This window comes from Erithacus rubecula (assembly GCF_903797595.1).
Source record: "Erithacus rubecula genome assembly, chromosome: 5".
Taxonomy (NCBI): Eukaryota; Metazoa; Chordata; class Aves; order Passeriformes; family Muscicapidae; genus Erithacus; species Erithacus rubecula.
Genome location: NC_136687.1, coordinates 67,932,713 through 68,046,669, shown reverse-complemented (window position 1 = coordinate 68,046,669; position 113,957 = coordinate 67,932,713). Strand labels below are relative to the sequence as shown.

Genomic DNA, 113,957 nt, shown 5'->3' with positions numbered 1-113,957 from the left:
CTATAGCTTGTCACTCATTACAGCTCAGCCAGCAGTGAAGTCACCACCTCATCACACCCAGCCACCTTGTACAGCACTTGGAAACAGTGACTTGGCCACACTCAAGGTTTTCAAATGTGCAGTTTTCTTAAGTCCATAAAACACAATTTCTCCATTTGTTTTACCTGTAAGTCATGCTATGTATCTGGATTTTCAAGATACAAACCCCCTGGACTCCCTTACTTTTGACAGCCACTATCAAGACCCTCCCAATCCCACACAACAAACACGCACCAATGCCTTACAGGATCCTTTTATGCTCAATCACACCTCTGAAATGACTAGTTGAGGCCATGTGACTGTAGCCCCTGACTCCCTTTTCCCATTTACAATGACTTGTCTTCAATTTTTTATTGAGGCAGGTGTGTCATCATGTGGACTGTCTCCTATTTTCTATTTCTTTAAAAAGTGTCTGTCCACAACTCCCCTCAATTGAACTTCCTAGAGTTTGGGGAAGATTCAGGTCTTATTCCTGAATTGAAATTGTTACCATTATTCCTGGAAAGGCAGACTTACCTGCTACAGCTGGGACATCCTTACAGAATAACCTGTCATTTTTTCTGATATTTCCATTCAGAGTAGGTATAAATATGTATTTTCAGTTTGAAAAGTGTTACACATCAAAGCTTCTCCTGTCCAGACAAGAGGACAGTTTGTCCCTGCAGCAAAACACACTGGACTAAGTGTCAGAGACCCACACATTTGTACCAAGTAGTGCAATGAGGGAGAGATGAGCAGCTGTCTCTTGTTTCAACTCTGGCTGTGCAGCAGGGGATCAGAGGCTGGTGGCACTGGCAATGCTGTAGTGAATGCTGGCAAGCAACAGCCCTGAAGCATTAGAAAAAGTGTTAAAGGAGAGAGCTATGTCATAGCTGTGCATTAGAGATCTATACAGACAGTAGAGCAGATGATCTAGAAGCATCCAGGGCACTTATTTATTAATTGAGTCTTGAAAACATGAGCCCAGAGGGCACTGGGAAGGAGAAAGCAGAACAGATCAGGCTGACTCACTGAGGTTCTGCCCTGAGTTGGGTGTGCTGAGGGGACGAGTGTGACTCCTCTCTAAAAAAGTTTGTGCTCTGACACAGACACTCCTCACTTCAGCTGAATCTTCCACTGGAAATCACCCTGCAGTTGCCTGCTCTGTGTTGCTCCTGACAATCCATAATGCTGCTTTTCTTTTTTCCCAGTATCAAATAACCCCTTGGAGCATTGTGCTGTTAAGCACATTTTACCAAGAATAAATTAATTTATATACTTACTGCATCACAGTCATATCCTTCTCCCAAGTATCTGACTGTATGGATCACATTTTTCTTCTCATTCAGATATTCAAAGCCCAAATTCTTAGGATCCTAGAGCTTATGGTGGAATTTCTATGTTCTCTCCAGGGCAGAGGCGTTGGCATTTCAGTAGCATTGGAGGAAACAATAGAGTCTCTAGTTTGAGGGGCCAAACTCTCTTTTGTGCTTGGCTCGCACATTTACCAAACTATGCTAGGCTTTATGGGAATTAAGGAGGCTACACTTTGATTTGGTTGCTGAGGACATCTGGATGTCTTTCTGGTGTAGAAGTACTTTGGAAAGTGAATCCAGATGAGAGGCCCATGGAACATGGTGGAATATCAAACCAGTATCTGATTTGGACACGAGCTCTGCCTGTGCCTGTGTAAGGCAATATAAACAAGTCAATAGCTGTTTAGGAGCTGCTGAAATTCTGGAAAAATTCTTTCCTGTGCAGTTGTTTGGAGGGTGTGTCTTCTAATTTGGAATTTGATCCATCTGAAACTGTCATTCTCAGCCCCATGGGCAAAACCTTAATTCTAGCCAGTACACATGCCCTTACAAGTGAAGAATCTGAACACACCGAGAATGCAGATCCAGCCTCTGAGGTGATGCTGTCCTGAACCACAGGATGCTGGGTGACACAGCCCATCTCCAAACACAGGATGGCCAATCAGCTAGAAAGCTGCAGAGCTTCCTTAGGATTGTCACCTGGAAGTTGTGGTCACCCTGGTCTGTGCAGAGAGCACAAGTTCCAGCAGGTGCAGGAATGGACAGAGTTTCAGGCATGAAATGTTATGGCTAAGTTACTGCAGAAACATGAGCTGCATTGAGCAGCAAACGACAGAGGCACTCCCAGGTGAGAGCAAAACCTTCTCGTAGGTAAGTAGGTGCACAGCTCGGGTGCAGGTGTCCATGAGCCGGGCCGGCCGGGCAGGCGGATTTTGGACCCGCTGTTAGACCGTGTGTGCGCGGCGGGGCTGCGGTACCAGAAGCGGACACGAGGGGACGCTGCTCAGCCGCCCAACGGGCCGTACTCCGGGCTGGGCCCCGGTATTCCCGGGAAAAGCCTCCGTATTCCGAGAGAACGGTGTTCCGGCGCGGGTAGCTGCCTTGCAGGTCTGCCGCCCACCTCCTCGCTCAAGCACGCTCGGGGAGAACTGGAGTGCCCAATCAGCCCGCCCTAAGAGGCTCGGAACGGGACTCCATCCCCAGGGATATTGATACGTCTTCCTGCACAGGAAAGAAGTGCAGGGAAACGGCATGAAAGATTCAGTTCTGGTTACAAACTGCAGTGGCTCCTGTCAGGGAAGATAACTGGTCCTGGACAATACGGTACTACTTTGCTTCTTGGCTGAAGTTGTTAAAGGAGCACTTGCAAAGAGAAGTTCCAATATTCCTAGAATTTGTTTTATTATTAAAATAAAAAACCTGCACCAAAAGTGCTGAGTCCTGGACAAAACTCAAAAATGGACGTGGCCAGTGTAGCCTGGTCACTCCTAAGGACAAGATGCTGCTTCTGCCCTTGTGAACAGGAAAATATCCTTTCTTTCAGCTTGCAGATTTGTGAGCCCCCAGACAGGGAACAGTGCCCTATCCCATCAAACACTGCAATCACTCAAACAGGGATCCTATCAACGGGATCTAAAATGTTTGGTACTGGTATTGGGAGGCACACCAGCCCCAGGTCACCTGCAGGAAGAGTAGAGACTGTTTTTTATGCCAGCTGCTGCTCTCCCTGTCTGATGCACACTGCTTGCACTGGCTGCTGAATGACACCTCATTACAAATTGTAAGCTCCTGACCAGTTATGACCCATCAGGATAACCTGACAATTTGGGTTCAGGCTGAGGTATCTGAAAGTGACACAGCAAGAGGTTACAACCACAAGCCTCAGAAGAGTCTAACAATGCATGGCACTTGTCTTGAAGAGAAAAGGCCCAGCTAGGCAGTCAGCAGCTTGCTATTTCCTGGGTGGTTTGTGTGTGCACGCAGGGACTTGCTGCTGCAGGTTACTTCCAGTGCAACACCAGAAATTAATCTGTTTCTCATAAAATAAAACATGAGTACCTCTTTGTCATCATTTCTCAAAGTCACATGTGAATCAGTGTTCTATTTCTGTAAAAAGCAATCTACAAGAACACAACTCAAGTTCATGTTTGCACATTGTTGGGGCAGAACCCAAAAATAAAAGGGAAAGCTTTTAAATGTGCAGTCCAAAGCCTCTACAAGATGCAACCATTTTATTTTAGGTGTTTTTACTCGTGTCTTGTGCATTTTGCTGACAACATTCTGGTTGCTGTCAATGCTCCCTGCTATTGTATTGTGCCTTGTTCAAAAATAGCTACCAGCACAAAATGTGTGGGAAAACATTTAATCTCATGTTGTGTGATGTCAGGACGAACTACTTCTTCATTTTTTATTTTTTTTTTTTGCTATAGTAGCAAAAGCAATTTCCCAGGAAACAATATGCAGTAGCTATTAAAGAGCTGCCTCTGTGTAGCACCTCTCACTTGGGAACATGAATGAATTTTGCCTAAAGCTTCCCTATTAGTGACTGGAGTATTAATATTAAAAATCTAAGAAATACTGAAATGTGTGGACAAGGATTTTTCCAAATGCTGATATGACTTTGAGTACCTGAGATTCAAATATACCTGGCTTACAAATAGAAGAGAAGGTTCACTCTGAAAATCACACCACGTCCAGGCTTTCAGGAAAACCAAAAGCATTTGCAGCCAACACCTGGATCAGGAAGCACACAAGGAAATTTCTGCCATTACTGCCAAGAGACAGAAGGTCCAGCTAGAGCAAGCACATGTGATTTAAAATTGTTCAGTATCTCACACAGAGCAAGGAACCCCACACAGGAAAGTAGCAAAAGCCTGTTTACATTGATGCATGTACTGGAGACAATTTAAAAAAACCCAAAACCCAGCGATATGTCTCTAAAGCTCAGCTGCCATTTAAAGATGATGGACAAGAGATTCAGAAAAGGCTTTTCTGCTGTTGTAACTCAAAGAAAAACCTCTGTATTTTACCTCTGCTGTTCAGAAATTATTTAGATTTGAGTTTTATTTCTGTTCAGAAGATTTAGGAAAAAATAAGATGTAGAAAGGCCGCAGAAGGTATCATAAGCTGAAACTTGTTTGCAGTCTGTAGCTGAAGGAAGCTGAAGGAGGAAGATCTGTTGAGTCCTTTCCTCCTTCAGTATTTCCACTTTCCATGGCCCCTCAAACTGCTCTAGTGATTTACCTTCACAGTCCTGGAACCTCTCCGTGCAACCCCTCTTGCCTGTGGACCCAGGAGCCCATTTAAGCTTGGGCTTTGGCAATTTTCCTGTTTTTGAACTTTGTTGGGGAGTGCTTGTGTTGGACTCAGCCAGAGCTTTGACTTTGCCTGGCCATGGGTGGCACTAATCCGTGTGCCTGACCTGTCCCTTGGTTTTCCAGCCTGACCTGGGAGTAGCCTCATTACCCTGAACTTTCCTGGTGATGCAGGCTCTTGGCTGCTCCTGGCTGTGCTCTCTGGGCCTGCCAGGACCTCCTTGCTCAGGTTCTGTGGGAAGGAGCCTGGCAGTGTGGGGCCTGGCCAGCCTGCTGGGTTTGGTGCTTGGCTCCAGGTCCCTTAGGGAGCAGCTGGTCCTTCCCAATATCCACCTGCTGCAAACATGAGCACTGGCTCCTGCTAGTACTTGCTGGGTGATCTCTCATGAGGATGAAAAATCAATTGAAAATAAAGGTGGAAAAAATAAATATTGTAATTGATGTAAGAGCAGGGGGGAACACATAGAGGTGCTTTCAAGTAGATGCTGTGAATTCAGTTCTGCTGGGAGTAGCAACATTCTCAGTTGGCAACCTGCAATTTCATCCCCTGCTTACTGGTGTCTGCTCATCTAATGCTCCATCCTGGACCTTTTGAAGTGAAATATTCCCATGGACTCTCACAATGATTAAATGACCAGATGCTTATTATATTTAGCTCTTTCACGCCTTCTGAAATAGAACCATTAAACCTTTGAAGGCCAAAGAATGCTGAGCGATGCCCACAAGAAAGGAATGCATCATGTGCCAACAGGAAGCCTTGATAATGTTTTTTACTTCATGGATCTTGTTAATGCATGTGAGATGGGAGGAAAATTATCAGATTACAGAAGAGGAAAATGGGACAGGGAAATCCCTCAGTGACTCCAGTGGGGTGAATAAGACCCTTGCAATCCCCAACAATGTGTTAGGTCAAATAATGCAGAAGAGAAGAGAAATAAATCATGCAAATCCTTCTTTAAAGGATTTGTACCTGTGTCAGCTTCAAGCAGGAAGTTCAGCTTTCAGCTGGTGTCTGTAACAGGCACTACTATGAAAACAAAACAAGCTGCATTGAAACCAGTGTGTCACTGATGGCTGAATTTCCTGGCTCTAAGGTGTGGAGTCAAATGATAATCCCCCTCAAATCTTTTTTTTCCTGTGATAGTTTATTTATGTTGAGGATGAAATATATTGCTTGAATCCTTTCCAAAGGATTATAAGGTAGATCTGTCCCAGAAATGAAGAAAGCAAGACACTATTTTTCCAAGACACAGATTTACACGATTTCTTTTTAAAGAGTTAAAGTGCCTGAAGCATTAAAGATGAAATTATGTACCCATACTTTGTATTGTTTCACACAAAACATAGAAAATAAAGTCAATATTTCTTTTAACGATGTTCTAAATCCATTCTTCCAAGTATGCTTGGTAACTCCCAAATGCTACTTTTCAAAGAAAGAAAACCCAGAATCACTTACACTGTCTGTGGTCTGTACTACTTGCATTTGAGAACTGTGCCAATTGCTTATTTAGTCCATGTAATCCATGGCAATCCTCTAGTCCTGTTTTTTCAAAATGCATATATATGTATGTAAATATTAAAATACTAATCATGAAGTTCTCAGGGCTGCTAACTTGTCTCCATACTGTATATTTTAGTGTTTCTTTTTCTGAACCTCTAGAAATGATTCTGAAAGCCTCAGTAAGCCAAGCTCATCTCCTGGGAGACAGGCACCTTCAATCTGGGCAGCCATGTAGTTGTGTTGAGGAGAAGTCAGGCACAAAGAAATACAACTTTGATGTTCAGCAGTAATTAATTTGCCCTGGCAGGACTTTTGAGGGTGGCAGTCTCATCTTTGATGAGGACTTGGCAAATCCTGGCTTAATCAACTATCCCAGAGTCACAAACCTCTGCTCCAAAGCCAAGAGCTTCACCAAAATCTCCATGGTTCCAGGTTAGCACTTTAGGCATGTGGTGTTTTTTCTCTGAATCTATCCATCTTCCAAATCACAAACATGCAATAAATATAATTTACCTGCTGAATTTGTCTTGGGTAGTCCTTGTGATTTGCTTTCACAACAGACTTGACTAAAGCTGAAAATTCTTAATGGGTCCATGCTTTCACAGGAGCACTTGGAAAGTAAAATACCGTAATTCCCTAGATTATTGCTTTTCCAGATACCCACCAACCTCAACTCTAATTAAAAATGTGAAAATCAGGCCACTTATCCAATGGTACAACTTTAAATGTGAAAGGACGGGCTGTTAACTCGCCTGTGGAAAGTTAGCATCACCTTCCACACCAGGTAGAAAACAGGCATATCCAAAGTGATTTTGCATGCTTGGTTGAGCCTTAGAGAGACCTGCTGCTCCTGGGCAGGAGAAGGCCCTGCTGTGGGGGCAGGGGGCTCTTTGCAGACCCTGCTGTGCTGGGTGTGCTGTCAGTGCAGAGGGGAGGCTCACACAGGGCTCTGGGGTGACACCAGGGCATTGCAACACCCCCGGCAGGATCTGAGCGCCTTGCTGGAACTCATTACCCAGTTCCTGCCTCCAGGAACAGGAATGACATGAGCACGGCCTTTGGATGTCCCAGCAGTGAGTCACTTTCAAATGGGTGATGGCTGGTTCGCAAGTTTGAGGATGAGGTCCTGAAAACCAGCAAAAGTGCAATGCACTGGCCTTTTGCAATTCCCATGGGCAACAGCTGCTCCTGTGCCTCCAGCCTGCTTTGTCTCCCTCTGCACCATCTCAGTTGCATGCAGCACCCTGTTCTAGCTGCAATCCTCCTGCTGGGATAGAGGGTGAGCGTTGGAAATCATCCCAGTATGGTGTGACTGCTTCTGAGCAGCACTGAGTGCTCCATACCCTCACTGGCTGCTGCTGAGGTTCATGGAGCCAGCATGTATCACAGATATCCAGCACTTCTTTCATTTGCACCCGCTGCTGTTAGCAGGAACAGCAAACGTGACTGAGCTTGTCCTAAACTGAAGTGACCTACATGTTAGCAGGCTAGTTCTGTGATAAAAATGGCATTATGCCTTTCCATTGTGTTGTACAATCTAAATTCATGGTGCCATGGCTCCTAAAGGCTGTAGAGCCATTGCCACTAATCCTTCAGATATTTTCTGGCAGCTCATACAGTGCCTCTGATGCTTCATGCAATGGATCACAGTAAATTTTCCATGCTGTGCTGTTGCACTGATTGAGACACACACTTTTGAGGAAGCCACTCAGATGCTTTTATTTCTTTTCCAGTCCTGGCCTCTTCTTCCCACCTTTGCTGTGCAGCTTTTGCACCACCTCCTCAGTTATTTCACCACCAGTGTCCTGGAGCCAGATTATAAAATGGATCCCCCAAAAATCACCCTAAAAGCAAAATGACCAGCACTGAAATGAAAGAAATCTGCCTGCAATGACAAGCACCTCAGAAATCACAGCCCATCCTATTCCCAGGTTTCAAAGTCAGTCCCAAAACTCCTCCACTGAAAATCCACTTTGACTGCATATTAAGGAGAATCATTATTCCTTTCGAGGTTAATCTAGGTAAAACATAGTAAAACAGAAAAATACTTGTAGATTGGGAGCTATCTTTGATTCAGAGAAGAAATAAAGAAAGGCAAATACAGGAGGACTCAGAGGAACTCACAGTGGTGTAACATAACTTCCCTTAATGCTCTGCTTAAAGAATAAAGTGTGATTTTTGGTATCTTCACAAGGGACACAATCAGTTGTCTGAACTTCTGCCACTTGGCTTATGTTTCTTACTCTCAAAAAATCACATAAGTGCTAAAAAAATGTGTTTAAAAACCAATTTGCTTTGGTCATACGCCTTGGGCTCCAGACACATGCTTTTCATCTGGAATTTCTTTTGGCAAATGATTACCATGATGTTTGGCATTTCCTTTTGGAATGGGCTGTGAAAAGGATAGGACATGCAGTGGCTTATACAGAATTGCAAGCATTGTGCTCTCTGGGATGAGTTCAGATCATGACACACAACTTTGTAAACAGGGATCACAAAACACCCAATCCAGAAAGTACATGATGCAAAATTCTACTGTGATAGAAAGCTTTGGACAGGATCTAACTGTCCATCATGGCAAGATTGTTTACACCAGAGCAACAAAGATATTTCAGGGCTTGGAATGTTGATAAATGGAGCCTATCTTGAAAGTGGGCATAAAAGACCAAGAATTTCTGGGAGGCTGCACAAACACACTCCAGAACTCATTTTCTGCTTCTGTCCAATTCTACACCTTAAAACTGAAGCTTTATCACTTAAAGTTAACATAACTAGAAAGGCTGCAAGTTCAAGCGTGATCTGTGGCTATTCCCTTTCCCACATCTCTACAATGTACTTCAGGAACTTGTGTGAAAGGTGAACAATGACGTTCAAGTCAACAAGTGAACATCCTGCTCATCTTGCAACACCAGGTGGAAGGAAATTGCTTTCAAATTGTAGTTTAGTAACTGTTCTTTAATCAAAACCACTGTCACATTGCTCTCACTAAAGTACAAACCCATTCCTTATGTACTAATAACTGTGCACCATCACTGCTACAGACCTGGTAACTGCTGTCTAAGACACTATTGCCTGGAAACTGTTTGTGTCCCAGGTGAAGGAGCTCCCTATATTCGTGCAAACTTTTGTCACTCATCACACTCCATGTGCAAGCAGCACCAAAGGTGCCCTCAACACAAGAGTAACAATAAAGCTCCTGTGCAGTAGGAGAAGAGCTGGAGCGTCTGTGTCAATGTGCTGTGGGAGTCTGACTGGGTTTGGTGCAACAGAACTTGGCCAAATGCCCCAAGTAGAACAGTAAAACTAGAATACCTGGGGGAAATATTTTCAGGGGAGAACCTTAAAAACCTCATATAAGACCAAAAGTAGATGAAGCATGAAGTCTATCGAAGAAAAAATGCTCCTAAGAGTCTTGCCTTTCACATTTACTCTCTGACAGTCTGTAAGAAACTCTTCTGGAGGATGTCTTACTAGACAAGGAGTTTTTGTCCTCTAAAGCTGCTGAAATCATGAGGATTTTACAGGAGAAATATCCTCTGAAGAATATGTGTGATTGAAGGGATGAACCTTATGAAAGGCTGCCAGCTGGTGTGCAGTCACACATGCCATTTCAGAAATGAAAATGATAAAACAGTGGCTGGCATCAAAGCTCATCATGACTCTTAGCAGTCTCCAAGCTCTCTGGTGGTTATTACACTGTAGAGGAATGGGGAAGGGATATGGTTTTCTGTGGGTGATTAAACATGGCTCCATGCCCTGTGCTCATGATGGATAATTTCCTGATTAACTGTACTGGGATTGGGTACCTCAACTGGTTGGACCTAACAAACAGGTATTGTCAGACCTTCGGGGAAAAGGTGCTGGGGAAAATCAAACTCTCCCTGCTGTAGGTTTATATCCGTGATCTGCAATAAATATTCAGGTGTTTGAGTTTGGTATTGACCACTGATGTTCTGTGCAGCTATTTATGCTCAGTAAAAGTGGGTCAGTTCCTGGGTTCTAATTACATTCCTTCCCACAAGAGGAAATTGTCTCTGTACTGAAAGCAGGAGAAACACTGATATACAAGAGTAACTTCCACATTTCATCAAATCCAAATGACAAATACTTCTGCTGAAATGAAGAGGAGCATATGCCTTTAATACAAAGAGAATCCAAGCCCAAGTAACAAACATCAGACCCTAATACTGAAGAGAGGCTAGGGTGGGAATGGCAGAAGGAGAGTAGAATTTTTCCAAGTCCAGAACACTTTAGGAGTTGCTACAGGTATGAACACACTTGCAGCTCTAACTGTGACTGTCCACACCAGCTCAGATGTTGGTTGATGGTGGTTTGGTAAACATCAGGCCCAGAGACATAAGTCAGTCATACAGAGATAGGATCTACCTGTGATGAACAAGATTGATCTGGGTAGGAAGTGATTAAAAGCCACTACTTTAAACTGTCCAGTCACTTTCTTTTGAAGGGTTCAAGAGTAGCTTCATCCTTTTTCCCCAATGCACCAGGGTGAATTGCAAATGCACTGGGAACTTAGTGTGCAGAGGAGACATGATTCAGTGTGCAAATACCAAGATAGTTAGGCATATATTTACACTGCTAAATAATGGTATCTTAAATGTCAAGTTCACAAAATCTAAGATGCTTCATATCGTGTTGCTTTCCAAAAGTGCTGTAATTCTACAGGCAATCTACAGAGGCTTAAAACAGTATGAATTCTGTCTTTGTACCACTGGGCCTTGAAAAATCTAGAGAGCTACTTGTGAGTGCTTGGAAAAAATCCAAGTTGCAAGTTCCCAAACTCTCCTGTCCTGCAAGTATTCTGGCTTGCTGTTACACACCTGTGAGGAATGGGACAAGGCAAACAGGCCATGCCTGAAGCATTTGTTTATCCTGCAGTTAACTCATGATCAGTGATACACAATTCATTGGGGTTACAGGAACTTCTCTATGGCAGGAATTGCTAACAAATCAATATAATGTAAATTATTCCCTGGAGTTCTCCATTTCATATGGGAATGAAACAACATGAAATGAAGGAAAGATAAGGAAAATCCAATGATGAGAAAAATTAGTTTGATTTCCCTGAAAATCATTCTCTTCCAGCACAGCATTGCCAATCAGGGAAAGTAGATGTAGGGATTTGAGGCCAATGCACCTCTTTATCTCCTCACAGCTGTTGTGCTTTGCACCATCTCAGTGCCTCTGATTTAGGACCTTTTTCTCTTTGGATCTACAGACAACGCTGAAGTGTGACTCCATGGACTTCAATTCAAGATATAGGCTGGCAAAGAGGAGGCTGTAGAGTGAGGGAGGGAGCACAAGCAAGTGCTACTCCCAAGTATCTTCTCCAGTCCTTCCCTTATTCTCAACTACTGTTTCTGCTCAGTGCTGGAAGTCTTGGCTTTGTCACACCAAATAAAATATTTTTCTGAGTAACTCTTTTGTTCCTGTATTGTAATAGGTTATCAGTTACATATGATGATTAATGAAAAAAGGTATCTATTTAATAGGAAAGACAATACATGGTGATACCAGCTGCAAGACTGGAAAGTCCCTGAGTAATCCTACTGCAATTAGTTTTTTTCTTAAAAGTGCAACTAATGCAACTAATGCAATTAAACTGGTCTCTTTTGTTCTTTGTAAAAGTCACTGCGTGCTGAGTAGCCTGAGCACACTGATAGTGTTTCAGGCAGCATCCTAACCATTTCTTCTTTTTAATTTTTTTTTTTTCCAGTCCTACTTCCCTTTTTGGACATGATTTCATTTCCTATGCAGTTACTACATACATGGGGAAAACCCAGGAATACACAAAGACAGACATTTTCCATCAAACTTGATCAGTTAATGGCTTTTGTTGTATTGTGAGTCTGCCAAAGGGCCCAGAAAGGAAGGACTGTAATTCTGGAGTCCTTGAAACTGCTGAAAAACATGAACCAAGTTCTGAGTCAACCAGAAACATTCTGCTGGAAGCTCAGGAACTGCTGAAGCAAAGCTCAGTATCAGCATTAGTGAATTTTAGATGTCCAGCTGCAAGTGTGGAGTATTAAATGCACAGCACTAGGACCCAGAAGAGGCAGCAGGATGAGCACTGGGAAATCAATTGGCTAACAGAAAACCCAGGGGAGAGAGAGAGAAGGAAGTGCTGGCAATGGGTTTAGGTGTGTGATGCTGTTGTGTATTCCTGGAGCAGCTGCTTGTGCAGCAGGGATATCCATGTGCCATGTGCTCCTGAGACAGAATTCCACAGCCCTTCTCCTGCCTCTGAACCACAGATCTCATCAGCAGGGCCAGGTGGAAAAAACCATTCACCAGCAGAGATGTTGCAACTGTGCTTCTCTGCAGCAAGAACCACGGGCTGCACGGAAAACACAGGAATAGGGATCATCATCTGCTGTGCTGTGAGGAAGTAGTGCTGTGATACAGCACAGCTCTGCCTCTCATCCTGGTTCTCAGAAGACTCTGCAATTTTGTGACTAATTAATACTCCTTCCTTAAACCACTTGCACAGTGACCTTTGTAACACCTGCCCAGTGCAGGACTGATTTGGCAAAGGCCTTCCACTTCATACCCAGCACTTGTAAAAATGAACAAGTGCTATTTCCATTTTTTTAAATTAGGGTAAATAGCAAACACAAGCAGTTTCATTAAGAGGGGAGGGGGCAGCCACACAAATTTCGGTGAGCCTCTCCTGAGATGGAGGGATCAGCAAAACAAGTTAGACTTGCAGAACTGCACATTAACTAAACAAAAGAGAATTAATATTTTTGGACAGGATTGATCAGATGTTGCAGAAGCTCGAATCTCATTGTTATATTTCTAATTACAGCCCTTTATTCTACATTTTTCAGTGTAAGTCATTCAGTGTGAAAATTGGCAAACTTAAAATCTTGGGGAGTTCATTGATATCTAATGAAGAAATAGTGGGGGGAAAATCATAGAGTTATGGCATTTGGAACTGTAATTAATCTTTTGTTTGGCCCTCTCAAGTCAGCCAACTTGCCTCAGGAAAGGTTCACAGTAGAGACTGTCTCACCACTAAAACACAGATGATACTAAAGACCCCAACTGCCAGGAAAAAACACAAAGGAGTTGAGATATTTTCCTATTGCAGATCAAAAATATGAAGAGACTTTGGATATAGCGTCACAGAAGTGTAAGAAGGTAAGAGGAAGAATTTGCCTAAAGGAATTCTAAAGAAAAAGAGGATTATCCTTTCCTGTTGAATCTAATACTCTTTCAAAAAACCCCATCAGGCCACATGGACTGACTCAGCTGCTCAGCAATTTTAAAATCATCTTTTACATGTTCAGATCTAAAATTCCCGGCATAAGGAACGATTACTAAAGATAGTGGTGACCAGTCATAGAGATAAATGAGGGCAAGGCACTGCAAGGAGTCCCCCAGGGGAAAGAAAGTCCTCACTGCTCATGTGAGCATAAGGAAGTGTAAATTTCCTGAGCACTCAAGTCAGAGAAAGGCAGGAGCACACAGAAAATTATCTGAGAAACTACAGTGTTTTTGCTTCGGTACCTCATCCTCTCTCCTGCCCTTGCTTTTCTATAGTATAAATGATGTGGAAGCCTTGATAAGTGGAATGACTGGATCTTTTGCCTACTGTATCAGCTCCAGATGGATCTGAACTAATCCTGCATGTACCAGTTTGCCATGTGACTTGGACAGGGACTGTTGGATCACACACCAATGTCAAAAGCTGGATGCAGGACAGTCTGCATTCTTGTGTCATATGCTGCCAATAAGCATCAATACTCAGAAATCTTATCTCTTGGTAGCTGTTAAGACACTCTCATACCAAGAAAATTGTGGCTTCTCAGTAACTGTATTCATGACCCTTGTGATAAGAGAAGTGTTGATACAGCTGAGGGCTACCAGATATCCTTTATGACACTCGTATTTAAGGCTTAGCAATGGCTCCCTTCAGTCAGAGAGTGTGTGCACTAGAATTCCAGCAGCTCTTAATTCACCCACCTCACTTCTCCAAAACAAGGTCCTTTTAAATCCATTGGAACAGCAGCTGCTCTCTTTGGCCCGAGTCACGTGGTTTGCAATTAAACATGTGACCTTTTAATTCAGAGTTCATCTCTCCTGCCTTCTCTCTGTAGTCACAGGAGAGATTTTATCTTTGTCGACTCTGAGTTTTTTTGCAGGCTACTCCTGAGCACTCTGCTCCCCCCCCATACTAAATTACAAACCAAAATATACCTTCCAGAGCACTACTCAGTTGTTCCCAGTGCTACATATCAAGATTTGTTATGCTGCAATCATTATGTTGTCTCTGATAAACATAAAACCTAAGCCCTTTCTTTATATTTGAGTGGAAACACAGAGCCACAAGCATTGGGTCTGTCTGGACCAGGAAAGCAGAAATGACATTTCCTTAAAACTGAACAGGCAGAAGGATTTGCACCAAGGATAAAAGCTTCATTGCCTATAGACCACAGAAAGAATAACTTTTTCTTTGAGATACTGAAAACTGTTAATGAAATTAAAGAGGAATAACAGTTTCTTGGATTTATTTGGAAAAAAATTCCACACTCATTGGGCAATGCAATTAATCCTTCCATTTTCTCCTTGTATGCAGGCCAGAAGGTTATCCATTGATGTAAACAGCTTGCTGTGCATGGAAATAATGTGTGAGGGGAAAATAAAAAGTTCAGAGTTAGGAACAAACCACCCATTCTGTGCTGCTGTCAGGACGGCACATAGTAAAAAAAGATTGGCCTGGAGACCTGAGAGAAGCCTACAGAATCATGAAGCCAGTGGAAATCAGGGATAAGGCTCAATATCTACTTCTTGTTATCCTGTACAAGAATCAGGAGACAGCAAATGAAACCAGATCCAGACTACTAGGGATAAGTCTCAGAGACACTTAATCTTTCCTTGCACATTCCTAGACACCTGCTGATGGCCATGGTCAAAAAGGACAATGCCTAGGTAGAGCTCAGCTCTGACAAGCTAGGGCTGTAATTGGGGGTTTATCTGTTAGCTAATCCAGATGTATTTGCTGCAAGCTGTAAAGTGACAGGAAAATCAGGTGCTTAATCCCACAGCTTCTGGAATAGCTACTGTTCAGATCATATGCTCTAAGGCTATTTATGGACAGTCATAGATGTGGTAATGGCAAGTGGGATTCAGTCTGGCATATGTAAATCTCTGACACCTTCATGACCAGTCAGAGAAAAATAACCTGCATTCATTCATATCTGGCTCTATGCTTTGTTCCTTTGACTTCCCCATTACCTGGCAGAGGAACAGTAATGGGAGTCCTTAATGTTTAACCCAAATGAGGTCAGCTTGTATTGTAGTTTTGTGTCTACTAATTAAACAAATGGCTGAACACATCTGACTTCGAATAATCCTTCTTCATTATTCTATCTTCAGTCTTCTTTATTTTCATCATAATCAGAAGAAATCTTCTCTTTGTAGGGTCAAATTTAAATTTTCAGAAGTGCCTCGTTTTATTTCAGAAGCAGAATCCTGCAGCAGCTTTTAGAATTTTCCTTTGCCCAAATTCAAAGCAGCAAATAACTAAGAAGATTTTGCTTAAGCAGAAGCAGTGATCCTCAAAACACAAAACCCACAGAGCAAATGCCTTCAACCTGTGGTGGGAAGTCACAAGGAGGACACAAGTACAGATTAAAATGATCCCAAGAAATTACAAACTCTCTACAGACTCCACACAGCTCAGTCCAGGGCATGTCTTTGCTTCACAAAGTGTTTTCTGTTCCTGAGAAGCAGCTTTGTGGTGGTGGAGGGAAGGGGCTTACCCACTCACCTGTGACTCAGCGTGGAGCATCATCTGGCAGGTTCGGAGTTTCCGTGGCAGTGACCCACGCGTGATGCCCCGGGGGCCCAGGCAGGATATAAACCGGGCTGGCCCCAGAGCACAGGCACTGGCACTCAGGGGTCTGCCAGAGCTCCCTGCACCAGAGCCAGGCCCAGGCCACACCAGGAAGGCACGCTCTTGCATCATGACCGGCAAGGCTGTGGCTGCTGTCCTGATCCTGCTCCTGCTCTCTGCACGTGGAACCCAAGGTAAAGGAACCCTTCCTAAAGCCCTCCTAACAGCCAGAGCAAATGCTGATGGGCAGACACTGTGCTGTCGTACCAGTGCAGCAAAAGACTCTCCTAATGCTGTCAGCAAAAGCCCCCTGTTGTGCTTCCTGTGAAAATAGTGAACCGCTCCACCTTTTTTTGTTTTGCAGGTGAGGCAGTGCCACGTTCGGCCATCGAACTCCGGTGCCAGTGCATAAACACCCACTCCAAGATCATCAATCCCAAGCTCATCCTAAACGTCAACCTCACCCCCAGCGGACCGCACTGCAAGAATGTTGAAGTCATGTAAGTGTTTTGCAAAGCTTTCCTGATTACCCAACCAGAAGAAGCCGGTTGTGCTCTCGAGAGGGTGTCGGTGCTCTGTGAGCGGTGAGAGCGGCTGCAGCAGCAGCTGCTCAGAAAGCAGAACAGCAATGCTCCCTGCTCCTGCTGACAACATGCTGCGTGCTGAGAGCTGCCTGCTGCCTTGACACTCTCTACTTTTTAAACATATGCAATATTTTGACCTAAATTCGGAATCATCAGGCAGCAAATAACTTTCTAAAGCTCTGAATTCTACTGGCTTGTGAAAATGCATGGAGCTATGCTGAGCAAAAGATCAAAATATAATTTTTAAGGGCTAGGTCCAAAAAATGATCACACTTCTACTCAAGTAAATGAAAAAGATTGCCATTAGCATAAAAATAATTCCAGAACTTTTACTGTAAGTAACCAGATTCCTATGGACTGGGCAGTACAATTTCTGAATCAAGATGCAAAGATTTGCCTCTTCTGTGAAAGACTGACACAAATACAAAGCCAGTTGGGGAAAGAAAGCTGTTTTGAAAAGGGGGAGAGTCCTGCAGATGGCTTAATGCATCAAACAAACAGATATGATACTAAACCAGTGAAAAAGATCCCTTTACAGCCTGAGTTTATAGAGCTTGAAGTGGAACATGTCAGTGTAACCCTAGAACGATGTTAGGAGAGGAAGGTTACATTGCCTCGGATTTCGCTGAACAGCCTCCTTCCCTTCCTTTGTTCCCTGTTGCAGAGCTACCCTGAGAAATGGCAGAGAGGTGTGCCTGGAGCCCACTGCTCCCTGGGTGAAGCGGATCATCAAGGCAATTCTGGATAAGTGAGTCACTTCTCAATAAGAACAACTTATTGAAAACCGGTATTTTAATTGAACTACCAAACACAGACGTGTGAAGTGCTCCAAAATTCTATGTCCTCGGGCAGTTATTACCTTTTGTGTTCACTAATTGTGACAAACACTGTGATTGCTTTGAGCCTTAATTACAGCATTAGCTATTGAAGCCTTACTGTGGCACACATCTCTGGGAAGGTTACCTTCCTCTGCCCTAAGGCACAAGCACTTCGAAAACCTGCAGCACAACTGCTCAGAAAATCCAAGCATTACCTGATTGGTTTTCTCATGCTTGCAGTGGTAGAAAGCAGCAATTAGTTTTTCAAATAAATGGCATATAGATAAGTGTGGGGGGGAATCAGGCTCAGTTGTCAAGTGAAGCATCAAACCACAGAAATTCACTGCCATTGATTCCTTTTGGGAACGTTACTTTGTACCAGTGTCTTGTGTTTTCAGGGTCTTGGGCACAGAAGCACAAAGTGGTGGATTTCAGCTGACACCAGCAAGTCTTACCTGTTGTATGGTTGATTTTTAATAGCTTCCTTTTCCATCTTCTTTCTAGGGCCAACACCAAACCTGAGACAGTGTCCTAAAACAAAGAAGAAAAATGTCCTAACTCTTCCAGGGAGGCAAAAATAAGGAAGACACTCACACAGCTTCTGACAGCTCACCTCTTCCTGCTTCCTACATTCCCAATGTCACAGTATTTAGCAAATGTATTACCTGGTTTGCAGTTAGTGGACAACAATACTTTTGGTCTTTTAAACAGGTCTCATTATGTAGGAAAGAAACCACTTACACCTCAACAAGAAGGGAGAAAAAATGGCTTGTGAAGAAATATGGAAAGATTCTGGAATAAATTTTGCTAAACACAGCTGGAACAGTGCAGTGCATGCCCAGAGGATCTTTCACTAAATGACTCCTTCCCTTTTTGCTAACAGTTTGGGGAAAGGCCAACAATTCTCCTGAGCAAAGCATGGCCAGGTAACTTCAATTGTACCTGGGTCCCTGCCGCTCACAGTGAGCTATGGTTGAAGAAGGGAGCCTCCAGACTTAACGTGTCAAATTTGGTACATCAGGTTTTGTGCCATCATTTTCAAGATATTATTTATTGTGAATGAGCATTGTGATGGTATAAGCATTTATTTTAATGCCATCTTTTGGCTAGAAAAAAAACCACTTTATTTATTTATAGAAATTTATTTATTTATTTATAGAAATTTATTTATTTATTTATTTATTGAAGATGTTTATGTTTACATACCTAATAAATGCTTGTTGAAATGTTTTCACTTCAATATTGGTTGTTATTATTTTCTTGTTGAAACAGAGAACTGAAAAAAAGAGGAAGCATTTTCTTCCAGTTTGTATCACATAATGGGTACCCAAAAGGACAGGGGGGGATTGAACTACTACTGTTTAGTCACAGAAATCACAAGGCCATAGCATTGTGGTGCTCTGACAGCACAGCTGCTGAGAACATGGCAATAACAAGGGTTTTCATTAACTTAAATAAACAGGGAAATCTGATAAACATTCAGGAAGTCCTCCTTAATTCCAGTCAGGAGGGAGGACTATATTGGGGGAAATCCTAAGAAACAGAGCTCCAATTATATGGCCTCACACCTACCTGTAGCACAGCAATTTACAGAGGAATGTTGAAATTCGAGCAGTGAACACTCGAGAAATGAGAAAGTTGAGCAAATATTTTGATATTTGTTTAGGTTTGGTCTTTTCCAACAAGGAACCACTCCACATTCTGCACAATCAGCTCATGTTTGCTCACGGTGCAAGACATAAAGGGAGTTTTTGGCAGTGTTTGAGCAAGTTCTTGTGCAAGAGGACAACTATTCTGACCACACTTTCCTCCCTATCCCCATATCTGCCCCTGTCCCACCACACTGCATTGCACAGCCTGCTAGAACTCAGAATGGGAACAGTCAAAGTTTCCCAAGGAGACAGGTTTTGTTCAGACTTGTCTTACAAGTCTAAGCCTTCCTGTCAATAATCCCGAGGGATTTTTATAAACTACCTTGTTTCAGAGATGTAATTTGGAGATAAGGATGTCGCAAGTATAAGCCAAGAATGGGGAGAGGTTGGGCAGGACCACTCTATCTGCACAGCCACAAAAGTGTGAGTGTATCCTAAAGGACTGGCCTCAATTTTCGTGTAATGCAGAAACACCAAACCTTTGCCACCAGTAAAATCCCAGCCAAGTTATTGGGAGCTGAACCACAGCCTAGAAAGCACTTTTCTCATCACTTCTTCTGCCCAAAATGTCAGCAATGGCTGCTCTTGTATGACCCTGGGCAGGGCATCTGCACCTTCCTCTGTAGGCTCATCAGTGAGATGTGATTCCAAGGGTACAAATGACAACATATAACATCTCTGTTCCGTGTGCAGTCACAGAACACCTTCCTTGGAAGCACAACAACCACCCTCATGCTTCCGAAAATGTGTTTCAGTGCTCTTGGAGACTGCTAAGAGAAGCATTGTGGCTCTTCTGACTTGGTGTCTACCTTCACCAGACTGGGCTGCTCTTCCCTGTCTTATGACATGTTAACTGCTGTCTTAAACACCTGTGATTACTCAAAATGCATGAGGTTAGAAAGAAAAACAAGCAACTTCCTAAGTGCTTATTTTAACCAGGTATCATTACAGCCCTTACTGCCAGATACTTTCTCCTTTTATATTCTGAACAGATGAAAGTTTCAGAAGAGCTTAAGTGACTTTGGTGACAATGCCTCAGTCATTTTAAGCTCATCATTTCCTGCTTAATGACTAAAGAGACTTTTCAGTACAGAATAAAGCATCTAAATCCATTGAGCCAAACTGAAAAAGACAAAATCCTTTCAGAGAACAAGAGAAACGAATTGTGTCTTGTCCTCATAAAACACTTCCTAAATAACTTAGTTGGATTCATATCAAAATGTAGTCTGTAAGATTGGGATGAAAAGTTCTTGTAAATATGCTGGGTAAATGTTTTTGCACAAGGCACTTAAGCATCATGCAAAGAGTTGACCACAAATTCTATTTTCACAGAGGAGGGAAAAAGTGTCTTTATTTTGGCTCAGAGGGATGTCTGGTAATGTTGTATTGGATTCCAAGTGCAAGCTCAGCATTGTTGGCTACAGCCAATATCCCATGAAGAAGTGCAAACAGAAAGTGATGGATAACAATAACAATTTAGAGAATAATTGAAAATATACAATAACAATTTAAAGAATAATTTAAAATACACAAAAAATCAAGCAGCAAAATCAAGGGAAGTTTGAAGTGCCACTGAATGGACTGCAGAGGTTTGGATTTCTTATGCAACACTCTCATGTGTTAGGAAATGTGCATGTGCAGAACCCACCTCTCAGTGCTCAGGCTATGGGAGTGCACCTCTCAGGTATAAAGCCTGATGGGAAGCAGCACCAGAGTGGGACCTCTGTCAAGAAGAAAACGTGCACAGCAATGGATGGCAAATCCCTTGCTGTCACTTTGGTTCTCTACTTGGTCTCAATGGCAGTGTCAGAAGGTAAGAAAATGAATTCTTAAAACTCATGTAAGCAATTAATAAGTATACACATGCAAATGCAAGTGGGCTTACACTAGGTCCATGATGGCTTTTTGCAAGAGAAGTGCATCCTCAGTTAACTGTCATTCAGAAGTAAAAGGATCATTTGTACCTCTTAGGATGCTGTGGATATTTCCATGAGTGAAATATGCTTCTGTCTGCAAATGAATTTATTCCTATGCCACAATATGTGTTTGTCTCTAGATTTTTAATAAGCGTTTGAATTAAAACAGGACCTTTTTCCCTAAATATGTCCATATAGCTCTTCTTTTACAAATGACAGTTTTATCCTTTTTTCAGTTTTGTTCTTGGTAGGCAGATTGATGACAGAACAAGAATTATCCAGTTTGCAAGGAAGAATAAGGAATATGAGCAGATGATCATGGCAGAAACTTAGCAATCCAAATTTAAATTCAAATGCACCTGCACACCAACAGCTCTGAAAATGCAGCTGCTGTGTTGTGCAGATGCTGTTAATTTTATCCCAGCATTCAGCAAAACAGAGTGTCTGAGGGACAAGAATGAGGCTTCAGGAGGAAATACAGCTTGCTGCAGGGGAACAAATAAAGAGACTGTTCGTGCTCCTAGACACAACAGAGTTTTGTTCCACAGGCAAGGCCCTGGAGAAGATGGAGGAAAGAGGCTCCCAGTGCCAGTGCATAAGCACTCACTCCAAGTTCATCCCTCCCAAGACTATTCAGGATGTGAGAATAAGCCAAAGAGGACCTCACTGCAGAAATGTGGAAATCATGTGAGCACCTTTCCTAAATAGCATCTTGCATCCTACAGGAGGAACTGACTCTGCATTTCTCATCCTATTTGTTTCTGTGCTTTGGGTGGCTGTGTGTTTCCCTAGTAAAACCTCAGAGACATCAGGTATAAGGAAGGAGGCCTCATATCTGAAGGAATAAGCTAATTCCCAGCCAGTGTTACAAGCAGCTTCCAAATAGTGTTTTAAATTTCTTTCTGCTGTTATCTTACTTATGAACAACATCAGAGGGGAGGGTCAGATTCCCACAACACCGGGCACAATTAATAACTTAGACATTGAAGAATCAATCAAAGATACAAACTTGATCCTCTTGACATGAGTTAAAAGAATTTCTCTGACTTGGCCTGCATGTGGCAGAGTTTGAAAGGCACCGAGTTATTTCGTGTGTCAGAATTGCACATGGAGCATTTTCATGTTTGAGGAGTGGGGAATTGGGATTATACTCTATCTGGCTGCAAAATAAAAGATGCAGTAAACTGCATTTAAAACCACTCCTGGAACTAATTACAGGGACCAGACCAATGCAGTCAGTAAACAGACAGGCTCTGTCAGGCTTTTATGCTTTTGCAGTGGTTTCTTGGGCAAATAATGGTTGTACAATCATACCCTCTGTGCAGCATTGCATGGCATCCCGTTCCACCTCACTAGGAATTGGTAATTTAAGACAGGTTTGGTTTTAAAAAAACCCAACTTTTCCAGATAATTAATTTCCTGAAAGGTCTGCTGAAGTATGGCCAGACAGAAAACTGGAACCAAACAGAAAATTCATTAGGCTCATTATAAGATTACAGCATAAACACCTGTTCTGACATCACTCATAAAACCCCCCAAACACATAAGACAAACCCAAGCAGGTCCTCCATTCACTGGCTGAGAGAGATTTCCATGGATTAGGAGCAGTGTGAGGGCTCAGCTGGCCTTACCTTCTCTGCTGCTTTGTTGGCAGAGCCAGGCTGAAAGATGGCAGGGACGTGTGTGTGGAGCCCACGGCGCCCTGGGTCCAGCTCACTGTAAAGGCTCTGCTGGCCAGGTAAGTGCTGTCCTGTCCTGGAACACCTGCACTGAAAAGCTCTCTTGGCAAGCAAGTGCTCACTCTCTTTAGGGGTTAGTAATTCTTTCCATCAGCTCTCTCTAAAGCAATATTTCTACATGCCTAAGGAGTCAAAGTTTCCTTTGATATCTTCCTGATGTGTTAAACCACCCAAAAGACCACGGCTATGATACCCCTAAAGCACTGCTGAGACACAGCACACTTTCTGTGTTTGACACTTCCAAAAGGCAAGGTCTCAAAGCCTCACTTCCTCTTTCTGGCTGTAATTCAGGCATGCAGCTGGCACTTCCAACAGCTTTCACTGCTGTAGACAGGGACAGTCAAATCCCTACTTTGCACACAGACAGATGGAAATTCTTTCTGTTGGAGCAGTTCATGCAGGAACAGTTTTGATTTTGATTTGTTTTTCTTTCTTTGCACAAATGTCGATTGGTTGGTACAGTAAAAATAAGTAATTGATGATTTATGAGCACTGATTGCTCTCCCTTAGCTTGTACTAATAGTAATTGTTTCCTTAATTAATTTCTGAATTCATTTTATACTTAATCTAATTACAGGGCCAGGGAGAATGTTGAGTCACCAGTCAAAGAAAATTCAAGGAAGAATAAACCTTGGATTTCTGCAAGCATATGAAATGAGAGAAAACACTGCAGTTGAGAATGCCCTCTCTGCTACATTACTAGAGTTGATTATTTTTCTTTCCCTGAAATCGTTGCTGATTCATCTAATTTTCTTTGCTGCCACTCTCTCTAAACTTCTATCTGTGATAGATCAAGGAGTTCAAGGTTAATGAAAGCATTTAAGTGTTGCAAGTATGAGAATAAACAAGATGAAATTAGTTATCCTTACTAAAAGCAAAACCAGAATGGATTCAATTAACAAACACATGAATAAACACATAATGAGAAATCACTGTGCAGCTTTGAAGGAAGCAATCTCTCATGGGCTTGTTGCAGTTGTTTGCAGGTGAGAACAAGACTGTGGATGTGGCAGGTCTCACAGGTAGGTGCCTTTCTGAAACCCCTTCACAACCATCACCAAACACTGGAAATAACAAGGCTAGGAAACATGCCTTGGAAATGGATAAGTAACAGGTGAATACATAGATATGAAGGGCACAATGAGAAGATCAGCTTTCACTGATAAAGGAACATCAGCCATGGATTCTTACACCACCTTGTATGAGGTCCTGTTGGGTTTGGCCAGCAGGGACCTCCCCATGGGATCTGGAAGGTCATGTGCCATGACCTGAAGTGCTCTGGTGATGCTAAATGAGGATGTGAAAACAAGGCTCAGCTACAAAGAACTGCAGAAATACCTTAGGAGTTTCACTGATTAGGCAACAAACTACCAGGTGAAATTCCCTGCAGGAAGTAGCCAAAGTGATTGATATAGGAAAAACTTACAAAGCTCTTACAGAAGTAAGACATTCCAGGCTGACCATCAGACCATAGGAGAGAGATCTCAAGATGATATTGGTTGTATGACAGGAATATCAGATCAGGGAATGAAGAGGGTTTGGAAGTGACCTTAGATAAAGGGTGTTTGACTGGGTGCAAGGAAGGTGCAAGCAAGCACAGGCTGATACCTGAACTACCTCCTGTCTCATCAACACTTCCAAGTCACTCTGAGCCTCAGGGTAAAGACTGGGAGTTCACAGCTTTCGGAAGGGAGCAGCTATAAATAGAGAAACTGCATCACCTGTGTGACTTCTGTTTGTTGTGCTGCAGTTTCCACTCACAGACAGGAAGATGCAGGCAGAGACACATACATACATATATACCAAGAGAAGTTTAGAAGTCATATTCCTGAAGAAAAGAACACAATATTTATTTCAATATATCAGAAAATATTTGGTCAAATTTTTTCTCTCATGTAAGTTCACAGACTAGTCTGAGTTGTAAGTGACACAGAATGATAATCAAATCCTACTCTTAAGTGAAAGTCAATATGGAGATTGAAGCTGTAATCTTGGAATTATGAGCACCATCTTCTGTCTGACATCCTAATAGACCACATTTTTTGTTTTACAAAAAGGATTTTGCAGCTTACATATTTATTCTGTGGTTTTATTCCGGGTTCCAAGGGAATGCTTATATGGCTAAACATTAATGTTAATGTGTCAATTTCTTTTCAAGCAGAGCTAAAATATATATAAAAAATAAATATGCAGCAACACACAACTGTTTTTATAAATACATATATTAAAAGGCAAATCAACTTATAAGCTGCTGCTTTGTGATTCCAGAGGGATTCAGCAAAGTCCAGCACTTGCTGTGATCTGACTAAGGCTACATAACCATCCAAGTTTAAACACTGAAGTTTGACAAACCCCACAAGCTGACCTAAGCCTTTCTCCTTTCCTTGCCACCACTTCCTCCTCCAGCAATTCTGATGTCTAGCAGATATTTTGCTTTTTACGTATCTGCTCCCCAAGCCTTGCCTCACTGCAGACTTCCACAAGTGTTTGCACAACCCTGGGCACAGCTTCTGAGCAGTGGGAGTGATTGGTTCTCAGCTCCTGTAGCTGCTCCTTCAGCTCTCTGCAGCTCAAGCACAATGGCAGCTGAATGCCAAGGCCTTTGTGGGGAAAGGAGGTGGTTTCAGAAGACAGAGTGAGGTTTTCCCTGGGAGCAAGAGTAGCTAGAACAGAGGACACACAGGAGGCAGGAATGGGCAGACAGTCTGACCATTCCTTCATTCCAGCAAAAGCTCTGCCTCCTGGGCCTCTTGGCCTTATGTGCACAACATCTCAAGGCAGAGGATGGAATTTGTCTAAAGACAGATTCTTAATTTTCTAAGAGTAACTTTATCAGCCCAGGAGCTGGAGCATTCCTGTGGACCTGGAGTGACTCAAACCAGCAATGGACTGAAGCTCAGCCTCTGTACACCTGAATCCCTGAGCGTGTCCCTTGGGCAGGGGCATCTTTGCTACAGACAAAGATTAACAAAGGTTAACGGGTCCTGGCCAGGATCACAGCAGATGCCCTTTTGACTTCTGTGCTCATTACACAGGGTGATGAGTCATGACAAACCACTAGTTTCCATCCTGCAACATGGAGAACACAAGCTATATCCTGCCTTAGAACACAGGCACGGGAGGTATTTGCTTCCTTTTCAGCACTTTCAGTAATCAGGCTGTTGAGTAAGTGCTGTTTTGTTCCCTGCCTGCGTGGCTGTTGCAGGGTTTAGCATGGAAGGTCTCTGCTCGGGGCAGTATCAGCTCACTGGGTGACGCTATCCCTCCAAAGGAGCAGCAATTCCATTTGCACAAGTCATGTCTGATGGCTGGCAGTAAAACAAGCTGCCAGAATCTCATACTGGACTTGCAGTTCCCATGACAAAAGTCTGGATGAGATCCTGGGCACAGTGTGGAAGGGATGTAGGGAGAACTTGGGCAAAACATGGCACTCCCAGAAACACAGCTTAGGAGTGCCTTGATCTCATGGCTCGACGTTTTCACACCTCAATTGTCCCTCTTACCCCCCCTTCACACAGCCCTGGTGAAATGTAACACTGGTGAACAAGTGCAGGGATTTATATTCCATTACAAACACCCTGCTCTCTTAGGTGGACACTCGCTCTCTTCAGGGGCAGGGCTTATCATAGGTGGAGCAGGCTCTTGGCTTTGCTTCTGCCCTGGGAAATTCTGCAGATGCATTACTGCCACAGCAGGAAATAGCTGAGCCTGGTGGTCAGGAGCACAAGCACTCACTGATTTCACTTGGGGATTTGAAGGGGAATTCTCTTTTATTTCCTCAAATATTAATGACATTTCAGTACACACCAAAATTACATAATAAGGCTGCAAATAGTAACTAAAAAAAGGGGGGCCTCTAATCAAATGTAAATTTAACCTCTCTGTGTGTGCATACATGTATGGAGACACAGAGAGAAATCAAAAGAAAAAAAACCAGCAAAATCTTCCAAGACAATGGTTAAAACTCTGCTATCTACAATCTGGCACCAGCGAAACCACACATTAATATAACAACATCTACATCATAATAGAATATAAGCAATAAAACATAACCTTAAGTTCCTAGAAAAATCCTCTCCTGGTTCACACCTTTAGAGGACTAAATGTATTTTTCATTTAAGTTCTCTAAGCGATACAGCTAAAGAGCAGCACCATCAGGAGTCAGAATCAGTATCTTTTGTCAACTTACTGCTCCAAAAGAGGTAGGAGAGATAAAGCTGCTGGATCTTTTCCTGGGGCAGCCCACACAGTAATGGGAAACAAATGAATTTTTATCATAAAATTCCTTTTACCAAGTTAATGGCAAGTGGCACAGAGGAAACAACACTAAATGATGGACAAATTATTCCATTCTTACCATAAATAAGTTGCAATGCTTTACATGCTGGAGATGAGTTTTTATGAAGTCCCCAGATTGAGGAGAAGTACCTCACTCAGTCCACAGATCCCAAAACCACAAGGCTTTGAGTTTGAAGACAATGAACAGCAAAAATCATCATGTAAAAAAGATGATGTTTTCATGGAACAGAAGGCTTTCTCCTAATCACTCATATTCCAGCCAGGTTTGAAAATACAGACCTAAATTTAAGCAAAATGTCAGCATTTGAGCCCATCTTCCCTTGGAATTGTCTCCCTTGCAAGATATTATCCCCAGCCACAGCGTACAAATGCTCAGCATTCATGCAACAAGATTCTCTAAAAGAAAACTCTGTACAGTGCCATAACTCTCACGCTTGTGTAGCCCCTCTGCTAGGACCTAGGGTCACTGCAAAAGATTCCAGAAAAGGCTTATTAAAAATATCTGGACTTCTGGAGGAAACAAAATCAGTTGTGTTCAGCAGGTCGTGCTGTTTAGTTTGCATATAAAGTTTCCTCTGTTTATTGTTCATTAACATGTGTGACATGAAAAGCACAGGCATGATTTCAAACCCATCCAGAATTCAATATCTGCTTCCCAAAGAGAGCTTTGAATACTGCAGTCTCAATTCCTTACTAGACAAAAAGAACTAGTGATGAATTTACTTTGCATCATGCCCCTTGAACAAAGGAAAAAAAAAAAAAACTAAAATGAAAATCTTTTATGTCAAAATAGTGCTGAGGTAAAATTCTGATGCAGTAAAGGGCTTTTCATTAATTTCAGCACTGCCTGAATACATGTGTGGTTGCTTAGATCAGGTAAGCAGAAGCTTTCACCATGAGTGGCAATAAGAAATTCAGTATAGACTCAAGTATAGACCTGATACATCTGCAAAGAACAGTTATAACCCTGAAGAAAATATTAGTAAGTGATAACATAAATGTAACTGAAACCATTCTGAAGTTATATTACTAAACAAGGATATGCTTTAGGAAAAGCACAAAATTTACACGTCTGCCGAAATAATTGGAATGTGTGACTACCACAGACATATTTTAATAAATTAATGCATTGTATCATTATCTGCAGAATAATTCCTCGTCATCTAGGAAGAAGTTTCACAACAGTCATGTGACTCACCCCCAGACAAAATCTGGGAAATTCCTCTAACGCAATCTCCTTGCCAGCAGAGTACAGAGGCTGGGCACAAAACAGTATATAAGCAGGAATCAACAGTCCCCACACACAGCAGGCATCAACAATCCTTTGGGACTCAAGCTCATAGAACTAGACCCAAACAACCCAGGAAAAACTCCTGTCCAACCATGAACGGCAAACTCGTAGCTGTCCTGGCTCTTTTCCTGATCTCAGCAGCTGTGTCTCAAGGTAAGCAAAGCTTTCCCAAAGTCCCCTTGGCTGCAGTTCTGCCCAGGCATCAGCTGAGATGCTTGTCCTTGCAGAGTAGCTTTCTATTTGTCTCACTAAATTTGTCTCTTTTGAGAGATTTTCAGCACCTCTCTTCAGTCAGAGATCTACCATGTAGACCTTAGACTAATGAGCTACTGACATCTCGTGGGAAATATTTAAAGGATGCAACTTGCATTTGCTTTGTTTCTGCTTCAGTTGAAGTGTATGTGGCTAGAGACAGATTTTTGTTCTAAAGTGTTTTAATGTTTGTCTCCCTTCCCACACAAATAATAACAGTTTATCATCTCATATTTGTTGCTTAGTGACCATGTTGCCTCAAGCAAGTAATGTACAGTTGGAAAGAGAGAGCGAATAATGTGAATACAGAAACATGGGCAAACCTTCATTTAATGAACAAATCTAGGGCTCTGTCTTCTGCAGAGTGACCAAGTTTTTTGATCCAGATATTAAAACAATGCAATTAACCATACTGTGTAGCCAGTATGGTTAGTAAACACAAAGTAGTGGGTTCGTGTTTAAAAGATTTGTTAGTTTAGTTTCCAATGTACTTGGGCACCAGCTCTCCTGAAACCTAAGTAAGGCTCCCTTTAGGGTGAGGATTTAGGCAGCTCGGACAAATGCCATGTTTTAACTGAGGGCGTTGTTACAATGGAGCAGCTGTGCTTTCTGCCTGCTACATTGTCCCTAGACCCTGTCAAACCCCATGTGCCTTTTGTGCTCACAGGGAGGACCCTGGCGAGGATGGGAACGGAGCTGCGGTGCCAGTGCATAGCCACTCATTCCAGGTTCATTCCCCCCAAAGCCATCCAAGACGTGAAGCTGACACAGAGCGGCCCCCACTGCAAGAACGTTGAAGTGATGTAAGTAGCTCTGCAAGAGGCTCCTTCCTCTTCCCCTGCACTGCTTCTGGGCTCTTGGGCTTCACAAGCACCACGGCCAGCATGCTGACCTCATGCAGCCTGACCTGGGTTTTATTTGGAGAGGGATGGCTTTAACTGAAACATCATGTTTTTTGCCATCTCTGTATATATTCGCCATTTCTTATATATTCCTGAACTGACCACTGCTTGTCTGTCAGGGGACTTATTAAATATTTCTAGTGGCAGAATGTGAACTTCATGGGCTTGTCAGCTCTTACTACACAGGGTAATTATGTAGTTTGAGCCCTGCATTTATTAGGCAGGCAGACTCAAGGAGAAAAACTAAGTTCCAACAAGCAGTTTAGGGAAACAATTAATCAACCTAACCTGGTCTGAACAGCACAAAGAAGACATTAGGATGTTAAAATCCTTATTCTGCTCAAGCACCTTTTCACCACTGGAGGTTTCAATTGCTGTGTTTAGTAATATAAACAAACCCAAAACAAGTGTTCATATATAGAGGAAAATATTTTGGGAATGTGTGACTGCTTTGAGATCAGACAGAGACCCACACAATTCTAGATGGTTCTGGTCTCCTCAGCTGCATAATGCATAAAGCAAAACAGCCAAATCTAAACTACAGTAGTTGGGATGAATTTATGCTATCTGATCTAAAAATAAAAGATTACATCTTGTGAGTAAAACAATCCATGCAGTAGTTTTCTGACTTTTCTTTATTCTCTGTTTTGCAGAGCTACTCTGAAGGATGGCAAAGAGGTGTGCTTGGAGCCCACTGCTCCCTGGGTGCAGCTGATTGTAAAGGCAATTTTGGCCAGGTAAGTCCCATTCTTTCTCTATCTGGGCAGTTGAGTGGCAAACCTCCCAGAAAAATCCAGTTCAAAGGATTCCATAGTGATACTTCCCATTCTTTCTTAATCAGATTTAAAGACTAGGGAAGCTTCCTGTTTAATTACAGAACCAGTTTTAGTTTTCCTGGCTGTGCTTCAGGGTCCTTGCTCAGGCCCATAGGTCAGTACTAAACCTCTGAGTACCAGCAACTCTGCAGGGAAACACAGAAGTGTTTGCCTCCCTTTGAAAAATAAGGCTTAAAAACCATCATCCTCCCCTTACTCAGCTGCTATTTTTGAGCTAATAAAGTTCTGCTGTGAGTAGCTGCAGGATCTTGTGCTGCAGAGGTTTCCCAGCTGGACACTAGACATGCACACGCTGGGATTTCAGTAGCTGCTTTCAAAACGTCGATTTTATTCTCCCTGTGCTTCAAGTAGTGCAAAGAATTGGAAAGAATTGTGCAATGCTAAGCAGTGGTAACTTGAACCTTCTTTAAAATGATCCTCTTCCCTCATCTCTTAACAGGGCTCAGCAAAATTCTGACTCTCCTCTCTAAGAAACACCAGGACAGAAAAAAATCTGGGAACTGCTTCTACTCCTCTGTCAAAGGAAATGTTTGGGAAAAGCATCACTCAAGCACTGCACCACCTTGAGATCCTGCATCAGTGTTATGATGTTAATTATGGATGGTTTTATTTATTTATCTATTTATTTAACTGTGTGTATTTATTCTTTCACAATGGCCAGTGCTGTCCATGGGACATGCTGCCTGTGACACTGAAGGAAAAGTGGTTTGCTGAAGGAGATGGAGAAGCCTCGGCAGCCACTTGAGCCAAACAGATGCAGTGAGGTGCAATGCACCTGCAGCACAGCTTATTTACACTAAGCCTGGTAATTTTGCTATTTCACCAGCAAACTGATGAATCCTCCTGCTCCCCTGGAGTGCACCAGTATGTTGTGTCAACAACAGCTTCCTGAACCACAGTCAGCCTGTGGCCAGACTGTGAACTGTAATGTCTAACTTGAAAAACCTAACCTACAGAATGTGTAAGACTGTATTTGGTATTTATGTATTGTGATTTCCATGGTATTTATAAATGTATTTATTGAGCAGTAAGAAGGAAAACAATTATAATTTATTTAATTTCTACTGGATTTTTCATTCCTGCTATTCATTCCTGGAGAAATATTCACAATCTCATAACTCTGTACTTGATTGTATGTGTAATTAGCTAGTCCATCAGGTAATAGAAAAAGCTCCATTTGACATACATAGAGTTTGATTGAGAGAATGTAATTAATCCTATAAATGTACTATTAAAAGTTTTACATTAAAAACCTCATTTGTTATCTGTTTGATATTTTAAATTTTCATTTACTTTCCTTGAAAATTCTGGGGCTTTTTTGCCAGCCTGATTTCTGGAACTGAAATTAAATTTTTTTAAGTCCATAGTACCATAACTCCCCCTGTTATGGTTCCTGGCACTCCTGACTCCACTAGCAGCCTCTTAGGGTGGGGTAAGTGGCTCACTCTCCTCTCCTCAGGTTGCTCCCAATCCACAGGGACTGGTGGGCTCTAGAGCAAGGCCCCTTCTTTAATTCCCTTGCAGATAAAAGACTTTTACCCCCAGATGCCTAAACACTGCAAAGTGTCCACTTCAGCCCCAAAGTTGAAAATCTTTATTACAACAAAAGGCCACCATCTGACCACCAAAACGGGAATTTGTGACCTTTACTTTGGGTACCCAAAGAGCAAGCACTTGTCCTGGTGTAACAGCTCCTTCCTGTTATGATCCCTGAAATGCAGTGTGCTGAGCACATGATGCCTGCCTCTCTTAAAAATCTTCCAGAAGGAAACAGGGAATAAGAGAGAAAGGGCATAAATTCAAAGAGTGTTGCTTTTAACTAGAGTATAACTTTATGTACTATATATAGTATAAGATTATTTGAGGGATGGACACTTTTATTTCACTTTTATCTACATCTAGATAGTAATAAAACAGCAGAAGGATGTTTGCTGGGTAACTTTGTGTTCATAAAATAAGACATTTGTGTCTGGCTTGCTTCTTCTTGAAGACCCTTCTCAGTAAGATTGATGTCAGTCCTCTCCTTCACCATATTTATTTTGGCACCAGCTAGAGGAGTTCTGCCACTTTAAACAGTGTGCCCTGTGGCCCTGCAACCATCAGGCCAAGCAGAAGCTGTGCATTCATCATCTTCCTTTCATTTCAGTGCCCTCCACATCATGGAATGCAGCAGAGCTGCTTACATACCCTTTCTGTCCTCTGCTATTCTCTTGGGCCCTTACTTCAGCTTGCTTTCAAACCACCTTTATTTCCTTTTTTTTTTTTCCACAACAGGTTCATTTGGGGGAGAAAGAAAAGTGCAAATACCAACTGAGCAAGCAAAGGCCTCCTGCCATTTCCCTGTCCTCAAAAGCCCCTTCCCATGCCTGCTTGCTGGAGTTCTGCTCCTGTCTGGAGAGCTGCAGTTTGTCCCCTGGAGTTTCTGTGGTTGCTGTCCTTGTAATAATGAAAGCATATTTCTCTCTAATGTATAAACACCACAAACTATAGAGGAAGTCATGGGAAGAAATACTGGAAAGTCCCTGAAAAATACTTGTAACTCTTCCTTGGAAGAGCAGAGGATACAAACATGAGTTTCTCGGCCTCAGTTTCTCTATCTGTGCTGATTATTGACTAACATAAACATGATGTTGGCTAACATAAACATCCTGGTTTTGTCTTAGGTGACAAACACATGCTTTACTTGCTTTTGAAAGACTATGGACTGCTTTCCATCCTAAAATGTCTGCTTTTCTTATGTTCTTATCACATAACAAGGGAAAATCCCATTTCCCCCAGGAAAATTACACATAGGATAGACTTTATATTGAAGATTTGTTCCTAGCATTTATTCTTGTTCATAATTATTATTATTGTTAGCAAGATATTGTGAGCAACTCTACAGAAAATGGATCCTTTGGACATTGGACAAACTGCCATGGAAACTTTGGGGGGAGCAAATAGGTGATTTGTTTCTGTGTGCACAAGTGAAACAAGAATTTTCCCACCTATAAAAACAAGCCTGAGATCTCTGCTATTGAAAACTGTCATGAAAATTTACTTAAATATTACCTGCATTTAAATCACTTATAGTCAGTGCACAGACTGCTTCACAATTCCTGCAGAATTCTGGAGAGAGAGGTTCTGTGTAAGTGTCTGGAAGGTTGTTGGTATAACCAGTGTCACTGATTCTGTTCCCTCTGCCCTTTTATGAAACAGGCAGCAGTGTGACATCTCTGCAACCTTCTGCAGGCAGATTTCTACACAGTTATGCTGAATAACTTTTCATCATTAACAAATATAATTTATTTTAACAAGATCAACATCTGATAGGTCCAATTACCTTATTCAACGGAAGTTCCAATTCATGAGGAATGTGATCAATATTTTTTTGGAAGAAAAGGGTTGCACTAGATTTCCCAGATCCCATCTCCAGTGACTCAGCCAAGCACACCAGCAGAACTGTGAAGTAAGACTGCACCACCCAAAGCACACATTGGCAACTCCAGTGTCAGTCTGTCGACTCCTCCTATTCCTTACTGGAGGACAGGTGGACTGAGCAAAATCTAATCTTTTCACCTTTTGCAGAAAACTTTTTCATACATAGACACCCTATAAAAACCTGTGGAAATAAGAAGACTTTAGGGAAGTGGCTTGAGAGCATTTTTGGACCCAGTTAACTAACTTAGCTCCAAAGGAACCTTCAGTTTTTGAGAAGGAGAGTTAAGCAGCTTTTCTGTCTCAGCTCAATACAAAATGCCAGAATTTAAATAAAAAAAATTAAGCACTGAAGTAACACTCACACTGCATTCCTAAGATTCACAATTTCTTGGTTTTTCCTTGAAATGATTTTCCAGAATGATGAAAGCTTCATAGCTCATAAGAGAAGCTCATAATGAATAAGCCAGCCCTCTTAGCCTGATTATTTTATTTAAGTCATATATTACATGTTTGTGTAGAAATAAGGAGACTTCAAAAAAAATGACAACTCCTATTTTCCTCTTCTGTTTTCAAGGTCACACTTTTTAAAAGTTTGCAAGCATACAGGAGAATCAGAATTCAACTGTTGTACTGAGGGCAAAATGTCAATAAAATTGCAAAAGCTTGGAACACTGTTTCTGTGTGAAGTGCATCTAAAGCGTCAGTGGCAGATTTCATAACAGTGAGAGAGGGCATGTGAATGAGAGCATGGACCACAAGGGCTTCTTTTTACTGCATGCAGAACTTCTTGCAGGAATAAGAATGTGTGAGAATGTGGCACAGGCACAGATGAAAGAGTTACAGTGCAGCTCAAAGGCAAGGATTCTAACTGAAGGCCAGTAGCTATTCACAGGTACTCACAAAAGCACAGCCACCTGCCATGGCAGCAGATAATCATAAACAGCAGATGAGTGACTCTTGCTCTCCCTTTGGTCAGGCTTTTGCAAAAGTAAAAAATAAAGGCAAAGCAAGATATACTAAGCCCAGAAAAGGACCAAAGGGCAGAACTTTGTTCTGGATGCCACCCCCTGCCATCTATTGCTTGTACTGAAAAGTATGAGTTTGTCCATGCAGGTGTCAGACCTCTATGAAAGGCACTTAGTCACTCAATACAGTGAAGAGCAGGTGATTTGTTTAAAAACCTGACCCTTTGAAAGCTTTGTGTTTGACTTATCAAGCAAAGGAAGCAGAGCCACGCAGTTGGTTCATTGCTGAGGCAGACATGGCCAGCAGCAGACCAACAATCAAGCTGATAACTGTACATTTGCTGACTTACTGCATCCCTGTAGTCAAAATTCTACCAGCTCCTCATTTTCTGCTTTCTTCTGTGTTTGGTACTTCACCTCTGCCAGCAAAGGCCGTCGTTCTGCGAAAGAGAAGTGATTTACATAAGCACTGCTCACTGTGAGCACAAGCTCAGTGAGAAGAGCCAAAGAAAACAGGCTTTGTTGTAGTTGGTTCCTATTGAGCACTGCAGCTTCACCCATTTCTTGTTACCATCAAGGAAAACCCAAGTGTGTTTTTGCATACATAAATCTCTCAGCAAAGTCAGCAGGAGACTCAGCTGAGGAGTAAACACGGGAAAGAGCTGCCAATCTACCTACACACACCTGACCTGCTGCCAGGCCAAATGCTGGACTCATTTCCATGTCACAAAGTTCTCACAAAACTATTCCTGCTGGAGGAAAGGATGAGGGACAGCATGTAATGTCTTCTGGTACTAAAATGACTATTAAAAAAAAAGAATAAGAAAATGCATGAAAAGTACCTGTACTGTGTTTCAAATGGTGTTTACCAGGAATACAAGCCAGGGCCATCCAGATGGAAAGTCTGCCAGTGGAACAGTGCTCTCCTAGAAAAATGAAGGTTTGAATAAACAAGAAAAAACCTCATTAGAAATCAAGGATTTTGTCAAATTCAAGTTTGTGTTCTAGAGCTAAGGGCAAAATAGTATTTGTAGCTAAGAAATTATTCTTTCCATTCAATGTCCCCATCAATTTCATTTTACAGGGACTTTCACTGTTTAGAAGAAAACCAAAGGTAGAAATGATGAATTTCAATTAAATCAAATGCTGCTTTTTTCTCAGCCTCTTTCCCATTGAATGTTCCTAGCTTTCTTACTCTCCTGCCACCTCAGTTTACTCCTGACCGCAGCACTCACTAGCAATCTTAATTTCTTAGTTCTTAAGAAAGAAAAAATGCTTTGCTCATGTTTGTTGCCATAACTTTTAGCACAATGTGTTGGCATAGTCCTGTACCCTGCATGTATTGAAGCACTTTGGAGTCGCACTATCTGGAAATTTTAAAAAAGGAAGAAAAAAAAGAAATAAATACAAGATAATGGGGAAAGTAACCATGGACAGTAAGCTTAGTGGTGATCACATTTACCAAAAATGTTATCAGTGTATTTCCTGCAAACACCTCCTTCTCTAAACACCTCCTAGAACAAGCTGAAAGGATACATGTCCCTCCTGCTGCTCTGTAGGCTATTTCGGATAATTCAATAACAACTAAGCAAATGTATCAGTATTGCTTTTCCTTCCTTTCAACAAATATCAGCCATTTTTTGTTGCCAGCAACAATCCAATTCATTTTTACTGCAGAGTCCAAATACACTGGAGACAGAGCCCACACCTGACACTTGAAGGGCTCTAAGAAAGCATTCCCTGAGGTGGCAGCTTCGGTGCCTGCTAAGGTGCAAGTCAGGTATGACTTCTTCATTTTTCCTTCATTGCTACACAACCAGTAAAAGTAACAGACAGGATTAAAGTCTGGGTGTCATGAAAGAAAACTGCAAAGATTTCATGATGATTCCAATGAGCATTCCAGTTTTCTTGTGGTCAGATGCCTCATGTCACTGTTTTCTCAGGTGATGCTATCACTTTAACCAAAGGACCACAACTATCCAAAGCACACTCCCAAAAATTATTCAGCTCCACTGAGTCTGAAAACCAAAATTGCCTCAAGCCATGTTGGGGGTAGTGTTGATTTTGGACTGGTTTTTTCGGGGGTGAATAGCTCATTTTAAAGAGACTCATATTTTGCTTCCTTCCAACTATCTGCAGATGGAACAAATTTTAATGCATTTATTTCCAAACAGCTCATTTCCAAGTTGACTGAAAGCTTTGTTATCAGGCTATAAGCATGAGGATGGGAGGAATTTGTTATCACAGCTTCTCTGAAGGATCCCTATGAGAAGTAAAGGCTTCACCATAGTTAACAACGTCCTGATAGGGGACCTGTATTTTACTGCACGTGTAGTTCACACAGATACCAGGGCAAGAGCCTGCAGGCAATTCACAGCATGAAGAACATTTTCTGCTGCTGGTAAGGACAAGAGGAGCTCTTTCTGCCTTTCAGAAGTTGTGATGACCTCAAGGCTTATTAACTGAACAATTCTGTGGAGGTAGGAGTCACACAGTTGTAATCTTTGTGCAGGATCATGCCTGTCAGGAGCCAAGAGACTCTTCCTCCTCAGCAAAGGTGAGAACAAATTGCTAAACAATTGGGTCCCAAACTCAAAGCCCCTCCTGTCCTTATATGTTAAGTGTAAATCAGTGAGTCCACCACCAGCCGCTCGCTTTTTGGGAATTGTTGTATGTCCAGGAGTCCCACTAAGTAAGCTGGCAGTGAATCTACAGTCCCTGCAGTCCCATCAACAATCTCAGAAAAGGGAAGCTGGCACCTGAAACTGAAAAAAGGAGAAAAGATATCCACATTTCAGAGCCAACCCATTCTATTTGCTAAGGTAATGCCTGAGTAATACAAACACATTCCTTTTAGCTACCAACAGTGTGTGTGTGTGTGTTCATGCTCTGATGCCCAGCAGTGCACACAGGTGGAGAACCTCTCACTCTGTGGAAGGGAGACAAAAAGACCTGAGGGCTCCTCAATGTTAAAGTTAGGTGAAGAAGCAAGAAGGTGGGCAGGAAAACACTCAGCATCATTTGCTACAGATCATTATTGTAGATGTGCATTTTCACATCTCAAAGGGTACTACAGAAACGAGCACACAACAACGTGTGGCGTGTGCCATGATGCAGCTGGCAAACCAGAGTTGGGATTCTCCATGACAGAAGGTTATGAACAACAGGACACTTCTATCTCTTACATCCTCTGGTATTATTTTCAAGGGCATGTGGACTGGAAACATTTCAAAACTTGAGAAACACACAGGGAAGTTGAAGGAAATGAAACATCTGAGAGGTATAAAACATAATTTGCACAAAACTCTAGCTTGAAATTTGGTTATTGTCTCCAGGAAGTATGTTTGTACCTCATGACAGAGCTGAATCCACAGGAGGAATCAATCGTAGGTGTTAGGGAACAGCACCTCATCATGGCCTGGGAATACTATGAAATATGCTGGTGTAGGTAAAAAAGGTAACATAATGAAGATGAGAGGATATCAGCAGTGTATACCCTCTCACTTCAGACAGTACTAGGTAGCAGTGACTCGACATTTTACAGACCAGAACATAAATCATTCCTAATCAAAACACTGGAGGAAATAAGACTGGTCCTTCAGAAATTGGTTACATGGTTTCTAGGCCATGATAAATGTTCACCTTACACTTGGATCTGGGATACATCTCCAAAGTAATTCTAGGAGAAGTCCTTACTTGTTGAAGTGAGACATACCTTGTTTAATTGTCTTGTAGCTCTCCTGGGCCTGCTGCCAGTGAATGTCTCCCATTACAGGTGCCAAGGGAAACAAATACCTGCTGTGGAAATGCATACAGCCAAAGCCTGCAACAAAGCAGCCGAATCACTTCCTGCACGTAATGAATTAAGGACTGGATAATGTGAAGACAATTGAGACAAGTGGTTTATTCTCTTTATGTTTATTCTCTTCATGTCCCTACTCAGGGCCTGTCTGGGCTGGGACTGCTTTCTGTGTCCCAGTAACCCCGAGACCCACGCAAAGGAGACTGAGAGATTTCACAGAACTACAGATTCCTGGTGTATCTTCACACAGCAGCTTCTGATGAAGAGGTGGGTGACTTGAATGGCAACTTGTGTGGGGCAAATACAAGTGTTGTGGTGAGTCCTGTCCCAGCTACACTGACACCACCACTCACAATAACTAATTTGAACTTAATTCAAGATGATCTTTAAGATCCCCTTCCAGTCCAAACCATTCCATGATTCTATCTGCACCACCTGCACTCAGTGCATGACAAACTTAGCGATAATGAAAGAGGTAGGACAGCAGGCAGGGAACAACTCATCTTTCTAAAGTGATGCTGTCTGCTCCCTATCTTTTCCATACTTGCTAAAGGAATTTTGCCAAAGGTGGTGAAGGGAGGCAGGGCAAAGGGTGCAATTCAAGAGAGTTCCTGCACAGCTCAGCCTTGCTGCTGCTGTCATCTGGACTGAGGAGACCTTACTTATGTTCCCACAGAAGGGAGCTAGGAGAAATCTGAAGTCTGCAGGTACACAGCCTTGCTCAGGCAGATGGTCTTGCATGTTGAAATAGTCCCAGAGACACCCATTTCCCTTATTCCAGCCTGTTTGTGCAAGTCCTGACTCACAGGACCACAGCATGTCCATGACCTGAGTGCTGCTCCTTTTGGCACATGGCTCCGAGGGAGAGCTGGCCGCAGAGTTTCACACATTTCTGCTTCATGTCTAAAAACAGCCTCACACTCCAGACCCCCAGGGACTTCTGGAATTTCCTCAGCAGTAACCACTGTGGAATGAGTCTGATGGGTCAGTTCTTGTAGCAGTCATGCAAGCACAAAGCCAAGTGCTGTCACGTAACTGTCCTTACTCATGTGTAGTGTCCAAGAACTATGTGTAATCTGACTGTGCATGAGTGACAAGGATGAGTGATCTGCCCCCCACATCCATTCAGAGCTCCATCTGCCAACGACAGCTGCAATGACCTGAAGCAGATTATCCGTGCATCATCCTACCTGCTTATTGCCTCAGTTTTCTGCAGCTGGGCAAATCCCTCTTCCTGCAAAGACCATGGCACTTCCTTGGGACAACCATATGGGGAACTTGCAGTCCAAGTGTGGCTACAGCCTGGAGGGAATGGGGATTCCACCTCCATGATCTCAAGGGATCCCAAGGGATGACAGTGAAGGTTTCTAATTAGTGGCTGCCCTGAACGTGACCATGTAACTTCCTTCTAAGGGCAAGATAAAAGCCAACTGCATCCAAGGATGTTGTTGCCAATATGTGTCTGGAATCAGATATTTCCTGATAACACAGGGCAATCACCATTTACTTGGGACATACAGCCTTCCTGCAGGGCTGATCTGAGGAACTGAGCCAGCAGTTGTACGAAGCAGATGAGCTGCAGATGATGGAGCCCAGGAATGAGAGTCTTTGTGCCCCATCAACTTTCTATCTACTTAATCCCTTGCTAGGACTGCTTTACTTGCTGTATTTTACCTGTTTCGGGTCCTGACTTGGTTTTGTTTTCAGACAGCACATGTAATCTAAGGCATTCAGGCACATGGGGCAAGATACATGGTAGCCTGACCCTGGAATAAATTGTTTGAACCACACCCATGTTCACAAACAGTTTGTGGAAGAAAACAGTTGGATACTCAAAAAAAATCCAGCTCCAAGAACAAGACAAATAAAGTACAATATTCTATTTCTTACTAAAACTTTTTACAAAAGGAAGCGTGCTGACAATGACAGATCTAAACCTATGTGTAAATAAAATTTAGAAAACCTGCATCTCATTTTCATTAAAAGCTCATAGAAAACTGCTATTTTACTTCTTTATAACTGAACTTAGCAAAATGCCTCGACAGGAATGAAAAAAGGAGAGTGATCTATGTGTGCAGAGGAGTGGAACAGATGGCTTTCAGTAGTGGACCGTAGGTATCCAACCTAGGGGTCCTGAAGGTCTCCTAGTTGCAGGGAAAAAAGATTTCCAGTTTTCAAAAGCTGAGTGAAGAAAGGGGTGCTCAGAGGAGCAATGCCCACTGAATAAAAGTGCGTGATTGCACACGGTTAGGCAGCAAGGCAAGCTCCAGAACCCAAATTCTCCTTCGGCACAGCACCTTGCATCCTGAAAGCTAACGGAGAACCCCCGAGAAAAGCCTCAGCTCCTTTCAGAGAATGGAGTCCAGCCGACCCTGGGCGATCCTCGGGACGGTGCAGTGCTGCGCTTCCCTCGCTGCCAAACCTGAAGGAGCCGCTGCGCCGGGAGCGGCCGCTCTTCCCTCTCCGCCCTGCTCCTTTAGCGCCACACACCCACCGGTGGGAAGGGGCCAGCGGGGCTCTGCCCCCCCGGCTCCGCTCCGGGAAATCCCCCGGCAGCTGCCGGCAGGGAATAAAAGCACGGCAGGGAAAGGGGGCCATCCCGCCGGCTCCTGCACGCTCTCCGCCGCCAGCACCAGCCATGAACCAGCACCTCCTCCTCCTCCTCCTGGCCGCCGCCGCTCTATGCCACGGTAAGCGGCCGAACCGGGGTTACCCCTCCGCCGGCGGCGGGCCTCGGGGGGCCGGGGGGTTCCGGGGGATTCCGGGGGACCCCGGAGCCGAGGCTCAGAGAGCTCCTCCCGCCTGCCAGGTGCGCCGCTGGCCGGTGAGCTGCGCTGCCGCTGCGTGCGGACCGTGTCCGAGATGATCCCGCCGCGGCGCCTGGCCCGCCTGGAGTTCCTCGCCGAGGGGCCGCACTGCGCCGTGCCCGAGGTCATGTAAGTGCCCGATCCCGGCCCCGATCCTGCCCCGGCCCCGATCCTGCCCCGGCCTCACCCCCTCCCGTGTCGCCCGCAGAGCCACGACGAAGCAGGGACAGATGGTCTGCCTGGACCCCGCCGCGCCCTGGGTCAAGCTCCTGGTCACCAGGATGCTCCGCAGGTACCTGCCGGGCCAGCCGCCGCCGGCGCTCGGGGCCAAACCTAGCTTTTGGAGGGGCTTCAATAACGAGCCACTGCTGTTGATTCCTGTAGGGAAATCCGGTTAGTTAGTTACGCCAAAAATGTGTCCACAAAGTGGCTTCTTTGTCGGGGAAGAGACAACCCAGCAGGTTGTCAGTAATGCCTGATGAATTGCAAATCTAGCCACAGTACGTTCCAACATCACCATCAGGCATCTTTTCCACGCATCCTGTGGGATTTATTATCTGGTGTATGCGCAAAAATGTAGGGAAAAATTTCCTAGCTGGCTTTACAATTTGAATTCTGCTTATTACAGTCCACTCAACAAGCTCTGAGGGAAGGAACATCTTGGAATGAAGTTATCTGTTTGCCACAAGTATGCCACCGGGAAACAGATGCTATGAGGACACAACAGCTCAGCTCTCCACTTCTGATGAGTTTGTAGATCATATGTTCTATGTTCCATTCCCTCTCCTCATATTTGTTACTGCCTAATCCTGTGTATGGTTTTATTGACTGAGATACAGTGATAGAATCCATTTGATAAGATAGTGGAAGCTTTGCTGGACACCTCTCAGCAGCATTCTCACAATTTTCTCCTCCTTTGTGCAAGCTCCTTCCTGCCAAACACTACTTGCCGATAAACACTTATAAAATAGCATTAATACCAGAAAATAAGATGGGCCCATTGTGAGGACGATTTTGAAAATGTCTGCAGAGGGTGACAGGAGAGGTTTGAATGGATCCTGTGATGATTGGAGGTAATCCTTCTGCAGGAATAACAAGAGTGCTGTCTAGCATTTAGGATTTCAGTGCCAGTTCAGGTTACATGGGAATAGAACCTGGCTCAAGCAAGGATGTTTTGCTGAATCTCTTTTTCCTGCTCCAACTCACCAGCCTTTAATGCACAACGCCTTGGATCTTTTTGCACAAGGTACTGTCTAATGAAATCACAAATTTTGCCCCTGAGGTCTTTTGCCCCTATTCAAAACTTAGAGGTGTTTAATAATTTCTATGAAATTGTGGGGGTTTGTGCCATGTCTGGTTTGTTTTTTAACCAGATAATGTTGAGGTTGGTTAGTTGGTTTGTTTATAAATGAGTTTACATTGAAGTATTTGGTATTTATGCACAAGATCTAAAGGAACAGTACATGTTCTGGAGAGACTTAGACATTTTATGTCTAGTTGTATGACATACTGTCATAACTCATAAAGAATAACTAATTTTCACTATTCTGCTTTAGAAAATTGTACATAAAGAGGCGGATTTCTCATGATAATGTAATTAAATATACGATGCAATAAAAATGTTTTTCTGTTGAAAAATAGCCTGTGTTTTTGTGAATTCCATGTTAAATGGGCCTGTGTACCTTGGTCAGCTGAGTTGGTGAGATGCAGATCAGCTCTTTGAAGTGTCAGGGGCACTTTGCATCAAGTAAACGTGTTTCTATATTCAGAGGCAAATTACTTAAACCCTCTGATGTGAAACTGCTCTGAGCTGTTGATATGAAGACAGATGAACCCCAGGATGGGTGTATCGAACCCAGGCACACCCCTGCATTCTGCAGGAATTTCTATTTTGGTTTACCTGGGAGTGGACTGTTTAAAATATAACACATTTTTCTGGGTGGGAAGGAGTAACAGTGTTTGCTACAGTAAAAAACAGTAAAAGTTTGCAACAGTAAATTTGTTTCCAAAAAATATATATATTCAGGTCGCAGGTGTAACAAGGATCTCTGGCACTTCTAAATGCCAAGAATCCCCTTGTTTGGATTCCTCAGTGCACATTTCTAGGGCAAATAATCTCTTCTGTCACACGATACTTGTCTAGTGACAGACAAATGAACTGCTGCTTGCCCATGAAACCCCACAAAACCTCATCTGAAGGCACAACCACATCCTGGCCTTGCTGACACAGGTGAGTCATGAGTGCTCTCCTGTGACACCTGAGGAGAGCTGGCTAATCCCCAGAACACGGGACAGACAAATGAAGGCATATGGAAATCTGTCCATAAAAAATCCAAACCACTCTAAAAATGCCAACCAACCCCCCCCCCCCCCCCCCCAAAAAAAAAATCCCAACAAACAGCCCAAAACAAACAAAACAAATAAAGCAACAGATGTGAAGAGTGGGGAGCTCTGCAGCTATGGGACAGCACTTCTACAGTGTATCTAATTCCCCACAAAGAATACGGTAACATTGTGAAGATGTAGAAGGGAATACCGATCGTATTAGAGGCATAACTCGCTTGGAGTCCCCACAGTTATCAAAATGCTTTGGAAAAATTCACACACTTTCAATAAAGAAAATGCCGCGATCTTAGAGAGGCTTATATAGATAACATCAGCAATGCAATATCTTTGCTGAACTTTTAAGATGAAAAGTACATTGAAAATTATGATCTGACATATAATTTCCGGGGTTTTTTTGTTTTTTTAGTGACGCGACTGACCCAGAGTGAAGCTGCTTTCCAGGATTGTCTATAAATGGGTGTTATCCCAAACCTTTAAGTCATCCGGTGAGTATATCTATCAAAACCAAAGTTAGCTGAAGAAGGGATTGGGAAGTGACAAGAGAATGGACATAACGAGTATGGGGATTGCCAGGAACTTCAGTGTGGATTTTACTTGTATTAAATTCATAAAGACATCTTTTGTCGACTTCAGTAGCAGTGCTATTCTATCTGCGTACCCAAGTGATTCTTTTAGAATAACCCAAAAGACAGCCTTCTAGTAGGAATAGTTATTGTCCATCACTTACTTTATAGTACGGGAGTTGCTATTTAATATACATCAGACCTAAATTATTTGCTTGTTTCTCCATGAAAACATGCATTTAAACGATGTGGTAATATTTGCGAGCGGCATTATAAATGTTTATCACTGTTTTTACTGTACTTACTTTTTTTCCTTTCTGAAAGTAATCCCAGAATCTTTGTTTCACGTTCGGTCCTCCAACGAACGCAGACGAGACGCTGCTCGCCGTCCCCTCAGGCGTTTCGCGCCCTTTTTGCCGCCGCGCGCTTCCGGCCACCGCGTGAGGGGACGACGAGGGTGAGGAGGGTGAGGAGGAAGGAGCGATGAGGAAAAGCCCCCGATGGGCGCCGCGTAGCTGGCGGCGCTGCGAGGGGCGCTGCTGGCGCTGCAGCAGGGAGGAAGGTGAAGGTGAAGGCGAAGGTGAAGGTTTCGCCATCGCCTCCGCGGCGCCCGACCCGGGAGCAGCAGCGCGGAGGGCCCTGTGGTGGCCGCAGCTATGGCGGTCGGACCCCTCAGGCGGGAGCGGAGCCTCCAGCGAGGGACGAGGGGAAGAGCCGGGACAAGCAGCGAGATCCAGGTGCGCTGCGGGCGGGGGATGCTGAGGGGCGGGCGGTGCTGAGGGGCGGGCGGACAATGGAGTGTTTTTATCTAGGGTATATTTGATAAGAATAGTATTTTAGAAAGGACAGGGCATTAAAACCCAGAATGCATACTGTCTGTGAATGCACCTGAGCCACATTCCATTTGGAAACACCTAACTCATCAAAAACTTTGCCAGGACCATAGCGGAACATGAAGACTCACAAAGCTGACACATCTTTCCAAAGCTATTCTCGACTTTATAAAGGAATTTTCCCGCTGTCAGTAGGCTGGTGAGGGTGCTGTTATTAATTTGGCATGCTTTTTATATGCTATTTCAGATCTTGGTTTGATTTCTTGTTCCGCTCTGCACAGACGGTTTTTTAAGTATAAAATCTGCCATTGACCGTGACAGAAGGCACTAATATGCAAATTGCAAACCATTCCATGAGGCTTCGCCCCTCAGAAAACACGAGGAATAACTGCTTGTCCGTGGAGCTCTGTGTCTGCCCGCTCCAAATTGGGAACAGCAGCTCAGGGGAGCCAAACCCTGCAGACGCAGCCCGTGTGTGGCACCGCTCGCGCTGCTCCAGCTGTACCCTGAGCTCCACGTCGCTGTCACGGAGACCCACTCCCAGCATCTCCCCTCCCTCCGCTCCGCCCTTCCCTCCGTTCCGCTCGTCCCGGGCTCCGCCCGCTCCGGCCGCGCTCCCGGTGCCGCCCGCGGTGCCGCCTCCTCCCCTCGTCGCTTGGTTGCGGCGTCGCTTCCGTCCGCGGGGACCGGCCGACATGGCGGCGGCTACCGCTGCCTTCTCCTTCTCCTCGTCCTCCGCCTCCTTCTCCGCCGCGCTGCTGCGCCCGGGCTGGGCGCCCCTGAGGCGGTGGCGAGCTCTCGCTCGCAGCACCAGCAGCTCCCCTCGCAGCGCCGCCAGGTACCTTGCGCCGATCGGATCTTTTCCCTCTTCATTCTCCTCCTTCCTCCTCGTCCTCCTCCTCGCCCCCCTCACGGGCGGGTCCAAAGGGCGCGAAAGGCCTGAGGGGTCAGCGGGCTCGGGTCCCCCGCGATCGCCATTCGGGGCGGATGCCCTCGGATCCCCGCTGAGTTCCGCGGTTCTTCCCGGCGAAACGGGGCAGAGCCAGCGGGAGGGCGGGCGGCGAGCGGGCTGCGGCCCTGGCCTTGGTGATCCAGCGGGGGTTTAAGCGGTGTCCTTGAATTTGAAGTAGCCCTTGCAGTGTGACCTTCCAGCCCCCTCCCAGAGGGGATCTGTGAGTACACGTTTGCTTGCTCCTGGTACCTTGAAGAGCCTCTCAGTGGATTAATCCAGAATTACAGCTTATATTCATCCTTTGATGGCAAACAGGGCACGCTTTGGTGCAGTGGGGATCAGTGTCCTGACAGTAATCACCCCGTTTAATTTATTGCACTGTCTGCAAAGGGATTCTGGTGTTGGTTTTGCATCACTGTAGCTCTGAGCTCTTGCCTAGGTGTGCATGGGAGGGACTCTCTGAGCTCCTGCTTGCCAGTGTTTTCATTTATATGTGATTGTCTTAAGACCTGGCTGAAAGCTGACTAAAGAGATTCAGCAGATCACAGGTACCAATACTGAAGGCGGCATCTTTGTGATTTCAAGAATGAAAAGATGAGTGAGCTGACCCCTTCGATGTTCTGTGTATTGAGAACTGATTCTGCCAATTTTGGGAGAAACAGATGTATTTCTGGACCAGTGCATATCCTACTTCTGTTCTGCTCTGCTAGTAGCTGGTTTTTACAGTTCTGCAAAACATAGATGGTCCTGCTAATAATTTTCCAGAGGTTTTTCTGGGGTGTGGGACATGTCCTATTGTGATGCTCGATATGGTCTCAGGCTTTTAGAGTACAAATTAATCTAAAATGGCAGATCTTTGTTTCTGTCATGTCCTGCAAGTCACCAGATCCATAAACAAGAGGAATTTTCTGTTGTAAATCCACGCTGGGTTCAGAGTAAGAGCATCCATGGGTGGGTGGAATAACAGTGGGACAGGATGGTGTAGTAACACGTATTAAGTCTCTCATTTAACTTGGTCGTGAAATCTGTCACAAATCTATTATTAAACCTGTCATTGACCAGTACCTGGTCAATTTTTTAATGTGCATAAAATTTATAATAATAGTAATTCATGTCTTAGTTTTAATGTCTTGAAGAGCCTGCTGCAGTGTAAGCTTTCTGTACAGGTGATGCTTTATTTGTTCATGCAGTTCTTGCATGATATTTCTATCAAAGGACTTAAGATATTAAGATTCTAAACCTAAGAAGCATCAACATATTTCAGTATTTGCTATTTTTATATTTTATAGATGTGAGAAAAGCTATTTACTGCCTACCTTCCCAGCAGCTATGAAATATGAGAAATACTTTGTTGAGGCCTGGACAAAAAGAGTGCAAATAATCCTATGTCAAACCCATTTTTAAGGAAATTTGTGGTGGGAAGTGGGTAACTTTCCTTAAACCAGTAAAACCTAAGGGCGTAAGAATGTTCTCATGTTTCATTCCAAAATGCAGGAGTTCATGTAAGTTTATGGGGCTGGCTGTGTGTGTTGGCAAAGTGAGCTGTGGCTGGTGAGCTCCTCTTCCACCTGCACTGATGTGTGCTCTTCCTGTGCTCTTCAGAGAAGAGGGCGGGGAAACTCTTCTTTTCTCATGTAGATTTGTAGTGTCTAAATGATTTTCAAATAACATTGAGATGCTAGCGCAATAATCAAAGCACTTGGCAGTGCTTGAAATGGTGGATCACACGTGTCTTCTTCCTGGTGAGATTTTGGTGAAATATTGTGTCTCTGTTTGTCTTCACAGTGATGAAGCAACCGTTATCTCAGGGACAAAGCTTGCTCACCAGGTCTTGAAAGAAGTCCGAAGGGACGTGGAATCCTGGATATCCGCTGGGAACCAGAGGCCTCACCTCACTGTCATCCTAGTGGGAGACAACCCAGCCAGTCACATCTATGTCAGGAACAAGATAAAAGCAGCTGCAGCTGTGGGTATGTCATACAGGTGCTCCTTTGGTAAGAGCAAGATCCCCTTACTTAAAAGGGAAAAAATGGAGCAGGAGCAATCCCCTCAGTGCGTCTTAATTGTGCACCAATTTCTTCCGTGTTTTCTCTGATGGGCCTGAGGGATTGCATGGATGTATGAAGACAGTAGCTTTAATGTAATTTGAATGGGAGCCCTAAGTTTCATTTTGCATCTTACAATGGTGTTTGGAAACAGTTGTTAAGAATCAGGCGGATTTTTGGGCTAAATGACTAAGTTGCACATCACTCAGTTTGCTTATTCTGACATATCTTCTGGTTTTTGTTTTTATCAGGCATTTCTAGTGAGATCATACTGAGGCCTAAAGACGTTTCACAGGAAGAGCTTCTGGACATGACAGTAAAACTCAACAGGGATTCAAGAGTTAGTGGTTTACTAGTTCAGCTACCTCTGCCAGGTATGAGACATCTTTGTCCCTCTCCTCATATACAGTCTATGTAAGAGGAATGAGTTTAGTTCTGGGCTGCAAGTGTACTTTAGGGACATAAGCAATTCTTGAAAGAGGACATGCATAATGAAGGCTTAGCTGTTATTTTTATTTTTGAATGTGCAGTTTATTTTAAAGAAAAAAACACTTCCTGAGAAGAATTTCATATCATATTTAAAACTTGCCTTTTGTAGTGAACAGTCAGAGTGGTGTTTCAAGGCATTTCACATAATTTATCCAGTTTAATTATCTTTATTTTTTTAGCATGTTGCACTGGTTTGCCTTGTTGCTTGAGTTCTTTCATCCTCTATATCATCCAAAATTATGCTATCTAACAGATGATGTTACAGCCTTTCTCATAGTGATTCCAGGTTTTGCCTAAAACATTTGTTTATGTTTTCTTTGTTGGCCTTAACATTCCACATGGACTTTATGCCAAGGTCCTTAAAGCCTCGACTTAATTTTTGGGCTTTTTATTTACCTTCTCCTAATTCGTAATAAAATCTCACAGAAATATCACTGGGAAGTAGCTGGCAATGTGGTATTTTTGCAGTGATAAAACTTGCAAAGAAAAAAAAAAACTAGACTAAAACTCTTTTTTATCTATAAAACAGCAAAAGTGGGGCAGGTGCTGAGATGCTTTGGTTGTATTTTTAATAAACAATAGTGTTCATGATGGGGAGGGCTTGGTATTACATGGAAGCTGCCTGGAATGGCTTGTGCACTGAAATAAATTTGCCACAAGGTGGAAGTACAACACAAGTAAGGAGCCACATCCTTACAGATCCGAACTCCTCTCCCACTAACAGATTAGCAGCAGGAGGTGATTAACAAAGTTTCATTGCAGCAATGAGAACTGCAGGAGATGCAACACTGGAAGCCTGGGGATGGAAATCGTCCTGCCTGAAGCCTGTAGCAAAGGCAACAGGCTTGTGTTCCCCAAAAATGTCTTACTAGTGAGGGTACTCAGGGAAAGGTTAGGTACAACTTGTAGAAATGCATTTATGAGGAGGATATCAGGTCACTTTTGTGATTGAGCTGTCTGCTTTAATCAATGCACAGTTCAGAACTTCTTTTAGTCTTGAAATGTAATGACTTCCCTGTATCCTAATTGGAATTGCCTGGGAGATGGCCTCTGTGGGAGGAGCTTGTAAGTGTAGTGCTGAAGGCAATCTTCCCCAATGAATTAGAGCTGTGTACTGATCACTGAGGAGTGGAAACAGCCTTGCCTGCCAGCGAGGGTGGGTGTTATAAAAAGTGGGTTAGGTGCTTGCCAGTTGCTTGGAGTTAGAGTGTGCTGGCTCTGCTGTTGGCTGGAGGGCTTGTGCAGGGGACAGGCCAAGTGGGGTTTTGTGTGAGGGGCAGGATGGAGTTAGCTGGTCATGCAGGAGCAAGAAGGGATCTCGCAGAGGAAGGAGTCACTGGAGCTGCTTGTGGGAAACTCACACAGAGAAGGCAAGAGAAGCTTTTGAAATACTAAGGGACTGACACTGGTGTCAGCTGTGCCTCCACTGTCAGGCCATGAAATGTTAATCTATTTGAGACAGAAGGTGAAAATCCATACAGTATTTTTTTAACACCCTTTTGTGCCGTGTTGTTGTTTCCATTGGTCTTTCCTTTTGAAAACCAGTCTTTATTTTACATGTGCCAGCACCAGAGGCAGTTGCTGTGTAAGTAGTTTCTCTGTGTGCAAATACTTGCCAAGTGATGCCCAGTGTAGGCCTGCAAGTTTAGCTGACAAGTGGGAGGAACTTGGCCTGGAGAGTGCATGGAATGACAGCAAGGAAATTTATACAGGTATCAGTTGATGTTTTATGAGACTGACAATAAGATAATTAAGAAATAAAGAAGGCATGTGGGAGCAAACCAGACAAATGCATTTCTTGGGGCCAACAGGATCTGCTTGTTAAATAACAGAGTGACTGTCTCTGCAGTTTGAGTTGGTCTGGGGGTGGCCTGCCCAGGACAGTGTTTGGGAGCATCCCTGAAAGAAAGAGTCCACATGCTCTTCTCAGGCCCACTGCTCACTTGTCCCCAGCTGTGCAGCTGCATTTCTTCCCAGTGCTGTAAACCCTGTTCTGAAATTCTGCAAATCAACTGAGTGTGGAAAATATCCATGTAAAGTATGTTTTTGTTTTTTCCTTGTACATGATTGTCTCTATTATCTGTCTGTTTCTGGGAAGCTAAAGGCACAGTGTGGAGGAGGTGTTTTTCAGAGTGGTGTTCTGCTCATCCCAGGCACAAGGAGAAGCATGGCTGCCAAGTTTGTTGGATGAACAGCTGACTTGCCTAAGGGTAGCAAGTTCTCTTTTGCAAAAGCCTGTTAATAGGTTACTCCAAATTTTATTTTTTTTTTTTTTAATCCTGTAGTTGATATAAAAACAAGGTTATGGTTGCTTTTGGTCTCAGTGAGGCAAGTTCTAAGAGGCTCTTCCATCAATGTACTTAATATCTTAATTTTTGCAGTCTTTTCCCTTCAGCATTCAGAAGGAAACTAAACTTCCTCCCATAAAAAATGGAGAATGGAATTGTAAATCATAGCAACCTGGTTTAACACTAGGGGTTTTTTAATTTGAAATCATTCAACAGGGGACTACCATGGTTTAAGTTCTACAACATGCTTATCTTTTAATGCAAAGCCACAAAAGCCTACTAAGTTAAAACATCCTGTTTATGTCTCTAAAATATTTTTACTTGCAACATCTGAATTTCCTTGTTGACAACTCATTTTCCTTTGCTTTTTAAAACTTCCTGTAGTGCTCTCTGACTTGGACACTGGGGTGTCTTGGCACGCAGTTGCAGAGTTCTTCAGGTTGTGGCTGGAGTGGGTGATGCAAGAGATGCAAAAAGCACTTTTGCTCTGAGTTGAAAATTGCCCAGCCACAGTCCACTTGTCAGATTTAGGGGAAGGTGCTCTGATTCACTCTCATTGATACTCAGGAGAAGCCACCAGTTCTCAGGAGGTTCAATAACAAACCGCTCATTAGCCCAAGCGGGTCAGTGGCTTTCTCCCCATTTGCCCACTCTGGGGCTCAGCTTGACTCTCTCCTGTAGAAAACCTTCCCTCAGGTCTGGTTTGCTGAGGGTCAGTCGCTGCTGTTTTGGGTAAGGCCATGGGTCAGTGGCTGCCATTTTGTGGCTGTGGACAGGCCGTGGTCAGTGGCCGCCATTTTGTGGCTGTGGACAGGCCGTGGTCAGTGGCCGCCATTTTGTGGCTGTGGACAGGCCTGTGGGTCGGGAGGTGGGGCCCGCCATTTTGTGGCTGTGACAGGCCGTGGTCAGGTGCCGCCATTTTGTGGATGTGACAGGCCGTGGTCAGTGGCCGCCATTTTGTGGCTGTGTGGACAGGCCGTGGGTCAGTGGCCGCATTTTGTGGCCTGTGGACAGGGCCTGTGGTCAGTGGGCCGCCATTTTGTGGCTGTGGACAGGCCCGTGGGTCAGTGGCTATGCGGCCATTTTGGGGCGGTGCTGTGGGTCAATCCATTAACACAGTTTGGATTTTTGGGGCGGTAATGGAATGTTCTGTGGAACTGTTCCTTGAGGTATTATGTGTTCCAAGGTTTGTTTTCATTTGTAACGCTGCAAGAGAGGGTCTGGCAAACATTTTTTGTAATCAGTTTTGATGGTTGAGGTAGTGTAAAGCTTTACGCAGATTGCAGAGCTGTCCTGTATCATTAGTGCATATGAAAAATATTTGGCTATAAATAAGATGTTTGCAGGCAAATGTCTTTTAAGCCATGGTTCAATGCTTTGTGATCACCAAATGTCCAACAGTGTGTGTGTAATTCTCACTTTTCTAATGAAGTAGCATATGTTTTGGTCCTACTGCTTAACAGTTGACTAAAAAGTAGTATTGTTGGAAAAGGAGAGCTAGACCTGCAAAGTTATTTCAGTTTGAGATTTCCATGAATTTGTTTAAAAATTAGCTTGTGTATCCTCTGTGGGCTTAGAAACCAGAAAAATGTATATAACTGTTCTCCTGTGGTTTTTGGGGTTTTGGAGCCACTTCATATTCAAGAAGTGAATATTTAAGATTGCAGAAGTGACTTTCTTAAACATTTCTCCTTGTAGTTACGGTCCTTGTTCTCAGCTGAGCACTGGGCTCTCAGTTTGACAGAATCTGTTGTATTAGCACTGTGGCAGACTCCTTACCCTGATTTCCCATGAACTGCTCGAAAGGTGGAATTGCCTTTGAGGGGGGTGTAGTTTGCTCAATGAGGAGCAGCGAGTAGTTAGCCAGGCTAGGTCTGGGCTGTGTGCAGTGGCTGGTGCAGGAGCAGTGTGTGAGAGCCGTGTCTCCCAGATCACGTGGACGAGCGCGCGGTCTGTAACGCCATCGCCCCCGAGAAGGACGTGGATGGATTCCATATCGTGAACATTGGGCGGCTGTGCCTGGATCAGCCTTCCATCATCCCTGCCACTGCTGCTGCCGTCTGGGAGATCATCAAACGGACGGGTAAGAGACCCGCCTGTCCTGGAGCTCCGACACCGACCGAGGCTCACCTCGCGGCTCAGCCGGGAGGTTCTGGCTTATCTAAAGGCATTGGGCTGGTTGAAGAACAAACTTCTAGAGCATTCATCAGAATTAATTGATTGAGTTGCCAAGTAGATGGGCTCTTGTGCCATTAGCACAACTGTTGATTAAGTGTAGACAGTTGTAATTGATGGAGCACTTCAATAACTTTTTGAAGTTTGTAGTTTTGCAGGGAAATTTCTGTGCTGTTCTTCTATTTGTCAAATAGAAGATTTATGGCCTAAGTTCTTGTGGAGAAGGGGAAAAAACAAGAACAAAAAATGGGAGCACTTAATTCAGTAAAGGGGAAAAGGCATGTGTGTTCAATAGTTGTAATTTACTTAGAATGTACATGTTCTTACTGGTAGACTTAAGTGCTTACCTTTGTGCTGGAGCAAGGAAATTAAGCCCTTGCTAGGGGTGATTCGGATAACCTGAATGAGTTGTCAGTTTTCTTTCTCCAAGGTGAAAGCTGAAAGTTTTGTGGACTCATCCCTCAAATTCAGCCTTGTGGATTTTTCAAGTTGTCTTGATGTCAGCAGTCCACAACAACAAATAATTCTGTCAATGGGATTGAGAAGGGTTTACATTTATGAAACCAGTGGAATATTTTTTTTTTCTTACAAGGAATACAAACATTTGGAAAAAATGTCCTTGTGGCTGGAAGATCTAAAAATGTTGGAATGCCTATTGCAATGCTTTTACATACTGATGGAGAGCACGAAAGGCCTGGAGGTAAGTCCAGGAATGTTGTCCCAATGTTTCCATTTGTGAAGTCTTGAAAATAAAGCTGACTAGAGGACTTGGATTAAAGAGAAAGCTTTCCACGCTTGTCAGTACTTGCAGGCTGACCAGGAAGATAAATTTGTTAACACATTTCCTGACTTATTCTCAGGAGAACAGTTTCTGGACTTGACTTTTTCTGGTGTCAAGTCATCACTTCCTCCTCCATTTGAAACAGCTACTATTCCAGCTGGTCCTTGAGGGTAATACTGGCAGTGAGGCCTGGAAGAGCTGCAGAGGCTCCCGTGGTGTTTGCACAGTGTAGCTGCTCATCCTCAGGCTTGGTCAGTATTGGTCTGGTTTGTCCTATGCACATGAGCATACACATGTGTACTTATACAGACATATACATTTATTTATGAATAAAACAAAGGTGTGGCATGACCCTTGTGTTGTGCTAGGTCAGTGAGCTGTTGCTTATGAAAATAACCAGATGACCAAACAAGGAACTTTGCAGCATAAGCTCTATGATTATTTGTTGGCCTGGGGGATATTTCTGCAGTGCAGTTTATATCCCCCTGGAAATTGGGTGTTGTGGTGGAAATATTTTTGTAATTCTAATTACAGAAGCCTACATGTGCTGCTATAATTGTGCTGTAGAAATTAAAACAAATATAATTTAGATAGAATGCTGCCCTTTTGCAACTTCATTTTGATGTTAGAAATACCATGGTGTTGTGCACAAATGAGGTAAACATGGACATTTAATCCCAGGCCTGTAAACTGGAGCAGAGTGAAATCTGTTATTAATATAATAAAGCACTAAAAGCTTTATACTAATCATAGAGTTGGTTTTTCCATTCAGCCTCTGTGGGAAAGTTATTTGTAACTTCTCTCAGTGCTTGAATTGTAATTACCATTGGTGCATAGGTCTGCTCTCATCCTCATTCCCACGAAAATTAGTAGCATTTTTGCCATTTGCTGCAAATATTGGGTGACTTTGTTATTGACAGTGCAGCTGGTGTTTTAAGTAGGCTTGGTACAGCACAAAGTCATGTTACAAGCTACTTGCATGTTTCCCACCTGGAAATGAGGAGACCTCTTGACCTGTGATGCTTTCATCAGCAGCTTGTTGCAAAACCCTCAGCAGCTGCCTGGGCAGTTTTTAGCTGTAACTAAATACTGTTTGTCCAGCTTTTGGGTGGATTGGATCCCAGTCTCAGTGTTGTTATCTTGTGTTCTGGTTTTCTAGTTTCTGTTTGACTGTCTGGTGGTGCAGCTTGTTTTGGGGGGGCCAGTCTGAGTTTTTAGTGGTGCTTCATGGTCTTCTGCCAGTGTTCTGGTTCCTGACATGTCAGGTGACTTGCCTGGCAGCTCTGTTTGCTGGCAGTGCCAGAGGTTCCAAGCACATCAGGTATTCAGTGTGGGGACAGAAGAATGCTCAGACAGTCCCTTAGTGACACTGGAGCCTAGATACAGAAGGACTTCACTTGGACAAGTTTTCTTTGCCCAATCTGAAGAAATGGATCTATTTCTCAGGTAGTTTTCTAGTTTTCCAGTCTGCTAAGTGTTGGCACAGAGTATAAAGCAGCTGGCATTGAGAAAAACAAAGGAACATGAGCTTCTCTGACAATGAGCTGGCATTAGGTGTGTATGTATATGCTGTGTGCATGATGATAAATGCTTCTGTATTTGGGGTGATTTGGTGGAGTTTTCCTCCATGGCTCACAGGTGGGGCTCTCCTTCAAGGTTTGGATCATCTTCTGCACTTGGGTTTAGTTTCTGCTTTTGATGTGAGCAGCAGGAGTCCAGGCTGGATGGTGTGTGGAAAGGAAGGCAGGCCAGACCATGATTTCAGTGTTGGTTTTGTTTGTTTTTTTTTAACTCAGCAGAGTAGGGTCCAGAGAAGACCTGCAATGAAATGCTGAAAAAACTTTCTCAGTTTATCAGTCAAAGTTTTTTCATCAGTCAGCTGGGCTGATTTAATAAAATTTTTTTTATTGAGAAATGGTACAAGGGGTGTGTGCGTATGGTACTGTGTTTTTTCTTATTTTGTTGTTGGTTTTCTTTATAGATTATGAACAAAAATTAAAAATTGGGGACTGTCAATTTGTGATGTTTCATCTGTAGATACTCATGTCCTGCAGGTGGCAATATCTGATCAGGTAGAAAAGCTCTGTGAATGCCTTCCAAAATAATGTTCTATGTAGTTAGGTCAAGAGATTATCTGTTTTATAAGCTAGGGAATTGACTTGGGAGTATGATGTGCAATCTTAATTGTTAAATATATTCCTCTTCTTTCAGCAGAAGTAGCAGTGTAAAAATAGTTGTTTATTTTCTGTTTGGGCATGATCACAAATAAATGGAAAACCTCCCCTTTCTGAGGTGTATGTAAGCTTCTGGACTGCTATTCTCAAGGTAGGGGCTTCTTTTTTTTTCCTCCCCCCCTTTTTTTCTTTTTTTCTCTTTGATAGTGAAAGCAGTTACTTGGTTTCAGGAGCTGACTACAGACACATTCCTCACTAAAATCCTAGAGGCAAATTAGTACCAATTTTATTCCTCAGAGATAACCTCATAACTTGGAATTTTATGCATTCGTTTTTCTCAACCTTCCTGCTGAGAAATGATTGTGATTTTGAGCAAGGCATCCTTCTTTTTGCTTAAAGCAGATATCAGAAGAGTCCTATTTTTTTTTCAAGCCTGTAGTTTTCTATTTTCATTTTCTGCAAATGTCTTGATCTTTTTGTCTTTGGGGAGATGATGTGCACTGTAGAGCCTGAAGAAGAGGGATAAAAGGTGAGGGGAAAGAGCAGAGAAGCCAGAGCACAGCAAGGTTGAAGATGAGATGCATGAGAGAGTTAATAAGGCAAGAGGCACAGAATAGATCAGTCAGACACATTGCAAAGGAAGCAGATGTGATGGTCATGTCTGAGAAGGCATGAGGTTTTAGTTTTATTGCAAGTAACATAGGTGTCTGTGCTGAGTGGAAGGCAGAGATGGAGGTATGTAACACCTGAGCACTGTGCACTACAAATAATTGCAGGGAGGGTTGGGAGGAATTCTCTTTGAGATCTGTTCTCTGCTGCTTGCCTGGGCAGTCCTCGAGGGAGCACCACACCTGCTGTTGGATGCAGTAGGACACTTCAGACCCTCTCCCTGTTACTGTTGGTGTTCTCTACTCAGCATCTCCATCAAACAGCACAATGGTTCTTCCTGTCTTACTGGGAGGATTTGTTCCCAGCTCCTACCCAAAAATATGGGTGTCCACAGGAGCAGAAGGATGTGTGCTTCTTGAGCTTCTACTGGTGGTCTTGTACTGAAGCTTTTGTATGTGGCAAGCAACTGAGTCTTGTGGCACCCTGTACAAACTGGGCTTGATAAAGCAGACACTGGATTCTGTGCTGGGTTTACTTTGTGGGGTTCCACTGAAAGCAACAAAGCCATGGAAGGGAATTCGGTCCACAATATATAAATGAATTCCTCCTGGGAGAATTTTTAAGAACAAATGTTTTTTCATATGGGTGAGCAGCAAGTGTTGTGAGTGTTCTGCCTATGCTGATTTAAAAGTCACAGCCCAAGACAAATCTGATCATCTGTACAGCTGTTAATGTACCAAAGTGAGTAATTTGCACCTGAAAGTAAATGCTGTACTTTTTATAGCATTTTATATCTGAATTAATTGCTTTTCTCTTCTGTTTCAGGTGATGCTACAGTGACCATTACTCACAGATACACCCCAAAAGAACAGCTCAAGATGCACACGCAGCTTGCTGACATTGTAATAGTTGCTGCAGGTAATCCTGGTTTTGTTGATACCCCAATTGCAGCATTTCAGACCTAAAAAGAGGGCTGTGCAGTCTGTCTGTAGCACTGGCTGTTCCACTGCATAATCAGAGCTCGTGCTTGCTGAGGGTGTTGCAGTGGGTAGGATTTCTCACTGTAGGAAGGGCAAGTGATTTGGCTCTTTGTTCTTGCCCTTCACATTTGCAGACTCATAAACTGTTTCTTGTCACATGCGACACCTTTCCCTTAGGGAGACTTCAGAGTGAACTCAAGATTGGGAGCCAGTCAGTGCATAGTTTATATAGGTATAATTATGTAAATTAAAACGTTCTCTGTGCCATGGAAAAATCATGAGTCATTTGAATTTTGACAGGAGGGTTTCTTTAAGTCAGCTGGAGGCTGCATTCATAAAACCACAGTATCATTCCCCTGCTGTTAGAATTAAGGCCAACCTTGCCAAATTAACTGGAGGTTTGGGTAACCTATGTTATTAATGGCTGGTGTTTTTTCCCTTTTACAATTATCACGTCAAGAGAAGGAGAATGGTAATTTCCTAGAGGAAAGGGACTGAAAGATCAGTTTCTATACTCTTAAAGCAATGTAAACTGAAATACTTAGGACAGATGAATTAAACTCTAAAGAAACAAGGCAGAATTCTGCTTCTAAGCAGCCTTTGTTATTTGTTTGCAAATATTGCAAGTAGTGATACAATTAACTGTAAAAAAAACCAAACAATCCAACTTACTATGACCTTGGTAAAATTCTGGGTCCCTCTGCAGCTCAGGGATATCATCATTCTCTTGTACCATTTTCTAGGACTGCAAGAGGATTGTGTCTTTGCTTTTTTCTGCTCCCTTTCCCCTTCCTTCTCATCCTCAAGACCCAAGACTTCCTTATGTTTTCTAGATGAAGACAGGCAGGTACTTGTCTCAGGCTTGTCACTTTGAAGTGAGATGCCCTTTCCTTCAGGGTTTAACTTCACTGCGTCTTTGCTAGGCCAGGAGCAAGACACAACTTACTTCTCCCACATCTAATTGTTGAACTGTGGGCCTGACCAGAATTCACCACTGTGAATAAAAGATAACAATGGTGTGCTAACTGACAATAAGCCAGTAACTTTTAATCCAGATTCACTGCTTCCTATTTAATTATCATGTCTTATTTTTGTGCTGAACATGGTTTATGCTTGCAGTTAAATGGTCCAGTAGCAATTCAGCCATGTTTACCTTTGACATTATTTTCCTTGTGTAATTTCTAACTAGGAGTGAGATACAGCACTCATTACACAACTTGAGATATACTTGGAATGATGAGAAAACCTAGGCTGGGTTGTGCAAACAGCACACAGCCCTGCCCCAGTGGGTGCCCTGGGGAAGGCCGTGCTTTACAAAGGTGGAATCACTCCAAGCTTCCTTTTGTTACATGAGAACTGTGCACATTGTACCTTTGGGATCACACACTCCCCGGAAATGGGTGACTGTTCAGTGAGTGTTGCAAAAAAGCTAACTTGTACCCTGCCAGGTTGGAACAGCTGCTTTTACAGGCTGCTACAGAGGATGTGCAAATGGAAAAGAGCTTTTGTGCATGTGCCTGCACTGAGGACCAAGATTCCTTCTCCTATGTAGTACTTTGACAAGAGCCATCTGCATCCTGGCTCCTGATTGGTGACTTGTTGCAGTGAGTGTGTTCTGATGTGGTGCTCCACCTCTGAGTGCTTTTCTGTTCACTTGCTTTCATGGTTTTGGTAATACTTGGAATCAGGTGCTTCTTTTCTCTATTACTCCTGACTGTGAGAAGATGCATCTCTGTGTGTTGTCTTTTATTTGCCCCCAGGCTTGGGGCACTAGTTTTCCTGCTTACTTGATTTGTAACTATCCATGCAGTTTATTCCTTCCTTCTATTTCCTACCAACTTCTTGCATCTTAAGTTCTGACAATGCTTCTTCTTGTCCAGTCTGCCTCTCTCTAAAATATCTTTCAGTACCACACAGCTTTTGAATTTCTATCCCAAGTATGGTGTTTGCTCTTCAGCACAGCTGACACTTGATATCCCACCTTGGCCTGCTCTCCCTGCCTGCAGAGACATCCCATGGAGCCAGTTCTCTTTGCCATGGGCCTAGCCCCATGGCAGCAGTCTGAGTGCAGCTTTACCCAGCAGTGCTCCTTGAGAACAGGCAAGGCAGTGATGGAAGCAGCAGGACTCTTGAACTGGTCATTGCTGCTCCTGCTCTCTGGGCTTTCCAGTCTGCTGAAAGAAACGGGGCTCATCTGCCTGCTGCATTTGGAGAGGGGGTCAAGAGAAAAAGTAATGACTGTGCCAAGTGCTGGATCAACTTCTGCTTGGACTACTTGTGCTGTCCCTCAGGACATGATCTGTGGTACTCTTGTGTAGGAAGTGCTGGTTAATCAGACCCTCTATTTTGGTTAGCTTTCTCAGGCTGTTTCACAGTCCTTGCATCTAAACTCAGATTAGGCCTTGTTTTTCCTTTGTTGAAAATGTGAATCATCATTTTCTACAAAAATTAGCTATGAGAGGTTTTCCCATATTCTTCACTCATTGCACTTTAGGAAAAGCTGCTCTAATGTTTATCCCTTCCTACTTGGTATGTGAAGTAGGTTTAAGTAAATAGATATGCTCATTTGGTTTGGGGGTTAGTTCATTTGTAGCTATTAAGTATTTGGCATATTATCAAACTGTTCTACAGAGGGTGTAACTGTACAGCTTCCGTTAATGTGCTTCCAGCCCTATCACACATGGATCACTTACCCCCATAAGGCTGAGGCATTATCCAGTTACCAGCCAGGTTGCCATGGATTACATCAGAGGGGGATGAAGGAGATGCAGTCAGATGTTATCTTATGGGCTAGGAAAGAGTTTGAGATCTTGGATTGTTCAACATGAGAAGCAGAGTTTCAAGCGGGTGTCCTATGGGGGAGTGAGAAATGGAGAGCAAAGAGTGCTCTGGTATTGCCTGCATCCAAATGACTAAAGTGGCTGTGCTCCAGCACTACACATGGAGCCAGAGCCCTGTACTCCAGCACTTCCTTCCAATAAAACTGCAGTTTCAAACTGTATGGATTTGATTTCTTTTCCTTTTTGCCCTCTTCCCACCTGAGAGAAAGCTGTTTTGATAGGAGAGGGGAGTTCAGATTAACTTTGGAGATACTGTAACATTCCTCTCAGAACAAAAAACTGATGGAATTGCTCAAGATTCAAGATGAATTGGAATTTTTAGTTTGGAAATTCCCATTACTGGAAGTTCAAGGTTGCAAGGTAGGGAAGAAATTCCTGAGAGGAGTCATGTGGCCATGGATACATGTCATTATCTGGACTGTGAAGTGACCATTTATATTTTCTGGGTCCTGACTAAAGCACAGATTTGTGATGAATATCAAGGTTCTTCACACTTAGATGTGCAGGAGAGAGCGCATATGCAAAAGCTGAGGTGGCTCATTGTGGCTGTTTTGGGTGGAATTTCTTAATGGCAATAAGCTCCTACCCCAGCACAGCACAGATGCAGCCCACAAGGTGTGCAGTGCCTGGGCTGGGCCTCTTGGGTCAAATGCAGAGGTCTCCCAGGTTGCTGTAAATAGCAAGAAACGGTGTTTTGACTTCTGTGGGAGGTCAGTGTTGTGTTCTGGGCTTGCCATGAAAGTTAAAATTCTGTAGTGGTTGAGTGTATTTCTTGAACCAAAACCAATCCCATGGCACAACTTTTGGTGGGATGCTTTTTGGCTTTTTTCCCTCCTCTTTTCTGTAGTAGTAGTTAAAAACTGTGTGCAATTGAAGAATAGGTGTTTTCAGTGTGGAATGTATTAAGAAATATTCAACTGAAAGAATTCTATAGCTCTGCATGCACATTACTTGATATAATTCAAAACTGAACCTCAGACTACCTGGCTAGGTAATTAAATATGTGTTGATGATTCCAGGTATCCCAAAGTTGATTACAACTGATATGGTCAAAGAAGGTGCAGCTGTGATTGACGTAGGCATCAACCATATCCATGATCCTCTTACAGGAAAAACCAAATTAGTTGGGGATGTGCACTTTGAAGGTCAGTGAAACACTCTTTATACAAATCTGTTGGATAAATACATTGGTGTTTGTAGGATTCACTTACGGTAAATTTTTGGAGTAGACAGTGTCTCAAGAAAGACAATATTTTTAGGCGTTTGTTTATAATTTATTTACTTAAATAAGGACTATCTGCTCTTAAGAAATTACTTGTGATTACAGGTACCAGCAGCCTGCAAGAGATACAGATGAGCTCTTCTGGCCTCGGTGCAGAAGGTGCTTGTGTCTCCAGGTTCTTTAGTACTTTGAGTTTGTGAAATGTTTGGAAAGTTTTCAATGAAAACAGTTTCTGCTTTTTCTCATGTATAAGGTCTCCTGCTGTTCATAGCAACTATTATTAAACCACAGCTTCTCAAAGCCTCTTTTTGCACTCTTCCTCTACACTTGTCTGTGAAAATGTTAACTTAGCTTTAGAAATACCCTTTATGCTGAAGTTTAAGTTAATCTAAAAGTGCTTAACATCTTAGTCCAGGCAAGCCTAACAGATAAAAATTGTTGTTACATATTGATCTTTTTATGTTTAACTTGTTGCAGAGCAAGTTCACAATGTAACTTGATTAAATATCTCTGCTCTGGAGGAGGTCCAGACTGGAATAGCAGGATTGTTGCACTTATTGGCAGGGTTGAGTGTGGGAAGCTTAGACAGCATTTACCCACATTATTAATGGTTCTCAACAGTTCCTTATTTTGATAAGTATGAAAATCACCCACAGGTTTTTTTCACAGTTATTAACATCTTGGCTGGCATAATGTCTCAAAACTTAATTGTATTCAGAATGGTTCTAGCCAGCTGTATTTGTAATTACATCACTCCCTTAGTTCCCTGCAGCTTTTACTCATGTGTGTTACCTGTCTGTTAAAGTCTGTGAAATTATCTGCATGAGTGTAGCTGAGCGACTGTCTTGGAATGTGTTTGGAAATGTCTAACTGGATGTGTGCAACAGAGCTCCAGGAAAATAAAGCTTTTGGAGGACTGCTTGAAAATTTCTTATCCTGCCTGTGGTATCACAAATAAAGGGTTCTATTTTCTGTTTCCAGAGCTGAACTACAGTACAGAGAATTCTCAGGTGTTAGGTTTGCTTCAGCAGGTGTGGGAGTACAAATGCTGTAGCTTTGAGAAATGTGAACCTGCCTCCCTGTTTGCTGCTCCTCAAACACGGGGCCTTGTGCCTGCAATGAAGGTGTAGATTCAGTGGCAAGGCCGTGATTCAGAGTTTCAGCAATGCACTGTATCTGTCTCGTCATGTCTGCTGTGGGTTGTTCTCAAGATTTTACCTGGGGGGAGGGAAGGTCCAAAAAGAGGCAGGAACTTCAGCTTGGATTATGCCACTGCATAGGAGTTACAAGGAGCATCTCGCTGTGCATTGCCAAAGGGAAGTTGCTGTTGGTTCATTGGTATCGGTGAAAGTTTCACTAAATCTTTAACAACAACAAAAAACATCCCAGTGTATACAGTCCTGCACACTGGCAAGGAAACCACCCTTGGCAACTATTTGATCTGGCACTTAGGAAGTGCAACAAGCCAGCATGTTTGTGTAGCAAATAATTTTGTCCTTTTCCTCTGTTTGAGCACTTGGCTGAATTTCTCTTTAAGCCTAAGTGAAAATGATTTATGCAGATTAAGGCCAGGCACATAAATAGCTGGCATGATGTGTGGCACCTGTATAACATCATATAGCCCACCAGTATCTATTGTTTCTTCATTCACTTCTTTAGGAGAAAAATGTAGCTGTGGGGAGAGCAGAGGTTTAAGTGGGCAATCAGAGTTCAAATGTAATTTACAAGAATAGATGGAAATGGTTTCCTTTATAGGCCATCTGGCTGAAAAGTTCCTGTAGTGAACATTAATTTTATGAGATGGGTGAAAGGTGTTTTGATTCAATTGCTTATCTTAGCAGTACTTGGATCCCATCTTCTAATCTCTGCAGGGTAGGTGAGAGTGAATGTTATTTTTATCTTTGTAACAACAAAAGGATGCATTTAAGTTGTTCTTTTTCATGTCTTTCATTATTAAATTCAATGCACACCTTTGTGAAAATAATGGAATGCCTTTAAACAGTATTTGTGATTTCCCACATCCCCATGTGTCATCTTTATTTTGATGCTCCAAACTGAGTCAACATCATAAAAGCAGTAGTTGCCTGATCCAGGGGAGTTTACTGTGCAGTTCAAAGGTGTCTAAAAGAACAAGAAAGGAGAACCCTGTGCATGTGGAGGTCAGCTGCAAAGCCCTGAGAGACCCAGCCTGATACTGCAGGGATGTATTAAACTGGTTGTGCAGCTCTCCATGTCAAACCATCACAGCACATGGAGAGTGCTTGTTTGTTTAGAATTTGCTGAAATCTGTGGTCTAGGGAGTGGCTGCTCTGGCTTCTGGGAGCCTTGGGAGGGAGAGTGAAATGGCATGGAGGAGGAAGAGAAGCAGTGCCATCCCTATGTGATCCCCAGTGCTGTTTTAGCTGCTTTTGGGCAGCAAGTTTCAGTGACAGAGAGGGAGATCTGTTTCTATGAGCAGTGTAGTGCATGTGTGGGTGTACTTGGCCCTGTTTTATAGGCTTTTGTTGCCACAGCTATAATGCCAAGGGAGGAGGAGAACTACAAGGACCAGGAACATGAAATAAAGCAACAACTTACAGAGTACATTTTGCTGAAACAGCTCTTTTGGGTGGAGCATCATTTCCAAGAGTAACTGGTAGAGCAGGGTAGTAACATGATCTGTAGTAGCTCACCTTTGCAGGTGGAGCTGGAAATAGCAATGAAACTAAAGTTTCTTGTATTTCTTAACGATTCCTTCCATATTTTTGACAGAGCCCTGCTTATTGTTGGACCTTCATTAGATGCCTATGTAGAAAAGAAATCCTTTGTGTAAGGTCTTTGTTAGGTGATACAGTTGTGATACCAGTGGAGGGCTTTACACATGAGAACTGTTCTGACTTGCTGGTGTGAAAGACATTATGGAAAATTGGTGCCAGCATCAGGATGGTGGGATTCCCAGTGCTGAACAGCTGAAGAGAGCCCCAACAAGTAATTGACGTGGTCCAAGGTGATGGGCCTGTGTTATGCATATTCTCTGAATGAGACTGACCAGCACAATGTTCAAATCCAGTTAGTTGGTGGCAGGAGTGGCCCATCAGCTGCACCTTGGCAGCAGTGTGCAGGAAGCCTGGGCTGTGTGACAGCAGCTGTCTGCTGGTGTTTGCTGCCTCTCCGCGTTCACTGCGGTACCTGCCCGGCTATGGGCTGCTCCTCGCTTACTGAATCCTTTCCAAATTAGCTCCCTGTGCAGCTTTCCCAAACAGTGGTCACGAAAACAGGCTGTGGCTGTTCCACGTGCTTTTGCTATAGCTTTAGTTAGTTTGTTTCTCAGTTGATCTTGAGGATCTGGCACTTATTTTGCTATGAAGCAGTCTAGTTGGTGTAGTCACATCCCTATACTGCTGCCCTGCAGACATTAGGGGAATCATTGCCTGTTGTTGTTGTGCTCCATGAGTGCAAGGAATGAATCAGAAGGTTGGTCTCAGGCTGTCACAGAAGCCAGAAGGCCAGGCTGGCTGCTGGCTCACTGGGGTCAGTGGGCCTCTGCAGGGCCAGTCAAGGTTCTCCTGCACAGAATCTATTGTTCAGGGCCCTTACTGATACCCATATTTGAATTACAGCACTAGGCCATAATTCCTTGGCATTCCCTTTATTGCAATTAAAATAGTAAGAGAAACAAGATTAAGGAAAAGAAGGAGCTCTGAGAAATGGGATAGATGCTTGCTGGTTGGTATCTCACAGTGCGTAGGGAGAAGAATCCCAGAACTTATGGAGCAGAACATGGGCTGTCTAGTGTGACTGCTGAGCACATGGTTTCACACTTGGGCAGTGCTGCAGGGATGCAGGGATCTGCTGTAGCTTTACAGGGACTCATAAAGCAGTGTGGAAACAGTGCTTAGGCAGGAATTGCTCTGCATCACTTAATGCAGATGCACAGGACCCAGAGCTGCCTTCAGGTTGAGACTTGCCATTGGTTTGTGTGATTAACCCTATTAGGTGTCTGATGTCCTCAGCTTTAAAGGAACCTAGGAATGAAGGGCTGTTTCCAAAGCAGTGGATCCTGTTTTTCAAGGAAACAATCTACATTTCATTTCTTCTGAAGAATCAAAGGAAGATTTCAAGCTTCTACAGAAGCTGCAAAACAGCACCTCCTCCCCCATAGGTGTCTAACTTGCATTTTCCAGATTGCCTGGGAGACCAGCACCTATGTGGAGAAAGCAGGAGTGAAGCTGTGGAGTGCGTTAGTTTATTCCTGAGACGCAGAAGCAGGACCTGATGGAACTGACAGCACAGTGCCTCACCTGCCTACATGAGATCAGTCACACATCTGTGTGCTGTCTGAGAACTGTGCTTTGGCCTATTTCACTTGACCAGGAAAGTCCACTGACGTTTTTGAGGCCAGGCTATCTTCCCTCTTTGGTCACTGGCATTCATCTTGGAAAATTGCGCTCGCTGTATCTGTATTTACTTTTACCAATAGAAACTTATCAGATGGTAGTTTCCTCAGCATGGGCACCTGTTGTATGTTCAAAAATCTGGATCAGCTTTGTGCATAAGCTATCTGTGTGGTTTTATGCTAACTGACAGAAAATTTGCCTTCTGCCACACCTACCCAGAGGGATTTCCATAGTGATAGAACACAGGCTGAGGAATTCCCCAGCATCTTGGGAAAGCAGTGCACTGTGTGTTTCCTGCTGGGTAGGGTTGCTAACACCACAGGCAATGCTTGCTGTACCTGACAGTCACTGGAAAGCTTTCTTGAGTGAATGCACGGCCTGGCTGTAGGTTGTCCTCTTTGTAGGTAAGGTAGGAGCAGTTTGAATAACACCACAAAAAGAGGTAGGTAGCATTGCCGTGGATACAAACATATTGCACTTTTAAGTGCCTTCAGTACTTTCTGTGTTAATGGCTGTGTTTTCTTCAGATGTGGATACATTTCAATAATTATTACATGAATCTGAAAACTCAAAGTAATTGTATTAACTGCAAGCATCCATCTAAAATGGTAGGCACTTTAAAATAGTATGGCTATTAAAAAGGTTGATTATTTGTGTTTGAGGATATTAAGAGTAACTGTCATATGACAACTTAATTAATTTGTTGCATTTTACATATGAAAAAAACCACAGTGTAACTTGATTTCCTTTCTATGCATTTTAACAGTATATCTGGTGGTGCCAGTCAGCAGAGAATTAAAACCTCCTGGTTATATTTACCATCTCAGCTCAATGAGAGCTGATCTGTTCTTCAGTTCAGTGAGATATTTGCTGTTAACTTTGTGAATGCTCGCCTGAGGTCCCTGCTATGGGGGTTCAGACAGCATTTTATTAATTTCATTTACCCCCACTCTTCAAATCTTGTAAATTCATTTCTCAAAACCCCCAACTTCTAATTTTTCAAATTCTTTTATAATATTTCTCTTTTTGAGACCTTATTTCTGACAGTTAAGCATCACATAGAATCAAGTAAGTCAAGATAAATGCACTTAAAGCAGTAGCAAGGGATCTTGGTTGTTCCAAAGCCAGGTACCTAGTTTTCCATTTCTTAACCTCTTCTCATAGCTGGGCAGAGTCTGCTCTGTAGTGACTTCATTGGATTTGAAAAAGTATCTGTCAGTTATGCTTGCTCAGTTGTCTCCTCTGTGTGTGCCTTTGAAAAAGCAATACTTCTGGAAGTGGGATATGATTTACCAAGAAGTTATTGCTAAGCAAGCAAAAAAAAAAAAAAACAAACCCCAAACTGACAAACTATTGCTGTTATGTGAATTCCTCATACAAACAGGTTAACTTAAATTCACTCAAGGTGTACACTGAATTTGAATAGTCTATCATAACTCATTAATCAGTAAGATTTTCCTTTGTGATACTTTGGGAAGACCTGCCCCTTTGTATCCTGGTTTAATCTAGGTACCCTAGTAACACTGATTTTAAAAAAGTCTTCTCTGGAGGAAGCAAGTGTTTGTGGCTGAAATTGCAATGGGAATTTTGCCACTAGAATTGCATTTTTCATTGAAGACAGCTCTTGTCTTTGTCTGTGTTGTGAAGCAGAAAACCAAATCAAACAGAAGACTTTACTCTATTCCTCTCCAGTTATGTTTCCTTCTGTGATCCCAGGGTGTCTCTTTAGGATGTGGGGGACAGAGGCTGACTAGATGACATTGCTGCTCTGCTGCCAATGGCAGCAGTTCCAGCAGCCTCCTGCCCTGCATGCTGCTCCTCAGGAACACAGAGTTGGGGGGTCACCTCCTTACCTATTGATTGGCATCCCCAGCTTCCACAGTTCTCCTGGATATTGCAGGTGCAGTGTCCCAGCTGGCAGATGGAGGTGATGCACATCCATGCTGCTCTCTGGGCTCATCCCTACCTCATGTCACCCAGGTGTTCCTGAGACAGCCAGGTCATGTGGGCAGAAATTGCCCGTCACCAAAAGAATTGGTTGGGATTAAGCATCCATCTGTGTGAGTGCCTGTGCTGCCATGGGGAGAGGGCAGGGTGCAGCAGGTAGGTCACTGGAGCAGCTTGTGAAGGCCTGGCCCAGAGCTGGCCCTGGGTGATAGATTGAGTGAGGAGAGGAACCTCCAGCCCCGGTCCTGGCTGTGTTCCATCCCTGCCGTGGCTGCAGGAACACTTCTGCCTTGCCTTGTCCCTTCCCTGCAGAACCTGCCAGTCACTGCCCTCCGTGTGAACATGGGCTGCAGAAGGGAAAGAGGGTTGGGAATCATTCTTAGTCAATGCCTCTTTCTCTTTTCTCTTAGAAGTGAAGAAGAAGGCTGCCTTTATCACTCCGGTGCCGGGAGGGGTCGGACCTATGACTGTTGCAATGCTTCTGAAGAACACACTCCTGGTCACCAAAAAGCTCATTTACTAGAGCAAACGGGTTACCTTGGAAGAAAATTGGATTTGTTCTATTTATTGATGCACAAAACATTTATTTTTTACTACAGATATATTTATTTCTACATTGTATTTATTTTTTCATGTCAAGTATGTTAAATTTGATGGTTTATAAAATGTTCAAATACTTTGTGTTACCTCCTACTGACTTATTGGGAGCAAAAACGACTTGGAGAATGCAGCCTACAGGTATGTTGGTGGTGGTGTGTTTGAGAATCAAGAACAAAGCATAAATTGCAACTGTACCTATATATTGGGGCAGTTCTCAAGATCTTGTAAACACTTGGGACCTGTTCAAACAATATAAAAACTAAAACATGCTAGATATCTTTTAAGTATATGGTTTGGGTTCTGAGGTCACTAAGCACTCTGGGTGTAGTTCAGAGTCCTTGAGTAATTTTTTGAACGCTTAGAGCCAGCAGTGGCCAGGCAGTAATGTTGACATGAAGGCAAATGTTGGGTAAATGTTTTAAAATAGTCCAATAGGCTTGAATGCTGATGAAATTCTGACTTTAACCATCTGCGAGAGGTAAGCATGAATAAGTAGCTAGAGTTGAGGCTGGAATTGTTTTTTTGTTTCTCCATGTCTGGACAAATTTTGGTGCATAATATCCCCATCTCACAAAAACTCAAACTTGAATAGTTGATTGAAATTGAATGGAATTGAGTGGAATGTAGTTAAAATTGCTGTATATGTACAACATATGTAGTGCAGCAGGAGGTGAAAAGGTGGAGAAAAACCAAAACTTCATCCCTGATTAAATATTTGTGTTGGAACTTTAAGCCATTTAATTATTCTCTTATTTTGTGAAACTGCATGGAAAGGGATTTTTTTTAGTCCCTGTTGTAAGCCTTGGCTTCAATGGCCACAACATTTGGCAGGTTGGAGAAGAGCATATGGGATAAGGTCAATATATTTCTATTCCCAAAAGTTGGTCCCTGATGGATCTAGAAGAGTCCTATGCAATGTAGAAGTTGTCGTAGAGTTACTGCTGAGATGCCTGTTCAGCTGAGTGTGTGCTCTGGTGACAATTCCCACTGAAGGCAGTGGTAGACAGTTTGGGGATTGATCTCCATATTTTTATCTCAGCTAGGATTAGTGGTTTATTTTCATCAGGAGCCTTAGGAGTTTGCTAGTGGGCTGTAGGCAACTTGGAAGGCAAGGGAAAAAGACTATGGCTGAGTTCTATTGCCATTAAAGGGAAAAATGTACTTCCTGTGATGAAGAAGGCAAGGTGGAACATCATTTCCATGCTGACTGTTCTCTTGATGGACTTTGAGAATTTGCTTTAGTGCAGTGTTTGCAGAAGTTGACAGGGTGATTACCAAATATCTAATGCCAGTGGTGCAGACATTTGCTTGTCTTTTTCAATGTAAGTGATAATACAAATTGATGTGATAATATGAGTGGTAGGAGGATCAAGGCAGCTATGGAGACTGTTCTTGGACCGATCAACCCATGACTGAGAGATGGAATAAAACTTGTTTGCTGTTACCTTGGTCTTGCTGGAGGGTGTTGATGTGGTTTGGGGCATGGTTGTGTCCTTCCTTTGTTTAATGTAAATGGGGAGACCCTGCAGGTTCCTTCCATGCTGTGTCCATCTGTTGTATTCTTGGATTTAACTCTGATCCTTGTTTTGTGGCAGAATAACCGTTCATGGCACTGTGCTGGTGTCCCTTGAGCGAGCCTGCCTGTGTCATGCCCTAGAAGCAGGGCACTGTGCATTGCAAGTCTTTTCCTGTATCCCGTGTTGGCTGGGTGAGTGATACAGCACAGCCAGTGAGCCTGGGCTTGGCTCTGCAGCCTGCTCTCTGCAGAGCTGCTGGAGGCATCTGGGAGTGCTCTCTGCTGCCAGAGCATCCAGAGGGAAGGGCCCATTCACAGCCCAAAAGCACGCGGCTGTACCCGACCTGGTCAAGGTTTGTCCAAGGACAAACGCCCTGCAGCACACAGAGCACAGCCTTGCCCACTGCAGCCTTGTCCCAGGCCTACCACACCCATTGAGGTGCCTCATGACAAAGCCTCCTGTGGGATTCAGGGCAGATTAAACTGCCATTGTGCAGCTGAGTGTTGAAAGCAAGGCTCATGAACCTCATCCCTGCTTGGGACTGATAGCAGAGGTTATCCAGGTAGGCATAAACACTCCTGTTCGTCCAGGGAGTGTGCAGGTTGCACTCAATCAGTGTGCAGGCATGCAGTAATTCAGGATAGCAAAGGAAGGGAAAAGCCTCCTGGAATGCAGTCCATGAGCAGGAAAAGGCATAATTAAAATATGCATAACTAGTTTGTGTTTTTCCCTTAACACGTGAAGTGGTTAGATGTAATCCTACAGATTACTGAGGAGAATGCAGTGGAGAGGGAGAGCTTGAGCTAACCAGAGTTACTAGGGCAGTTATTAGAAGACTTTTGGTTTTAAATTTTAAAATTGTGAAATGTTTTTGTTGCTTGGAGCTCACAGTTGAGGAAGTGAGAGTTGTTGCTGAGGTCAAGTATGTAACTCTCTCTTGGTCAGTCAGGTTGTTGATGTCTGTGTGTTACTGAACCCGGCTCTTCCAATTACCTGCTCTAGTCTGGGCACATCAGTACCCTTCAGAGACCAGTCCTACTTGTTCCACACTGCCTGTGACCAAGGAAGCTGGACAGTGTTTGGAGCTGTGCAGAGTGGTTTAGTGCAAGAGGCGTGTTTGACAGTCTGTTCTAGAGACCCTGCAAACACTTTATGTGAAAATTACAATTGTTCTCATCAAGCATAGTCACTTCTTGGAGAGGCAGGGATGGGCTTTTCTGGCAGAAATGAAGGGATCTGCTCTACAGGAGGCAACAATTGACCTGCTCTTTCAGTCTGTTTGCTCAGTGCTTGTGCCTGGCCAGTTCTGGGCTTGTGCCCCGCAGCTCTGGACAGCAATCCCAGGCCTGGCACGGCCAGTGGGCTGCCTTGCTTCCAGGGCTGTGCACAGCCAGGCTGAATGGAGAGTGATTAGCACAGCCCTCAGGCTTGCAGGGCCTGGGATCAAAGGCCTCCTGCTGGCAGTCACTGATGAGGAGCATCATCCATTATCTTGGTGTCTGATCCATGCCTAACCTCAGCACTAGCTGTTCCCGAAGTTCCTCTTCTGGATGGCAGGGACTGAGGGACAGGGAGGACTAGGGAGGAACATCAGCAGAGCAGGGACTGGTCTCTGCACTCTGAACTCCAGTGCAGCATTCTGAGGGTGAATATCCTTCTGGAAGTCATACAAGACCTACATTGTGAAGGGAACACTACATTCTCACATGGTGTTTTGTTTTGCTCACCTTTGTTTTGCTGGTTTTTTTCTTCTTCTGCTCTGTCAGATTCCCAGTCTCACTCTAAAACTGTTCCTTTGCCTGCACAATTATGCCCACAGGTAATAGGAAACCAGGATTTCAAAAGAAAACCTGATGCCATTGCTAGATAATAGGAGTTTCCTAAATAAATGTGTGGTTGCCCTGGGGGTTAGGTTGTTACCAGATGCACCTTTTCTTGATTGGTGAGAGCAGGAGATGACGCTTCCTGGCGTATAAGTGCAAGAGAAAACACGGGAGCACAGATAAGCAGAGCAAGCAAGCCACCTGGAAAGAAGACTTGAGAAGGTGTTAAAGCAGCTGCCTGCCATGGCATTTGGAATGCTAATCTATATTTTACTGAAAGGTAGGTTTGGAAGAGGCTTTTCTGTGCTGTGAGGTCCAAGGCTTTGTTAAACAGCATTTCTCTCCTTCCAAAATAGGTGGTGGGGTGGGAGGGATGCAGACAGACATTGGGAAGCAGAGCCTGCTTCAGCTGTTTGAAACCTGGATGAAATTTTAATTGATAGGCTATAATTTAGACTCTGAAAAAAACTGCTTAAACTGGTTAATAGGTGTAAGGTTGTAGTATGTTACACGTATCTGTGTTGTAAATTTGGCAAGATAAAAGAATGGAAAACAGGATAGATTTGTATTTGGGAAATTTGCAAGCCATTGTTTGTTGTCCCATAATCATAATTATGCTGTGTCAAAAGGGAGTTTGAGGCAAGAGTGTTCTAAATGAATTGTTATTGTATTGCTGCCTTCTCTGGGGTTTGTTTGAAGTGCATCTTGTATGAAGTGCTTTCTGGGTGAAATGAACCTTGAATAGATATACTGAGCTTTTCTGTTCCAGTAAGCATCTATTTGCATTACACAGCAATGGGGGCACTGAGTGAAGAGTCAGCTATTACTGCTTCATCCCTCAGCACTGACTTATGGAATAATTGGACAAAAAACAACGCTGAAGGTATTGCTTTTTTTGTTCTGTTTGTCTCTGTTAATCTCTCAATTACGAGAGAAACCCAGCCAACAAACCAAAATCTGATGTTAGCTGCTGTGATGCTCTGTCCCTTGGACACTGTGGGATTTGTGAGTTTTATTTGTGGGATGAGCTGATTTCTTCATGGAGCCTTTGAAGCCTCTGTGGAATAAGAGCTGCCACCCAGCTGGGGTAGACTCAGCAATGAGCAGAAGGGTCATTTAATTCGAGTCATAATTTGAAGAAGACACTTTAAGGCTGATGGCCTGGGTTTCTGATGGCAATTTCTGTTTCTTTTACCTGGTGCTGGTTTCTGTCTGTCCTCAGCGTGCACCTTACTGCACAGAAGTGAGAATGAACAGGCACAGCTTGGAGCGGTGCCTCTCCTGAGTTGTTACTCAGCAGTTCCTGTCTTTGTTGCAGTTCTGCTTTTGGCTGTCTGGGCTTTGAGTGCTGGCTCTCTCCCTTTTCCTTTTCTGAATGAAATGTGAACTCGGGCTCTTCTGCCTGCCAACATCTGAGAGCAGAGCTGTTTATCCTGCCAGCTGCATTCTTGCTGTTACCTGAGATGCTGGTGATGTCATTGCTCTGGGAGAGCTCTGCGATCTGGGAATGAGGTTTTGGCAGGTCAGTAAAGGAGGAGAGGAATCTAACTGCGATGCTTTTTAATGTCTCTGTACTTTACAGGGTGTATAAACAGGCATGCAAATCATCATCTGTTCATTCTGAGTCATCGCAGGATGTCTTGCAAACTTTTTTTAGTAGATCTATAAGCTTTTTACTTTCTCACGAGTCCAGCTGATTTATTTTAATTTCTGACCTCTCATAGTGGTGCAGTGCTTTTATGTATTCATCCATACACAGTATGTGTGTGGCTCCTTTATATGTACATATACATGAAATATGTGCACACACTCATGTGAAGTCAGGAAGGTGTTGATTTTTGACCGAAGTACTTTGGTTTATCAGAGCAGCACTGTGGTCTGGTTTAGTCTGTCTGTGACACGATTCTTACAGAGCTGCAAACAGGAGGATAATGAAGTGGAAATATGTTGTGGCTCATTAAGTGCCCTGTTTGTGTTGTTTCTAGAAAGCAGGAGCAATGGGTCATCTTTCAACAAAGAGGAGGCTGGTTTACAGGGTCACAGCCATGTCTGCTGTAGTCTGTGAACCTTTGTGGCAGCTGGAGCTGTGGTAGTCAACTGGACACCAGTGTTTTCCTTTGAGAGAATTCCATTCAAAGGTGGAATTAAATTCAAAAGCTTTCAAGCACACATTTAAACAGGTAGTTAAAGGATATTTTGGTGGACCTCTTACAAAGCCAGTGAAAAGTTAATGAACAGTCTTTACAGAAAGAAGATGGAAAAGAAATGCTTAAAAAGACACCAGAGAAACTCACTGAATATCTCCAGTTCCTGCACTCTAAGTTCTTAGTAAGATTTACTGCTAGGATTCAATAACACTGAGTTCTAAGAACATGAATTCCTGGTTCAGTATCACTGGAGGAACAGGCAGTTTTGTGTGGGATTCAAGTAGTTTGGGGACTGAGGTGCTATTTGTGGGAAAACCATCTATTTCTGCTCAATCTCTTTGCTTGCTACTCACAAGATCTGACCCTATTTCCTTCTTTTATGTCACATAGGCTTTACTTGCCACCAGTGCTGGGGAGTTTTAGGTTGTGACTAGTGGAGAGGGGGGAAGGTCATGGAGAGGAACTGGGAGCTGGCACAGCATGGACAAAGAACTTCTGGTGATGTTTGGGCTGATGGAGAATGGGCAGCCAGCAGTAGGGAAGGTCTTGGTTGCACTGGGAAAAAAATGGAATCTCTTGATGGCCATCAGCTGGTTCCATGCGGGCTGTAAAGGAGGCCCTGGACCTGGGACTGAGGCCTTCCCTGCCTCCCCTTTCCCACTGCCTTTCCTCCCTGATGCACCATACTTGAGGACTGAGCTGTCATGGTCTTTCTGGCTGGTTCCTTTTGTTGCCAGTCTGTTAGTTTTGGCAGGCCCGAGCTTCCAAGTACCTGTAGCCTTGATTTCATGTCAGATCTTGCCAGATGTATCTGTTTGAATGACTCAGTTGCAGGCAGCTGTCAAGTGCTTACAAGGCATGTTTCTCTCTCCTCACGTGACATGAAAGGGCACATGGACCTGTTTATTCAAGAGCTTGTATGATAGGAATTAACATAATGCTCTGGGGCAGACTAGGAAACCATCCTTTTTGTTTTCAAGACTCATTCTTTCGTAGGTAATTTGTACTTTTGCAATGTCAAAATAATTAGCACATGGAATTTTTGTGTGTGGATTTAATAGGTGATGTTAGCCACAATGGACCAAGCTGTTCCTCCTGATGGCGACGAAGGAATGTGTTGGTTTTTCTCAAATGCTTTCTAGGCAGGCTGCTCCAGGCTGACCTGGGTTTCTAATGACAGCAGCACTCAGGGAAGAAGTTCCTGTACCTGCACCAAGCCAGGTTTTCTGCAGTGGGTAGGTGGAAGTCTGCCATCTCTCGGCAGCACTGGTGCAAGCGAGGAGGGATTTTGGGATGTGGAAATTCATCTGCTGGAAGTTGGGGTAGTGGTGGTTGGGGGTTTTGTGCCTCTGCAGTGTGAACTTGTTTATTTTCTGTCTTCCCCTCGTGGAATAGATGGAAATGAAAAACTAAACCTGTGCAGTAGACACCTTCCCAGGGCCTAGCAGAAGACTGGTACTTTGGGCAGTGGAAATGCTGGCTAGAGGCTCACATGGAGGGGTTATTTTTAGTGACTTTCTAGTGCACTTCGTGCTAAAATGGTGGTTCAAAACAGTTTGTTTGAGGAGGCACCTGGGAAAAGCATGAATGTGCCATTGTCTGTTTTCTGAAACTCTTCCCTGCAGAGCTTAAGTAGAGGTTCTGCAGGTGCTGTAGAGCTAACCAGAATGGGCTTTTGTAACTCCCTGGCATCCTGAATGTCCTTGGCATGCTGAGCCCTGCAGCTCTGCTGACCACGTGCTTTGCACTGTGCTTGCCTCATCAGAGAACAGTGTACAGCGCTTCTGTGCAGCCAGTAGGGTCATGTCCTGTTTTTGCTTAATGAAAACTGCCCTTCCTTAACTTCTTCCTGAAATCTGTCCCTCTAAGGCCTGGTCCTTTGCTGCCTGTGCTCTCAGCCAACAAGCCTGTCTCCAGAGTTTCGTCATCCCAGAGCCAGCCAGAAAAGAGCCAGAGCTGGATGCTAGAGCTCCTATTTAGCCAGCACCAACTTCCTCCCTTGCATTGTGTTTCTAGGCTCCACAGTGTTAAGAGAGACTTGTGGGTAACTTTCTCTGTGGAAGGATGGATAAGATGTCCTTTACTCAGCCATTAGAAGTTAATTCTAAAACAAGATAGGCTTCTCCCACTTTGTAGCTTTTCCTGAGGTAGTGCAGTAAGCCAGCATGTCATTTTTCAAGCAGACCTGCATTGTTGCTTGTTCTCCATAAGTCTCTTGCTAGGCTGGAAGACTGATTACTCTGTCAGGGTTGAGAGGCACTGCTCTCAAAGGAGTTGTTTGATCTGGGTGTCAGTGATACCATCATGCCTTTTGGGTGTCCAAACCACATCATTCACAGCTGAAGTTGAGAGTTGCTCCAGCGAGAGCAGCTGTTTGCCATTGCTTGTCATCTCTGATAAAGCTGCAGAGAGGAGGAAGAAAAAAACAACCCAAAACCACTTGGAAGAGCACACAAAGGAGGTTCCTGCCATTAAATGGCTCAGACTGGAATTTGATTGGGAATTTAGGGGGTTGGTGCTGTCAATCCTGAGAAGTGTGTGGTGGGATCACAAGTTGCCCTCAAGGGGGCTTGAGGCTTCTGTCCATGGCAGTGATTCCAGGGGTGTACTATCTCCAGACCTTGATTCAGCACTTAGTCAGAAAGGAAGAATTCTGCTTACTGTACCTTTGAGTCACCTTTGAGCAGACCTTGTCACTTTGCTGCAAGATGTTATTTTTCTTGTGGTCGTAACTGAAAGCTGGTGTTGACATGCACTTGGTTAGGAAATCACCTTCAGCTGTCACTGAGGCAGTCCCCTGAAATAGTAAGTCATTGCTTGGACACCCAACCCTACCAGTGATTCCTGTAACTGGGTAGAGAGACCAGTTAGAACAGATGCCTTGCAGTGATGGTGAAGCTTTGGAGCTTTCTCCTCACCTGCTGCACCCCTGTTCCCATGACTTCTTTATTCCCATTGGAGCCACTGTGAATAAGGGAGTAAGGTAGTGTTTGCTGAGCAGGAAGTGCACTTGCTGACCTGGCTGTGTAGAATTTAGCACAAGGTCAGAACCTGGGTAGCCATGGACTGTGCTTCTGCACAGCAAAACCATCCAGGCAGTCTTGGCAGCTGTCATGGGACACTCAGCTAACATCGAGCCATGGAGAAGGGAAGGGAGGGAGGAGTCCCACCATTCATCCCACTCATGGCTGCAGAGCTGGCAGACAGGAGCACTAGGAATGCAATAGTTTGTCTTGGGATAAGAAAAAGAAAAACATAATTAAATATTAATTGAATTCAGTCTGGGAAGGATACTGAGAATAATGCAGTGCTCTTCTTGTGTCCTTGTGACCCCTGCTATTCCTGGGATAGTTTTTCTGGTTGGATTGCAGGTTGGATAGCGCTGATGTTACCCTGTATGAATCTCCCATAATAATTTCTGTCCACATTCCTCAAGAGCAAGTGGTTTATTTACAGTGTGTGCTTTCTCAAAGCTGTGCTGGACTGTCTAAGAAGCTTGCCCTGTTCAATGCTGACTGAATCAGCTCATAAGACACCACACAGTAAATTGACATACTGAGCACTTGCTGCACACAGTGTCTGTTTTGCTCCAGATGTGAAAATATGTTCAAACAATGTTTTGTCCTAAGCATAACATGACTTTATTCTGTTTGACAGTAGATTATACGGAGCAGCCAAAGCTCTTGAAGCTGATGCAGACCTGCCTTGAGGAACACCACAGCTATTGTATCAATGGGCTCTGTGCCTTCCACAGTGAGCTGAGGAAGCCCATATGCAAGTAAGGAGCGCTGCCCATTACATCCTTCTTCGAAATGGACACTGACTGGCTTTGATTCTTCGTGTGCTGCATGTGCAGCTTCGCAGTGTCAGTCAGGTGTTTGCAGGATTAAAGTTGGGCACAGACCTGAGTGCTGTGGTGCCTCAAGACTGCTAATATGGCTGTAGTGCTGTGCTAGTGTGAAACTAAGGAAGGGAGAGGGGGAATTCACAGCTTTGTAGGTCACTGCCGTGGTGCCACCTCAAATCACTGCTGATGCTGGAGTAAGTAGTAGAGGGATCAATTGATGTTCACAATGAGTACTAAGAAGGGAACGGGATCTTCCAACATATCAGCTACTTATTCCACAACCACACAGCAGTGGGGACCATGGTGTCTCTACAATTCTCTAGCATGTGTAGTGGGCAGCCTTGGCCTTGGGAGACATTTTACAGCAGCTAAGGATCAGAGCACAGTGCTCTTGGTCCACACCCTGCACAATGAGGGGATGTTGAGACTGCATTGCTGCTGTGACTGCAGTATTTGAGCTAGCTTTAAGCTAGATAAACTGGGACACCTGATAATCTTGGTGGAGGGAAGAGGTTCTGAGTGAGCACCATGTTTTGCCCCTCTTTGTTTAGACTTCTTGTGATTTGCTTAGAACTTATGGAAACTAATGTGTTTGAAATAGAAAGCAAAACAAGTTCTGAATAACTTTTTATTTTGTAGGTGCCTTGCAGGTTATAATGGAGAGAGGTGTGAACATTTAACACTAAACTCATACGCACATGATTCTTACGAGCGCTACATTGCTGTGGGAATTGGTGTAGGAATATTGACCAGTGGAATACTCGCCATCATCTACTGCTATGTAAGAAAGAGGTATGGGAAGTCTGGAACCTTCTGATTACATTGATCTGAAGTTCAGTGGGCAGAGTTTTGAGGGCGCTGGGATTGTGTTTTTGCCTGCTACTAGTTTGTGATGTGATCTTGAAGGCACTAACACCCTATACCTCTGATTTCTGATCTGCCAGCGAGGCCGGTGGTGCAGTTGTCTGAAACGTGGGGTTCCTCTGGGCTGCCTCAGTGACTTAGGGGAGTAGGTTTAGGGTCTGTGCAGGCTGCTGCAGCTTGAGGTTTGGCTGATACAAATGACGTGATGGTGTCCATTTCAGATGCAGGAAACTGAGGTCCCCCTACAAGGTGTGCGTGGGCGAGACGGCGCTGTGAAGCCCTGGCGCTGGGCACTCACCAGTTTGCCTGCTGAGGAGGAAGGGCCTGGCCTGGCTGAGGAGATGGACTCCAGGGAACGCCGGGGGAGCCGAGGGAGTCCCGCAGGACTGACAGGCTCTGTGTGCTGCTGAGGCTTCCTCTCCTGGGTGAGGGTGGCTCGTGCTCAGGTCCTGGCAGCTGAGGACACTGGCAGGCTGTCAGCACCCTGCTGTGCCCGGTGTTTGCCGTGGGAGGACTGGTTGGTTTAGGTGTGTTCAGTCATTTCAAGCGCTTGTGCAGTGTTCTGATTTGGTTTTGTGTGTTTGGTTTGGTTTTGTTTTCTTCTTTTTTGTCCTCTGGAGGATAAGCAGTGTAGCTGTGTTCTGGACATCATGCACTGAGCACAAACCATTTGGCTTCTGATTTTGGTGTCTGCTGGCTGTGTGTGTGGATAAGCAGCCCTTCCCGGAGCCAACAGTTACCTTTGGTGTGCTGGGCCAAGTATAGGCTTCTGGTGCCATAAAGGACAAAAAATGCTGTGGACTGAGGAAAATGTCTGGTTCTCAAAACCTTCCTTAAATAAGAATATAGAGAGTAAGCAATTCCTGGAAAATTAGACCATGACACCTCCAGGCATGGCATGTTCTTATTGTTTTCATAAGCAAAGCAACCAGATGCCTTTCTCAAAATGGATTATGGAGTGTGCTTGTGACAAAGAAGTCTCTTCTTCTCAAACACCCTGTAGCAGCTCCTCATTTCCATGGAATTTCAGGCAGAATGTTGCCTTGCTGCACCCTGATTTCTGCACAAGACTTGAATTACTAGAGAAGCTGGAATTGTGTTGTGAAACTTCACTATACCTTTTCCCAGGAAACAGACTTTGTCTATTCCATTTGCACGTTATGGGCACATTGTGACCACTCAAATAGGAGACATTATTTCAGGGATTCAGTTCCACCCTGGACTAAGACATTCCATATTGGATGCTTGGTTCTATTCATCCTATCTACAAAGAATTGCAAAGGTACGAAAATTTGGCTCAAGGAAGAGGGAAGAAAATTGCTTCTGAAGATGGTGGCACTAACTGGGACTTGTCACTGACAGCTGGAGTGTTTGCCAGTGCTGATGTGACTAGAGATGATGGCTCTCAGATTTTCATTTCAGCTGTTGCACACTGTAGACTCATCTGCTGTGCTCAGCCATCTACCAGAGAAATAGCAGTTGTACTTTGAGATCTTGTGGGGTAATACTGGCTCCTAAATTCAGGTGCCCTGCTGAAAGCTCAGGTTTTTTTATGTGAGTCAATTTTCACAACCAGGATGCATGTTGTTTGTTGAAAAACCTGTGTATTTGTGGTGACAATGCTGAAATGTGTGTGAAAGGTGGGGTTTGAAAGGGTGAAGGTGCATGTGGCACTGAACTTCAGGGGCTTCTCATGTGGGGATCCTGATCAGTAGCTGAGCCATCTTGGCTTTGTGATGCCAGTAAGTAAAACAGCACATCACACACAGAGGGAGCAGGCAGCATATGTACACACAAAAAGGACTGCTGGTGAGGAGGGCATGAGCACCAGTCCTCTCCTCTGTACATTGACACTAACATTTTCCAATGTTCAGCCTTTTTGTCCTCTTCATCTCCAGTCAAATCTTCCAATCTTTGCACTGTTTGCTCCTTTCTGTTCTTCTGACTTTTTTGTGGGTTCTACTGCCAGATAACTTGTGCTCTTCAGTCTTCAACTTTCAGTAGTGGCCCTAACATTTTTTATCACGTGTGTGGTGAGAGGGCAATTAAGTGTAAATTGCAGTCTGCACATCCTCACATGCAAAAACACCCTTCACCCATCTCACATGGAAATTGAAAATGTGCATGCTATTAGGAAAACACAAGTGAAAGGTCTTTCTCACTGGTGTCTGGAGAAAACTGTAGAGCTGAATATCCAAAGGATGAAAAGCCTTAGAGTTTTTGTCATGTGAGTAAATCTCCCTTTCACCAGTGAGTTCTCTTCCTGCACTCACACTGCTGGTGTTGGATTCACTTCCCAAGGACAGCCCTTGTCCATCTGCAGGTCATGCAAGTGCCTCTTCAGTGGTATTTACTCATTTCAGTGAGCCTTTTTATACCTCCAGCAACATGCACTGACTTAATTTTTTTCAATGTTTGGTTACATAAGTGAAAAGGAAGGTCTACTCAAGAGCCACAATTTAGCAGGATACTACACAGTGAAATATGTTTTTCTAGTTGGCTTTCAAGTCCAAGGCAGCTTTGGAAGTGAGAGTTTGCTGATATTTTTCTGCTAGTGGAAGAAAAACGAGAGTGTGGAATGTGCCATGCAAAATGAGATGTTGTGTCAGGGCAGAATGAGAATAAAATGGAGAGATGAAGATGAGAGGGAAGGAAGGACGAGGTGCTGTTTGTTTTATTGGATTTTCTTTTCCGAGCCCTGGTTCCTGCCCGGGGGCTGTGTGCCCATCCTGCAGCAGCACAGGCTGAGAGCAGCCCCAGCTGTGTGCAAGGTGTTGGGGCTGGCTCAGGGACTCTGCATGGCCCCAGATCCTTCCTGCAGCCAGCCCAGCTGAGCCCTGCCTCCATCAGTGACAGATGCTGCTGGCCTGGAACGGTGTGCTGCTGCTTACGGCGCTGAATTTCCTGCAGAACTGGCCTCTCAGAGGATCAGGATCATCTTTCCTAGCTCATTTATCAGGCTCAGACTCTTTCTGTAGTGACATAATTAAGAGACTTGTAAGCTGCTTCTTCCCCTTCTAGCTGCATGTGCCAAAACCTCTCATTTCAAGAGGAGCCCCTGCCTTTGTGTGACTTTCAGGCAGGGCTGTCTCAGCTGTGAGGGGCAGCAGCTCAGCAGGGCCAAGCCAGAGACATCAAAGACTGGGATCTTCCTTTCTGAAGGGCAGAGCACTTGCCCTGTGAATACTCCAGGCTGGTAGAACCACACTGGCTTTTCCTGCAGCACATCTCTCAAGCTGAGTTGCCCTTAAGCCACCCAGCCCTGAACCTGCTTCACTGGCATCTGCAGCCACTGTGCAGGTGTGCTGGGCTGCCACTAGAACATCTCCCTGAATTTGACTCCCTTTTTCTGCTCAGGTGTGTGGGTGGCCTGCAGTTTCCCTGATCCCAGCAAGGTCTGTTTGAATCAGTGAGATGCAAGCCTGGGAAAAAGCTGGTTTTAAAGATGCTGCCTTTTGGTTTTGGAGGGAAGTGTAAGGAGCTGAATCATGCTTCGAGTGTGCAGGGTCCCTGCCCTGCTACCTGCAGGGCACACTGGTGGCTGGCAGGCAGGTAGGAGACAGTTTTTCCTTGGAGATTTTTCTCTTATTTGTAGTAACCCACAGTATATTTGGGTAATGACACACCAGGGAACCTTCTCCATCCCACTTACAGTGCAGTGCAAATATGATTTGTGCTGCTGCAGTAGTGCATTTTGTTTGTTTACTAAAAACTAGCTGTGAAACTATTTGCTTCCTACTTGATGCAAAAAAAGGAAATCAAAACAAAACCCCCCAAAAAAACCACCCCAAAACCAAAAATCAAACCCAAAAATTTGTGTTCATCTCAGCACAATTTTAGAGTTTTGTAATTCTTTGCACCCATTATATCTTTGGTTTCACTTCGGATCCATGAAATGCACTGTAGGTGGCAAAGTATCCCACAAAGAGAAGGCTAATTTGGCAATGTAATTGACTTTATGTTCAGAATATCTCCTGTCACTCTGAAGGTTGCAGCTCTTAATGGATTGCCTCTAGACCATCCCTAGGACCCAAGCCTATAAGAATGATGTTCAGTAGAGAGCTAAAACAAGGGGGGATTAAAGTCACATGTTGGAGAGACATGGATCTTCATCCTTGTTAAAGGATAGATCATTTTTCAGTCAGTTCTTTTAAGAAATGGTGCTTGGATAGATCAATAACACAGTGAGTCTTGAAAGAGGAAGAAGATGGGTCAGATTTGGTAACATGCAAGTTCCATGATGAACAGCAAGAGTTTCTCTTGGAATATTAATTTCAGTTCTCTCTCTCTTATGTGATATGAGAGCAGGTTATGCTTGTGTTTTAACTTCTAGAGCTATTCTGAAAAATACCATGGCCAAGTGTAAATGTTTGAATCCAGACAGTTTGCACCATGCAGATAAATAATCTGAAGGCTGGGTTCCTGCCATGGGCAGGATTTCACAGCCCTGCTGCTTTCAGTGGATGCCAGCACGGAGCCCTGTGCTGGCTGCTCCGTGGTCCGTGTGTCACAGAGCTCTGGTGTGGCTGCCCTTACCTGTCCTGACCCTTGCTCGGAGCAGGAAAACGCCTGTAGAGGTCCCTATTGTACTGCAAATCCAGGAAACCACTCGAGACTCCTCCTTTATGACCCAGTTAAGAGACAAAAAAAGTGCAGGCACTCATTAAAATCTCAGTGTAAGTAGTCATTAATTATCATGGCAGCAATAAAATCTTGTACTATGACTAGACTTGGGGCTGCTCCTACTCTCGCTGAAGCGGGTGGCAGCGAGAGCAGGTTCTGTGAGCAGCAGGAAGTGTGCACCAGAGGGAACTGTTCCCTGGGCTGCTTTGGGAGCACTGGGACCCTTTTGGCTCCTGGCTGCACAGGTGGGAAGGGCTCACTCTGTGTGGCTGCCGGGGCTGGGAGCTGGGGCACAGGCTGGCTTGGGTTGAGGGCAGGGTTCGACTTGGTAGGAAGCCCATGGCCTGTGGGCAAGCAAACCTCTAAATGGGAGGTTGCTCGAGTCAAATTAAAATTCTAATTCCACTTTGCATAAGTACAGACATGAAAATACCCTATGAGACACAGTTTCACAGATGAATTAGTGTTAAAACTGCTTTAAATGTTTATCCTTGGGAGCAGTTTGGGATGAGCTGAACTTGGTAATCTAGGCATGTCTTGCATAGCCATTCTGGGGGTGTTTTCCATTTGATTGTTTGGGGGTTTTGCCCTATTGTGAAATTAGGGCCATCTGTAGATGGTCACTTGCCTTAGCTCTGGGCTCAGTTTTCTAATTCATAAAATAGTATCCAAAGGTGAGGTTTTGATTCCAGTCTAAGACTGAGTCACTAAAATGCTAATTTTTAATGGAAACTTCCCGTTGAATTTATCTGGTGAATATTGACAAGGAAGTTTCCTTGTATAGATTCCCTAGTGGCATTTGTTTATGCAGGTATGTTGTCCTTTAATAAGGAAAAATATAGTTTACTGCCTTTTGATTACCTGATATTCAAATGCCAGGTGTGTTTCCTGGCCGGGACTGACCCAAATGCAGCATGGCATCATTGCCCTTGGCAATCCCAATCTGTCATCCTCTTGGATTTTTTTTTTTAATTGTTATTCGGGTGTTTTTGTTTGGAGGACACAGGGAATGCAAGAACCCTTCCCTTCTCCTCCTTGCCCAAGGCTGCTGTGCAGAGGCCTCTCCACAGCTCGCTCTGGCAAACAGCAGAGCCAGGCTCGAGACACGAGAGGACAGGGCTGAGCTTTGCAGGAATGTCTGAGTAACTGGGGCAAAGCGAGTTTGCCTGCCATGGTTTCAGAACGTGAGGCTCAGCCTGTTTGTGTGCCACTGCTGGGCAAATCCCCATTTTAGTGACCTGTGCGTTTGACAGCGTGCAGCAGTGGGTTTGCCGTGGGTGCTGTTCCAGGGAGCTGCCCTGGGAGATGCCAGTGCCAAGGGCAGTGCAGAGGCTGTGGGGCCACAGCTGGGCACAGCAGGGAGCCGTGGCAGCCTCACCACGGGGAGGCCCCGAGCGCTTCCCTTGAGAGCATCCCCGACCCCATCCGGCAGGGCGGGGTAAGTCAGTGACACCGGGAGGGGGCCCTGCAGTTACAGGCCATGCCACAACATGCCAGATTTGCCTGAGAATTTTGTGTGCTACCCCTTCTTTTCAAGGCTGTGGCATTGCATGTTCATGGGCGTCTCTCAGAGGGATGCTCTTCAAGAAGGAGAACTCAAGGAGGGCCTCTAAGGGGCCTTGTCTGTGTTTGTGGTTTTTGGAAACCCAGCATCTCAGGTGCTGAGTTTTGGGGTATAAGTCTTTGTAGTTCTGACACGATACTTTGGAAGCTTAATCTGCCATGTGTGTCAGGCTGCTGCTGTCAAAGCAGTGCCCTTTCAAGCTGTCCAGGTTTGCTGGAGAAAATCAATGTTCTGAAACAGAGGCAGGACTCCCAAGGAGCTGAAAGAGGAAGTTCTCTTGCCCTTTCCCCTTGCCTTGTTAATGCTTCTCTTGACTTCTTTGGTGGCATGTTCACGAAGGTTCTTGTGCAAATAGATATGAAAGTTCTCCCTCAGGCACTTCTCAGCCGTCTCCTGAATGCCTTTCTCCATCACTAACGATGTTTTCCATCAAGATTACAGCAGGAAAGAAATGTTCTCTATGGGCTAGGTGCTCCCTGTGCGTGAAAAGTGTGTGCAGGAGCCAAGAAACGCCAGGAGTTTCTTCCTGATTGTTCCCAAGAAGAATGGAGAGTGACGCAGGGGAAGGGCATGACCTTATACCAACACACACGCACTCCAAGGCCTGCACAGAAGTGTCTGTGACCTCAGCACAACAGTGGGGAATTTGGGGTGGTCTGACCCACTTGGGTGTCCCCTTGCATTCCACCCTGACCTTTTCCTTCTGGCCCATCAGAGGTCCTTTGAGCCTCATCCTTCCTGGCCTACCCAAAATGGGTGTCTCCCTGCCAGGAGCAGGTGCCTTCCTGTAATTCAAACTGCAGTCTGAAAGAACTTTAAAAGGTGATTCCAAGTAAGGGTTACTTAGACTGCTTTTTAAACCATTAAGGATTTGTGAAATGTACTGTAGAATGCCTCCACTAAAGGTTTTTGAAGACACTTGATCATGAAGTAGGGCTCTGTGATTTTCCCAGTCAGCTCTAACTCCAAGCCCTGCTGCAGGCTCTAAATCAGCATTTGCTGTCTTCAGTGGCTGCAGACTCAGGCTACTTGCACTGCCTTCAGTCCATGGGTACTTATGTGTTTATGGCTTTTGAGGTGCTGTGCACCCCCTATTTGTGATGGCTTCTTGAATGAGAAGTACCATGATGCATAAGAAGAGCAAGTGAGAGATGGAAGCCAGCATGTGCAGCATTCAGTGACAGCAAGTCAGAGATGTAAGTGTGCTTTGAATGGTACTCGAAGGTTAAAAACCCTTGGGGGAGGAGGAAACTCAGAGGCACTTGGCCCTATGTGTGTATATAGGCACAATCTGGGTAAAGCCTGTTGATGTCCTGGGCTGCCATAGGGTTCCTGGGGTCTGTGCATTGTCCATAATGTCAGTGCATTGAAGTGAGACTGCTTCTCCCCTCAATACAAATACTTCTGGGTATGTGCATTGAAAGAAAACACAACGTAGATGGGAGACAAATTCCCTTTGTCTTCTAAACATTGGAATACATTTAAGACTGTGCACTGCTTCATTATTTGCATATCCTTACTTCAGCACTTAAGCTCTGTGCTGAGTTCCTATTATGCCAAATGATATTTTCTGTGATCAATGTTCAGGTGACATGGAAAGACATGGTCAAATAGATGCCTTGTGTCTGATAAAAAAATCTCTGACTTTAATGTGCATACCATACCTTGTGCTGATGAAGAGCTGAGGCTCTGCCCTAGATATCAGGTGGTTTGGTAATGTGGAACAGCAAGTTTGTCTTTGTTTCTCATAAAAATAATCTTTGTTGACCCAGAGCTTGCGTTCGTGCAGATCAGTACATGTGCAGAAAGCTCTGCAGAAAATATTGCATTATCCTTCAAAGAACTCAGGGAAGTGCCCCCTGCCATGTCCCTCCTGCAGCCCATGGAGGGTTTGGAGTGGGGGACTCTGCCCTGGCACAGGGGCAGGTCTGTATGCAAAAGGTGCAGATCAGGGCCTGCACAGTCTTCCTATTCTGCACCAGAGCTTTAGTCCAGTCCTCTCCACATGCGAATTCCCCCAGGGTCTATGGTCCTGTGCAGAATGAAAAATGATAATTGATAGAAATTACAATTAATATACATCAGACATAATTACAGTTCCACATGATACAATGCAAGTCACTGCCAAAGAAGTCCAAGCAGAGGTTTCCACATATGAACAGTGAGATGGTACAAAAGCAGTTTGATCTGCTTCAGGTGGCCTGTTAGTTCAGAGGCTTGAGCTTCTGTCTCTTTTGTAGGGTAACAACCTACCTGGGTGCTAGGCAGGAGCTAAGGGTTTATTTAGCCTGTGCCAAGGGTGAGTAAGCAGCAAAGGGAATATCAGGGGTTGTTGGGCTCAGCCCACCATGCACAGGGTCTGGTATATTCCAGGGCAAGGAGGCTGAAGGGACAGAGTGGTCATGGCATGGGAATATAATGGCCTGCTGGTTTTCCACTCTTAAATTGCTCTCCCTGGTCATGCTTAAATTTCCCTTCTCCCACAGCATGGATCAGGACTGCAGCATAAGGAACAGGAGCCTTGGAGGCAGCAGTGCTGCTCTGGCTCAGCATCCACAGAGGAAGTGATCCATGAGAAGGGCAGGAGTGGAGCTCAGGGACAAAGGTAGGAATCCCTGTCTCTGCATATGTCTTTGGTAAATTGCAGACCCTGTGCTTGCCTCCCTGCTGTCATCAGACAAATACTCAAATGGCTACAAGGATGCCAGGGGGATGAAAGTGTTAGAGACTTTGAAGGTAGTTCAGAGATGCTGGGGTATGGTAAACCAGCACTTAGTCCATACATATATACTAATTGCATCTGTAGATGGAAAACCAGTCTTGCTCCCAGTGTGAACTCTGGGGGAAGCCAGCAGCGTTTCAGCAGCCAGCTGAAAATTATCTATGTCATGCTGCAGAGAGTGGAGCCTTCTCTGCCTCTGCTTTTGCTTTAGCTCCTTGCCTCCTTCAGCCCTGCCATCCATAAACAACTGGGGGGAGTTTCGGGTGTTACTAATTTTAATAAAGTGGTTTTAGGAATGTTTTGCCTCTCCAGAGCTTTCATAACATATAGTAATAGAGGCTTTTGGCAGGAGCAGTAAAGCAAATTGCTCTCACCCTCCCTCAGCATGCGGTAAGCAGTGTGTGTCCCAGCAGGCACGTGACTGAAAGTCTGAGCATGGTGCAGCACCTGGGGAGCTGGGAATGGCCGTGTCAAACACACAGGCTCTGTGTCCTGCACAGAAGCACCAGCTCTGCTCTCCCATGCTCACTGGGCCCTGGTCCCTGCCAGCTCGTGCAGCTCTCTGCAACTGCTTCCTTTGGATTCCATGGGGAGTGCTCTGTCACTGGGGATGCACGTCCTTGTACCACGGTTTACTCTGAGCCTTCATTTTCCTTGCTTTTTAGGGCTTGCATCACACTGCCAGGCACTATTGAGCAGACATTTATGTTTATCTGCCTACCTGGTAAGGGAAAGGTAAGCAATTTTTATGCTTCAAATGCCTTTCATATCTCCCTAAGGCATTCAGTTATCTCGTTCCTTGGCTGTAGGTACAGTTGCAGTGGGTGTAAGTTACAGCTTCCTCCTGCTCTATCTGCAAAGCAATCTGCATCCCAGCTGAGTTCATAGTGCAATATGCACTTAGAACAAGTAGGGTCAGGACTTTTCCCCCTTGTTGCAAATTAAACAAGTTCCTGATGATTTCCTTTACAGCAAGCATCTATTTCAGATGTTCTGTTCCAGTGGTGCTAATGATGGGTTAGAGGGGTGTAACACAGGCCTGACATTTACAGCTCTCAGTAGGGATGACACCATGAGCAGCCTGTGCCTCTCACAGGAGCAGAGGAGAAGAAAATGGTGTCCTGTCTGGGAAGGTTTTGGAAACACCACTGAGGTTATGCTGGGAATCAGACAGAAATGAGAGTTATTCAAGTTTTTTGTTGCTTGTGACATAGCATATGAGTCTTGTCCTTTTGGCCAGAGTCTGGAGGAGGTAGCTGAAATACTTTGCTGGCATCTGACTTGATGCTACCATTACTGTAGCCTGCAGTTACAGTTCTTCAAGGACCTGATTTTGGAGCTAAGGATGCCCTGCCAGACTGCTTGGCATCAGCACACTCTCAGTAGTGGGTTGTTCACATGTGGATGAGCAGTGACTCAAATCGATGCTCCTACTTCTACACCAGAGTTCTTAGTGTTGTTTTTCTGTTTGCTTCCAAGCTGGAGCTTCCCTCTGCATGGAAGCAATTCCTCCATCCCTACGGCTGGCTACTTAGTCAAATATGAGCCAAGCAGAATAGATGTGCCTTGCTTTTTTAAAAGATATTTAACTGACAAGGAACTTTGAGCTTCTCTCTAGCTCTGCAAGGAGGTTGTGTTCTGAGATGCACTGCCAAAACATAAGAGCTTGTATTATGACTTCTTTTGGAAAGTTATCTTTAGATTTGCTGCAGAAAAATTGCAAATTACAGACAATTATCTCATTATTGACCTACAAAAAACCCTATTTTGCAACACTGAAGAAACTCACAAGAAAATTTAGGTTTTTCCTCTGTGTGTCACTGTCCTCATTCAGCTGGAATGGATTGTTTATGTGAAAGAGAAAAAATCCCTACCTGTAGGGATTACCTCTCTAGGTAAGATGTACCAACAAGCATTCATATCAATGTAACTCCCTTGCCTTCTCTACCTGAGGAGAGCTACGCAGCATAAGCCTCTGGGAAATAATGCCAATAGTAACATACCATTCCTTAGATTTGAAATTCCCCAGCAAGTGCTCCCCAAATGCACCAACTCTCCGAACAACTGCAGAAGCCGTGAAGTAGAAGTCTTGGTATGTACCAGGAGAGGCAATGCGTGGTCAGTACGGCTTGTGCAACATTACCAGCGAAGCTGCAGGGGAGACAGACAGACTTGCTGCAGGCAGGCATGCATCAAACTGGTCAAGAGAGCTGAGGGGCTCCTGACAGGGTATTTACAAACTGGTGACATCCTGTTTATGGGAGCCGTGTAAACAATCGAAGGCCGTTGCCAGAGGCCGCGCTGTCGCTCGGCCGTGCGTAAGAGCGGCTCCGGCAGCAGCGGCGCGGGCGGCAGCGCTGCGACGGGGCACGGCGGTCAGAGCCGCTGATGGGGCACGGCGGTCAGAGCCGCTGATGGGGCACGGCGGTCAGAGCCGCTGGCGCTGGGCACGGCGGTCAGAGCCGCTGATGGGGCACGGCGGTCAGAGCCGCTGATGGGGCACGGCGGTCAGAGCCGCTGGCGCTGGGCACGGCGGTCAGAGCCGCTGATGGGACACGGCGGTCAGAGCCGCTGATGGGACACGGCGGTCAGAGCCGCTGATGGGGGCACGGCGGTCAGAGCCGCTGATGGGGCACGGCGGTCAGAGCCGCTGATGGGGCACGGCGGTCAGAGCCGCTGATGGGGCACGGCGGTCAGAGCCGCTGGCGCTGGGCACGGCGGTCAGAGCCGCTGATGGGACACGGCGGTCAGAGCCGCTGATGGGACACGGCGGTCAGAGCCGCTGGCGCTGGGCACGGCGGTCAGAGCCGCTGGCGCTGGGCACGGCGGTCAGAGCCGCTGGCGCTGGACACGGCGGTCAGAGCCGCTGATGGGACACGGCGGTCAGAGCCGCTGATGGGGCACGGCGGTCAGAGCCGCTGATGGGACACGGCGGTCAGAGCCGCTGATGGGACACGGCGGTCAGAGCCGCTGGCGCTGGGCACGCCGTGATGCGCGGCGCCCTGCATAAGGTGCGGGGAGACACTGCGAAAGGGCTGCTGAGACCTCTGGCTTACTTTAGTTAACCTGTGCCTGCCCTTTAAAGTGGCTGCTTTGGAAAGATGGGTAATGAGCTTTGTGTACTGCAGCTCTTCCTGGAAATCCCTCTCCTGGTTCACAAAGGGGAATGTTATGGGAACAAAACAAGGGGAAGGGTTGAGGAGGCAGCATGGAGACAGAAGAGCAGAGCTGTGTTCTGCACAGGCTCTCAGGTCTGGCATGTTTCACCTGAGACAGGCCGTCTCCTGTGCTGGCTTCATGGGCCTCAGGCTGCTTGTGTGCTGGGTTTGGGCAGAGTAGCTTAATCCAGGTGTGGAGCTGGAAAATGAGTTTGGGATGCTTGAGGGGGTGACCTCAGCTGCAGCCACACTGCAAGTCAGGGTCAAAAGTGTCTCATCCTGAGCATCTGATGTGCAGCCTCACAAAATGGGGTTCTCAGGGATATCTGTTGAAAATCCTGTAGAGGAACTATTGTTGTTCAGAAGTTTAACGAGGTTCAGAGACCAAATTGTTGGCAGCCTTGGCTAATTCATCCCATTCCCTAGCCCTTAATTTCCTATGTGAAGGACAAAGACCCTGGCTGCAGGAGGATTGATCAAGAACTGCCAGCCACAGCTTAGTGCTGTTGTTAATTTAATAGCATTGCTGATCTAATTGAGCCCAGCCCTGGCCTTTGTCCTGTCCCAATTGATCTCCACGCATGCTCTCCCAGTGCCATGAAGGAAATCTCCTGCCTCTCTTAAATAACACTAAGCTGCAGGAACGAGGACGAGGGGGTGGATGTGTGGATCCCACACGGAGCAGTTACACGGGAAGTGGCACAGTCAGCCCAAATGGCTGCTGCCACCTGCCCCCCAGGACATCCAGTTGCAGGTTCCTGTCTAGTCCCATCTCCTACTTGCACCTCAAATGACCAGCACCTGCTGTACCCATGGATGGAGAGATGGGACAAGTTCCCTGTGGCTTGGGCCTTCACCTCTCCTTGGCCCTTAGACAAACCCACAGCTCCTTGCTGAGGGAGCAGAGAAACATGCCAGCACTGAACACCTTTTATTTTGCTTTTTAGTGTGGGAGGAATCCAGGCTGCATTCTTGAGATAGGCTGGGGAACAGCCAACTCTGACTGCAGACCTGGGCTCTGTCTCCTTTCCTGGTAGTTGGCAGCAGCCTGACTGCATCAGTGGCAGGGAAAATCAGCATTGGGGGAAGATGGTTTCCACCTGTGCAGGTGCTCTCCCTGCCCCTCTCAGTCCCACAGAAGCCTACAGTCTTGCCCTGTGGCTTCCAGTCAGTGGCTAAGTTGGCTAATACATTTCTTCCATGTGTGACCTAGGAATGGTGTCCAGGGAGACTTGGATACCTGAGATGATGTTCAGACCATTGATGGGAGGAGAAGAAGGTGACTAGAAGATGATTTCACATAGGTCATTCCCAAACCAAACCCCAGAGGTTTCCACATACCATGTGACTCATGGGCTCAAGAGTTGGTGGTACTGAATTCACTGGAGATCAAAGAATCTGGAGTTTCATAGCAGGTTGGGCCCAGTCGGGGAAAACACCGAATAGAAATGTGTTGTTGGGTGTTGCAATGCCAAAGTATTCCTGATGAGCTGCTTTCCCATCTACCTGCAGGCAGAGAGCATGATATCCAGCCTGGCTTCCAGCTGATGTGAGCTGGAGGGAGTGCCATGGATTATTTTGCTGGAGCTGTAGGAGAGCTTCATTGGGGACCACAGTGTCCTAGTTTGAAATATGACTGCAGCCATGAATTGGGCACCTGTGTTTATAGGCCCCCTGGGGCAGATTGTCTCATCACCTCTGCGTGACAACAGCCAGCACAATAAAGGCCTGATCCTCCTCACAGCTTTTTTTTCTTTTCTTTTCTTTTTTTTTTTTTTTTTTTTTGTCACTCCAGTAATAGTAATGATTAACAGTAATTATCAGAACAGTAGTGGGAGTGTCCCATAATGCCAGTGGCTGGGGGAATTCCACTAAGTGCATCTGCTACAATGCTTAGTGCTGGTTACCAGGCCAAACAAATACACTGCAAGACTTGTGGCTCTTTCCTAGATTTGGTTTCTGGAACATGTGCTGGCTAAGCTGGTTTCAGGTGGATTGCTGTTTACTCCATCATCCCTAATGACACACTGCTCCTGTCCAGGGTGCCCCAGCTCCCGTGTGCCTGGCTGGCATGCAGGTGACAGTCATTGCTGTGTTGCAGTCAAAACGTGGAGTCTGTGGACAGCTGAAGTCCCAGTGGTGGAGCAGGGCTGGAGCACGAGGTGAGTCACAGCTCAGGGCTGCTTTGGATTCAGCAGGCCCAGCACAGGCAGGGAAACAGCCTGCTAGTCAACCCTTCCTCTGCTCGTGTATGCTCAACATGTAAGAGCAAAATATTTATCAAGAGCCACAATAAACTTGCCAAAGGGATTGAAGCCAGTGCAGCTGAGGCCTGTGATGGCCAAAATTCCCAGATGGAGCAGTGAAGAGTCAGGAGCTCAACTGATGGTGTGTGTGTGTAGAACATATTGCTCAGGCTTTAGTGCAGGCCTTGGGGGCTGGTCCTGGGCTTCAGGTGACAGTGCTGTGCCTCTTACTGACAGTGCCTTCTTCTTGTCTTCCTCATGTTGGCACCAGCTGTCCTGATGGGAGTTACAGGAGAGGCATGGAAGGCTGAGATGGAGAGCCCAGAGCCTGGGTGAACTGCTGTGCAGAAAACCTGACAGTGGCTGGTGAGTAACAGCAGTCTCCATCACAGTGGGTTTACTGTCCTGAGGTGGATGTGGCTCCCTGGGCAGAGCCATGGGGTGGGTGGGCCATAGAGGAACATGCTGTCATGTAGAAATTTCTGTTCTCCTGGCCACAAATCAGGGGCATAAGTAATACAGCCGTGTGTGCACATGGTGACTTGTCAGAGAAGGCAATCTTCATCTCTGCATGTGTTCTGTCTCTCAGCAGTTAATCCTTGTCTCTGGAGAATGAGAAATTCTGTGGAAGAGATGACTTTATAAACTCAAAAGAGGTGCTGATGCACAGAACAGCACACAGGACTGATGGGTAGGGGGCAGGTGTTCTCCCAGCTTGCTTGCAACCTACTACATATTGTGGGGAAATCCCCTTTGCTTCCAGCTTTGTCTTTCTATTCTTCTATTCTATGTAATTGTTCTAAACAGTTCACCCAAAGCAAGGAGAAACAATCAGTAGATTTAGGGACAGTGATGTGGGGGGGGGGGGGACTCAGCTTGATAGCACTCTCTGCAAGGGCACAAGTTTGTTAGTAAAGACTCCACAAATGAGAAAGGCTTCAACCCCTTGGAGGCTAAGAAATCACTCAGCATGGAGCACTGGGCTGTAATTAGGAAAGGGAAATCACCAGCTGAGCATTAAGAAGTTCTTGCTGCCCGTGAGATGTGTTGAGCCATTTGGGATTTGCCCAGGGGAGAGTAGTGGCAAAGTCATACAAGCCAGGAGAATGAAGTTTTCAAAACTGTCCTTCAGGGAGGAATGCAGCATCAGCTGGGAGATCTGTCTCCCTTTTCATTGCCATCTTTCTGAGATGAATGACAATTAGCTGCTTGGGGGGTTTTTTGTTTCTTTTTTAAATTGCTGGTTAATGCTGACCCAAGAAGTTGGCAAAGAAATCAGTGAATCTGGGGAATTGTTCTTTATTTTTAATAGCAAAACATCCATGTTGTCCAGTAACTTTGACCTCATTCTGTGTTTACAGGAAGAGGCATCGGCCACTTTCAGTCCTGGGTGCAGAATTTGAACTCTCATAGTTTATAGGAGACTGGTTGTTTAATTCATCCCTCACATTCATGGCAAATTTGTAACTGACCTTTCAATGGAGTAATTTGGCTGAAGGTTCTTCTTTACTCCATTTCCTCCAGACGTAGGTTGCATCTACGTGTCCCAGCTAAAAATACATTCCCTTCTTAGGGCATTTGTGTTCCCACGAGTCCCACGAATTTTACCATTTATGATTATCACAAAATCATGGAATCAGTTAGGTTGGAAAGGCCCTCTAAGATCACAGAGTCCAACCATTCCCCCCAGCACTGCAAAGCCCACTGCTGAACTGTGACTCCAATGCCACATCAACATGCCTTTTACATCCTTTAATATTAATCTTGTAGATCAAATGAAGATGCACTCAAGAGTGAGGTGCATTCCAATTGATGTCTGACCTTCTGAGAGTATTTCTTGAGCATCCCTCATTTTGTGCACTCCAAGCTTGCTGTATGTAAGTCTGCTTACAGACACTGATGTGCACTCATGCTGTTTGAAAAGTCCTGGATGATTTTCCCAGGAATTTACGAAATTGGTGCTTTTTGTTACTTTGTGCATGTGTGCAACAGTGGTGAGTGCAAGAGTTGGGATGATTTTCTTTCCATTTCAAAAATACTTTCTAGCAGGAAAAATGTTGATTTTTCAAATGCGTCTTGTTTCAGGAGATGAAGCCAGATCACACACCCAGCAGCAATGCATAAAGGACCAGGTGCAAGTCCTACAGAAGGCAGCTAAAGTAAGTGGTACAGACACTTGCCATGTACGGTTTTAGTTATGTAAAAACACACAGATTAAGTGGCAGCTCATTGCTGTGAACATGTGTCTTCTTCTGCAGCAAGTCCCCTTGAAGAAAACAGCCACCATAGAAAAATACACATTTTAGCTGTGTTTTTTGCTCTTTAAATCAAAAAGGAGATGTTGTTCATAGAAAGTGATGGATGCAGTGACAGACAAGGCTCAGTCCTTACCCTTGCAATAACCATTGCTGTGAATCTGCTGCTCTGTCCCAAATGGGGAGATGAATGCTTGAGACATTGCAAGGACTGTGGCAAGCTGAAGCAAGGACTTCAGCTGAGCCTCTGTACTTGGTGAAGAGGTTCTCTTTAAAAGTGGTCATTAAGGCAAGGCAATAAAAACAAGCAAGCCTTTTGCACAAGTTCTTAAGGTATTTCCTCATATTACATTTGGTAAAGAAAAAAATCCTGCAATGTCAAGGCATCCAGGGGGCTGCTCACTGGGTGGGTGCCAAGGGGCACAGGTCCCTGTGGCCGTGCCCTGGGCGTGCCGGTTCACCCGGCTGGAATCGAGGCCAGCAGTGGAGATGCACTCGTGGTGCTCTATTGCCCAAGCAGAGCTGCTCCCAGCATTGCACAGGCTTGTCGCTCCTACCGGCACCTGTGGGATGCAATGAGCCTGCCTTGCAATGACCCCAGTGATGCTGCAAGGCCTCTTGGAAAACTGGCTCTTAAGGTGTGTGCTAGCCTTATCCCAAGAGGCATCCTTCACGTGGAGGAGGGGATGGTGAAAGCCGCACGCCGGGATGCCGGATGCGAAATCAGGTACTGTGAAACAAAGCACATTACAGAAAGATGAAGCAAAGACCTGTCCGTGATACTTGTTTTCCATATATTCAGATCTGAAAGAGGAAATTCCAATGAATTGCTCCAATTGTGTCAGCGTTACTTGGTATCTGGGTACCGGTACAAAACTATAATTAAATGTTGCCTTTCAGAGGATAAATCATGCAGGAATTTAAGGGTAAAATTAATTATAAAGTGGAAGTTCTTCGGTGATGCTGCTTTTTAAGGCATCCGTAAGCCCACACGCAGAAACACGTTGCTAATAATTGCAATTCCTTCCTTTACTCATGATGATCCCTGAAAGAGCAGACAATAAAATCCTTAATAAGGGGGATCAACACAAATTAAGCAACAAAAACAGTCATGTGGCATCAAAAAAGACACCATCTGCATGGCGTGACTAATGAGAGATGAAAAAAAGGGGACTTAGAAAAAGATTCCAGCTATGTTATGTCCCACTTGCTGTGAAGGGCATCCTTCTAAATGCTACTTTCACACCGAACTTTATTATATTTATCTTGCCAACTCTCATACCATTTAGGTAATTAATGCGTGGTGCTGACACACAGTTCTGTAGCAACACGCTGCCTTTTTTCACTTCAGCATCTCCATGCTACTGTAGACCTAAGAAAATGCTCCAGAAATAGAGAGTATGATTTGTACCGGATCTATTGCAGCCCCCTGAATGAATGTCTTTATTACTTAGAACTGCATTCTGCACAGGGAGTTGTGGTATATGTGGTATTCTGCACTGTCTTCTGCAGTTATCTCTCTTGTATCAATAACTGCTTATAAAAATGGGAAACAGGACAATTGAGTCATTGGCTATCACAGTGCAGCTCACTGTCAGTGCTCAGGTTTATTTCACTATGAGATAAGCTTATCAGTTCTGCTGTTAAACTGAGTATCGATGTGCTTTTATGGAGACATAAGGCTGGGGAACATGAGTTTTCCTTTAAAAGGAGAATAAGTAAACCATCATTGCTGAGCACCTTGTTGAGATGAAACACACTTCGTATTTTAGGCAAATGTGTGTAGTAGGGATTTGGTGGGTGGGATCCTTCAGTCGTCCGATGGTGGGATGTAACTGCTGAATGAGATCTTGCCTAATACAGCAACAAGAGTGCGTGGGCTTCAATGGGATGCTCGAAAGGAATCTTTTAAAAAGTAGCGGTAACTGGCTGGCTGCTCTTTCAAGGATCTTACAACCGAAAGAGGTGTTGCTTCCAGGAACTGCCTGCGCCACCGGGCCGTGAGGAGGCCAGGGGCTGGAGGGGGAAATGGCACACACACCCCCTGAGCTCAAGACCATTGCAGGTGCCGGGTGAGGTGCTGGCATTCCTGGCGCCTGTGCTGTAACTTAATAAACCATTTCTGCCCCTAGCTCCGGGGCACCCTGACAGCTGCACGTTTGTGCTGAGGATCACTTCAGAAATGCCAGGAGATGGAAGATCAGGCCAGCAGTTTTCCAGCTGCCCACCCTGGGGTGTTCCCCAAACCTTGGTTTAGGCACGGGTGGCGTTTATGGCAATGCATGGCCCAATGGTCCCTTGTGTGAGCCGGCTCCGGTCCGGAGGGCCTCATGCCATTGCACATCGCACGGATGCTTTGAGGAGAAGCAGAGATAGCGGTCCCGAGGTTGTGCCGTAGGCATTCACAGCCCCGGGAAGTCCCGGGTATCAGTGCCCGGGCTAGACTGCTCTCAGGGCTCGGGCAGTTTTACGGCCCCAGGTACTATACGCAATGCTCGCTGCTTTAACGAGGGACACCGCATGCACTGGGGCCGCAGCGGCCGGCCGGAGGGGGCAGAGCGGCCCCGCCGCGGGACACGGCCCGGGGACGCTTGTGGGCGGGAGGCGCGGGGGCTGAGCCGGGCCGTGGCTGCGAGCCGGGCTCCGCCTCTCCGCGGGCACATAAAAGTGCGGGCGGTCAGCCGGCCGACTCCACGCCGCTGTGCCGCTCCTGCCTCCGCCTCCTCTCTGCCTGCGCCTCCTCTGCTCCCTGGGCACCGAGGGCGATGGACGCCGGCTGCCTGTCGGCCCGCAGCCTGCTGCTCTTCCTCGGTAAGCCCCGAGGCCCCCGTTCCCGCGGGCGAGGGCTGGGAGGGCATCGGGCCTGAGTCCTGGGGCAGGGGCATTCTTTGGCTGTGCGAAATCTGCGTCAAAGCGCGAAGTTCAGCCTGCCTTCAAATGGAGCTGATGGGTTTCTCTCCGAGATGGAGTCCCGGGTGCTGACAGGTGTACTCGGGTGGATTGCGTGAGCTGAGGAGTGGAGCACACGCCGCGCTCTGTGGTGTGTTATTACAGGGTGTTTTTGTTGCTTGTGCGATGCCCAGGTGTGTCCTGTGACTGAGTGGAGGTGAGCATTCTTTCCCTCCTTCCCAGCTTTGCTCCCAGCGCAGTCTGTTCTCTTTCACCTTGACTTGTCCTGTTTGTAGCCCGGTCCTGCTGCCTTCACCCAGGCCGTGCTCTGGGCGAGCTCAGTGGGTGAATCCTCACAGCAGCAGGAACTTACTTATGATAACAAAACAGGTTGTGGCCTCCTTCTGCTTGACACTTCTCCACCTCCTCACTGGGAGTGTGTTACTCTATGGTATGACATAAGCTACCTGAAAGTCTCAAGTGAACACGTGTATCCTTAGAGCATCAGGAGTCCCGGGGCCTGGGTGTGCTGTGGTGCAAGAGCTGATCCTTGTCACACACCTCCACGGGGCGCTGGCAGTGACAGGTGGCGACTGCTGAGAGCTGGCCCTGTTGGGCAACTTGAGCTGTGTGGGCAACACAGTCCTGAGACCTGGCACACTCACACCTTGCTTTAATGACAAAGCATGTTCTCACACTCGTGATGTTGGGCCCGAGGTCACAGCTGATGGACAAACTCAGTTCCCAAGAGTCTCTTTTGGGACAGATGTTTTCTTCACCTTCTAAGCCCACTGCAGCATGAGTTTGTGTCTTTTGTCTTAGCTGAGTATTTCCATAACAGTTGATGGATCAGCTGCTGCACAGTATCTCACTTGCCAGGATAGCAGGCTAAACATCTTGCAGTTTGTGAGTCAGCCATGCTTTGCACAAAACTGACACTGGTAGGAACTGGTATGTCTTCATGGATTTGTATATGAATTTCTTTGTTTCCGGGGCAGGCACAACATCTAATACTAAGGGATGGATTAGTCATAGCTAGGTGGCATTATAACAAGTGCTATGAACACTTTACTGCCTTCCCCTCCCAGGGCAGGAGTGTAAGCAGAACTTGCTGCTTCTGGGAAGACTGTTTGTCACTGGTGTTATGCCAGACTGGAAGAGGTTCTCTCTGAAGTGACAGTCCTTGCCAGGTTAATTTCTTGGCTATTGTGGGCGTGGAGACTGCGCAGCAGAAAGGCAGTGGTGGGAGGGAGATGTCACTCACTCCTGAGGAGACACGGTGCTGTGCCAGCCACATGCAGGTGTGGTGGTGATGGCCACAAGCTCAGGCCCTTCCTTTTCTGGGAGTTGCTGCAGCAGCCTTGGCACTAATCTCCTTGTGCTCACTGTAGTGCCCACTCAGTGGGGGAGGCAGGTGTTGGACCTCCAGACTCACTGGACAGCTCCAGGAGCTGCTGGCCTTCTGTGTTCCTGTGTCACATTCTGGCAGCAAATTGGCTCAACATGGAGATTGCTGTGTCTGACAACGGGGAAAGTGTTAGTGGCTGATGTATCTGGCTGGAAGTGATAATGGATTTCTGCTCTTGTGGCATAGGGACCTCAGTCCCCATGCAAGGGGTGGAAAGCAGTGTGGCCAGGGCACAGGGGCAGCATGTGAGTGAGATCTCTGGTGCGTGGGTCTCCAGGGGGCTGGAAGCAGTGCTGGGATGACTGGGTGCACAAAACTGCATTGTCTCTCCTTAAGGGTAAGCCCTGGTACAATGCTGAAGATGATGTGAGCCAGTAACAGTTTTGGAGCACCAGTCTGGTGCTGGTGTTTCCAGGCTGGTGTTTCCAGGGCTGCCTTAGAGCTTCTGCAGCTTGATCCTGGACATCCACAACTGTGAGTCTGCAGTTCTGGTACTGAACAGTGGTAGTAGGGATGCTTACAAAGCCAGTGGGACTAATTTCCATGTTCCTACCAAAGAAGGCCTTGTACAATTAAGACATGCCCTGGATGTCCAAAATCAGGTGATAAGGATGCACTTTGATCTGTCTTTGCAGGTAAAATGGGCTGAGATCCTTCAGGTGTGTGTCGCCTGGGCACTTCTGCTTTGGAGGTGCAGCCTGTGCAGAGGGTGTAGGTGCTGCTGCTGTGGCAGAGGGACCAGAGAGATGCCAAATGGGAGGTAGCATCATTCAGGTGAATTAGTGTGAGACTGGCAGTCTCAGTGACAGACACAGCAAACTCAAACAATGATTGAGCTCTCGGAAACCTGACAGTTCCCCTAGTGTAAATCCTCCTCAGAGCAGCCTCAGTTTAGTGTATCTTGCATGTGCATCCTTCATCCTCAGCAGTCATCCTGCCACTGGGAACTTCAGCTGGCTCGCAGTGGGCAAACTGATGATTAGCCCTTGGGGGTCTTCTCTGACTGAGGCTGCAGGAAACGAAGGCAATTGGTCACCTCATTTTCCTCTCATCCCTCATGGGATGAAGTAAGCAGCAGCATTATTCCTGTTCCAGTGGGTGCTGTCAGTGTTAACCTTGCAGGAGTACCTGAGAAGCTGGATGGACTGTGTGTTCATGAAGAGATGTAGGAATATGACATGTAACACTCACATTCCTGCAAGACACACATGAAAATCCACCATCTTATTAATCTTATCTTGTACCCTGTGTTTGCTTAATGAACAGTGAAGGAATAAAAATATAACCTCTCCCAGGTGCTGTGTTTAGTATGTATCATCTGATAAATATCCTGGGAAAGGCTCTCCTTTGCCATTGCTGTGGCCAGATCCCTTATCCTCCCAGTGATGTCAGAGGGGAAATATGTGCATGGGGGAAAGGGCAAAACACAGCAGTGCAGAGCAGGAAGAACTTTGCCCAAAACCAGCAAATACTGCTGGGTGTCAGCAGATATGCAGGTCTGCAGTCCAGCCTTTCCAGCCCTGAGTGCCTGCAATCAGGTGGAGGAGGCACCCGCACATGGCGGTGCTGGAGGAGGAGGTTATTTTTAATTTGCCCCTCACAGATGTCTGAGTTGTGGCCTTCAACTGGAAAGTCATACTTTCTTCTGGAGCCAAGAGAATAGCTGACCTGCCTCTTCCATGGACCTACACTGGAGTTTTCTCAAATGCAAAAGCCAGGTTCTGCTAAGGCTAACACTGGGAACTCCAGCTTAAAAAGCAGCTGCTTGGGTTATGCCCAGGTCAAGGAAGTGTGCAAACTGTGACAGAAATGTGTAGGCTGCATGAGATCCTCAGCTGACTTAATTCATCTGCTTAACAAGTGGGTATCTGGGATACCTCTGGCATGTTCAGCCTGACTTTTGTTCAGTTCTGGCCTTACTTCTTTCTGTGACATGATGTATCCTTAGTGGGACACTGCTGTCCTATGGCACAGCTCCTCCCTGCCAAGGGAGCAGCTGAGTCCACGGAGCACTCCTGAAATGTCCCCCTAGCTCCTGGGAAGAAGAACTGACTTGGTAAATCTTCTCCAGCATCTTTTGGGACCCCAGGTCCCTGGGTTGCCACTGACTGACAGCTGATGGCCTCTTCTTTCACACACTTGAACTTTCTGTTTTAGCAACTCAGACTGGCCTCACAGAAGTGTTAGCCTACTGGTGCTGAGGAAATCTACAGTGAGCACACTGCTGCTTAAAAAAAAAATCCCACCCTGAAAGTAAACTTGCATGTCCTGCCCCATTGGAGGGAAAGGCAGGTCCTGCTGAGTCATGGCAGCTGGCACAGGAGTCTCCAGCTGGTACAGGTGCTGGCATCATGGATCTGTTACTGTTGCTCTGGCTCTGGGGGACCTGGGCTTTGTTCTTTCTTCTAGAGCTGGGTGGGATTCTGGCTTACTAGCTTTGCAAGGAATGCAGTGTAGAGGGAGGTAAGGAGGAATGATGTTTATAAAAATGCAAACACAGGAAGGAGCCCTGTCCCTGTTAGATATTCCTGTTGGTTTTGTGTGTAGCTGGGATGATAAAGGAAGCCTACTAATCACCCAGAAATAGATGAGCTGCCGGAAATCCATTAATTACCACTACTAGATTTAACCCTGAGATGTAATGAAACTTTCTAATAACTGGAGTTGAATTAGAACGATCAGGAAATTATGGAGGCACACTCCCTCCATTAGACATGCATGACCTGACAAGTTAATAGAGGCAAACAGCCCAAAGACACAAATTACAGACTTCCGTGGAATGGGGCTGATGACTAAGCAGTTCATGAGCAGGTTAATTTGTGGCCACAGCTGGAGTGTTAGCCAGGTGGATTCCATGGCCAGCCAGGGCAGACATTCACTATGCACTCACTATTCCTCATGGACTAGCCACGAAGCTACAGGTACCTGTGCTGGCTTTCGAATCCTCACTGGAAATGTTCATTTGACTAGTGGAATAGCTGAAAGCTGTGCTTGTTTCCTCTGGTGTTCTGCTGAGTAACAGTGGCCCAGAGTCCATGAAGTGGTCAGTAACTTCTCCAAGCCCGTGGGCAGGTGAGGAGTGTTTGGTGTCTTGTGTTAGTGGCTTTGTTGCGAGTGGGCTTTTAACCAAAGAGCTGCCAAAAGAGTGGGTGTCAGTGCAGGAACTGTCCAGCCCCTCAGCTGCCTTCAGCAAGCAGAGGGCTGAGGAAGTCCTTTGCTGGTAAAGAGCAGCTTTTGTGTTAAGCCTGCCTTGAGCAGTTTCTGGTCTCTGAAGCCAGTGGTGGGGTGCAGAGCCTAGCTCAGCACTGTCCTGGTGTGCTGAGTCACCAGCTGCACCGACTTGCAGATTCCTAGGAAATTCTCTTCCTGTGGGCTCTTGTGAGTCAAGGATATCTAGATTTTTATCAGCAAAAGGACTCCTCCTGTGATGAATGCTGGATTGTCATGCCTAATTGTGGAAGCCTGGCTACTTCCCTTGCACAGGTGCCATGCCAGACCAGTCAGAAACCTAACATAATCATCAAATGGCCTAATTCCTGCCTCTCCCCCTAATCTCTCCAAGCCTGTTCCTGCCCAGTTTCACTCAGAGTGTGGCTGAGAGGTGGTCACAGTCACCAGGTCTCTGTTGAATCTTTGTTCTGCATTATAAGTTTGTGTTTCAGAGGGGTTTCTTTGGGTTGCTGCATATAATGTAGACAGCACATCACTCAGACCTATATTTTTTCAGCTTTCAACTTCAGGCCTTTCCTACTGTGATGAGAAGCTTCTGTTCTTCTTGCATTAATTACTACAACAGCTGAAATACTGAACTCAAAATGCATCTAGTTTTGACTATTGTTTTTATTCTCTTACAGGTTACCTATTGCAAGCAGCCCTCGGCACAACAGTGATCCCGTTGTGTGGGCCTGGTGAAATGGAGAACTGCACCACAGCGCTCAGTAAGTTCTGCACTGCTCTTTGTAAATAACAGATATTTGGTTCCCATCTTCCTTGGCCTGGCAGCCTCACTGAGGTGCCTTGGGAATAATTTTTCCCTGAGCAATATTGCCCACATCCTGAGGTGCTAATGAAATATCTTTGCAGTTCAAACAGAGAACAGCCCACGTGTGGCCCAGGTTGGGATAACAAGATGCAAACCTGAAATGAAGGACTACTGCTTCCATGGGCAGTGTGTGTACATCGTGGACTTGGATGAGCACTACTGCAGGTATGGGCAGGCCCCACTCACCCTGCAGATCTCCCTGAGGTGGGCTTTGAGGTGAACTTGGATCTGGCTCCCACTGCCACTTGGTGAAACACCAATCCAGCCAAGTATTAAATGCTCACGAGAAAGTGGAGAAGAGTGCCATGTCTGTAATGCGCAGCTGCGTTTAAGGAAGGGTTAAGCACATGTGGTGCCTCCAGTGATCTCTGTGAGAGTCTCAGACACCTGAAATTAGTGACCAACGCAGCTTAGACTTGGGACATTCATTCTGATGTGCTTCCCTGTCCATCTGTTTTATAGTAGTGTGAGATCCAGAACTCAGGCCCAGCACCAAGGTCTCTCCTTGGCTCCAACCTATGGAATTAGGACCCCTTAGGCATTTTTAAGGGTATTGTTCATTTACCTGAACAGTTGGTAGCTGTCTCTAGGACCGCGTGGGCTGGAGTTACATCAGTGGGAGTGTGCTGGCCCTGAGGAAGCAGCAGGCTGGCAGGGGGGGTGCTCTGTGCCCTGCAGGCTGTGACCCGTGCCATCCCATCAGCGTGCCTGTGTCCCTCAGGTGTGACGTGGGCTTCTCGGGCGTGCGGTGCGTGCACTCGGAGCTGGTGCGGCAGCCCCTCAGCAAGGAGTACGTGGCGCTGACCGTCATCGTGGTGCTGCTCTTCCTCGCCGCCCTCTCTCTCGCCGGCTACTACATCTGCAGGAGGTGAGGCTCTGCTCCCGGGCTCAGCAGGGGCCAGGCGCCCTCTGGCAGCCCGGCTGGCCTGCTGCACCTCGCTGACAGCACAGCCCCGCACCCAGACCCGCTCACCCGCGCTCCGGGTGCTCAGGACAGGCAGAGTGCTGGCAGGAGGCATGGCTGCACTGCCGGCCAGGCAGCAGCACTCCAGGCTGTGCACTGGGTACTGGGGCCCTACAGGCTGCTTCATGTCTGCCTTAGAGACGAGAGAGCAGACAGGGAATAGGAAAATTCTAGTGCTTCCATTGGTAATTCCCTCAGGCATCAGGGACTGGAGAGCAGCTGGATTTCTATTAGCTGCTCTGTTGATCTGGTGTGTTATTGTGGTGAGTGCAATTCCACAAGCACCGCCTTATCAGCGTCACCATAGGGGACAGTACTCTTCTCCATGAACAGATCCAAAGCAGCAGGAATCATTCTCCAGCCTAAATATGAATGGTAAGCATTTGTCAGAGAGCTGAGGAGGTGAAACAGCTCCAGAGGGAGAGCTCAGCTTCCCACAACAGCTAGATGGTAACCAGCAGGATTTCTCAAAGACAAACCTAGTACCAGCAGGAAGACTTTAATGCAGATGTGGAATTTTCAGTGAAGAGTTGAGAAAGGAGACTGCATTTCAAGTGATATCAGACCTGGAAATGAGCACAGACAGAGCCCAGCTGCTAGAGATTTATAACAAATGTGAGGAGCTTATACAGATTTTTTTTTTCCCTTCCCTCCTTTACCTTCCCCTCCCCACAAGCATCTGGCTTTCCAGAACTCACATTTCTCTCTTTTACTCCAGGTACCAGAACAAGAGGAGACAGACAAATGCCAGTGAATACAAGGAAGTTGGTGCCCTATAGGACAAACTGTGGCTTCTGGCAGCGTTCTGTTCAACTCAGTGGACTCAGTGGCTACCCATCTATTTAAATGTTATTTTTGTTAATAATATTTACAATATTTATAACCTTGTAAAAATTGCAATCGTTTGGTGATTCAATAAGCATAGGTCAAGCATTTTATTTTCAGTGTTTTATTTTTTTATTAAAGAATATTTCCCAAAAGGGAATCCCACCTAAGTGGTTCTTTGGGATAGAGATATATTTTTATAAAAACTCATCTTCTTGCTCTGGAGAGAAGATTTTTATATTTATTCTTGTGAATATACTCAAAGCACTTGTATTCCTTGAAATAAAAGTTCTAGACAAGGTCAAAATGTGTGCTGATTTCAGAGAGTGGTGGTGAATGGAGTTACCTCCACCAGGCAGCCTGTCATTGGATGTTCCCTAAGGCTCAGTACTGGGACCAGTCCTGTTTTGTATCCTTATTGAAAAGTCCTCATGAAAGGCAAGACTTGGAGAGCCTGGAGCATATCCAGAGAAGGCAGGTGGGGGAGAGTCTGGAGCAAACAACTGATGAAGGGCAGCTGCAGGAGCTGGGGGAGCTCAGTGTGGAGAAAAGGAGGCTCCGGAGGGAACCTTCTGTCTCTCCACAACTCCCTGACAGGAGGGGGCAGCTGCCAAGAGTCAGGGGATCTGCTCTCAGGAAACACAGACAGTACAAGTGAGAACAGCCTCAAACTGTGCAAGGGAAGGTTGGATATTGGGGAAAATTTCTTCACTCTAAGCTGTCCAGCCCTGGCAGAGGCTGCCCAGAGCAGTGTGGAGGCCCCATCCCTGGAGAGGTTTAACAGAAATGTACATGTGGCATGTGGGGAGATGAGCTATTGATGGGTTTGGCAGTGTGCTGGACTAATGCATGGACTCAATGATCTTAGAGTGAATCCCAGCGTGGCTTGACTGAGCAGTGTCTTAGAAGCCTCAGCAGTTATTCTTGGAGAGAGAAACCACAGTATTATTAATAAAGTGTATCGATGCACCTTAGTTCCAATGGATCCTTTTAACTGGCACAAGTGGAGGAAGTCTCAGAGGACAGCTAGAGTGCAGCATACCCATGTACTGCTTGACAGCAGCACCCATCTTGGCTCGTCCATACCCTCAGGAAGGTTGTGCTGGCTGTGTTTTGGATTTCAGCAGGGAGGCAGCAGCCCATGAACACACTAACACGTGGCTGCTCAGGGTGTGAGTGTACCTGCAGCAGGACACCTGCTTCAGAACCAGCACGAGTCCACCCCATAGCATTTCTGCCACAGCATCCACTGTACAGCATGGAGCAGGGCAGGGAAAATTTTTGAGTTTTGCCATATATGTCTTGTTGGCCTAAAACAAGATAAAATAGCCTGCTGAGTTTAGCTGAACCACAAGTGTTGGCTCCCTGGAACAGGAAGGATTCTTGCATCACCTGAACCATGCCTGTTAATCCCACCCCTCCTCAGGCTTTTAGATGTGAGCAAAAGCCCAGCCTTTATGTCACTGCTGGTCGTTGCCAGGCATCCAGGCAGGCAGTGTGGGGCTGCACTGTTGGGTGTCTGTGTGTGGGACTGGTGATCCCTTGGCTTGTGCAATTGTGCATTAGGGATTATGCTGTGCTGGGTCTCTGCAGGTAGCCTGTGGCTACCTTCTGCCACCTTCTGCCACCTTCTGAGGTAACCTAAGTGCTCACTGTTGGCAGTGCTACAGGCCTGTCTTTGCCCAGCCCTCAGTCCAGGTCAGTCAGTGGTTGAGATGAGTTTGGTTTCCCCTGCTCTGCCTGGACTCTCGTGCCTCCTTTCAGCATGGAACTAGAAGAGGATCATTGGTCATTTCCAGTTAACTGGGTTAACTCTGTGTCACAGGGCCCTTATTAGCTGGTCTTCAGCTTTTCACTTCCTCTCTCCTTCTGAAATCCAGTTGTGACACAGGAACCTGTTCTTCTGGGTAACTGCTGACAGCTAATGGCAATCCCAGCCAAGCCTCATTGTTACACAGCCTTTCCCAGTGGGAAGATGCGGCAAAAATCAATTCTTGGAGCCTCCTTCCATTCTTGCTGTGACCCAGTTAGGATATGTGGTGACACATCTATTTTTCCCTGTCTGTCTGTCAGCTGCTCTTCTGTTTATGCTCCAGAAGCTTTTCCTGAACTCCTGGAGAGACTCAGCCCAGAGGCCTAGACCCCAAACACTGATCTTTTTGTTCCTCTGCCCCACTTGGCAGGAGAGCCCCAAGAGGGGACCTGAGCAGCCCCTGGAGCTGCAGGTGCATCTGTCTGCTGCAGCACTCAAACCCACATGGCCTTTGCTGCTCTTGCAGAAGGTTACAACTGCAGTAAGAGCATCAGCCTGGGGTTTACCCTACACATCTAGCAGGAATAGTCCACTTTCAGGATTTGTTAGGAGTTTTTTATCTGTCTTAACATTTAGCTGACTGTCCTGATCAGGCTTGGGCTTTCTCCACCTATCCTGTTGCTCATCTGACTCCCAGCCCACAGCAGCCCTTCCAGCACCTGTGTTTTTCTCAATGTTGCACATGATTGAGAAACTGCAGAGCTTAGGGCCACATACCAGCCTGCCACCTCAACAGCTTGTGCTGGCTGGACGTAGATTGCCAGTCCAGCAACCACACAGTCGGGTCCTAGGGACACACCCCAAGTAATTTCTCTCTGACAATGAACCTCCCTCATTCTTTCCATGGTTTCTGCTGGCACCACCTCTGTCCCGCTGGTGCAGCTCTTCCTCACCTGCACCACCCACTGTCAGAGTCACCTTTGGCTGCCTCTTTCCTGTGTGAGAGCACCCGTGGTGTGTCTCCCAGGTGGCCCTGCCAAAGCCTTCCTGACACAATGGCTTTGGCTGCTTCAGGAGTGATAGACTCCTGCCAGGACAGTTTTTCCCTGCCTGTGACAAACTGCTTCACAGCAGAGGGGGTGTGTGGGGGGGGCTGTCAGGGACTAGAGAGTGGTGCTGGAGAAACCCTCTTGATGACCTGGTCATCATACAGGTGAGTGACAGGTGGCCATCAGCCTGTCCTCAGGGCCACTAGCACATCACTGTGCAGGGTTTCTGCCTGGGACGCTTGTGCTGGCAGCTCTCTGCAGGACTGAGCAGCCTCAGCTCCCATAGCTGCAGGGGTGATCTGTTTGACATCTCCCTATCCTTTTCAAATCTGTCTCATCCCTGATTTGCCCTCGTGGTAACCCTGCCCTGGGATTCTTGCCCACAGGTGTGTATATTTTATCCAAAACTCATTCCAGCCTCTTGGGATTCAGGCAAAGGCCAGCTGATGCTTGTTTTCAGGCCTGGGGCTGTCTGACCTAGAAAGCAACAGCAACAACTCCTTCCTGGTGTCCTGTGGAAGGATTGTGCTGGTATGAAGCCTCACTGTAAACCCTCCAAAATGCTCTGCCTTTGTGCAGATGTCACTGTTGTTGCTTCCCCTGGTCACTATATGGCTGACTTGTTTTAAGATGGCATTAGAAGAAAAACCTTTCTGAAAGCAGCCACCAGCTACAGAACTGCAAAGAGATCAGAGAGTGCACCCTCACAGCAACCTAAGGCACCCACCACCTCATCACTTCTTGAAGGACAAACATTTCCAGTGTGTGTGCCGTGCCCAGGTAGCAAAGCTGGAACTGCCCTTTGCACGGTGTGTCCTGCTGCCTGAATGCACACACCCTGCAGCTGCAGCCCCAGGGCAGCTGCTGTGGCAGTGCAGGCAGCTCCAGAGCTGACCCTCCCCTCTCCGTGGCCTGCTGCCTTGGCTGCCTCACCTTGGGCAATCCCAGTGCCCTGGGAATCACGCCTTGCCCTGGGCAGCTTTCCTCAGGGCGCGTCAGCCCCAGCTCAGGAAGCCTCGGTGACTCTCCTGTTACATCACAGGGGCGGAGGGCGTTTGGACAGCTGGGCCTCGTCCCTGCTGAGGCAAGCCTCGGATTGCACAGCACATCTGGCACCCTGTGGTGCCCAGGGCTGCTCGTGAGAAGGGCAGGGATGGAGCTCAGGGAGGAGAGAGGAGCTTCAGTGGGCTGGAAAGACTCACAGGCCGTGTACTCATCACGTGTCTGACCTGGGTCAGTAGCAGTCATCCTTTGTGTCTGTGCTGAAGAAAGGATGGGTGGATGCACCAGTGAACAGATGGAAGAAAGGATGCACATAAGGAAGGATAGATGGAAGGTGTTCCCTCAGTAAATGTAGAACTTTAGCCTTGCACAAATAGACGTCATTATTTTAATAAAGCCAGGGCCAAACCTAAATTATCTCAACACTCCCATGATATAATCCCATCCTATATGATTAAAAGATTTCCCTGCAAACTTGGAGATTAAGAAAACTGATCAAAAATATTGAGAAATCTCTGTGCCCTACTCTGATGGATGCCAGTCTGATCCTTCTGACCCAGTCACCAGAGGGCATCAGACTCTTGATAGGAAAATCTACTTGGAATTTAGGAAATGAGTTAGAGTAGTGAACAGGAAGCAGACACAGTTTGGTATCACTATTTGTCCATGAACATTTGTTCCCAATGGTCCTGTGACACTGCCTCTTTCTGGTCTGGTTTGTTGGGCTGGTTCTTGATGCCCTTCATTATAATGGGAAGCTGAGGAAGTTGGAAAAGCCACATGAAGAGGAAGAAAAGTCACTTCAGCTGCCTCTCCCAGAGCTGCTGTCATTTGTGCAGTACAGTCAGGGAAATGAAGGCTAATTTTAGGGGAGAAAACTGGCTGATGGGAGTGATATCCATCTGGATACACACAATAGGGGAATAAGCCTTCAGGTCACTGCTGAAGGGGGATGATGGAAATCTGACTGAGGAGTTGTAATAACGGGACAGAAAATCAGAGAATAGAGTTTCAGTGAGGGCAGGAATGGATGGTGAGGCTTTTGACAGCAAAAAGGATGCAGAAGCAAAGTCTGGAGGAAACGGGACTCAGTGTCTCACAAAATCAGAGCACCTGCAACCTCCCAAAAACATGGAGCTGCCTCGGGGTCAGCTCCCCCAGCCCCTGTGAACCCTCACCAGGAGGAGAGGAGCACTTAAAGGGGGAAGGGCAAATATCAGAAATCAGACTGGTAATCGGACTCAGGATTGTTTCTTCTCTCAGCACATTCACCTCTTTATTTCTGTTTCCTTTCTGCTGTCATAACTGAGCTGGGGTATTTCATTTCAGCTGCCTCCTCACTGGTCAAAGCTTGTTGGTTCTTTTCCAGCCCATCCGGGTTGTTTCAGTCCAATGAATTCATAGCAAACAGACGAGAAGAAAAATCTGTCCATCCACTGGTATTTCTGACAGGTTCGGAGTCCCTGACATTCCCAGCGCTGCTTTCGTTCCCATCTAGTGGCCACCTGGAAGAATGCACTCCCAGATCCCCAGACTGGCGGGAGGGCATCGGGACGGAGGAGGGTGGGAGCACTGCCTCCCTGCCTTGTTTAGGGCAGCCATGTGGAGTTAGCTGCGAAATTTCCTGCAGAAAAGCACTGGTTTATGTTCATCCTAAAAAAGACAGAACATTCTGAGTTTAGGAATACTGATATTGTTGTGTGCATCCAAAAAAGGTGAAAATTATGGCTCTCAGCATTTTCTTAATGCAAAATTTGGAGCACCACCACCCCCAGCATGGATAAAATAATATTTTTGCCATAATGCCCTGTTTTGGATTAGAAACGGAAGCTGGAAAAGCAGACTTCCCAAAAGGAAGCATGGCCTTGGTCAGTCCCGATCTTAAATGCAGAGTTTCTCTGGAAGGTTCTCACGCGTCCTTGGAGTGATTAATCACTAATGCAAGACTCAGTTTCCTGATATTTATGGCAAAGTTTTCCTTTCTTTGCAAACCAGAGGTGAGCATCAGCTGTCTCAGAGCTGTGCAGCCACTGAGAGCATTTGTCAGCCTCACCCCTCACTTCTTCAGCAGCCCTGAGCTCAGCCTGCCTTTGGCGCAGGATGGAAGCCATGCCAAGCTCAGTGACAGATTTTGTTCATCCCACAGCCGCCCTTCCTGCGAATTCATCACCTTGCAAACGAGCTGCTCAGGCTCATGGTCTGAGAATGCAGGAGTCACCGTGCCCTCCCAGGGTTTTGGCAGTGACCTCAGCCCTGACGCGCTGAGCCCACCGATGGACACCTGGATCCCTGATTGCACGGTGCGGATCTGCCTAGTTCATGCATGTTAAGATAAAATGTCTTTAAACCCTAAAATAATTTAACTGTAGTTAAACACCATTGAACTTTCTTCCTCTTTTTACACAGAAACACATTAATCCCAGGCAACTTGAGCTCTCAGCCCTGCACTTGCCACCTCCAGGTTTCTCTGTCCCTGCAGAAGCAGACCTCTGCTCCTGCTGAAACATCCTGGGTGAAGCCTGCAAGGAGAGGAGCCGTGCACAGTGGTACAGTGTGATGTTGTGAGACATTTTAGACATTTTAGGAGTGGTGAGGCCTCCTGCCAGCACAGCACGGCTTTGAGTATCTGAGTGCAGCTCAAAGCAGAGACTGGGCTTTGCTCCAGAGGGGCGCCGTGTTGGGCTTGGGCGGACCCAAACATGCCGAGATGGCATCGTGGCGTGCCAGTGTAAACTGGGGCCTGTCCAAGGCCTTCAAGAACAGGGCTTTTCCTACATGAGGGCAAGCCTACCTATAGCAGGAAATCAGCCTGTGCCTAGGAAACCTCCTTGGCAGCATGAGTGTGCAATCTTTATGCAAATCCGCCCTTACTCATGAGGTGTCTCAGCAGCCCTGTCCTGGGAACAGGCTGGACCCACACTGCTGGGACACACGTGGCACACAGGGAAGGGGGGACACCAGGTGCTCTACCTGCTCAGGTCCCGCTGATGGATGGAAGCAGCTTACAAAGCCCTCACTGACCTGTCTTCAGCATGCTGACACAGGTGCTCCAGCTGCCAGGACTGACTGATTCCAGCAGTACCTTTCTATGTCTGCCAAATTTCATGGCCCTTTGCTGGCACTCTGGCACAGTTCAGGGCAGCTGGAGTCACGAGGGCACAGCAACAATGGGATTTCCAAGGGAGCATAACTAACATGCCTGTGAAATGGAATGTTCTCCTGAGCTTCTTTGCTTGCTCATGGCCTGTGAAAAAATCAAAATCCAGAGTGATCTACGTAATCACTGTTGTGCGTAGGAAGCCTTGCCTGGGCTTTGTGCTGGGGAAAAAACTTAGCTATGGCAAAGGTGAGAGGAAAGGAGTTGCTAATTGCTGTAGGCTTCTCCTGTGATTCATTCTTTCTCCACATACCAAGTGACTTCAAATAGGTAAAGAAAATTCACCACTTGATGCACTTTGGGAAAGCACTAGGAAGATCTCAAAGCAAAAATACTAAGACTTAAACTGCACTTCCAGGAGAAAATTCCCAAACAATCCTCAGTGTCTTTATTTCTCTGCTGCTCTGGATGCAACTGGAAAAAATGTGCAAGATGGGGGGAAAACATCACAGTCTCTGTCACATGTTCCCAGTCCTTATGTGAGGCTGCCTTTCCCCAAAACAGGCAGTACTGTATAATTTGCTCACAGGGTCTGTGCTGTCAAATGAGCTGTGATAGACAACTCCCAGGTGACTTCATACCCCCAGCTCCCAAGGTGAGGAAAGGGATCTAACAAAGTCAGTCAGAATCCCTGCTGCAGCTTCCATCAGCACCAACACTCTTTATGTCACCCACACTTTCATGGCCCAGACCCTTAAAGGTAAGCCCAGATTTTTGCCAATCCATCTATACCACCATACAGTGGCATTTTGGTCTGGGGAGGCTTTTCTTAATTTGAAGATTTCTGCTCTTGTTCAGCTCAGTCTCTAAGACACCAGGGCAAAACCCCCTCTATTTTCCCAAGTATAGGCATCATTTTTCCAGCAGCTACCCTGCCCACATAACTACACCGGTCTCCAGGTCAGTGATCCTGTGCTCGAGCTGGGACACCTGCAAACTCAGTGAGCAGTAGTCACACAGCTTCTGCTACCTTGGGCACATTCTAGCCTTCTTCACATTCTAACAGTTTTTTCTTTTCTCTTTAGAATGAGGACTTCTTGAGCCCTTGCAGAATGATCCAGTGGCTCCATACACCTCGGGGAGGTGATGACCTGGGTGCTCTTCTCTGTCAGACACTGTTCTGGGCTGCAATGCTGGAGACACTATAGAGATGATCAGAGGATTTTGCTCATCTAACAAAGGTGTGGTAAGCTGCATAGGTAAAATAATGTGCACTGCAGGTGAAGCACTATCATTCTGAAGGCAAAGGGCTACAGTAACATTGCCAGGTAAATGAGTATCAGACACTGGCTACAACAGCTGAGCCTTTGTGTCCTTAGAGGTTCCTATCTAAAGCATCTTCCCCCTGCTGTCCAGTGGTGTCAGCAGGGTGGGTTTGCACTGGGGTACCATTGGGGGAGCCTGGCTTGGGGTGCACGTGGGGATAGCCACGAGCCTGCCCTCTTCAGAGAGTCCTGGGAGAAGTTCCTGTGAATTGCCTCAGGGAAATAGAAGAAAGGGCAGCAATTTTCAGTGCAGCATGGCAGGACGTGGTATTTTAGACAAGATTGCTAGCTGAGGGACAGTTCCCCATTCTAGTGTAAATCCAGTA

The 113,957-nt window shown here is 45.4% G+C and overlaps 6 protein-coding genes across 12 annotated transcripts; all 6 read left to right on the top strand.

Moving 5' to 3' along the window:
• The first annotated feature begins 16,083 nt into the window (after positions 1–16,083).
• On the top strand, positions 16,084–18,047 carry LOC306802451 (interleukin-8-like). The gene is made up of 4 exons (XM_079306706.1): positions 16,084–16,202; positions 16,373–16,508; positions 17,257–17,340; positions 17,915–18,047. Exons 1-4 carry the CDS (start codon positions 16,139–16,141, stop codon positions 17,943–17,945), a joined length of 315 nt encoding a protein of 104 aa, XP_079162832.1. The 5' UTR covers positions 16,084–16,138; the 3' UTR covers positions 17,946–18,047.
• A 2,665-nt stretch (positions 18,048–20,712) lies between these two features.
• On the top strand, positions 20,713–23,579 carry LOC306801935 (interleukin-8-like). Its single transcript, XM_079305506.1, has 4 exons — positions 20,713–20,875; positions 21,527–21,665; positions 22,633–22,716; positions 23,295–23,579. Exons 1-4 carry the CDS (start codon positions 20,728–20,730, stop codon positions 23,368–23,370), a joined length of 447 nt encoding a protein of 148 aa, XP_079161632.1. The 5' UTR covers positions 20,713–20,727; the 3' UTR covers positions 23,371–23,579.
• Positions 23,580–27,510: 3,931 nt separating this feature from the next.
• Positions 27,511–31,520, top strand: LOC306802870 (interleukin-8-like). The gene is made up of 4 exons (XM_079307489.1): positions 27,511–28,460; positions 29,227–29,362; positions 30,115–30,198; positions 30,737–31,520. Exons 1-4 carry the CDS (start codon positions 28,400–28,402, stop codon positions 30,765–30,767), a joined length of 312 nt encoding a protein of 103 aa, XP_079163615.1. The 5' UTR covers positions 27,511–28,399; the 3' UTR covers positions 30,768–31,520.
• Positions 31,521–40,623: 9,103 nt separating this feature from the next.
• Positions 40,624–42,900, top strand: LOC306802820 (growth-regulated alpha protein-like). Its single transcript, XM_079307398.1, has 4 exons — positions 40,624–41,174; positions 41,294–41,420; positions 41,500–41,583; positions 41,920–42,900. Exons 1-4 carry the CDS (start codon positions 41,123–41,125, stop codon positions 41,936–41,938), a joined length of 282 nt encoding a protein of 93 aa, XP_079163524.1. The 5' UTR covers positions 40,624–41,122; the 3' UTR covers positions 41,939–42,900.
• A 2,773-nt stretch (positions 42,901–45,673) lies between these two features.
• On the top strand, positions 45,674–80,378 carry LOC306802501 (epigen). Of its 6 annotated transcripts, none has more exons than XM_079306837.1 (10): positions 45,674–45,871; positions 47,771–47,979; positions 48,282–48,404; positions 52,738–52,890; positions 53,575–53,682; positions 57,372–57,464; positions 61,386–61,511; positions 77,659–77,776; positions 78,485–78,637; positions 78,931–79,114. In XM_079306837.1, exons 1-10 carry the CDS (start codon positions 45,729–45,731, stop codon positions 78,983–78,985), a joined length of 1,281 nt encoding a protein of 426 aa, XP_079162963.1. In that variant the 5' UTR covers positions 45,674–45,728; the 3' UTR covers positions 78,986–79,114. The 6 variants fall into 6 exon arrangements, with proteins under 6 accessions (XP_079162963.1, XP_079162962.1, XP_079162964.1 ...); XM_079306836.1 differs by having other exon boundaries at positions 45,675–45,871; positions 47,771–47,955; positions 78,485–78,626; positions 78,931–80,378; XM_079306838.1 differs by lacking the exons at positions 77,659–77,776; positions 78,485–78,637; positions 78,931–79,114 and adding an exon at positions 68,322–69,243 and having other exon boundaries at positions 45,676–45,871.
• Positions 80,379–95,524: 15,146 nt separating this feature from the next.
• On the top strand, positions 95,525–105,712 carry EREG (epiregulin). Of its 2 annotated transcripts, none has more exons than XM_079306843.1 (5): positions 95,525–96,004; positions 103,429–103,512; positions 103,658–103,781; positions 104,338–104,484; positions 105,299–105,712. In XM_079306843.1, the coding sequence occupies exons 1-5, from the start codon at positions 95,986–95,988 to the stop codon at positions 105,357–105,359; spliced, it is 435 nt and encodes a 144-aa protein (XP_079162969.1). In that variant the 5' UTR covers positions 95,525–95,985; the 3' UTR covers positions 105,360–105,712. The 2 variants fall into 2 exon arrangements, with proteins under 2 accessions (XP_079162969.1, XP_079162968.1); XM_079306842.1 differs by lacking the exon at positions 95,525–96,004 and adding an exon at positions 97,933–98,088.
• The last annotated feature ends 8,245 nt before the right edge of the window (positions 105,713–113,957 follow it).

Excerpts from the sequence above, each read along its gene's own strand:
- LOC306802870 (XM_079307489.1), top strand. The coding sequence starts at position 28,400 with ATGAACGGCAAACTCGTAGCTGTCCTGGCTCTTTTCCTGATCTCAGCA. Across the intron at positions 28,461-29,226 it reads CTCAGCAGCTGTGTCTCAAG|GGAGGACCCTGGCGAGGATG; the intron begins GTAAGCAAAGCT and ends TTGTGCTCACAG. Across the intron at positions 30,199-30,736 it reads GTAAAGGCAATTTTGGCCAG|GGCTCAGCAAAATTCTGACT; the intron begins GTAAGTCCCATT and ends ATCTCTTAACAG.
- LOC306802501 (XM_079306836.1), top strand. The coding sequence starts at position 45,729 with ATGGCGGCGGCTACCGCTGCCTTCTCCTTCTCCTCGTCCTCCGCCTCC. Across the intron at positions 47,956-48,281 it reads AAAAGCAGCTGCAGCTGTGG|GCATTTCTAGTGAGATCATA; the intron begins GTATGTCATACA and ends TGTTTTTATCAG. Across the intron at positions 61,512-77,658 it reads TGGGGATGTGCACTTTGAAG|ATTATACGGAGCAGCCAAAG; the intron begins GTCAGTGAAACA and ends GTTTGACAGTAG.
- LOC306801935 (XM_079305506.1), top strand. The coding sequence starts at position 20,728 with ATGGGAGTGCACCTCTCAGGTATAAAGCCTGATGGGAAGCAGCACCAG. Across the intron at positions 20,876-21,526 it reads CTCAATGGCAGTGTCAGAAG|GCAAGGCCCTGGAGAAGATG; the intron begins GTAAGAAAATGA and ends TTTGTTCCACAG. Across the intron at positions 21,666-22,632 it reads TGCAGAAATGTGGAAATCAT|AGCCAGGCTGAAAGATGGCA; the intron begins GTGAGCACCTTT and ends CTTTGTTGGCAG.
- EREG (XM_079306842.1), top strand. The coding sequence starts at position 98,043 with ATGGACGCCGGCTGCCTGTCGGCCCGCAGCCTGCTGCTCTTCCTCG. Across the intron at positions 103,513-103,657 it reads GAACTGCACCACAGCGCTCA|TTCAAACAGAGAACAGCCCA; the intron begins GTAAGTTCTGCA and ends ATATCTTTGCAG. Across the intron at positions 103,782-104,337 it reads TTGGATGAGCACTACTGCAG|GTGTGACGTGGGCTTCTCGG; the intron begins GTATGGGCAGGC and ends TGTGTCCCTCAG.
- LOC306802451 (XM_079306706.1), top strand. The coding sequence starts at position 16,139 with ATGACCGGCAAGGCTGTGGCTGCTGTCCTGATCCTGCTCCTGCTCTCT. Across the intron at positions 16,509-17,256 it reads TGCAAGAATGTTGAAGTCAT|AGCTACCCTGAGAAATGGCA; the intron begins GTAAGTGTTTTG and ends TCCCTGTTGCAG. Across the intron at positions 17,341-17,914 it reads ATCAAGGCAATTCTGGATAA|GGCCAACACCAAACCTGAGA; the intron begins GTGAGTCACTTC and ends TCTTCTTTCTAG.
- LOC306802820 (XM_079307398.1), top strand. The coding sequence starts at position 41,123 with ATGAACCAGCACCTCCTCCTCCTCCTCCTGGCCGCCGCCGCTCTATGC. Across the intron at positions 41,175-41,293 it reads CGCCGCCGCTCTATGCCACG|GTGCGCCGCTGGCCGGTGAG; the intron begins GTAAGCGGCCGA and ends CCCGCCTGCCAG. Across the intron at positions 41,421-41,499 it reads TGCGCCGTGCCCGAGGTCAT|AGCCACGACGAAGCAGGGAC; the intron begins GTAAGTGCCCGA and ends TGTCGCCCGCAG.